The sequence below is a fragment of the Oncorhynchus gorbuscha genome, linkage group LG17 (assembly GCF_021184085.1).
Source record: "Oncorhynchus gorbuscha isolate QuinsamMale2020 ecotype Even-year linkage group LG17, OgorEven_v1.0, whole genome shotgun sequence".
NCBI classification, from domain to species: domain Eukaryota; kingdom Metazoa; phylum Chordata; class Actinopteri; order Salmoniformes; family Salmonidae; genus Oncorhynchus; species Oncorhynchus gorbuscha.
Window position 1 is genome coordinate 57,059,265 of NC_060189.1, and position 144,179 is coordinate 57,203,443.

The following is a 144,179-nucleotide window of genomic DNA, read 5'->3' on the forward strand; positions in this document are numbered from 1 at the left end:
TTATTTCAGTTATCCTTCCATTCCTAATTCCGTCCAATCCTGTTCTCTTTCCACAACCTGTCTCTGCCCAGTTCTACATGCCCCACCCACCTACCACCAACCCACCCCAAACACACTTTCAACCCCAACCCACCCTACACACTTTAACATTTCAACAACACACACACACACAAACCAATCATTCCTTTAGGGTCAAATATTCAGGACACATCACACACACACACACCTTTCCTCCTTCACCTTCCCCCTCTTCATCCTCCCTTGTGTTGTAGTCTTAAGGTGTGTGTTTTGGTCATTGTGTATTTAAGTCCTCTCTTCGTTAAACCTCCCGTCGCTATTTATTGTGTGTGTATTTCCCATGTCCTGCCCCCTTCCACTTCCTCCTTCCTGTTTCCCAGGTGCCCCGTCTGCATTTATTCCACCAATCGACCGGTGGCCATGGAGTGCCACCTGAAGACCCATTACAAGATGGAGTACAAGTGTCGCATCTGCCAATCGGTGTGGTGCGACCAGCCCGCGCTGGAGAGGCACATGCGCGAGCATCGCCTCGGCAACCACTACAAGTGTGAGCAGTGCGGCTACCTGTCCAAGACGGCCAACAAGCTGATCGAGCACGTGCGCGTGCACACGGGCGAGCGGCCCTTCCACTGCGACCGCTGCGGCTACAGCTGCAAGCGCAAGGACAACCTGAACCTGCACAAGAAGCTGAAACACGCCCCGCGCCAGACCTTCGGCTGCACGGAGTGCCCCTTCACCACCACCCACCCCTTCATCTTCAGCCGCCACCTCAAGAAGCACCAGAGTGGAGGGGAAGGGGAGGAGGCCGGCGAGGAGGAGTTCCAGGCCCAGCTAGGGGGCTCTCTGGTGGGGTCTCTGCGGGGCGGGGAGCCCTTCCTCCTGGGGGTTGGTGGAGGTGGGAGTAGCGGGGGGAGCGGTAGCAGCAGCCCCCTCATGATTCTCTCTGCCTCCCAGGCCCTGCAGTCTGTCGCCCTGTCACTCATCACAGGGAAACAACACCACCGTCAACAGGAGCTCCCGCCCCCAGCCCAGCGTTACCTGACAGCGACCACAACCAATGGCGGAGGCCCCTCCCTCTTCTTCCCCTCCCCACGCCATGTCTACGAGCAGTTGGGAAACTGCGAGCGGGCGCACCTGATCCCCCTCACAACCCTGTTCACCCACCGCCACCGCTCCACATTCCACTCGCCCCTCTCCAGACTCCAGAGGCCGCCCTCCTCCGCCCCCCTTTTCCTCTCCTCCACCGCCTCCTCCCCCTCTCCTCCCTCGCCCACCTCACTCAAACACTCCTTCCTGGCTTACCTAGGACTGGGACTGACGGAGAGAGCCAAGACTGTGTGACTGTTCTCCTCTCCTCCTTCTCATCCCCATCTCTTCCCCCTCCCTCTCGTTCCCCTTTCTCTCCATCCCTCTCTCCCTGGACAGTGGTGTGAATGATCGTTATCCACTGCGATGGGGAAAACTTTCCAATCAAGCCAGCTGAATAAGCTGGACAGAGACAGACAAGTAGTTATTGTAGACAATGAATGAAAAAAAAAAAAGAATTTATCAGAGAAAAGGCTGTATGTGCTAAAAAATGCATTTATATCAAAAGCTGCTTTTCTTATCTGTTATATCGATTGAATTATTACTCTCTCTCTCTACTTTTTATTTTCTAATGTTTATTTTTTGGACTTTTGAATGACCAGGACCCAACTGCATTACCTGTAAAACGGATCCATGTTTTCTTTTTGTTTTTGTTAGAAAAGTCGAAAAAGAAGAAGAAACAAAACAAGTGCTCTGACATTTTTAGTGCATTTTTGTCTTTTGGCTACTACGCATCAGAATAGCATGCCTGCCTCTTTGTTTCTGCTCGCTTTGATGCACGTCATTTAATAGGGTATGATGAACCAATCCCCAGGTTATTCAATTGTGATGCGCCGCGAACAAGAACCAATGAAACGGAACGCTTTTTCTCAAGTCTCGTTTCCAAAGCAACGCCTCAAACCACGCACTTAATGAATTATTTAACAAATGTGTACTGTACATAGTTTTGTATCTCCCCCACAACTAAGCTTTGACTTTATCTGTTTGGCTTTGTGTAATGGTGAAACCATATGCATCAAACGTCGACTTGAACTCACCTTTGTCTCAGGTGGCGGTCGTCTTGGCAACCCATACACACCGGTGACATCTTGTACGTTGTTTGAAGTTGTGCGGAGGGGTGGACAGAACAAGTGACATTCTCTACTCAAGGCCCTTTGCCAACTCAAACGGTTTTCAAATCAATGTAACACACGTTATAGCCTCATGCTATAGTCTTTGCTTTCCCCAACTTACCCCTTGTGTAACCGTAGCCTAGTCCCAGGTCTGTTTGTGCTGTCGTGACAATGACCGTAGGAATTGGCAAGACACCACAAACAGATCTGGGACCAGATTGGTTTTACCCCACCAGCCCACATCAAAGGATCCATGAGGACACCTGTAACCCCTGAGACCAGGGTCCTATTCATTAGGCACCAAACGGAAGAAAAAGGACTGAATCACCAGAACTTGTCGTTATGCTACGTTGTGCCCTAATGAATACAACCCAGGTGTTGTTCGGTCCAGCATCGTGTGTAGAACTATGTATGGACTGGCGCACCATTATGTTAGATACGCTGTAAGAGAGAACTGTTTTGTGGAGGTGACCAGCTAACGGGGTGTTAAAACCCCCAGCGGCTCCGGGCACCACAGGCCGATTCAATGGTGCTTTTTGGAGCTCTTTTGTAATTTTGTGTAAAAGAAAAAACAGAAAGAAACTGTTCCAAAATGACTTGAATGAATGTATTTTTCTTTATTGATGTACGTGATGCGAACGTGATACAGATGTGCGGTGTAGTTACAGGCAGGGACTGTTGGGTACCGTTGCCTATATGACAGAAAGCAAGGGGTTGGTTTTTGTAGGTCGGTGGCCTTCTGTGTTTTTTAGGTTGTTCATTCGTTTTTTTCCCTCTTTCTCTTTTTTACTGAGCCTTTTAAACGTAGGACGATGAGCGTTTTCTACTAACGTGCATCGCTATTATGAAGCCATTTTGATGAAGGCTCCGATAGGTCCAATGTTGTTGACGAGGAAGCAGCCATTGGTTTGGTTTTGGTGGTGTAGCTTCTATCTCAGTGAGAAGACATGGTACTGCTTTCTATTCCCCCTTCGCTCCATCTCTCAGTTGTAATTGCACTTAGCTTAGTCCCATTTCAAAACCAAAAGCACTTAGCTAGTTCATATTGTTATAGTGTAAACGTTTGAGCGGTCGGTCCAATAGGATATCACCAGAAACAGACTTATTACCTTTTTAAGATGTTTGCTGTGAACGATCTGAATCAAAACCGTGATTTCCTGATTTTTGTTGTGTAGACATTTTGTGGTTTAGTGCGGAGGGTTTTTACCTCTGTAAAATTGCAGAGCGCAGATGAACACAAATTGCATGAATTAGGCAGTCGAGGTGGAACTATACTACGCTGGGAGACCCAAAGGGCCCAGGCTAAATTGTCAAAGCCAATTTTGCACAGTGCTGCACTTTTTGAACATGAAAAATGTATTTATCTGTACAGACGGAGATGCTCAACATGGAGAGTGTACATGAGACCAGGCAGCATAATAAAGGCATTTTGGTTTCTTTTATGCAAAAGCATTACCCATTTAATTGACCTTGCTCGCATTCCCAAGTGGTCTTTAAGCCAAAATGGTTTCTTATTTGTAAAGGGATTTTTTTTTAACCTTAATTGTTTTGCTTGTTTATTGTACTTTTCATTTTCTTGTGATTTTTATTTTATATATATTTTATTTCTTTGTTATGACAACAACAAAAATTGAGAGAACAATGCATTGTTAAGACCAAATCAAACTTTAAAAAACGAGGTGGTGATGCTAGGATTAAATCCGTCACTTCCTGGTAACGGAGGGGTATAACAGTTAAATCTCTCTCCCGTGGTTGGCTTTCTTTTAGTTCCCTTTGACAACATAGCAATGTTCAGCATGCTGTCCGCTGGTCGCTGCTACATTATAGGAGTACAAGGAGCCCCCACCCCTGCCACACACACACACTCCTAGGTCAGCTCCAGCTCCTTATCTATCCTCTAATATGTAATACTCTAGTGCCACTTGGTGGAAGGGAACCGCCTGAGACCACTGAGAATGAGTCAAACTGATTTTCAGGGTCCAAATCTAAAAACAAAAAAATAAGAGGAACAAAAAAGAATGTGCCCGTCTTTTTACGACTGACTGTATGCCTTTTATATATATATATATATATAGCTACCGCATAATCATTATGTAATCAAGAATGGCTGCAGTTGTTTCTTCTTCTAGAACGGCCCCTTGGTCTGGTTGGTGAAGAAAATGCCGACAGGGATCGCTTCTCTGTCCTTTCCAAACCCACTATTTTTAAGCACTTATCGTTTGCTTATCATTTTTTGCCTAAAGGTGATTTTAAAAAAAAAATGTTATGTTGAGTGACTACCTTTCTGAGCACTTCGGAGTATGCATGACATCTCTCTCTCTCTCTTTCTCTCTCTCTCTCTCTCTCTCTCTCTCTCTCTCTCTCTCTCTCTCTCTATTTTATGACTCGACAAGACAACTCTTCTTTTTTGTGTGTTTTCGTTCATCTTTTTGGCACTCAGTAAAAATTGGTATGTGCTGTATAAAGCTTTCTGATTAGTTCATTGTTAAGGCTGTACAGGGTTGTTTGTGACAACTGGTAAATAGATCATTTGTACTTTTTTGTTTTTTTGTATTCGTTTTTTCTTTGTTTTGGCATTATTTTATGTTCAAAAGTTGCCAGATCTAAATGTAACAGGATTTGAAAGTAAAGCTTACAACAGATGTTCCACCTCAGGTCTGGTTTTTCTTTCGACTCTATAATGTCATTTTCAATGTCATGTTGTCTTGATTGTACATAGTTGATACGGCCTCCAGGTACAGCTGCTACACCGGTGGAGACGTTGACAACGGGAAAGAAAAGAGCAGCAATGGATCCTCCCAAAAGTCTAATTATGGAATACCTCCAACCGGCCAACACTCAGGCCTTATGAGAGACAGCGGAGGACTCTTTCTGATGCGACGCAGCTCTCTATACGTTTCATAGGCTTTGACATCTGAAATGGCACCCTATTTCCTATATAGTGCACTACTTTTGACCCCTGTTCCCTATAAAGTGAACAACTTTTGACCAGGGCCCGACAGGGTTAACTGACGACGAAAACGGTGCATGCGCTTCAATGGGGCAGAAGGCCGTGAGTTGTTATGATTCTGGATGGCCAGATAGCTAGCAACAGTAACAACAAGCTACCATGTAGTGAATCGCAAGTGGCTCATTTCAGCTAGTTTGTTCTTGATACCATGTCTTGTTTTGACTCATGTCACGTCTTCTGCTAATATGGCTAAAATTAGCTAGCTAGCTAACCAACAACAGTAACCATGTATTTGAGAAACAAGTACTCATTGTGAAAATGTATTTATTATTTATGATTTCAAAAAGCATGAGAGACTAAGTATAGTTTACACGTTGTCAACAATCTAAGTCAACACTGTTTGTTTTGCTCCATAGTTAGGCACGCCTCGGTTTTGTTGCTAAACAACCAACCTGTCTTGGGGCCCTGGTCAAAAGTAGTGCGCTACATAAGGAATAGGGTGCAATTTGGGGCGTATCCACAGTGCTGTAATGGAGGCAGCAGACAGCAGCAGCATGTTCTCACCCAGCCAGAGGTTGGGGCCAGCCTAATGAAAACAGATGAAGCAGAGATAAAGTGTTTGCAGAAATTAAGGGACTCATTTATCACCGTTAGGCCCCGAGCTATAGAACACCTTGGTCTAAAGTTCTCCTTTAACAGAGGCCTACAGTCAGTATCCCAAACACACACACTCTCTCCCTCTGTCTACCACCCTTCTCTCTTTCCCCCTCTCTCCTTCTCTCTTCCCCCCTCTCTCCTTCTCTCTCCCCCCTCAATTCAATGGCTTTATTGGAATGGGAAACATATGTTTATATAAAGTAGATAATAAACAAAAGGAAAATAAACAAAGACATGTCTAATTCATACTGAAATAGTGCATATTGTATAAACAGCCAATACTTTGAAGGGGTGAGAGAGAGATCTCCCTCCCCCCTTAAGTATTGACAGTTGCATATGGCTGTTTATATGATATGCACTATTTCAGTTGAAAGTCAGTGTGTATTATGCAGTAATGTTATCTGTTCATATTAGCCAATGATCTGTATATACAGTACCTCATCCACAGTGTGTTGCTCAGAGTAAAGTATGGAGCTTCGGCGATGCTAGACCAAATGGTCACCTCACTGCCCTGGACCTTAACCTTTACAGAGTTCACCCATGTTCAAGTCTGAAACTCCTCTCTCTTCTCTATGTAGTTCAGATGTTGGCGTCTAGATCCGGTCTGGCTGTTTGCCATACCGTGGTATTAATGAGTCTCCTCTCCAGTGTGTTGAAAGCGGCTTAATTAAGTTCAAAGCAGTGCCAGGGTCACTAGAGGCCTGCTCAGCTGACCTCCCTATGAGTGGAAGTGTTGATTAGGAAGTGAAGATGGAGACACTTGCGCGGGTACATACACACTAGTGGAGACACACTCCTACACACACACAGCAGGACCTGTATTGATTTGAGGGTATATAGACGTCTAAAGATTGACTTCCATTCATATTTAGCTAATGCCTATAACACCTTAATTACTATACAATGCTATTGTCCAAAATGGAGAATTTCTCCCTCACAAAAAAGGTGTATATATATTTATAATAATATCCCTCCACCCCTGGGCTCAAGCTGTCTGCACAGCGAAGACCTTTCGACACCACCTCGTGAAAGTTGGCCGGCACCGATCGATAGCGTGTTAGCTTTTTGTTTGTAGGTTCAGGCTGCCTTGGCTTTATTACAGCTGGTTCGAGTCACGGGGGAGTCGCAGCGGCGTGGATTTGCAGGCCGAGGGAGAGAGAAAGAGCGGGAAAGAGAGAGAGGGAGAGCGAGAGGAGCTCCCTCTTATTTGCCAAAAGTGTAATCCCACTGTGACCTGGGCTGACCCCGCCCTGAGAGGAAAGCTGCTTAGACAGAAGTGTGTGTCGGCAGGAGGGAGCTGCCACCCAGCGGCCTGCCTCCCTCTGTCTTTCCACTTCTCCCTCTCTTTCCCTAGTATGGTGATTCTTTCCGTCTACTCTTTTTCTTTCTCACTGTACCCCTCTACCTTTCTCTCTCTCTCCACTCCTTTCTCTCTTCCCCTTTATTTCTACTGCTCACTTCCTCCCCTACTCACTTCCTCCCCTGCCCTCTTCTCTCACTTCCTCCCCTACCCTCCTTTTCTCTCCCTCCACCTCTCTCTCCCTCCACCTCCCTCTTATTCCCCCTTTCTCTCCTCCTTCTACTCTCATGTCTTCCCTGAAGCATCAATACTTCCCAGGATCCCTCTCTTCACCCGTCTGTCCATGGTGGGTTTGAGGTCTTAGCATGTGAAGGAGGAGGAGCTGAGGCAGAGCTAAGTAAAGACAGATCCTCTCTCCCCTCCATAGAGAAAACAAACTGAGGGGGGCAAAAAAAAGAGTCCAAAATGGCACCCTATTCCCTATATAGTGCACTGCTTTTGACCAGGGTCCATAGTGCTTTGGTCAAAAGTAGTGTGCACTATAAAGGAGATAGGGGTGCCATTTCGTACGTAACCAGAGAGACAAAGAGAAGGCCTGCAACAGAGAGGATTGTTGGTGCAGAGAACAATAAGGGGGAAACTAACTCTGGAATTGATTTAGCATGGGGTATACCAGCACTAATGCAACTTTTCAGAAATGACTAGTTTCCAGACCAAACTTATTTGATAAAGTTCATGTCTTTTCAGATCGAGTTCAATGAAATCCAAAGTGCTACAACCTTATCCATTCGTTGATGATCGCATCCTTCTATTACGTCTGGACAGCTTCCACCTCAGGTGAGAAAAACACCTCTTATCCAATCAAGAGCTGGGATCTAGCCAAATACAAAAATGGATAGGGGGACGATCTGTAGTCTGGGTTAGGTCCCAAGTGCACTACTTTTGACCAGAGCTCTATGGATCCTGGTCTAAAGTAGAGCACTTCATAGAGAACAGGGTTCCATGTGGGAGCCCTGCAGTCTCCTGTGGTGTATCACTCATTTGCCCGTCCAGAATAGGCAACAGAGAGGACATGCATTTACTTGCTTGTCCTTCTGCAGCCAATCCCACCAACCAGGACCAGACGTCACCATCACTAGTCAACCACCCCATGCGGTGTGAGCTCCTAATCGCAGGGGTGAGACATCGCTCGGCGGGGGGGGGTCGGCGACAATCTGATTCAGGAAGCTCCACAGGAGGTACCATCGCCACCGAGGAAGAGGGATTACCAAGAAGCCACCAGGCTCTGGCGTATCCAGACTTGGGGCCGCCCCGGAACATTATAGGGGGATGGATCGTATAGCCACACACACACTGCCTCACTACACAACCCCAAACATAAGCTGGGTGATTTTGATTGGACAAGGAAGGCATGTTTACTGTACTGTATATGAGGGGGGGGGGTATACTGTAACTTGGTGAAACGGGGGGGGGGGGGGGTGAAACAGGGGCGTGGGGTCATACCCCTTAGCCTGGAAGAGTCATCTGGAATGGAGACCCAGTAAATCTCATGACTGTTGTCAGGGCTAGACTGTTACCATGGCACTACGGGACACTGACCAGCCATAGGTTACTTGGTTTCTATGGATATGAGCTCTTCGAACATAACACAATTGCATGAATAGGTCTTTTCATTTTCCTATTGGACATCACGCTCAGTGATACTGGCATCATCTTCGGTTTTGTTTTTGTTGACATTTAGAACATGATAGTATGTGCAGTCTTTTAAAATGTGGTCATTTACAGCATCTTGCCAGCATCAATCAGTTGCCATCAAATGCCATCTAAAATGTATCTCTTCTAATTATGCCATTCTACTCTATTCTATCTCTACATGTATTACTGCTTTATATTTATATTCCTCACCATTTCTGTCTATTACAAGACCAGCACTGATTTCAATGATTCAGGTCCATAGAGGTCTGAGGCTGGGAGGTTTTTGTGCGTCTGGCTTTTTAAGAGCAGATCCAAGGTCAGAGACAAGCTAATCCTGCTCCTCGTTCCCCTGGTGAAGTAATGAAGTGTAATACTGACCCCAGTCTCACCCCCAACGATCTGCTCCGGCTGGCCAGGTGAAAAACTGATCTGGAGACAGTTGTACTTTATTCTTGGTTTGGAAATACAGTAAAACCAGGTACAGTGGTTGTTTACTGAGGAAACCACACAGAGGAACACAAGGGTATCGTTCTCGTTTTCAAATCCACCACAATATCCAATGTGACATTGAACCAGTGGTGTGTATTCATGGATGCCAAGGGAAACCAGTCTTTCCCAAAACATTTCTAAGTAAAAAACACAAAATAATGTTTCATAATTGTCATTCGCAAGAGGTTGAATGTATCTAACCGGAGAAAGCACTCGAGCAAGCGAAACAGCGCCCATCTATCTGATGCTGTCTGGTCTAAAAGAGTATGACATCGTGCCGCCCATAGCATTGAATGCATAGGAAGCCAGTGAACATTTGGGCTCCCTTGATTAAAAAAAGCATCAAATAATAGCCAATCAGCATTGAGTTAAACTGAGTGAGCTCAACTGTGAATGGTCTTGGCACACCAAAAAAAAAAGTGTCATGGGAAGCCCGTTTGGATTTGTCGTCTCTCCTGTCAAATCGCATTGAGAGCACATGTCATTGACAGGATGCTTTTCTACTTGCACCAACACGCACACAGAGACACAAATCAGAACCACGAACAGCCACATTTTATTTAGCTTACGTAGATTGGACAAAATAGCTTTTGGTATCTTTTAGTAGTCATTGTATTAGACTAAGCAGAGGTGATTAGATGATGTTGAAATGTTGAAGTTGAATCAAACAACACAACTATCACAACACACAGGTTGTAATGTGGCTTTTTCTTCTGGATTGGCTTCCCCAGTGATTTTACCCACGTACCACTACTGCATTGAACAAACATGTTTGGAAACAGAAACCACCATCTTTCATAGAATCCTTCCTATTTGTGTTGAGACCTGATCACTGCCTGGTTATTCGTGTTTTAAATGATTCCATGGACTTGAGCATCTAACGATTTCTACAATGCATTTCAATTAGCCTAATCCAATTGCGGTCTTCAATCAATTACGGGACCGCCCCCTGCTCATTTGTCTTCCAATCAAGACATTGGGAATCCTACCATCAATTCTCATTTAAGAGGAGAGCGGGTCAAACAAATGAACTTGGATCGCATCCATCCAGATGTCTGGTCTAGTCGTTGTACGTGGCTACAACTACACGATAAAACACATTTTTGGGCTTATATATCATATAAGACTGCTGTGGAGTGTGGAGATATCAATTAGTATTTCATGTCCACCATCCGGATCATTATACAGTAGCTTACAAGGCAAGTTAGCGTTGTTCTGGAGACAGTTATGCAAAGTGGTCACTAGCTGGCACAGCCACAATATAAACCTAACCTTAACCCCACCACTAACCCTAATCTTAAATTAAGACAAAAAATATATATATATATTTTTTAACAATAAACCCAATTTTGAACATCTAAGTTCTGCCTCCAGGCAAGACTCAGGACAATAACACTGGGTGAATCAACGTTGTTTCCACATCATTTCAATTAAATAATGTTGAACACACGTGAACACATGTGAAACGTTGAATTGACGTCTGTGCCCAGTTGGAAACGTCAACCTGAATACAAGCTTACTGTACGGAATACATATTAGAAACTTCCTCATTCCTCCTCAGACCTACTCTAGTCAAGTATCAACCCTGAACAAGTCAAGTGTTAACCCTCCCCTAGTCAGGTGTCATCCCTCCTCCTCAACCCTCTCCTAGTCAGGTGTCATCCCTCCTCCTCAACCCTCCCCTAGTCAGGTGTCATCCCTCCTCCTCAACCCTCCCCTAGTCAGGTGTCATCCCTCCTCCTCAACCCTCCCCTAGTCAGGTGTCATCCTCCTCCTCAACCCTCCCCTAGTCAGGTGTCATCCCTCCTCCTCAACCCTCCCTAGTCAGGTGTCATCCCTCCTCCTCAACCCTCCCCTAGTCAGGTGTCATCCCTCCTCCTCAACCCTCCCCTAGTCAGGTGTCATCCCTCCTCCTCAACCCTCCCCTAGTCAGGTGTCATCCCTCCTCCTCAACCCTCCCCAAGTCAGGTGTCATCCCTCCTCCTCAACCCTCCCCTAGTCAGGTGTCATCCCTCCTCCTCAACCCTCCCCTAGTCAGGTGTCATCCCTCCTCCTCAACCCTCCCCTAGTCAGGTGTCATCCCTCCTCCTCAACCCTCCCCTAGTCAGTTGTCATCCCTCCTCCTCAACCCTCTCCTAGTCAGGTGTCATCCCTCCTCCTCAACCCTACCCTAGTCAGGTGTCATCCCTCCTCCTCAACCCTCTCCTAGTCAGGTGTCATCCCTCCTCCTCAACCCTCCCCTAGTCAGGTGTCATCCCTCCTCAACCCTCCCCTAGTCAGGTGTCATCCCTCCTCCTCAACCCTCCCCTAGTCAGGTGTCATCCCTCCTCCTCAACCCTCCCCTAGTCAGGTGTCATCCCTCCTCCTCAACCCTCTCCTAGTCAGGTGTCATCCTTCCTCCTCAACCCTCCCCTAGTCAGGTGTCATCCCTCCTCCTCAACCCTCCCCTAGTCAGGTGTCATCCCTCCTCCTCAACCCTCCCCTAGTCAAGTGTCATCCCTCCTCCTCAACCCTACCCTAGTCAGGTGTCATCCCTCCTCCTCAACCCTCCCCTAGTCAAGTGTCATCCCTCCTCCTCAACCCTCCCCTAGTCAGGTGTCATCCCTCCTCCTCAACCCTCCCCTAGTCAGGTGTCATCCCTCCTCCTCAACCCTACCCTAGTCAGGTGTCATCCCTCCTCCTCAACCCTCCCCTAGTCAGGTGTCATCCCTCCTCCTCAACCCTCCCCTAGTCAGGTGTCATCCCTCCTCCTCAACCCTCCCCTAGTCAGGTGTCATCCCTCCTCCTCAACCCTCCCCTAGTCAGGTGTCATCCCTCCTCCTCAACCCTCCCCTAGTCAGGTGTCATCCCTCCTCCTCAACCCTACCCTAGTCAGGTGTCATCCCTCCTCCTCAACCCTCCCTAGTCAGGTGTCATCCCTCCTCCTCAACCCTCCCCTAGTCAGGTGTCATCCCTCCTCCTCAACCCTCCCCTAGTCAGGTGTCATCCCTCCTCCTCAACCCTACCCTAGTCAGGTGTCATCCCTCCTCCTCAACCCTCCCCTAGTCAGGTGTCATCCCTCCTCCTCAACCCACCCCTAGTCAGGTGTCATCCCTCCTCCTCAACCCTCCCCTAGTCAGGTGTCATCCCTCCTCCTCAACCCTACCCCTAGTCAGGTGTCATCCCTCCTCCTCAACCCTCCCTAGTCAGGTGTCATCCCTCCTCCTCAACCCTCCCTCCCCTAGTCAGGTGTCATCCCTCCTCCTCAACCCTCCCCTAGTCAGGTGTCATCCCTCCTCCTCAACCCTCCCCTAGTCAGGTGTCATCCCTCCTCCTCAACCCTCCCCTAGTCAGGTGTCATCCCTCCTCCTCAACCCTCCCCTAGTCAGGTGTCATCCCTCCTCCTCAACCCTCCCCTAGTCAGGTGTCATCCCTCCTCCTCAACCCTCCCCTCAGGTGTCATCCCTCCTCCTCAACCCTCCCCTAGTCAGGTGTCATCCCTCCTCCTCAACCCTCCCCTAGTCAGGTGTCATCCCTCCTCCTCAACCCTCCCCTAGTCAGGTGTCATCCCTCCTCCTCAACCCTCCCCTAGTCAGGTGTCATCCCTCCTCCTCAACCCTCCCCTAGTCAGGTGTCATCCCTCCTCCTCAACCCTCCCCTAGTCAGGTGTCATCCCTCCTCCTCAACCCTCCCCTAGTCAGGTGTCATCCCTCCTCCTCAACCCTCCCCTAGTCAGGTGTCATCCCTCCTCCTCAACCCTCCCTAGTCAGGTGTCATCCCTCCTCCTCAACCCTCCCCTAGTCAGGTGTCATCCCTCCTCCTCAACCCTCCCCTAGTCAGGTGTCATCCCTCCTCCTCAACCCTCCCCTAGTCAGGTGTCATCCCTCCTCCTCAACCCTACCCTAGTCAGGTGTCATCCCTCCTCCTCAACCCTCCCCTAGTCAGGTGTCATCCCTCCTCCTCAACCCTCCCCTAGTCAGGTGTCATCCCTCCTCCTCAACCCTCCCCTAGTCAGGTGTCATCCCTCCTCCTCCCTAGTCAGGTGTCATCCCTCCCCTCAACCCCTCCCCTAGTCAGGTGTCATCCCTCCTCCTCAACCCTACCCTAGTCAGGTGTCATCCCTCCTCCTCAACCCTCCCCTAGTCAGGTGTCATCCCTCCTCCTCAACCCTACCCTAGTCAGGTGTCATCCCTCCTCCTCAACCCTCCCTAGTCAGGTGTCATCCCTCCTCCTCAACCCTCCCTAGTCAGGTGTCATCCCTCCTCCTCAACCCTCCCCTAGTCAGGTGTCATCCCTCCTCCTCAACCCTCCCCTAGTCAGGTGTCATCCTCCTCAACCCTCCCCTCAGGTGTCACCCTCAACCCTACCCTAGTCAGGTGTCATCCCTCCTCCTCAACCCTACCCTAGTCAGGTGTCATCCCTCCTCCTCAACCCTCCCCTAGTCAGGTGTCATCCCTCCTCCTCAACCCTACCCTAGTCAGGTGTCATCCCTCCTCCTCAACCCTCCCCTAGTCAGGTGTCATCCCTCCTCCTCAACCCTCCCCTAGTCAGGTGTCATCCCTCCTCCTCAACCCTCCCTAGTCAGGTGTCATCCCTCCTCCTCAACCCTCCCCTAGTCAGGTGTCATCCCTCCTCCTCAACCCTACCCTAGTCAGGTGTCATCCCTCCTCCTCAACCCTCCCCTAGTCAGGTGTCATCCCTCCTCCTCAACCCTCCCCTAGTCAGGTGTCATCCCTCCTCCTCAACCCTCCCCTAGTCAGGTGTCATCCCTCCTCCACAACCCTACCCTAGTCAGGTGTCATCCCTCCTCCTCAACCCTCCCTAGTCAGGTGTCATCCCTCCTCCTCAACCCTCCCCTAGTCAGGTGTCATCCCTCCTCCTCAACCCTCCCTAGTCAGGTGTCATCCCTCCTCCTCAACCCTCCCCTAGTCAGGTGTCATCCCTCCTCCTCAACCCTACCCTAGTCAGGTGTCATCCCTCCTCCTCAACCCTCCCCTAGTCAGGTGTCATCCCTCCTCCTCAACCCTCCCCTAGTCAGGTGTCATCCCTCCTCCTCAACCCTCCCCTAGTCAGGTGTCATCCCTCCTCCTCAACCCTACCCTAGTCAGGTGTCATCCCTCCTCCTCAACCCTACCCTAGTCAGGTGTCATCCCTCCTCCTCAACCCTCCACTAGTCAGGTGTCATCCTTCTCCTCAAGCCTCTCCTAGTCAGGTGTCATCCCTCCTCCTCAACCCTCCCCTAGTCAGGTGTCATCCCTCCTCCTCAACCCTCCCTTAGTCAGGTGTCATCCCTCCTCCTCAACCCTCCCCTAGTCAGGTGTCATCCCTCCTCCACAACCCTACCCTAGTCAGGTGTCATCCCTCCTCCTCAACCCTCCCCTAGTCAGGTGTCATCCCTCCTCCTCAACCCTCCCCTAGTCAGGTGTCATCCCTCCTCCTCAACCCTCCCCTAGTCAGGTGTCATCCCTCCTCCTCAACCCTCCCCTAGTCAGGTGTCATCCCTCCTCCTCAACCCTCCCTAGTCAGGTGTCATCCCTCCTCAACCCTCCCCTAGTCAGGTGTCATCCTTCTCCTCAACCCTCCCCTAGTCAGGTGTCATCCCTCCTCCTCAACCCTCCCCTAGTCAGGTGTCATCCTTCTCCTCAACCCTCCCCTAGTCAGGTGTCATCCCTCCTCCTCAACCCTCCCTTAGTCAGGTGTCATCCCTCCTCCTCAACCCTCCCTTAGTCAGGTGTCATCCCTCCTCCTCAACCCTCCCTTAGTCAGGTGTCATCCCTCCTCCTCAACCCTCCCCTAGTCCAGGGTTTCCCAAACCCGGTCCTGGGTCCCCCCTGGGTGAACGTTTTGGTTTTCGCCTTAGAACTACACAGCTGATTCAAATACCCAACTCATCATCAAGCTTAGATCATTTGAATCAGCTGTGTAGTGCCAGGGCAAAAACCAAAAACATGCACCCAGGGGGGACCCCAGGACCAGGTTTGGGAAAGCCTGAAGCGTCCACCCTGCATTGGTCAGTTATTACCTCTGCTGTAGTCAAGCATGTTATTACTCCAACCTTGTGAAAGTGACAAACTGACGTGTTCATTTTCATCAAAAACAACTTCATATCTGGGACTTCTATTGGAGAAGCAGTTTCTGCCCATCTTCATACTGTACTGTCTTTGCCTCAAAGGCTTACATATCTTGGTTAATAAGATTCTCAATTACACTCACATCACCATGACTACAGTAACAGAACATGATTATACCAGCATTTGTTCTGAAAATACAATGTACCAATGTCAGATAACACATCAGTTTCTTTACCAAAACAGACAGATCGGCAGAGGCGGCACTGGCACAGTACAACTAACTAACAAAAGCTTACTCTACAGTCTTGAGTTCAGCCCGTCCAGATGTAGGTAGCGACTCAGGAGCAGCACAGCGATGGTTGCCAAGGTGCCCAGATAGTAATTTAACCCTCATTGGTGGAGAGGCACACAAGCTGAAGGGCAAATTCGTTTTTTCTAACTGAGCTCTTTCCATTCCCAATACCTCCCCTGTCGTATAACAGATAAATACAGATTTTTAAGAGGGATTTCTGTCATCTGCAAATGCCAGCCATGCTCTTTCATTTCAGTAAGAAGACTGCCTTCTGCCTTTGGGTGTGATTTGGGCTAATTGAGAGAAACAACGATAATGACTTCTATTGGAAACATAATAGAGCAAGTTACACCACTAGAGTCAATAGCAGGAATGGCTGGACTTCAAAACTCTAATCTCATTCGTTTCTCACTGCAGTCTACCACGAAATTGGGGCAGAATTATACAAGTAGGGGGAATATACGATCTGAAAAGGTCATCCTATAGGGAGACCTTCCTCCACTACACAAGAGCGCTCTCTCAGTCAGTTCTTAGGGCCACAGCATGTTTGGATGTTGATGAGCATTCCATGGCCCTGACTTCCAACAGACGCCCTGAGAGTACCACAGGAATGGTTATCACAACAATTAGACTGACAGCTCTTTTCTAAACCAATCTTGATTTATTGTGTTTCCCTAAGATTAATGTCCTGCCTGTACAGTAAAGTTGGCTTTGGTTTGCAGTATAAAATGGGGCAATCTCTCTCCCTCTCTCATAAACACACACACTGCTAGCATGGATTCATTTAGGTGGTCATGTTAAATGATGCATACTAGCACATTCCTCTCCTTCTCTCTGACACACACACACACAGCTTGCTGCTGGAGCGAGACACCTGGCCCATATCCTCGTGCCAGAAAAATGCCACGTCCGGCTGTTCAGTCAGTCTGTGTCCAGTTGCCAGACCAGTGGTCCAGTGTGGCTGGCACCGGTTACCCTGCCCATCTGCCACCAGGCGCTAACTCGCCCCATCGCCTGCTCTACCTGCTCCCACGCAACTTGTCCGGGGAGAGCGGGAAGTGGCGGGAACAATGAGTCACGGCGGTGCCCAATGCCCTGGCACGGCTCCCTGACATGTCAACGTGACGTGATGAAGCCAGCTTCGCCAGCCACGGCCACAGCTTCCTGCCCACCTCACAGGCCTTTTACTGTGGGCCGTGTCCGCTTTGCCCCCGGAGCAGAGAGAGGAGCCAGGAACATGCCAGGGCAGTAAAACGGCCAGTGATCAACTACCAGGGAGCAGAGCTCAGCTGCCATCTTGTTACCTCAGTGGGCAGAACAGGGTTGTGTTCATTAGGCATCAAACGGAACAAAAATGGACTGAAACAGGGATGGACCAGTTGAACCATGTCCAATAGGAAGCACTAGTTCCTATTTTCTGTTGTAAAATGTTTTGATACGGTATCCCCTGATGAATATGACCCTGGTAGGCTTAGTGCAGGGTGGAGAATGGGCTGTATCCATTACCGGCCATTAGTGAACCAAATCAAAACACACCCCTTTATATCGCATATTATCGAGAGCATCCTGACGGGCTGTATCACCGCCTGGTACGGCAACTGTTCCGCCCACAACCGTAAGGCTCTCCAGAGGGTAGTGAGGTCTGCACAACGCATCACCGGGGGCAAACTACCTGCCCCCCAGGACACCTACACCACCTGATGTTACAGGAAGGCCATAAAGATCATCAAGGACAACAACCACCCGAGCCACTGCCTGTTCACCCCGCTATCATCCAGAAGGCGAGGTCAGTACAGGTGCATCAAAGCTGGGACCGAGAGACTGAAAAACAGCTTCTATCTCAAGGCCATCAGACTGTTAAACAGCCACCACTAACATTGAGTGGCTGCTGCCAACACACTGACTCAACTCCAGCCACTTTAATAATGGGAATTGATGGGAAATGATGTAAAATATATCATTAGCCACTTTAAACAATGCTACTTAATATAATGTTTACATACCCTACATTATTCATCTCATATGTATACGTATATACTGTACTCTATATCATCTACTGCATCCTTATGTAATACATGTATCACTAGCCACTAACTATGCCACTTTGTTTACATACTCATCTCATATGTATATACTGTATATGTATATACTCGATACCATCTACTGTATCTTGCCTATGCCGCTCTGTACCATCACTCATTCATATATCTTTATGTACATATTCTTTATCCCCCTACACTTGTGTGTATAAGACAGTAGTTTTGGAATTGTTAGTTCGATTACTTGTTGGTTATTACTGCATTGTCGGAACTAGAAGCACAAGCATTTCGCTACGCTCGCATTAACATCTGCTAACCATGTGTATGTGACAAATAACATTTGATTTGATTTGATATTAAAAGGTGCATTTTTAGGAATACAAATATTTGTTTATCATTTCATATAGCCCAATTTTCAGATTATGTTCATCAGAAATCCAGGCAAACAAGCGTGTGCAGTTATTTTAACCAGGTTTGAGTGGTAGCCTAGTCATTTGGAGGGTCTGGTGCTTGGCTGACCCAGTCCAGCAGTGGGCAGGGTTACCCCAGGGCAGAGGCACTGAGTGGTCATTAACATATGGCCAAGGAGAGGGCAAGGCAGAGTGCAGTCTATCGGTAGTTAATAGCAACTATCCAATATAAACCTCCTCCGCTCCAGAAAGTAAAAACTAGATTGCATCCCAAATGGCACCATATTCCCTATATAGTGCACTACTTTTGATCCAGAGCCCCTGGTCAAAGGTAGTACACTATGTAGGAAATGGGGTGCCATTTGGGACGCGGTCTAGAACACTTTTTACTGGTTGCCAAGGCTTTAAGTGCTGTAGCATTAATTCCTCCATCATAAAAGACACTGGGCTCAAAGCACAGTGGAATAAAATACAAGATTGTACCGTTCTTCTTCTGCCTCTCCACATGAGTCTGGGATTGTGGCGTGCAGGGAGCTGTCTGGTAGTTTTCCCTACACAGCAGAGAGAGAGAGAGTGTGTGTAGCTGTGGACAGGTGTGACAGGTTGACCTCCGTATGCAGCCAAGGAGGAGTGAATGAGTGTAGTCCAGCACTGCCTCTCAAAACATGGTCTGTCTGGAGCACAGCCTGGAGAGACCACTGGTTTCCCAGACTGACGAGACCACTGGTTGCCCAGCCTGGAGAGACCACTGGTTGCCCAGCCTGGAGAGACCACTGGTTTCCCAGCCTGGAGAGACCACTGGTTGCCCAGCCTGGAGAGACCACTGGTTGCCCAGCCTGGAGAGACCACTGGTTGCCCAGCCTGGAGAGACCACTGGTTGCCCAGCCTGGAGAGACCACTGGTTGCCCAGCCTGGAGAGACCACTGGTTTCCCAGCCTGGAGAGACCACTGGTTGCCCAGCCTGGAGAGACCACTGGTTTCCCAGCCTGGAGAGACCACTGGTTGCCCAGCCTGGAGAGACCACTGGTTGCCCAGCCTGGAGAGACCACTGGTTGCCCAGCCTGGAGAGACCACTGGTTGCCCAGCCTGGAGAGACCACTGGTTGCCCAGCCTGGAGAGACCACTGGTTGCCCAGCCTGGAGAGACCACTGGTTGCCCAGCCTGGAGAGACCACTGGTTGCCCAGCCTGGAGAGACCACTGGTAGACCACTGCCCAGCCTGGAGAGACCACTGGTTGCCCCCACCCTGGAGCCTGGAGACCACTGTTTTCCCAGCCTGGAGAGACCACTGGTTGCCCAGCCTGGAGAGACCACTGGTTGCCCAGCCCCAGCCTGGAGAGACCACTGGTTGCCCAGCCTGGAGAGACCACTGGTTGCCCAGCCTGGAGAGACCACTGGTTGCCCAGCCTGGAGAGACCACTGGTTGCCCAGCCTGGAGAGACCACTGGTTGCCCAGCCTGGAGAGACCACTGGAAAGACACTGATAATAGAGACTGGCAAGAGGGCAGCAGGACCAGGAGAGAGGGACGGGTGGAGAGAGAGAGAGAACAGGGGATATTCACTTTAGTATATTATCTACTTCACTTGCTTTGGCAATGTTGACATATGTTTCCCATGCCAATAAAGCCCCTTGAATTGAATTGAGAGGAGAGAGAAGGGCCAGGAGTGAGAGATGGGAAGAGAGAGGGGGAGTGAGGAATGAGTAGAGATAGAGAGAGGGGGAGTGAGGAATGAGTAGAGATAGAGAGAGGGGGAGTGAGGAATGGGTAGAGATAGAGAGAGGGGTATAGAGAGGAGAGGGGGATGAGGGCTAGTGAGAGAGTATAGCCAGAGATAATAAGGGGGAGTAGCTTAATTTTCACCCTACATATGACTGATCTAGGACACAGCCTCTCAAGGCAGAGAGCTGAGGCAGAGAGAGAAGAGATGGGAGGGGAGAGGCAGAGAGGGGGAGGGGAGAGGCAGAGAGGGGAGGGGAGAGAGAAGAGAGGGAAGGCAGAGAGTTGCCAAGCCAGGACCTCTCTGCCTGGGTTGATGTCTCTGTCTCTGCCAGAGAACACTGAGTACTAACAGACACACAGCAGAGGGAGGAGACCGGGTCCAAGACGTCCAGCCACCTTTTGAAAGATGCACTGTGTCCGCCGGGTCTCGTCGGACATCCTTTTGTTTAAACAAGACGTCTCAGTCAGTCAGATGTTATTCCAGACATTCCAGATTATTGGCCCGCAGTAATCGAACAGCTGAATTCACTTAGGCCCAGAGGAGGCACAGCCAGGCCAATTAGACTGTGGATTAAGAGTGATTGCCTTCTGTGTCCTGGGGTGGCGTGGACTGGCGCTGGCTGCCATCTTGAGAATCGCTTTCATTAGGTTATATTATCATGGTGGCTGCTGGCTGTTCTAAGATAAGCTAACACGCACGTGCAAACGCTAAGCACCACCGGCTTTAAAAAAAATAATGGACCCTCCCTATAATGTATTTTACCTGGAGTCTGGAGTGGGGGCGGATTTTAAGATTTTAACAACGCAATGCATGTGGGTGATGGGTAGTTTGTAGTTTGGGCTGGGAAGGGGCAGCGTGAGAGAACCCTTTTTCCAGACCAGACCAGTCAGGGTGGGGTGTTTTTATCAGGCAGTGCGCGCAGGGAGCCTAAGCAGCTGGATTTCATTAATTGAGTGCTGGCAGCACCGTCTCTCTCTCCATCTCCCTCTTTTACAGCAGTGGTGACTCACACACTGGGATTCATCCTTCTCTCCCGCTCCCGCCGATATCATCTTCCAACCATAACTACAAATAATTATTCACTCAAATCCATTACCAGAGGTCAACCAAGTTCCCCCAATCGGCTTCTAAAGTCCAATTACTGGGCGCCAAGGAAGGCTCCTTCTCTCTCTCCCTCTCCATATGTAGATCATCATCCACAGGCCCATAGGCAGCAGGCAGGCGAGAACATGACACACAGCAAACACAGGTCTGTGTGTGAAAGAGGAAGAGAACATTAGAGTGTGGGTGAGAATGAGTTTTCCTCAGGTGCTTTAATAAAGGGGGAGACTCACACTAGCTGACCACCTGAGAGGACCTGTCATACTATGTACCACCATGATCTGCCTACCACCATGATCTGCCTACTAGGTTCTATAGAATGACTAGACCCCACTACCACCATGATCTGCCTACTAGGTTCAGTAGAATGACTAGACCCCACTCTACTGCCATGATCTGCCTACTAGGTTCAGTAGAATGACTAGACCCCACTCTACCACCATGATCTGCCTACTAGGTTCAGTAGAATGACTAGACCCCACTACCACCATGATCTCCCTACTAGGTTCAGTAGAATGACTAGACCCCACTCTACTGCCATGATCTGCCTACTAGGTTCTATAGAATGACTAGACCCCACTACCACTATGATCTGCCTACTAGGTTCTATAGAATGACTAGACCCCACTACCACTATGATCTGCCTACTAGGTTTAATAGAATGACTAGACCCCACTTCCACCATGATCTGCCTACTAGGTTCTGTAGAATGACTAGACCCCACTGAAACTGGTAGTGAGACGCAATAAAAACTAGCCAATCAGTGCCTTATCGTCCGTATGAAGACACCCTATAGATAGATTATCCCTACGTTCCATCCTACACCCCTTATAATATCACATGTCCCCCAGCCACTAGGGTTCTACTGCTAGAGCAGAGAGAGAGATGCTATGGTGTTATGAGAGGGCTGCTTAGAGGGTGAGCACACAAACAACAAAAAGCACAAATCTCACCTCCCCCCATCCTCTCTGCTCTCTCCAGTCCACTCCATCCCTACTAGTGACTGTGGGTGCTTAGATCGTTTTGCAGCAGTCTTGAAACTGAGCCGTGAGCCTGAATGAAATGCTTCACACACACTCAATTGTCACGTGAGAGACACGGCAGAGCAGCCAGGCGAGTCGGTGCGACCCGGGCGGGAGGAGTGTGTGTGAGGGAGGTATGTGTGTGTGGAGGGTTTGTGTGTATGAAAGAGGGAGGTGGGGATGGTGTGTGTGTATGTGTGTGTGAGCAGGGGGGACTGTGGGGAGACGAAGAGAGCCAACACAGCAGGGAGGGAGCGGATTTGTGGATCGGCAGACCATGACCAGCGGCCACACTACACACACACACACAGAGAAAGAGCCCAGCGTTAGCGTGGTGGGAGGGCCCAGGTGACATTTCATTCAGTGTCACGCATCCCACTCTCTCTGATCAGAGCAGACAACATGCCCAAAAACAACACCAGCAGAACCCACAACAAAACCACCACCACCTAGGGGTTATTCTCAATCCTTACCACTGAAGCACTACAGATTTCCAGAGAGAAATGGAAAGGTAATTTAGGATTGAGCCGACATATGTAGCGTTTACCGTCTCCACCAACTTGGGAACATTACCTTTCAATTTCAAATTGGGCCTTAGTGATGAATTTCCCCCGATACAGATTGATTAGAGCCCTAGGTCTCTGTCTGGTGCTACACACGTCGAGTTACCACGACGCCATGGTTCTGTACACCAGCAACACCAGCAACAGACTGCATTTCTAACAATAAGACTTGGTTGTCTTTATTTATAGAAACAATACTCATAGGAATGTGACTGTCATGTCGCTACGACAACACTCTATACTACTAACCATTCATAATGAGTACGTTGTCATGTAATTAGTCATCATTTGCAGATGTTGTCAAGTGGAGCTGGGTTTGGACTGCAATTAAACACAATTTCAAATAAAGAGACGCTTGTGTGTTGGGTGAAAATGTGGGGATGGACCACCGCTCTGATGGACACACAAAGCATCAATCGAAGTCTTGAGAAATGGAAAATCCCCCTACGACTCCATCAAAGACCGTGTCCATGTCCTGTGCTTACATTAAAGAAATGTCTCTAAATGGTAAACACATGTGGGCTGGTCTGTGTTTGGGAGAAAATGGCTGAACATTGAACATGATACGACAGCATTTGAGTTCATCTTTCCACTGAGAAACCGCATCAGGGTGTTTACACTGAAGCCTAGTGTACGCTGTGTGTGTGTGTGTGTCCAGAGATGAAGCTAGGACTGACTGTTCCCTAGAGCAGTACAGTGTGTGTGTGTGTGTGTGAGAGAGAGACAGCGTGATGAAGGGGAAGGGTGTTACTCAAGCCTAATGAATCCATCTGCATTCAGGGGGCAGTCTTCCTCCAGGCGCAGACAGGAGGAAACGACCGCCAACCTGCGAGCAGAGAGATTCTGGAGGCTGGGGCTCACTTCTCCGGAACAGACAGATGTAAACGATCAAGGAAAGATGGAAGTGGATGGAATACTCGGGGGGGACTGGGACGGATTTGACTAAGAATCTAGGGATTCTTTCCTAACAACAAACATAGGTTTGTGGCTTTGGACTGCAGCATAGAAGCAGTTTTCTCCCCACTATGTACAGACTGTCCTTTACAAACTTTACACTGGCGCTGTACAATGAGGGAAATTCCCACTATTTTTTAAATGTATTTTATTTATTTACAGAGGTTGATGCCTACTGCGCCCTGTGCTGGTGTAATGGACGCTTTATGATAATACTACTGTCTCTTTGATCATTCCTTTGCCCAGCGGTAGGTAGGTAGCCTAGTACCTGCTTGAAGCCAGGCTCTGACTGGCATGGAGGATGGATGTGAAGGATTACCATAGTGTCCTCAGAGCTCCAGGGAAGAAGGATCTGGTGTCCTAGCAGCCTCTCTGTGACCTGTCACCCAGCACATCCTGAGGGGAGGAGCGGTGGAGGGGTGGAGGCTGGCTCTCAGGCCAGTCATTATGAAAATGGTTTAGATGAGTTTAGATGTAAAGTTAGGGGGACATCTGGTGGTCAAGAGGCATTATTGCAAAAATTTGGTAATTTTGTCTGGATTAAATGTAAAACTTTACCAGGACAACGGGAATGATATGACGCTTGTATTAAAAGTTCTCAAGCTTCCTTGGTTCAGTAGCTACGTCCCCACACAAAGCTTCCTAGCCCTGGTTCAGTACCTACGTCCCCACACAACGCTTCCTAGCCCTGGTTCAGTAGCTACGTTCCCACACAAAGCTTCCTAGCCCTGGTTCAGCAGCTACATTCCCACACAAAGCTTCCTAGCCCTGGTTCAGCAGCTACGTTCCCACGCAAAGCTTCCTAGCCCTGGTTCAGCAGCTACGTTCCCACACAAAGCTTCCTAGCCCTGGTTCAGTAGCTACGTCCCCACACAAAGCTTCCTAGCCCTGGTTCAGTAGCTACGTCCCCACACAAAGCTTCCTAGCCCTGGTTCAGCAGCTACGTTCCCACACAAAGCTTCCTAGCCCTGGTTCAGTAGCTATGTTCCCACACAAAGCTTCCTAGCCCTGGTTCAGTAGCTATGTTCCCACACAAAGCTTCCTAGCCCTGGATCAGTAGCTACGTCCCCACACAAAGCTTCCTAGCCCTGGTTCAGTAGCTATGTTCCCACACAAAGCTTCCTAGCCCTGGTTCAGCAGCTACGTCCCCACACAAACATTTCAGCAACAGAAAACACCGACAATTATATAATTGATTTCATAATTTATTCAACTCATTGATTATGATCAAATCTATAAAACTGCATCCATTGATACTCTTCAAGTATAAACCAATAAACAGCAATGTCAAGTCACTTGTATGAGTAAGTAGGTCAGTGTTTCAATTTGAAGGCAGTGTGTTGTGTGTGGGATTGGGAGGGGGACCAAGACCTAGAATTCCTTCCCTTCTCTCATCAACAATCAATCGTCCTTACAGAGCAGTGAGACAAGGCGAGAAGAGTAATCAATATTACAGTATATGGATAATGCTGTTGGTATTAGATCTCCACTTCAGCTAGGTCACTGTGAGGAGGAGGATGATGAAGAAGAGGTGAAGGCCTTCAGTAACAGATCAGCCGCCAGGCCCGGTGATATAGCTCCCCTGGTGACCCTGTCCTCTAGCTGGGGTAGCTCCCCCCTGACGGCAGGGTGTTCCTGGAAGTGCCTCAGGACATTCTCCTGGATCAGGCTCCACATCCACACCTTGTGCTGGGCCCTACGTCTGTCCTGGAAGTCCCCGCTGGACAGGGTGGCTGAGCGGAAGGCCTCCATCTTACCCCACAGCTCTGCTACACCCTCGCCTGTCTGGGATGACACATGCACTACCTGGTGGGGGGGAGAACCACCCACACACACACACACACACATGGTTAAGGACCAGTGAGCACACATACTATGTTCTACTATCCTTGTGGGGACCTAAAATGTATTTCAATGGAAAATCCTAATTTTCCCTAACCTTAACCCCTAAGCTTAAAATAGCCTTTGTCCAAGTGGGAATGTGGGAAATGGCCCCACAAGGGATATTTTTTCTTGTTTAACTATCAATGTGTGAACTTTGGGGATTTTCAGTACCCACAAGGATAGTAATACAAGCCCCCCCACACACACACATATACACACAGTGCATACTGACATACATATACTCTCACATACGGTACTTGTCAGAAGTTTGGACACACCTACTACTCATTCAATGGTTTTTCTTTAGTTGTACTATTTTATACATAGAATAATAGTGAAGACATCAAAACTATGAAATAACACATGAGATCATGTAGTAACCAAAAAAGTTTTAAACAAATCAAAATATATTTTAGATTATTCTAAGTAGCCACCCTTTGTGTTGATGACAGCGTTGTACTCTTGGCATTCTCTCAACGAGCTTCACCTGGAACGCTTTTCCAACAGTCTTGAAGTGGTTCCCACATATGCTGAGCACTTGTTGGCTGTTTTTCCTTCACTCTGCAGTCCAACTCATCCCAAACCATCTCAATTGGGTTGAGGTCAGGTGATTGTGGAGGCCAGATCATCTGATGCAGCACTCCATCACTCATCTTCTTGGTCAAAAAGCTCTTACATAGATAGGAGGTGTGTTTTGGGTCATTGTCCTGTTGAAAAACAAATGATAGTCCCACTAAGCGCAAACAGGATGGGTTGGCGTATCGCTGCAGAATGCTGTGGTTGCCATGCTGGTTAAGTGTACCTTGAATTCTAAATAAATCAGTGTCATCAGCAAAGCACCCCATCACACCTCCTCCTCCATGCTTCATGGTGGGAACCACACATGTGGAGATCATCCATTCAACTACTCTGCGTCTCACAAAGACACAGCGGTTAGAACCAAACATCTCAAATTTGTACTCATCAGACCAAAGGACAGATTTCCACCGGTCTAATGTCCATTGCTCATGTTTCTTGGCCCAAGCAAGTCTCTTCTTATTATTGGTGTCCTTTAGTAGTGGTTTCTTTGCAACAATTCGACCTTGAAGTCCTGAACAGTTGATGTTGAGATGTCTTACTTGAAATATGTGAAGCATTTATTTGGGCTGCAATCTGAGGTGCAGTTAACTTTAATGAACTAATCCTCTGCAGCAGAGGTAACTCTGGGTCTTCCTTTCCTGTTGTCCTCATGAGAGCCAGTTTCATCATAGCCCCTGATGGTTTTAGCGACAGCACTTGAAGAAACTTTCCAAGTTCTAGACATTTTCCGGATTGACTGACCTTCATGTCCTGAAGTAATGATGGAATGTCATTTCTCTTTCCTTATCTAAGCTGTTCTTGCCATAATATGGACTTGGTCTTTACCAAACAGGGTTATCTTCTGTATACCCCCTACCTTGTCACAATACAACTGATTGGCTCAAACGCATTAAGAAGGAAAGAAATCCCACAAATGAACTTTTAACAAGGCACACATGTAAATTGAAATGCATTCCAGGCGACTACCTCGTGAAGCTGGTTGAGAGAATGCCAAGCGTTTGCAATGCTGTCATCAAGGCAAAGGGCGGCTACTTTGAAGAATCTCAAATCTAAAATATATTTTGATTTGTTTAACACTTTTTTGGTTAATACATTATTCAATGCGTGTTATTTCACAGTTTTGATGTCTCCACTATTATTCTACAATGTAGAAAATAGTACAAATAAAGAAAAACACTGGAATGAGTAGGTGTATCCAAACTTTTGATTGGTACTGTATATGAACGCACACGTGTGGACCGCCATGTAGTTGGCAATCAATCCCCATGCAGGCACAGTGACACACCACAGATATCACACACCCAGTGGGGTGTCTGTATTCCCCATATCCACCTCAGGCCTGTTCAGACAACACAAATTCTTATTTTCAATGATGGCCTAGGAACAGTGGGTTAACTGCCTGGTCAGGGGCAGAACAACAGATTTGTACCTTGATTTAAGGGCTAAACAACTCATTATTGACCAGTGCTTGAATGAGAGTGACGGCACTACAAAAAGGGAACTGTGTGAAGTCATATCTCAATGGTGCAACACACTATCAAGCTGTATTCTATCTAGTCATTTATAAGTTGGTCTGTTCACAATTTAAGTGTGCCAATAGAAATGTGTTTCTGACATGGGGAAATACTGTAGAAATGTCTTACAAAGCTACAGTCAAAATGATTAATCCGCTAGAAGGGAGCCTTCCAAAGTCCCCTCCCCTGAACCTAATATTGAGAGGCAGAGGAACCATGTGGAGACCCATTAAAATCACTGTGGTGGATATCTCCTGTCCTGAAGTCAGTGTTGCTGCCTCTGGTACTAGTGGAAAGAGGAACAGGGCCAGAGAGCGAGAGAGACAAATGGAGACAGCAAAACAGAGAGAGATGAGATAGATGGAGATGAAGAGAGAGAGGGGTGGAGAGAAATAGAGACAGAAAAACAGAGAGAATGCAAGAAAGAGAGATGGAGATGAAGAGAGAGCGAGACAGGTCTGGGAGTCTTTCATCTGAGTGGGTGGGCTGCTAATCAGGAAAATACATGACACAGCAGCTCTCTATTCAGAGTGGGGAGGAAGAGGGGGATGGAGGGAGGGAGGGAGGGAGGGAGGGAGGGAGAAGGGTGGGTGGGTGGCGGTAGGGGACTTTGGCAGGGTGCCAGGTGAGCAGATGCTGCATTGGGCCGCGCGCGGTCGGTCTGAGACAAAGAGACAACGCTCGGCCCAGGGCGGGGAGACATGCAGAGAGCACCCCCTCCCCACCCCGGGAACACTGCGACAGACTAGAGTGCCCTGATGATGACATCACATTATCCCCCTCCCCCAGGTCAGCTGACCTTGTTGTGCAGTGGGACGGCCTGCCGGCTCTGGTGATGTGCGCGTGTGGAGAGTTGAGGACGGCAAAAAAGGATTTTCAGGGGAAATGTAACACAGCTCTCCAATAGAGGATATGAAGAAGAATATCAGGTTCCAACCCGCAGTTACCTGGAGTTTGAGGCAATATGATCTTTTTCATATTTTGCTATTTTTTTGTCACATGTTTTATTTTATTTTTACCTTTATTTAACTAGGCAAGTCAGTTAAGAACAAATTCTTATTTTCAATGACGGCCTAGGAACAGTGGGTTAACTGCCTGTTCAGGCATGCATTTATTTCTCATTTTCTGTTTTTACTTCTTAATTCTGTGCATATGAAAGTATGAGCACAAACTCCCATAACCCAACACTAACCACGTTCCAGGTCTTTGGACTTTTTCCTGAGCAGCTATTTGAAGCACATTTATATATAGGTTTAACCCCTTCGCACTACCACTCAGACAAAAACATTCAACCCAATACAACCCACCTTAGGGTTCCAGGACTTTGATTTCTTCCTGAGCAGTTTCAGAGCGCTGGTATACTCTGCCTGGATTCTCCTGGCTGGTACTAACAGGTCTCCGTCTGCTTTAGTGACCACCACCAGATCTGCCTTCTCGATGATGCCTCGCTTAATGCCCTGGCAATGGAGAACACACACAGATTCAGTACTGTGCCCTGAACTTTACAAAATGTCCCTAGACGGCTACCACCCGGTTACTCAACCCTGCACCTTAGAGGCTGCTTGCACTATGTACATAGTCATGGAACACTGGCCACTTTAATAATGTTTGCATACCGTTTTACTCAGCCTCACAAGTCCTCAACTAGCAGCTTCATTAAATAGTACCCGCAAAACACCAGTCTCAACATCAACAGTGAAGAGGCAACTCCAGGATGCTGGCCTTCTAGGCAGAGTTGCAAAGAAAAAGCCATATCTCAGACTGGCCAATAAAAAGAAAGATTAAGATGGGCAAAAGAACATAGACACTGGACAGAATAACTCTGCCTAGAAGGCCAGCAGCCCGGAGTCGCCTCTTCACTGTTGACGTTAAGACTGGTGTTTTGTGGGTACTATTTAATTAAGCTGCCAGTTGAGGACTTGTGAGGTGTCTGTTTCTCAAACTAGACACGAATGTACTTGTCCTCTTGCTCAGTGCACCGGGGCCTCCCACTCTTTCTATTCTGGTTAGAGCCAGTTTGCACTGTTCTGTGAAGGGAGTAGTACACAGCTTTGTACGAGATCTTCAGTTTCTTGGCCATTTCTCGCATGGAATAGCCTTCATTTGTCAGAACAAATAGACTGACGAGTTTCAGATGAAAGTTGTTTCTGGCCATTTTGAGCCTGTAATCAAACCCCTCCAGATACTCAACTAGTACTTCTTTAATCAAAACAACAGTTTTCAGCTGTGCTAACGTAATTGCAAAATGATTTTCTAATGATCAATTAGCCTTTTAAAATGATAAACTTGGAATAGCTAACACAATGTGCCATTGGAACGAGTGATGGTTGCTGATAATGGGCCCCTGTATGCCTATGTAGATATTCCATTAAAAATCTGCCATTTCCAGCTACAATAGTGCTAAAATAATGTATATGTTGAAAGATAATGCTAAAATAATTCCACTCTGAAACCTTATAACTGTATGAAATTGATTAGAATCATAAAATTATAATCTGATGATGTGTAGTTTATTCGGAATTAGGTTAAACAATGTATCTGTATAGTGGAAAAACACAGACTGTCTGAGCAAGGCGTAGCGTAGGATTTGAACTTGTATGTGGGTGCCTAAGAAAATACCGAAGAACAGTTAAACTGGGTTTGAACTAACCTGGCTAGGCCTCTGAGGAACCTATGAGAGCATAGGGAGTACTTCTCAAGGTTTCCCTAATCTCAGGGGAATGGAACTGTCGGCTGGATAGTGATACACAGTGGTGAGAACTATAGAGATAAAACTCACCTACTGTTTTTTGTGGTTTTTTTTTACCTAGGCAAGTCAGTTAAGAACAAATTCTTATTTTCAATGACGGCCTTGGAACAGTGGGTTAACTGCCTGTTCAGGGGCAGAATGACAGATTTTGTACCTTGTCAGCTCTGGGATTTGAACTTGCAACCTTTCGGTAACCACTAAGCTACCCTGCCGCCCCACTAGGCTACCCTGCCGTTTGTGTAGAAGTATGTGGGTAGGATACCTACTGTTTGTGTGGAAGTATGTGCGCAGCTATAAAATGGATGTCTTTGTATAATGGACTTCAGAACGTTCTCTGAATAAACTGTACTATCTTTTTGCATAAGAGTCTTTGACTAATTATTATTAAACCCATGGTCTTACAGATCTCGGGGATTGGTCAGAGCTATTGATTGTCAGTTATTATCATTGGAATTGAAAATTCTCGTGACAAATAGTCATTTACAACATAAACAATGTCTATCTACACTGTATTTCAGATCAATTTTATGTTATTTTAAGACAAAAAAAAAGAAGCTTTTCTTTCAAAAACAAGGACATTTCTAAGTAACCCCAAACTTTTGAACGGTAGTGTATATGAGATTCTTCAACGTAGGCACCCTTTGCATTGATGACAGCTCTGCACACTCTTGACATTCTCTCAACCAGCTTCATGAAGTAGTCACCTGGAATGCATTTCAATTAACAGGTGTGCCTTGTTAAAAGTTAATGTGGAATTTCTTTCCTTCTTAATGCGTTTGAGCCAATCCGTTGTGTTGTGACAAGGTAGGGGGGCATACAGAAGATGGTCTTAACCAAGTCCATATTATGGCAAGAACAGCTCAAATAAGCAAAGAGAAACAACAGTCCATCATTACCTTAAGACATGAAGGTCAGTCAATCTGGAAACTTTCAAGAACGTTAAACGTTTCCCCAAATTCAGTCGCAAAAACCATCAAGAGCTATGATGAAACTGGCTCTCATGAGGACCGCCACAGGAAAGAAAGACCCAGAATTACCTCTGCTGCAGAAGATAAGTTCATAAATTGCAGCCCAAATAAATGCTTCACAGAGTTCAAGTAACAGACACATCTCAACATCAACTTCATTGTTGAATTGCTGCAAAGAAACCACTACTAAAGGAAACCAATAAGAAGAAGAGACTTGCTTGAAAGACAGTAACACGAGCAATGGACAATAGACCGGTGGAAATCTGTCTTTGGTCTGATGAATTCAAATTTGAGATTTATGGTTCCAACCGCCATGTCTTTGTGAGACGCAGAGCAGGTGAAGGGATGATTTCCACATGTGTAGTTCCCACCGTGAAGCATGGAGAAGGTGGTGTGATGATGCTTTGCTGGTGACGCGGAGCGATTTATTTAGAATTCAAGGCACACTTAACCAGCATGGCTACCACAGCATTCTGCAGCGATACGCCATCCCACCTGGTTTGTGCAACAGGACAATGACCCAAACACACCACCTATCTGTGTACGGGCTATTTGACCAAGACGTAGAGTGATGGAGTGCTGCATCAGATGACCTGGCCTCCACAATCACATGACTTCAACCCAGTTGAGATGGTTTGGGATGAGTTGCACCGCAGAGTGAAGGAAAAGCAGCCAACAAGTGCTCAGCATATGTGGGAACTCTTTCAAGACTGTTGGAAAATCATTCCAGGTGAAGCTCGTTGAGAGAATGCCAAATGTGCAAAACTGTCATCAAGGCAAAGGGTGGCTACTTTGTAGAATCTCAAATATATTTAGATTTCTTTAACACTTTGTTGGTTACTACATGATTCCATGTGTTATATCATTTGTTTTGATGTCTTCACTATTATTCTACAATGTAGAAAATAGTACAAATAAAGGGAAAAAAAACATTTAAAAATGTAATGAGTAAGTGTGTCCACAGAAATGACTAAATATGTGTATGTGACCAACATGATGTGCTTTGAATCAACTTTATTGATCTCCAGAGGAGAAATTGGATGTAAATCTTATGTCTATACGTCTAAGCTGATTGATGGACTGTGATCCTGTTTGAATACTTAAGTGCATCCTGAGACAGGATAAGTGAAGACAACAAGGTGGAAAGAAACCATTTTGTTTCTTTTCCAAATATGAAAGGAGTGAGGAATCAGGGATGTACTATAAAGCCAGTTGAACTAATCTCATGAGACATTTATATACATCAAGAATCAATGGATATAATTTTCCTTTAAATGATCAAAAATGTCTGTAAATATCAGAAGATATTCAATGTCACAAGATATTCACAGGTTCTTTAATGGCATTGTAACAGGGGGGTGTGATGGTGATGGAGGTCTGACCTGTAGTTCATCGCCCCCTGCTGGTGGGATCAGCAACACAAACATGTCCACCATGTCAGCCACCGCAAACTCTGACTGGCCTACGCCTGAGGACACAACACACAATGAAACCAAGTATTTATGAAACGCTAGATACCTTAGGAATTTTATTAATAAGCTATGTTATATAATTTCATCATTTTATCCTTCATGCCATTTAGACTTTATAAACCACGTAATGTGGAAGATGCAAAGCATGAATCACAACGAGATTAAATCTGGTTCAATAAAACGGTACAGGTGGCCTATCCCAGGTGAAGATTTGTCCCTTTTGAGGCTTTTAAAAACAGTCGACTCAACCATCGTGTTCCTCACCTACAGTTTCTACCAGAACGATGTCGTAGCCACCCCCCTCACACAGTACTATGGCCTCATTGGTGGTCCGGGTGACTCCTCCCAGTGTTCCAGAGGTGGGGGAGGGTCTGATGAAAGCACTCATGTCTCTGGAGAGCTCAGTCATACGAGTCTTGTCACCCATCAGAGACCCTGGGGAGAGGGGGAGGATTTATGCGTAACACCAACATAAAGTGTAAGTGGTAGTATATCAGTATAGCTATCAATATTTAATAATAATCCTTTGCCTAGCTTGAAGAAGATATATGTGAGGAACACAGGAGGCTGTTGAGGGGAGGACGGCTCGTAATACATGTCCAGAACAGAGCAAATGGAACGGCATCAAACACCTGGAAACCATGTATTTGATACCCTTCCACTGATTCCGCTCCAGTCATTAACACGAGCCCGTCCTCCCCAATTAAGGTGCCACCAACCTCCTGTGGTGAGGAAATGATGTTCAACAACATTGAACAAGGAGGAATGGTTATGTCAATGTTCACAAAATCCCACTTGTTACGGTGCAAGAGTCTGTCTGGCATGACGAGGCATTCTAACAGACCCATTTAAATCAATACATATACCCCACAACACTGATGAAATACCACGCACAAACACAGCAATAAAACACTCCTTCCGTGGCCTCCAACTGCTTTTAAACGCTAGTAAAACCAAATACATGCTTTTCAACCGTTCGCTGCCTGCACCCGCACACCCGACTAGCATCACCATCCTGGATGGTTCCGACCTTGAATATGTGGACATCTATAAGTACCTAGGTGTCTGGCTAGACTGTAAACTCTTCTTCCAGACTCATATCAAACATCTCCAATCTAAAATCAAATCTGGAGTCGGCTTTCTATTCCGCAACAAAGCCTCCTTCACTCACGCCGCCAAACTTACCCTAGTAAAACTGACTATCCTACCGATCCTCGACTTCGGCGATGTCATCTACAAAATAGCTTCCAATACTCTACTCAGCAAACTGGATGCAGTTTATCACAGTGCCATCCGTTTTGTTACTAAAGCACCTTATACCACCCACCACTGCGACCTGTATGCTCTAGTCGGCTGGTCCTCGCTACATATTCGTCGCCAGAACCACTGGCTCCAGGTCATCTACAAGTCCATGCTAGGTAAAGCTCCACCTTATCTCAGTTCACTGGTCACGATGGCAACACCCACCCGTAGCACGCGCTCCAGTAGGTGTACTATATGCTACTATATGCCATTTAGCAGACGCTTTTATCCAAAGCGACTTACAGTCATGTGTGCATACATTCTACGTATGGGTGGTCCCGGGAATCGAACCCACTACCCTGGCGTTACAAGCGCCATGCTCTACCAACTGATCATCCCTAAAGCCAACACCTCATTTAGCCGCCCTTCCTTCCAGTTCTTTGCTGCCTGTGACTGGAACGAATTGCAAAAAAAAGAAAAACGCTGAAGTTGGAGACTTTTACTCCATGTGTAACTCTGTGTTGTTGTCTGTTCACACTGCTATGCTTTATCTTGGCCAGGTCACAGTTGTAAATGAGAACTTGTTCTCAACTAGCCTACCTGGTTAAATAAAGGTGAAATAAAAACATAAAAAAAAAAAAAATGTAGAATGATGTGGAAACATACCTCCTGTAGTGCATGATGAGGGGTCAACAGCCAGAACAGAGACTTTATGTCCTTGCCCTGTGAGCATCTTCCCCACCACTTCAATGAAGGTGGACTTCCCAGCTCCGGGTGGGCCAGACAGACCTACAGACAGACGTCACCTCACAGAGGACAAACATGCACGTGCACCAAGCCCACACTCTTCCCCATATGGTATTTTAGACTTCGCTACCTCAAGTGTAGGAGTACAAAAATCTTCAATAAAAAGCCCACATTGCAGCCACCCATTCAAGCGTTCCAACTCTTAAGGACTCTGCAAGCCACTAGTTCAAATGTTCACATATTATTGGGTCTGCGTGCATTCTATGTACTGGGCATAGACACAACAATGTTGAACATAACAATCCACATACTAACCCACTCTGAAGGCCAGGGGTTTCCCTCTGTTCTGTTTCTCCTGCTCCTTCCTGTGGGCCAGTACTCTCTGTAGCAGGACCTGGGCCAGCTCTTTCTTTCTGGGATGCTGGGTCTCCACCAGGGTAATGGACTCAGCCAGACAGGCCCGCTGACCTGAGATCAGTCCTTCATACAGCTTATTCAACAGCCTCTGCTCTGGTAGACTCAGCTCTTTGATGTGGCTGAGGGTGGATTCCACACACATACCACGGATGTGTTGGGAGTTAAGCCCAGGGAATGAGGGGGTACAAGGGGTACGAGTGCAGGATGGTGGGTGTAGCTGGCGGAGGAGCCATCGGCCCCATGTTGGGGTGACAGTTCGCAAGGGGGAGGACAAGCCGTGGAGAAGCGGAAAGAGTACTGAGGGTCCCATGATTGCCTGGCACTGGTCCCTTCTCTAGGGGAGAGAGTCTGATAATGATGTAACGTTAGACAACAGGCATTCAGTAGAGGATTGTGACACATTTCAGTTCATTCAACAAGACAGAACCAAAACAAAGCTGATGCTGATTACTCTATGACACTCACTTTGGGCTATTTAGACTGTTTGAGGTTGTGGCATTCAGGAGCAAATTCTGCCAGTAGAAACGAATGGACATATGCATACATACAGTACATACACCGGTACCTGACTGACAAGTAGCCTATAGCTGAACAGTTACAAAACGTGTACATACAATGGAGAACTCACCTTGATAGCTAGCTATTTGAACATAAATCTGCTTCGTTCAGCTTTGCTGTTGTCCTCTAATATTGCTCCATACACTTTCATAACTGAGTATTAATTTTTGGAATAAAGAAAATAAGGATAATTCTGTCATTAGATACTCCAAAGCAATCACACGTTGACCTACCAGTGTTTTGGTCTTCACTAGCTACCACAGTCACAAAGTCAGAAACTCTGCCCATTTCTATCTTCTTAAAATGTGATATTAAACCTAACATTGACCCTAACTTTAACCACACTGATAACCTTATGCCTAGACATAACCTTAAAGTAAGACCAAAAAGCAAATTTTTATTTTCATAAATCTTTTGACTTCGTGGCTGTGCTATCTAGTGAAACCCAGTGGGTATTGTTTTTTTTGCTTCGTTCACTTCCTACTTCCTGTGACGTTGAACACCGCCCCTTTCTAGAAAAGTAGTACTAATCAAGGCCACACGGTGGTAGCAGTTAGTCGTGGTTGAGCTCTTGTCTTCACAATTCACTCAATTTGAAATTCAAGGGAATCATTTTAGAAGGTATTTATCTAGGGATGGATAACTCTGGCACAATTTTGCATATGTATTTTGCAAGATTTTTCCATTTTCAGCCATTGTGGCCATACAATTTCATGTTAGTGTCTTGAGTTGTAATATTTTTGTGGGTCCTTCTACAGTTCATGTCCTATTTCACACAGGTACACATGTATTAAAATCAAATAAAATCTAAGTTTATTTGTCATGCGCGCCGAATAAAACCTTACAGTGAAATGCTTACTTACAAGCTCTAACCAATAGCGCAAAAAAGGTGTTAAGTGAACAATAGGTAAGTAAAGAAATAAAACAACAGTAAAAAAAAACAGGCTATATACAGTAGCGAGGCTATAAAAGTAGCAACGCTACATACAGACACTGGTTACTCAGGCTGATTGAGGTAGTATGTACATGTAGATATGGTTAAAGTGACTATGCATATATGATGAACAGAGAGTGGCAGTAGCGTAAAAGAGGGTGTGGTGGGTGGTGGTTGTCACGTTCTGACCTTAGTTCCTTTTTTATTTGTTTGTGTTAAGTTAGTCAGGGCGTGGTTTGGGTGGGTAGTCTATGTTATTTTTTCTATGTTGTTATATTTCTATGTGTTTGGCCGAGTATGGTTCTCAATCAGAGGCAGGTGTCGTTCGTTGTCTCTGATTGAGAATCATACTAAGGTAGCCTGTTTTCCCCATTTTGGTTGTGGGTGTTTAATTTCTGTGTAGTGTCTGTTCACCTGGCAGAACTGTTTCGTTTTCTCTTCGTTGTTATTTTGTGTGGTGTTCAGTTTTTCAATTAAAATATGATGAACACTTGCCACACTGCATTTTGGTCTTCCTCTCCTTCCACCGACGAGAATCGTTACAGTGGGTGGCGGGACACAATGCAGATAGCCAAGTTAGCCAACGTTCGGGAGCACTGGCTGGTCGGTCCAATTTTAATCTATTGAAAAATATATATATTTCACCTTTATTTAACCAGATAGGCTAGTTGAGAACAAGTTCTCATTTGCAACTGCGACCTGGCCAAGATAAAGCATAGCAGTTTGACATACAACAACACAGAGTTACACATGGAATAAACAAAACATACAGTCAATAATACAGTAGAACAAAAGAAAACAAAAAGTCTATATACAGTGAGTGTAAATTAGGTAAAATAAGGGAGTTAAGGCAATAAATAGGCCATGGTGGTGAAATAATTACAATACAGCAATTAAACACTGGAATGGTAGATGTGCAGAAGATGAATGTGCAAGTAGAGATACTGGGGTGAAAAGGAGCAAGATAAATAAATACAGTATAGGGATGAGGTAGTTGGATGGGCTATATTACAGATGAGCTACGTACAGGTGCAGTGATCTGTGAGCTGCTCTGACAGCTGGTGCTTAAAGATAGTGAGGGAGATATGAGTCTCCAGCTTCAGTGATTTTTGCAGTTCGTTCCAGTCATTGGCAGCAGAGAACTGGAAGGAAAGGCTGGAATTTGCTTTGGGAATTTGCTTTGGGGGTGACCAGTGAGATATACCTGCTGGATTACGTGCTACGAGTGGGTGCTGCTATGGTGACCAGTGAGCTGAGATAAGTCAGGTGTAACGGATGTGAAACGGCTAGCTTAGTTAGCGGTGTGCGCTAAATAGCGTTTCAATCGGTTACGTCACTTGCTCTGAGACCTTGAAGTAGTAGTTCCCCTTGCTCTGCGGCTTTTGTGGAGCGATGGGTAACGATGCTTCGAGGGTGACTGTTATCGTTGTGTGCAGAAGGTCCCTGATTCGCGCCCGGGTATGGGCGAGGGGACGGTTTAAAATTATACTGTTACATTGATGCTGTTGACCCGGATTACTGGTTGCTGCGGAAAACAGGAGGAAGGTCAAAAGGGGGGTGAGTGTAACGGATGTGAAACGGCTAGCTTAGTTAGCGGTATGCACTAAATAGCGTTTCAATCGGTTACGTCACTTGCTCTGAGACCTTGAAGTAGTAGTTCCCCTTGCTCTGCAAGGGCCGCGGCTTTTGTGGAGCGATGGGTAACGATGCTTCGAGGGTGACTGTTGTCGTTGTGTGCAGAAGGTCCCTGGTTCGCGCCCGGGTATGGGCGAGGGGACGGTTTAAAATTATACTGTTACACAGGGCTTTACCTAACAGAGACTTGTAGATGACCTGGAGCCAGTGGGTTTGGCGATGAGTCTGAAGCGATGGCCAGCCAACGAGAGAGTACAGGTCGCAGTGGTGGGTGGTATATGGGGCTTTGGTGACAAAACGGATGGCACTGTGATAGACTGCATCCAATTTGTTCAGTAGGGTGTTGGAGGCTATTTTATAAATGACATTGCCGAAGTCGAGGATCGGTAGGATGGTCAGTTTTACGAGGGTATGTTTGGCAGCATGAGTGAAGGATGCTTTGTTGCGAAATAGGAAGCCGATTCTAGATTTAATTTTGGATTGGAGATGCTTAATGTGAGTCTGGAAGGAGAGTTTACAGTCTAACCAGACACCTAGGTATTTGTAGTTGTCCACATATTCTAAGTCAGAACCGTCCAGAGTAGTGATGCTGGACGGGCGGGCAGGTGCGGACAGCGATCGGTTGAAGAGCATGCATATAGTTTTACTTGCATTTAAGAGCAGCTGGAGGCCACGGAAGGAGAGTTGTATGGCATTGAAGCTCATCTGGGGGTTAGTTAACACAGTGTCCAAAGAAGGGCCAGAAGTATACAGAATGGTGTCATTGTGGTTTTTTGAGGTAGTATGTACATGAATGTATAGTTAAAGTGACTATGCATATATGATAAACAGAGAGTAGCAACAGCGTAAAAAGAGGGGTTGGGAGGGGGCACACAATGCAAATAGTCCGGGTAGCCATTTGATTACCTGTTCAGGAGTCTTATGGCTGTGTCAATTGTGTCAATTGTGTGTCAATTTCATGTCCCAACTCCCCAAGGGTGATCCGAAGGCTTTTATACCTAAGGGCCTTGCAACAGGTGTTCTTCCAATACCATGGCCTCAGTCTATATCAGAGGAGGCTGGTGGGAGGAGCTGTTTGATGTGTTTGATTCCGTTCCATTCATTTCATTCCAGCCAGTACAATTTGAGCCCGTCCTCCTATAGCTCCTCCCATCAGACTCCACTAACTATATCTGGTCACACCACTCTTCTATCCACTCATTCTCCTCATATGAGAACTCACCCTCAAAGAATCATACTTGCAAAATATGCGTTCTTGACTAAATATGAATGATTTTGTGATTTATTTTATTTGAGGTTAAATATCATCATGGTGTATTCTTCTGTTTGCTTAAAGGCGCTACATGGCCATTAGGACGTCTGCATTGGCCATGCAGCATTTATGGTGATACAGCCTCTGCAGAAGTCAGGGCATTCTTGATTTTCACCAAGCAGCGCAGAGCAGTTGTGAATTAAGTTTTCAAGGAAGTGAGTTTGTGTTTAAACAGGACCTCTCGCCCCCACCTACCATTAACCAATCATGTCAATGCGGAGCTATACAGAGCCCTCCGCATTTGTTATAAAATTTGAGAGGCGCATAGCGATGCGGTAGAGTTCAATTAGGTCTCTGCGTGCCTCTAGAGGATCCGGGATTGCGCCACTCCATATGGCGCATCCGATCACATTTCAGATCAAGCCTAAATGGGCTCTTATGCAATATTTATACTGAACTTTCTAGAGCGTCAACTTGAAACTGTTATGTAGCTTATGATACCAACATTACACGTGTTGACATCCGTGGACATTGACATTAACGTTCTTTTATTCTTAAAAAATGAAAACAATATAAGGCCACAGGTAATGAAACAACTTTATTTATTGAATCTTCCAGTAGAGACTTGATATTCATGGAATAAAACTGCTTTCTGGGAGTACTACTCAGCAAAAACAGCGCAAAGAAAAAAAAAGAAGAGGCAACAATCCGTGAAAGTGCAGATAACAAGAAACAACAAGAAAACATATTCAAAAAATACAAAAATCAATACAACTTGTAATTGCGGATGGGTTTTTCTAAGCCTACAATAATTGAAAGACAAAAACAGTCTGCATTTTTTAAAAAAATGATCAAATCATATATTAGGGCCATCAGTAATTTACTCACCAGTGAAACTACAATTTTTTTTTTTTGGTCAACAAGTTCTGAAGGATGCCATTGTTTTACGTGTCATAATATTCATAAACCCTGGCGGTCAAACAGAGAAATGGTTCCAATCGTTATTCTCCACCAGTCCTTATTTGAAGTGTTTCTAAAATCCCCTATGGGAAAAATGATTGGAACCATTTTCCTGTTTGACCACTAGGTTTTGTGGGTATTATGACACCTCCACTGTGGGGCTCTATGTGACTCTACAATTGATTATTTTCTTTTTTTTGCTGTACCATGCACAGCTAGGGTCAAACTGAACTATCATACGCTTGTGCCCGTCTCTGTCTCTGTCTCATGTCATCCTTCTGTCACTACCTAAACAAGCCAAACGGTGATTTGCTACACTAAACCAAACTATGCGTTTGCAAAACTGACTGCACAACACTTTGATCTAATGTTGAGTATGCCTAAAACACGATTCAAGTCGTTAAGTTCAGTTGTAACACGGGTGTAACACAAGAGAAGTATTTATTTATGTACAATTTAAAAAAAATCTTATGTCCTGTGAGCACAATCCCACAATGCCCACCTCACTCTCCCACCCCGCTCCCACGGACGCCCTCTCCTGATTTCTCCTCATGACAGGGTTTGTAAATAATCTAAAGGGATTTTATGTAGGGCTCTTTTTCTTCAACTCTTTTTAATTTGCCAAAACCTAAAAAGAAAACTAAAAAATGTAGGGTTCTGGAGAGACATTTGTATTTACTGACCTCAGTATCTTCCTACTTTCTAAATATGTTCATAAGAAACATAATATTTCTAAATCTTTTCATCCATATTGGTTGTCTTTCAATCCTTCCAATTCTGTACACATTTTTCGTTGTAGCAACACATGAAACTGGCTTTATGGGTTTCCAATGTTAACCCAAAAAACAGGGGAAGGGGAAAGAAAGAGGGGAAAACTGCCAGAACAAGATCAGGGACCCATATTCACGTATTAGAGTGCTGATCTATGTTTAGGTCCCCCCAGTCCATATACATTTATTCATTCTGATCTAAAAGGCCAAACTGATCCTCGTTCAGACTCTTTCTGAATATGGGCCCCATATGAGGAGGATACTCTGCGTAATGCTAAATTGATGATTAGTTTATAATGATTCGAGTCTGATTGATAATTATTACAGTTGGTCACAAAGATCAAGTATCTTCCAGATGCTTCTATCTCACCCCCCCCCCCACAGGGGTTGGGGGTCAATTCCATTTCAATTCAGTCAATTCAGTCAATACAGTAAATAAACTGAATTTCCTATTTTAATTTAGATTCTCTTAAAATTCCAGTTTACTTCCTGAATTGACTGATTTCAATTAGAATTGACCCCCAACCTGAAACCCACCCATCCCACTGGAACCTAAATGCTGGGTTTGGACAGCCCTGGAGCCTGGGGAAAGTCTAGGACACGGAGGAGATGGGGTTGTGGGGGGAGCCCATCTGGGTTAGCACCTTGTCCAGCCACTGCAGAGGACCGTGCAGGTGGATCTCAATCCAGCAGGGGGTGCTGGTCACGTCCTGGCGGTGGTACTCTGCACCCCAGCCCTGGGAGAGCAAGAGGAAGAGCGATATACTCTTTAGGGACATGTATTATCATCATGGTTCTTTCAATCGTATTTCCTTTATTCTTTGAATTTTCTCGTCTTCATCTCATGACCCCATCATTCATTCTGAACCATTTAACATTATATTCTCTATATTATGGGATGTATGTCTATGACGGTTACCTTGACGAAGCTCATGCGGATGGTGCACATCTTGGTCAGCTCGTAGACAGCCTCAAACCCGTGGTTGACGGACTGGGCCAGCAGCTCAGCAAACTCCTGGTTGTTAAAGATCTTGAGGCTGCAGCCGCTGGGGATCTTACAGACGGTGGTGGGGTGGAAGCCATGGTGGTAGTTACAGTTCCGACTCTGGACGAAGATGCTGCTGTCACTCAGACATTCAGCATACACTTCACCACCCACATAGTACAGGTGGACTCCTGGGGAGAGGGGAAGAGAGGGTTACATGGGACTAGAATGGAGTAGAGTACAGTAGATTAGAATGGAATATTCTTGCCCTTGGCAACTTGCTTGGATTCTTAATTTGATCCATTAAAATGCTGATTGGACAGCACCACTCCTATTTAGCCACAGCCCATAACACACTGTATCTGAGCAGCTTACCGATTGCTGCAGCTGTACATAGCCCATCTGTAAATAGCCCATCCAATCTACCTACCTCATCCCCATATGGTTTTTATTTACTTTTTTGCTCTTTTGCACACCAGCATTTCTACTTGCACATCATCATCTGCACATTTATCACTCCAGTGTTAATTTGCTAAATTGTAATTACTTTGCTACTATGGTCTATTTATTGCCTTACCTCCTTACTCCATTTGCACACACTGTATATAGATTTTTCAATTCTGTTATTGACTGTACTTTTGTTTATTCCATGTGTAACTCTGTGTTGTTGTTTTGTCCCACTGCTTTGCTTTATCTTGGCCAGGTTGCAGTTGTAAATGAGAACTTGTTCTCAACTGGCCTACCTGGTTAAATAAAGGTTAAATAAAAAAATAAACACTGACACTAACAATTGAACTAGTCCTGTGGACAGTGTGTCCATGGCCTTATATTTGGGATAATATAAGGCAATATAAGTGTTCCCTTCCATGGCCATTTTTACCTTTGCCAATGTGTCGCCGGGTGTTCTCTATGGTTGAGTTGCGGTTGACGTTGGAGAGGAGGCCCAGGCAGAAACGGTTGCGGTTGTTGGACGGGTCGGTGAAGCCGTCGACCAGGACGCTGGTAGAGTTGGCCTGGAACGCCTCGCCCACCCGGTTGTTCAACTCGTAGTACACTATAGAGCACCAGTGTTTAGGTTCCTCGTAGGCCACCGGCTGAACATCTAGGAGAAAGGGAGGAGAGGAGACAGGGATGAGAGGGAGGTTGTTCAGCTTGTCGTACACTATGAAGCACCAGTGTTTGTCCTCCTCGTAGGCCACCGGCTGAACATCTGTACAGGATGTCAAACACACACAGAAAGGGTGAGATGTGTGTATAATCAGACACACACACTCAGGCGCACACACACTCAGGTGCACACACACACTCAGGTGCACACACACACACTCAGGTGCACACACACACACACACACACACACACACACACACACACACACACACACACACACACACACACACACACACACACACACACACACACACACACACACACACACACACACACACACACACACACACACACACACACACACACACACACACACACACACAGTGAGACATTTATGCACACATGCACGTGCAGATTGACTGGAGTGGCTCATGAGCATCAAGCCCTATGTTCTGATAAAGTTCAAGTCTGTCTGTCTTGTCTGACTTTGAGCTGCAGTCTGATATAGCAGATGTTCATCTTTCATCTCCTTCCTTTACTAGGATTAGAGAAAAAAATGTTGATTTGTATGTCGATGACAAAACGTGGGAAAGGTGTATGAAATGTGTGGTATGTGACGTTAAGTCTCACACAGAGAGCTATAGGTCATGTTTGCATACAACAGAAACAGAAAATCAATGCTGACAAATCCATCCAACCCCAGTAGACTGACTGTGGTCAGTCTGGACAGGGCCAGTCTTGATCAAATACGGTCCACTGACTGCGGGCAGTCTAGTCTGGTCTGGGATCAGTATTTATTGAGTCAAGCAGTCAGTCAATAGACCAAGCCGGTGCCCGCCTGGTGCCGTCTCTCTCTGCCCGGTATCTTGGGCGAGCTTTATGCCAGCTGGCCCCCTCTCTCTAAGGGAGGGAGGGAGAGTTTATCCAAGGGGCATACTCCTCCCTAACTTCCTCTGCTGAGAGTAGCAGCCATCAGGTGTATTTGGTCTATGCTTTTCCTAGATCCATCGGCCCGGCCCACAATGGAAACGGCCCGGACCTCTAGAACACTACATAGGATGCAGCTTGGGGAAGGACAGAAAATTCCCCAATCGCCACTTCCAGGGAGTATTTCTCCACACCCATTGCAATATCCATCTGTGTGGGTGGGGATACTACTGTGACTGGATGCGTAACAATTATATAGGGGGATTGGTAAGGAGATTGCAATACTGGTTTTAGCGAGTGTAAAACAGTTTGTACAATTCTGCCCAATACCTTGGCTGCTGAAAGTATCCACAGACTGTGTACTGTAGACACTTCAAAATTGCTTCAACTTCAAAAGTCAAACCCCTTTGACACATTATATTTTGCCATGTAAACAGCCTGCATGACTTGTGGCATACATGACTTGACTTTTGGCATACATGACTTGACTTGTGGCATACATGACTTGACTTGTGGCATACATGACTTGACTTGTGGCATACATGACTTGACTTGTGGCATACATGACTTGACTTGTGGCATACATGACTTGACTTGTGGCATACATGACTTGACTTGTGGCATACATGACATGACTTGTGGCATACATGACTTGACTTGTGGCATACATGACTTGACTTGTGGCATACATGACTTGACTTGTGGCATACATGACTTTTGCGTATGGACTGGCTGTTCAGATGTGTGATGTGTAGGAATGCCAGATCTCCACAGCAACTAACGATTGACTGAACCACAGTTGAGGTAGGTGGTAGCAAGCAAGGGTTCTCAACCAGTTTTTTTTTTTAAACAAATGTTTCAGATATAAGAGCGTCTGCTAAATGACTTAAATGTAAATGTAAAGTTTTTTTTTTAAACAAATGTTTCAGATATAAGAGCGTCTGCTAAATGACTTAAATGTAAATGTAAATATAAAAGTTGGATGAAATTAGTGAGGCCAATTCTTAACGAGCTTTCAGTTAATTACCACCGGCAGAGATGATGTCAGCCAGAAGCTTTTAAAGGCCTCGTAAAAACTGCTCTGAGACCATACTTAATTGGCAGACTCTCTGATCTTTCCTCTGGGTTGCATGTATAGACTGACGCTTTTGTGTTCATCATACTAAAATCTAAAACCTAATGCCTCAAAATGGTGTGAGATGCTCTGCTTTTCTGAACATGGATACGCATGTTATTTTCCATTTACCCTGCATTAATGATCATAGAAAATTCCCTTTTAAATGAATATATGAAGGAAATTGTTTTTTAGCTAATCTTTTCCAACTCATGATGTGCAATTTTGAAGGTGATCACATGAATCACCCCTTATTTTAACAGAGGGATAAAGCACTTAGATCCGTTTTTCTTACTAGCTTTACAGCAAGCACGAGAACTTTAATGAACACTGCCACAAACCCCAACAACCACGACTACTTTTCAAGTGTTACTTTCAACTACATAGCCTATTAAACTGAGTTTGATTCACCACAACAAATAAAAAGCAGTGTGTCATGGTTGCGTACTTGTACCCAGAAAACCCCTTGCACCTGTAGTACGAGCTGGTGGGGCGCTGACAGCTCTAAGAGGGTGATGTCACAGCTGATTACCTGGCCTGTTGCTGATCTCCAGGGGCAACGCGGGGACCATCAGGTTGGTGTCCATGGGCTGAGGGCAGTCCTGAGTCATCCGCTCCTCTGGGGGCAAGTAGGCTGGAGGGGGGGTCTCTGGAGGAGGGCAGGGAGAGGGGTGAGAAGGGGTTTAAACCAGAGAGAAAGAAGTCTTCCAACTGTCACTCTATACGGGAGGAAGAGCAAGACGGAGCTGCTCTTCCTCCCGGGGAAGGACTGCCCGTTCCATGATCTCGCCATCACGGTTGACAACTCCATTGTGTCCTCCTCCCAGAGCGCTAAGAACCTTGGCGTGATCCTGGACAACACCCTGTCGTTCTCAACTAACATCAAGGCGGTGGCCCGTTCCTGTAGGTTCATGCTCTACAACATCCGCAGAGTACGACCCTGCCTCACACAGGAAGCGGCGCAGGTCCTAATCCAGGCACTTGTCATCTCCCGTCTGGATTACTGCAACTCGCTGTTGGCTGGGCTCCCTGCCTGTGCCATTAAACCCCTACAACTCATCCAGAACGCCGCAGCCCGTCTGGTGTTCAACCTTCCCAAGTTCTCGCACGTCACCCCGCTCCTCCGCTCCCTCCACTGGCTTCCAGTTGAAGCTCGCATCCGCTACAAGACCATGGTGCTTGCCTACGGAGCTGTGAGGGGAACGGCACCTCAGTACCTCCAGGCTCTGATCAGGCCCTACACCCAAACAAGGGCACTGCGTTCATCCACCTCTGGCCTGCTCGCCTCCCTACCACTGAGGAAGTACAGTTCCCGCTCAGCCCAGTCAAAACTGTTCGCTGCTCTGGCCCCCCCAATGGTGGAACAAACTCCCTCACGACGCCAGGACAGCGGAGTCAATCACCACCTTCCGGAGACACCTGAAACCCCACCTCTTTAAGGAATACCTAGGATAGGATAAGTAATCCCACTCACCCCCCCCCCCCTTTAAGATTTAGATGCACTATTGTAAAGTGACTGTTCCACTGGATGTCATAAGGTGAATGCACCAATTTGTAAGTCGCTCTGGATAAGAGCGTCTGCTAAATGACTTAAATGTAAATGTAAATGTAAACATTGACTTACCAGCTTTATCTGTTTTAGAGCCTTTGGTTTAGTCCAACATGCTGACAAAAACAACTTTATCTACAACAGAGTTTCTCAAAGTCCTCGGGACCCCAAGGGGTGTACGTTTTGGGTTTTGCCCTAACACTACACAGCTGATTCAAATAGCCAACAGACTTTGATCATTTGAATCAGCTCTGTAGGGTTAGGGCAAAAACTCAAACGTGCACTCATTGGAGGACCGAGGATCGAGTTTGGGAAACGCAGACCTACACAGTACAGCTACCTGAATATTCCTGTCGTACATCCTTTACTTACTGTCATCAACAACAGTAAGTCTATTGCTGCTTAGCCTATTCCATTGTTTATATAGGATCAGCCATTTGCCAAGCACACACATATATACACTGAGTGTCCAAAACATTATGAACACATGCTCTTTCCATGACACAGACTGACCAGGTGAATCCAGGTGACAGCTATGACCCATTATTGATGTCCACTTCAGTCAGTGTAGATGAAGGGGAGGAGACGGGTTAATAAGGGATGTTTAAGCCTGGAGACAATTGAGACATGGATTGTGTATGTGTGCCATTCAGAGGGTGAATGGGCAAGACACAAGATTGAAGTGCCTTTGAACGGGGTATAGTAGTAGGTGCCAGGTCAAACATTTTTGAGTGTGTCAAGAACTGCAATGCTGCTGGGTTTTCAAGCTCAACAGTTTCCCGTGTGTATCAAGAATGACCCACCACCCAAAGGACATTCAGCCAACTTGACACAACTGTGGGAAGCATTGGAGTCAATATTGAGGCTGTTCTGAGGGAAAGGGTCTGCAACTCAATATTAGGAAGGTGTTCATAATGTTTTGTACACAGTGTAGATACCCAAGAGGGGGAAGGCATAATTCAACACATTGTTACCACACTAACCATTATAAAAGTTATTAGTGAATTGTACCTGGCATCTGACCTGGCGGCTCACCTGGCATCTGAAATGGGCTGCCTGGGTCAGAGCTGGTGGGGGGAGTGGGGGAAGGTTGCACTGCTGCCACTACCAGGGGAGCCGGGGTAGCTGTTCCCCCCAGGGGAGTGTGTCTGTGTCTGGGGGGAAGTTCATCTGGGTGTTCGCCTGGGAGAAGGACTCTGGGAAGGTGGCGTTCTGGGGCATGTGGGGCTCGTTCTGGTGCAGAGGGTTGCGGAAGCGTGGTAGCATGCTGTGTTTGGCATTGAACTCGCTATTCCGCGGGACCAACACCGGGGGCAGCACTGAGACAGAGGGGAAGGAGAGAGGACATCAGGGTCATGTTCAGTTGGCATGGAACCGAAGAAAACAGACAGAAACATGGAGGGACAACCTGGACTTGCCCAATAAGAAATACATTTTGTTTTCTGCTGTGAAATGTTTTCTGTTGTGTACTCTAATGAACACGACCGAAGGTTAGTTACAGGAGCAGTTTCTGTATTTCTATACTGCTTTGAATGGTAAGTTATGGCCCGATTCTGCACAAAATGGCTACAGGGTCTCTTGCACCATAGATAGACACTATATAACACATTCATAATAGGTGAGGTCAGTTCACGTTTCAAATGAAAGGCACATCCAAATACACTCTGCTCTATAATCAATATTCCAATCATTAAATATTCTAGCCTTTACAACTCTCAGCAGACCTATTATTATTCCCCATTTAGTTTCATTGAGATGTTCAGAGCCTTTTTAGTTGAATACCTGCTATGATGCAAAGGCTGACCCTGCTAGCAAGGGTATTGTGGGTAGCGAGGGTAGGGGGTTAGCCCTCTCTTTGTGTCCCTAAGCCCCATGAGTCCAGTTAGCGCGTACGCGCACACACACACGAGCACACGCACACACACACACACACAGAGCCAGGAAGGACAGAGTTCTTTAATTATAGCATCATAAAATGCCTCTCTCTTTCTCTCTTTCCCTCCTCCCTCTCTCTCTATTCGCTGTGCACATTTGCAGATGCCCCTGCATTTTTGGAATTGCAGCTTGCAGCGTGTTGGTTTAGCCAGCAGTATTTGGCCTCTGTACCAGACATCCTGTTCAGAGAAAACATCTCTGAGGTGAGTGAGTCCATTTATGAAGAATCTATCACATGGAGAAAAATATGATTGTGGCTGGATGGTGATGTGAGGTCCATTCAGAGGTAGATCAGATATAAACCACTAGAGATCTGTTCCATGAATATCCACAAATAGGTAATAAATATATCATTACAGTTTTTTCCGATTGCTAAATGACAGTGGGCACAACTGGAGTCACATGTGCAAAACTCTAACTACAGTCTGCACTACCAACAGTCACCTGAGCTAAACAGTTCACATCACCTGCGAAACTCATTCCAAGCAACACAACTCTTAACACATGGCTCAAAACACGCTCAGTGCAGCCAAACACGATGCACAACCCTCACTGAGATAACACACACTGTCACTCAGAACACACTGAGAGTAAAAACACTAGCATCAAACACCAATACAGAAAATACAAACTTTTCATCTTTACAGTTTGAACAATTTCAGTGACTTCATACAAAGTAATATTTTCTTCAAAGAAAAGAGTGGCATTCTTTCACATGATTTTTTATATTTTTTAGAACATAACAATTCTTTAACGTAAATGAAAATTAGCAGTTTGCTTCAATAGTCTGTAGTAAATTTACGCAATTACAGTAATGAGAAAAAAAGGTAGAAACTAAAAGTACATACTGTAATTCGAACAAATAATTGAGGGGCTAATCCTGCCTCTCTCTAGCATCAGGCCACAGGTTTTCTTCAACATCACATCTAATGTTTTCTCTTGCCATGCACCTGGGGAAGAACCTTCTGATGTGCCTTATCCATCCCTGGCAGTCCTCTGGACTCGTGTCCTCACATCCGGCACGTATGGCTTCCAAAAGAGACATTTGGTCATGTGGGTGGTGACCAAACACTTTCCACCTCCAGGCAGAGAAAAACTCCTCTATTGGGTTGAGGAAGGGTGAATATGCAGGCAGGTACAAAACCATAAATCTGTGATGTGCTGCAAACCAATCTGTGACAGCTGCAGAGTGGTGAAAAGCAACGTTATTGCAAACTATGACAAAAACTTGGGGGTTTCTTACTGGCTCCCCCTGTTCTGCTGGCACTAGCTGAGCATAGAGCTGTTATAGGAAAGCTATAAGCCTTTCTGTGTTGTATGGGCCAATGAGTGGTGTGTTGAGAAGCAAACCATCATTGGCCATTGCAGCACACATGGTGATATTTCCCCCCCTTTGGCCTGGAACCTCCACAGTGGCCTTTTGACCTATAACATTCCTTCCTCTGCGCCGTGTTTTGGCAAGGTTAAATCCAGCTTCATCGATAAATACAAATGAATGTGGTCTTTCCAGTGCTTCCACCTCCATTACTCTCTGAAAAACAGTAAGTGCACAGTTTTACTGTAGAAATGCTAGTGTTTTTTTTTACTGTAAATATTTTGTATAGCTGTGTACGTAACCTCAGACGTCTTACCTGGACATATTTGTCAGGATTTGGCCAGGGTTGTTCCGGTTTTTGGTCACTAGATGCCCCCATTGTGCCTTTTGACCTTTTGTTTTCCCTTGATCCCCATTATTATTTGCACCTGTGCCTCGTTTCCCCTGATTGTATTTAAACCCTTTGTTTTCCTCAGTTCTTTGCTCTGTGTTTGTATGTTAGCACCCAGCCCTAGTACCTTGTGAACTCTTGTTGATCCCGGTGGACTCTCTTGTGGAATTCTGTTTTTTGTTCTTGTTTGTTTGTTTTTGAGTATCTTTTGAGGCTTTTTGTGCTTTACCTTCCACCTTGTGGATTTACCTTTTTTGTCTTGGAGGATTACCTTTGTTCTTGTAGGATTCCTTTTGAGGTTGTGGAGTTACATGTTTTCCTGAAGAACTTCACTTTTTACTTCATTAAATACACTGTCTCAAGTACTGCTGTGTCTGTGTAATGAATTTCCTCCTCTTCTTCCGAAGAGGAGAGGCGAAACGGATCAGAGGACCAATACGCGGCGTGGGAAGTGTCCATGGTTCTTTTTAATACGTTAAGGTACACATGAACAACTGACTACAAAAAACAATAAATGTGAAAACTCAAAACAGTCCTATCTGGTGAAATCACAGAGATAGGAACAATCACCCACAAACACACAGTGAAACCCAGGCTACCTAAGTATGATTCTCAATCAGAGACAACTAATGACACCTGCCTCTGAGAACCATACTAGGCCGAAACATAGAAATTCCCAAAACCTAGAAAAACAAACATAGACTGCCCACCCAACTCACGCCCTGACCATACTAACTAAATACAAAACACAGGAAATAAGTCAGAACGTGACAGTACCCCCCCAAAGGTGCGGACTCCGGCCGCAAAACCTTGACCTATAGGGGAGGGTCTGGGTGGGCGTCTGTCCGCGGTGGCGGTTCTGGCGCGGGACGCGGACCCCACTTCACCATTGTCTTAGTCCGCCTTATTGTCCGCCTCCGTGGCTTTCTCACCATGGCAACCCCTCTCAATGACCCCACTGGACAGAGGGGCAGCTCGGGACAGAGGGGCAGAAGCTCTGGACAGAGGGGCAGGGGCTCTGGCGCCTCTGGGCTGAGGGGCTCTGGCGCCTCTGGGCTGAGGGGCGGCGGACAGGCGGGAGGCTCCGGCAGCGGCGCCGGACAGGCGGGACGCTCCGGCAGCGGACAGGCGGGAGGATCCGGCAGCGGCGCCGGACAGGCGGGACGCTCCGGCAGCGGCGCCGGACAGGCGGGAGGCTCCGGCAGCGGCGCCGGACAGGCGGGAGCACCTGCAGGAAGGAGACAGAGAGACAGCCTGGTGCGTGGGGCTGTCACAGGAACCACCAGGCTGGGGAGACCTTCAGGAGGCTTGGTGTTAGGAGGAGCCTGAAAGACCGGGCTGTGGGGGAGCACTGGAGCTCTGGTGCGCAACCTTGGCACCACTTCCCCAGGCTGGACAACTACTCTAGCCCGGACCCTCCAGAGTGCAGGCACAGGTTGAACCGGGCTGTGGGTAAGCATGGGAGATCTAGTGATTACTACACGCACATCTCCCTTAGGCTCCACTCCCACAGTTGCCCGGCACGAGCGGAGCGCAGGCAGAGGACACACTGCACCCTCCCAGCGACCCGGAGACACAGCACGCAGAGCCAGCGCAGGATAACCTGGACCAAAACTGCATACCGGCGACCAGACCCGCTGAGCAGGCACCATACGCCATGGCTCAATGCCCACACTCGCATGGCACTTTCGGGGGGCTGCCCTATAGCGCACCGGGCTATGGACACGCACTGGCGACACCGTGCGCTTAACCGCATAACACGGTGCCTGACCAGTAATGCGCTGCTTATAATAAGCACGAGGCGTGAGCTCAGGTCTGCTACCTGGCTTAGTACCACACCTCGTCTGCCCCCCCCAAATTTTTTTGGGGCTGCCTCTCGTACCTGTCGCACTGCCGTGCTGCCTCCTCACATCGCCGGCTCCTCTCTCCGGCTGCCTCTGCTCTCCTAGCTGCCTCCACCTGTTCCCATGGAAGGCGATCCTTTCCCGCCAGGATCTCCTCCCAGGTGTAGCAACCCTTGCCGTCCAATACATCCTCCCATGTCCATTCCTCCTGTGATGCTGGCCGCTGTTGTTGCTGCTGCTGCTGCTGTCGTCGCTGTCCTTTACCACGCCGCTTGGTCCGATTTGGGTGGGTGATTCTGTAATGAATTTCCTCCTCTTCTTCCGAAGAGGAGAGGCAAAACGGATCAGAGGACCAATACGTGGCGTGGTAAGTGTCCATGGTTCTTTTTAATACGTTAAGGTACACATGAACAACTGACTACAAAAAACAATAAATGTGAAAACTCAAAACAGTCCTATCTGGTGAAATCACAGATAGGAACAATCACCCACAAACACACAGTGAAACCCAGGCTACCTAAGTATGATTCTCAATCAGAGACAACTAATGACACCTGCCTCTGATTGAGAACCATACTAGGCCGAAACATAGAAATTCCCAAAACCTAGAAAAACAAACAGACTGCCCACCCAACTCACGCCCTGACCATACTAACTAAATACAAAACACAGGAAATAAAGGTCAGAACGTGACAGTCTGCCTCATCTTCTGGGTTCTGCCGACTATTCGTGGCTCAGTTGGTTAAGTGACTGTTTCTCACTCTGGAGACCCGGGTTTGTAACCGGGTCCTGACAGAAACACAGAGCCCAAAAATGAACCCAGAGGCAGCCAGTTCCCAGGACCTTGTTGCCATGCTGTCCCACCACCAGGAGACTGTCCAACGCCACGAAGCCGCCCTGGTTCAGCAAGAGGCCTTAATGGCTAGACATTCTCATCTTCTGTCGGAGATGCTGACTTCCATAAAGCAGATATCTGATCGACTTACCCCGGCAACAGTTCCCATCCCAGTACCTCAGATTCACGTACCCATGGCAGTTAACCCTCTGGCTGAACCTCGTCTTCCACCTCCCCAACGGTTCTCAGGTGATCCAAGTGCTTGTAAAGGGTTTCTCACCCAATGTTCTCTCTCCTTCGAGCTGCAACCCTCGTCGTTCCCCACCGACCGGTCTAAGATCGCATATATCATCACCCTGCTGTCGGAAAAAGCCCTGGCCTGGGCTACTGCTGTGTGGGATGCCCATAGTTCCTGCTGTGCCAGCTACTCTGCCTTTGCTGAGGAATTCAAATGAGTGTTTCAAGGCCCAAGCAGTGGTCCTGACTCAGCCAAACAGCTCCTGACTCTCCACCAAGGTCGGCGCAGCGTGACGGACTATGCCATCCAGTTCCACATGGTGGCAGCAGCGAGTGGCTGGAACAACGAGGTGCTCACGGTGTGCTTTCTGAAAGGCCTTTCCGACACTATCCAAGATGAACTGGCCACTCGGGAACCACCGGACAATCTCGAGTCCCTGATCAAGTTGGCCTCACGCATTGACCAGCGTCTGAGAGAGAGAGAACTCAACCGTAGACCTCTAGCCCCTATCAGTCCCAGCTCCGAGTCCCCACCTTTATCCTCGCTGGCTCCACCGGAACCCATGCAGATTGGACGCATCTCCCAGGCTGAGAGAGACCGCCGGATGAGGGAGCGACGCTGTCTATATTGCGGCAAACCGGGCCATTTCCGTTCCACGTGTCCCGGGCTCCAGGGAAACGCTCTGTCCCGTACAGACCGGGGGGAACTGTAACGGGAAACATAACCTCCTCCCATCCGTCCAACTCCCGTCTGCTCATTCCAGTCACCCTTTCCTGGCGGGCTCCAGGGAAACGCTCTGTCCCGTACAGACCGGGGGGAACTGTAACGGGAAACATAACCTCCTCCCATCCGTCCAACTCCCGTCTGCTCATTCCAGTCACCCTTTCCTGGGACAACCACAAGCTTCACCTTCAAGCCTTGGTAGACTCTGGAGCCACAGGTAACTTCATGGATGGTGTCTGGGCGAAGGAGAATGGCGTTCCCTCTGAACCTCTAAGTGACCCCATGAGGGTTACTACATTGGATGGAAGCCCTTTGGGATCTGGACTTGTCACTCATGTCACTACCTCCTTGCGACTTTCAGTTTCACAACACCAGGAATTGATGAACTTTCATTTGATCTCCTGTTCCGAGTTCCCTCTCGTCCTTGGATACCCCTGGCTTCACAGCCATAACCCTCACATCGACTGGTCTGTGGGCACTATCAAGCAGTGGGGTCCTACGTGCCAAGCTACTTGTATTTTCCCGAATTCCCCGAGTTCTACTCCCGAGTCTTTAGAATCCATCGACCTGACCCGAGTTCCCGAGTGTTACCATGACCTCAAACTGGTATTTAGCAAACAGAGGGCCACCATGCTACCACCCCATAGACCTTATGATTGCCCCATCGAACTGTTTCCAGGCACTTCCCAGGGGTCGGATCTTTTCCCTATCTCCACCCGAACGAGCTGCTATGGATACCTACATCAAGGACGCTCTGGAAGCAGGCCTCATGCGTCCATCCACCTCCCCGGCGGGAGCAGGGTTTTTCTTTGTGGCCAAGAAAGACGGTGGATTACGTCCTTGCATCGACTACCGGGGACTCAATGCCATAACCGTCCGTAACCGTTACCCGCTACCCCTTATGGCCACAGCCTTCGAGCTGCTCCAGGAAGCAGTTGTTTTCACTAAGCTTGACCTGCGGAACGCATACCATCTTGTGCGGATCAGACCTGGTGACGAGTGGAAGACCGCTTTCAACACGCCTACTGGTCACTATGAATACTTGGTGATGCCCTTCGGCCTGACCAACGCCCGCCCCAGCAGTGTTCCAAGCGCTCATAAACGATGTGCTTAGGGATATGCTTAACATATTTGTGTTCGTTTACTTGGATGACATCCTCATCTTTTCGAGCTCTCTTCAAGAACACACTAAGCATGTCAGACAAGTACTCAAACGCCTCCTAGACAGCCATCTGTACGTTAAGCCGGAAAAATGTGAATTCCATTCATCCCGAGTACAATTCCTGGGATTTGTAGTGGAACCCGGTCGAGTCCAAATGGACCCCAGGAAGGTAGGGGCGGTAGCGGATTGGCCCACCCCCAAATCCGTTAAGGAAGTTCAGCGTTTCCTGGGCTTCACTAACTTTTACCGCAAGTTCATCAAGAACTTCAGCTTGGTGGCAGCCCCTCTCTCAGCTTTAACCAAGGGTGGCAATGCAAGGTTTTTGTGGGGAAGAGAAGCTGAGACGGCCTTCCAAGGACTCAAGCAGCGCGTCCTCTCTGCTCCCATCCTGATACTACCGACTACGGATGAACCGTTTGTGGTGGAGGTAGATGCCTCAGAGGTTGGTGTTGGAGCTGTCCTGTCTCAGAGGGGTGAAGACAAGAAGCTTCATCCGTGCGCTTTCTTCTCACACCGGCTTACCCCGGCTGAGAGGAACTACGATGTGGGGGATCGTGAACTCCTAGCGGTTAAGATGGCATTGAAGGAATGGAGACACTGGCTCGAGGGGGCTTCTCACCCGTTTCAAGTGCTTACGGACCACAAAAAATCTGGAGTATATCCAGCAGGCGAAGCGGTTGAACTCTAGACAAGCTAGATGGTCTCTTTTCTTCAATCGATTCCAGTTTATCCTCACCTATCGGCCCGGGGTCGAAGAATCTCAAACCGGATGCCCTGTCCCGAGTCTACGCTCCTGCCATTCGAGATGACACGGACATGCCTGTCCTTCCTGCTGCTAAGATCGTGGCTCCGATCTCGTGGCAAGTTGAGGATACCGTGAGACGAGCTCAAGCTATTGAACCGGACCCGAAAGGAGGTCCTGCCAATCGGTTGTTTGTCCCCAAGGCAGTGAGGACTCAGGTCCTTCTGTGGGGGCACTCCTCTCGCCTCACCTGTCACCCGGGCATAGGTCGCACCTTGGAGTTCATCCAGCGTAAGTTCTGGTGGCCTACCATAAGAGAAGACGTTGCCATTTTCGTCAATGCCTGCCCCGTGTGCTGCCAGGGCAAATCTTCTCACCTCCGCCCGCAAGGACTCCTTCACCCTTTACCTGTTCCCCACAGACCCTGGTCCCATATCTCGTTGGACTTCATTACTGGCCTTCCTCCATCCCATGGCAATACTACTATCCTAGTCATTATCGACAGGTTTTCAAAGGCGGCCAGGTTGACTAAGTTACCTTCTGCCAAGGAAACGGCTGAGTTGGTAATTAATCATGTGTTCCGAGTCTTCGGCATTCCTCAAGATATGGTTTCTGACAGAGGTCCCAAGTTCCCCTCTAGGTTTTGGAAGGGCTTCTGCCAACTCATGGGGGCTTCTGCCAGTCTATCTTCAGGGTACCATCCGGAGTCCAACGGCCAAACTGAGAGGATGAATCAAGAGCTGCAAACCACCCTCCGATGTATGACTCGTAACAACCCGTCCACATGGTCGTCCTTCATTGTTTGGGCCGAATACACGCACAACACCTTGCGCTCCTCCTCCACTGGTATGTCCCCGCACGAGTGTCAGTTTGGCTATGCCCCTCCATTGTTCCCGGACCAGGAGGCAGAAGTCAGAGTGCCTTCAGCCTTGAAGTTCGTCAGACGCTGTCGGCTTATGTGGAGGAAGACCCGTCTTAATCTTATGCGTTCCTCACAGAGGTACCAACAACAAGCCAACAGACGTCACCGTCCCGGGCCTACCCTGCGCCCCGGCCAGAGAGTCTGGCTCTCCACAAGAGACTTACCACTACGGGTGGAGTCTCGCAAGCTGTCCCAAAAATACATCGGTCCCTTTGAAGGTTGCCAAGAGAGTTAACCCAGTTTCTTATCGCCTACAGTTACCCAGATCCCTTAAGATTAATCCCACATTTCACATTTCCTTATTAAAACCTGTTGTTTTTTCTCCCCTTGTCCCGGCAGACAGACCTCCCCCTCCGCCTCGTGTCATTGGAGGCCAGCCGGCTTATACCGTCCATCGGATACTGGATTCCCGCCGGGTGCAGCGGTCCTGGCAGTATCTGGTGGACTGGGAAGGCTACGGTCCCGAGGAGCTCTCCTGGGTTCCTGCCAAAGACATACTGGACCCTGACCTCATTCGTCAGTTCAGGGCCCTCCACCCTGAGAGAGCTGGTCAGGATTTGGCCAGGGTTGTTCCGGTTTTTGGTCACTAGATGCCCCCATTGTGCCTTTTGAACTTTTGTTTTCCCTCGATCCCCATTATTATTTGCACCTGTGCCTCGTTTCCCCTGATTGTATTTAAACCCTTTGTTTTCCTCAGTTCTTTGCTCTGTGTTTGTATGTTAGCACCCAGCCCTAGTACTCTGTGAACTCTTGTTGATCCCGGTGGACTCTCTTGTGGAATTCTGTTTTTTGTTCTTGTTTGTTTGTTTTTGAGTATCTTTTGAGGCTTTTTGTGCTTTACCTTCCACCTTGTGGATTTACCTTTTTTGTCTTGGAGGATTACCTTTGTTCTTGTAGGATTCCTTTTGAGGTTGTGGAGTTACATGTTTTCCTGAAGAACTTCACTTTTTACTTCATTAAATACACCATCTCAAGTACTGCTGTGTGTAATGAACTTCGTCTGCTGTTAGAAGAGAGGCAGACCGAAATGCAGCGTGTAGGTTACTCATGACCTTTAATAAAGATAAAGCGGTACATGAAATAATGAAAATACAAAAACAACAAACAAGTGAAACAAATTACAGCCTATCTGGTGACTAACACTAAGACAGGTACAATCACCCACGAAATACAACGTGCACTCAAGCTACCTAAATACGGTTCCCAATCCGAGACAACTAGAATCAGCTGACTCCAATTAGGAATCGCCTCAGGCAGCCAAGCCTAACTAGACACACCCCTAATAATACACACTCCCAATTAATACAAACCCAATACGAAATAACAACATATAAACCCATGTCACACCCTGGCCTACCCAAACATATAACAAAAACACAAGATACAATGACCAAGGCGTGACAGAACCCCCCCCTAAGGTGCGGACTCCGGGACGCACCTCAAGAGCATAGGGAGGGTCCGGGTGGGCGTCTGTCCATGGTGGCGGTTCTGGCTTGGGACGTGGACCCCACTCCATAAATGTCCTAGTTCATCCCCTACGCGTCCTAGGATAACCCACCTTCTCCACCGACCATGGCCTAATAGTCCTCACCCTGATCCCCACATAACTGAGGGGCAGCTCGGGACCGAGGGGCAGCTCGGGACAGAGGGGCAGCTCGGGACAGAGGGGCAACTCAGGATAGAGGGGCAACTCAGGATAGAGGGGCAACTCAGGATAGAGGGGCAACTCAGGATAGAGGGGCAACTCAGGATAGAGGGGCAACTCAGGACAGAAGGGCAGCCCGGGACAGAGGGGCAGCCCGGGACAGAGGGGCAGCCCGGGACTGAGGGGAAGCCCGGTACTGAGGGGAAGCCCGGTACTGAGGGGAAGCCCGGTACTGAGGGGAAGCCCGGTACTGAGAGGAAGCTCGGTACTGAGAGGAAGCTCGGTACTGAAAGGGAGCCCAGTACAGAGAGGGAGCCTAGTACTGAGAGGAAGCTCAGTACTGAGAGGAAGCTCAGTACTGAGAGGAAGCTCAGGCAGGTAGTAGGCTCCGGTAAATCCTGGATGGCTGGTGGACCTGGATGATTAAGGTTGTCTGGCCGATCTAGAAGATTTTGGTAGACTGGCACTTCTGGCGGATCCTGGCAGACTGGCACTTCTGGCGGATCCTGGCAGACTGGTGACGCTGGGCCGACTGGCGGCGCTGGGCAGACAGGAGACTCCGGCAGCGCAGGAGAGGAGAAAGGCTCTGGCTGCGCTGAACAGGCGAGGCGCACTGGACGCGCTGGGCCGACTGGGAGCACTGGTGGCGCTGGACAGACAGGAGACTCCGGCAGCGCAGGAGAAGAGAACAGCTCTGGTTGCGCTAAACAAGCGGGAGACTCCGATAGCGCAGGAGAAGAGAACAGCTCTGGTTGCGCTAAACAAGCGGGAGACTCCGGCAGCGCAGGAGGGGAGAAAAGCACTGGCTGTGCTGAACAGGCGATGCGCACTGGACGCGCTGGGCCGACTGGGAGCACTGGTGGCGCTGGACAGACAGGAGACTCCGGCAGCGCAGGAGAGGAGAAAAGCTCTGGCTGCGCTAAACAGGCGAGGCGCACTGGAGGCCTGGTGCGTGGTGCTGGAACTGGTGGTACTGGCGCGAGGACACGCACAGGAAGCCTGGTGCGGGGAGCTGCTACCGGAGGACTGGTGTGTAGAGGTGGCTCTGGATAGACCGGACCGTGCAGGCGCACTGGAGCTCTAGAGCACCGAGCCTGCCCAAGCTTCCCTGGCTCGATGCCCACTCTAGCCCGGCCAATAGGAAGAGCTGGTATGTGCCTCACCGGGCTATGCTCCCGCACTGAAAACACTGTGAGCTCCATAGCATAACACGGTGCCTGCCCGGTCTCTCTAGCCTAACGGTGAGCACAGGGAGTATGCGCAGGTCTCCTACCTGGCATAACTATTCTCCCTTCTAGCTCCCCCCCAATAATTTTTTTGGGCTGTTTTTCCGGTTTCCTTGCCAACCGTGTTCCCTCGTATCGTCGGCTCCTATCTCCCGCTGCCTCTGCTCTCCTTAGTGCCTCCACCTGTTCCCATAGGAGGCGATCTCTTCCGGCCAATATCTCCTCCCAAGTGTAACAACCTTTACCATCCAATACGTCTTCCCATGTCCATTCTCCAAATAATTCATCCTCCCTTTGCTGCTCCAGCTGTCGCTGCCTGTTTAAACCAGCGCCTCTCCGTTTTTCCGGCGTGTCTTTTTCGTTGATTCGATTCGCCTGTAGCCCTCTTCGCATTGCTGTAGGGAATCCCAGGCGGGCTCCTGCACACGCCCTGGGTCGGCCGCCCACCTGTCGATTTCTTCCCACGTAGTATAATCCATATCGTCCTCCTTCAGATCCTGCCAGTTCACACGCTGCTCGGTCTGTGAATCGTGGTGGGTGATTCTGTAATGAACTTCGTCTGCTGTTAGAAGAGAGGCAGACCGAAATGCAGCGTGTAGGTTACTCATGACCTTTAATAAAGATAAAGCGGTACATGAAATAATGAAAATACAAAAACAACAAACAAGTGAAACAAAATACAGCCTATCTGGTGACTAACACTAAGACAGGTACAATCACCCACGAAATACAACGCGCACTCAAGCTACCTAAATACGGTTCCCAATCCGAGACAACTAGAATCAGCTGACTCCAATTAGGAATCGCCTCAGGCAGCCAAGCCTAACTAGACACACCCCTAATAATACACACTCCCAATTAATACAAACCCAATACGAAATAACAACATATAAACCCATGTCACACCCTGGCCTACCCAAACATATAACAAAAACACAAGATACAATGACCAAGGCGTGACACTGTGTCTGCCTCATCTTCTGGGTTCAGCCGACTATTCGTGGATCAGTTGGCTAATTGACTGTTTCTCACTCCGGAGACCCGGGTTCGTAACCGGGTCCTGACAATATTGGTATCTTTGCTCTTTTACCCGTTCACTGTTTCTCTCGAACGGTACAGTGTATAACTGTTTCATTGTAACTTGGTGTTTCTTTAGGACTCGAGCAATAGTTGTTGTGCTGACAGAATTAACATTTTCAAATATATCATTATCAGACAGCACTCTATCTTGAATCTCCCGCAGTTTTATTGCATTGTTGACAACAACCATGTCAACAATAGCATTTTCCAGCGCATCTGAAAATATTTTTCCTCTTCCCCCTGTTGGGGCCAGCCTTTGGGTCCTGTTGTAAAAATATATTTTACAGTCAAACTTACTGTAATATATATCTGTGTAAATATTCTATAATTGCAATACAAAATAGATTCCTGTAATGTTTTCATCTACTGTAAGGATGTAACTCTCACCTGTTTGCATGATGGAAAATTCGCATTACAGATGCCACTGTGGATCTTTGCAGATTGGGTTGCACCCTCAACCCTGCCTCTCTCAATGAGACCATGGTTCACGACATGGTCTATAAGTGTAGCCCTTATTTCATCTGAAATAACAGCTCTTTGTCTTCTTTGTCTTCCTCCATGCATCCGCCCTCTCCCTGCCACCCTTCTCCCTCCACGAACCCTTGTTCCATTTCCAAAATGAGTCTTTCTGAGCTCTACCTATATATACTGTAATATGTGTGTGTGTTCACTAACAAGTCTAAAACAAGACACCTGCTTAGCCTTTTGAACAAAGTGCTGTAAATCCACAGTGTTGTGCAGGTTGTGGTTAAAGTCATGGGATAAGTGTGTAGAGTTTTGAAAACTGTGTTCAAGCAATGGAAAACGAACTAGAGTTTGGTCCACATGAACTGTTGCTGTGCAGACTGTAGTTAAGAGTTTTGCACATGTGACTCCAGTTGTGTCCACTGTCGTTTAGCAATCGAAAAAAACTGTAAATAATACTGAAACTAAGAGTTTTGTCAATGGAGGCAGATGCTCCATTGACAAAGAGAGAGCGTTGGGCTAGTAATCTGAAAAGTTGCTAGTTCAAAGCTTCAAGCTGGCAAGGTGAAAAATCTGCCGTTCTGCCCTTGAGTAAGGCAGTTAGTTAAACCCCAACAACAACTGCTCCCCAGGTGCCAATTATGTCCATTAAGGCAGCCCCCCACACCTCTCTGATTGGGTTAAATGCAAAAGACACATATCGGTTGAAATCATTCAGTTGTGCAACTGACTAGGTATCCGCTATCCCAATAAAATGCTACAATGAGAAAGATTATTGGTCAAAAGTTGTGTTTTAAATTCTAATTACAGCATATTCTGTTGACAAATTTAGTTTGAATGTAATTTTTTTTCTCCTATTGAATACTATTGCATAACCAAATCCCAAGGTCGAGTCTGAACCCTGGCTATTGTTCTATATAAAACTAGTGTCAGGGCGTTTCATGTTATCTGTTCTATCCTGGTGTTACTGCTTTGGGACTAGCTCTGTCTGTGTGTGTGTGTGTGTGTGTGTGTGTGTGTGTGTGTGTGTGTGTGTGTGTGTGTGTGTGTGTGTGTGTGTGTGTGTGTGTGTGTGTGTGTGTGTGTGTGTGTGTGTGTGTGTGTGTGTGTGTGTGTGTGTGTGTGTGTGTGTGTGTGTGTGTGTGTGTGTGTGTGTGTGTGTGATGGGGGAGGTGTGGACGGACAGGTGCTACAGCCCAGTTGTTAAAACAAGTGTGTGAGGCGGGCATCCGCTCCTCCCTCCCATTGTGTGTGGCTTCCTGTCCCCGTCTTCCTCAGAGAAACAACACGTGTGGTGTGGTGTGTGTGTTCCCCGGCCCGACCGGCCGCACAGAGCATGCCAAAAACAAAGCCCTCATTCTCCCCCAGCTGGAATTTCCTGCTACACACACACACACACACACACACACACACACACACACACACACACACACACACACACACACACACACACACACACACACACACACACACACACACACACACACACACACACACACACACACACACACACACACACACACACACACTCGCTCCCCTTCCTGTAGCACCCTGTGGACAGCTGTTTCTGTCTCGTCAGCTGGGCCTCATCTTTTGCTTAGCAGACAGACAAAAGAGGACATTTGATGTCCCCTGTCCATTAGGGAAACAAATATCTTACGGTTTCACATACACCCACACATACACACGTACATACACACGTGCATGCGTATAGGCACACACACACACATGCACAAATACAGTACACGCATGTAAGCACACACAGCTGATATTTCTGAGGAATATCTATAGTTTGTGGTGGTGTTTTGTTTCTCCTGACTCTCAGTTCAAACAGATTAGAACACCTGGCTGACACGGGGAGGATATGAAAGGGGGGAGAGAACATCTGCAGAAACCATGGGAAGGGGAAAGCCACGAGCAGAGACGAGATAACATACGGCTGATGATAGGGGAGGAACAGGCTGCTGGGGTGGGTATGTTATGGGGTTATGTGTATGGTTCACCATTAATGTTTCATGTTCAAGAGTGATGTGAAGGATCATAGGAAATGTAGGAACTATCAAAACACATTTCGAAAAGGGTCATAAATCTGACATGAAGTAAATGGTGAATTGGGCTGGAAAGACCTAGTGGAGAAACTTTTGATATATTTACACAAAACTTAATTAAAATGCATATCATCCTTGATGATAATTTTACGTTGACTTTTCACCACAACATAAACACTTTAATGCTATAACCCCCCCCCCACCACCACCCCACTCACCTGGACTATCCACTCTCTTGTAGTGGTACGGGTTGATGCAGACGTCCTTCTGCTTGGAGCCAAATGGGTACTCACAGCACTCCAGAGCCTTGAGCTCATGATGAGACTGCAGGTCAGGCCACCTCCACACCCTACAGTAGATAACATGGGGTAAGCCCTTCCTGTGGGACACCTGGAGTCTTCCATCCAGGGAGCGAGGGATGGTGACACAGTTACTGGGCTGACCTGGGCAGCTCAGAGCCCTCTCCAACTCCTCCATTGCTCCCTTCTTCTTCTTCAGTTTCTTCACCAGCGCGTCCACGGCTTTCTCCGCCCATTTTTCCTCTTCGTCTCCTTGTTTCCAGCCGAGGAGGCGCTTGACAGCCGGGCTGGTGAAGGAGAAGAGGGAGGTGACGTTCATAGTGACGTTCGTGTCTGTCGCCTCTTGCGACCGTGGCGTTGTCGGGACGCTACACGTGAGTGTGCGGGGTTGGGTTTTACAACGGAGAGATAGTCCACTTGGTGAGGGAAAAAGTTGGAGGTTAAAAGCTGCTGTTGTATTTTTTAGGTGCCACTGAGATGGCTGGGTATTCCTTGGTGTTCAAAGCTTCAGGACAGAACTTCTGAACAGGACACCTAGGAGGAAGATGGAGGAGATTAAACCAATGCTAACGAAATCCATAACACTTCTAACATAGACAAACAGATTCCCTTCAAGAGGACAGTTGAAGGAAGAGATATCAGTGTTTCCACTAATCTTGCCTGGAAAGCAACTAGCGACCCTCCAAAGGAAACAGAGTGATTCTCTCTATTGGCAGAACAACATTGGCCGTGCGAGGAGAGAGGGCCAATGATGTCACTGTGTTATGACTTCTGGGAATTGACAGCAGTGGGGTCACAATGAACACTGTCCCATTACAGTCAGCAGCCATTCTCCAGATAACTTCCTGTACACACGGCCCTGTTACCATCACATAACCACTCTCAAATGTCACTCAGAGAGTCCTCTGTTTCAATATCAACACTAGCAAACTAAGTAGAATGAAGTCATGTATTGGGCATGCATTCTGGGAAGTATGCTAGAAAGGACATTAGATCATAGAACTCTGCCATATCAATGGGGCAGTTACATACAATTATCTGCATTATCTAATAACATTCATTATCCAAATGATTTAGTTGAATTATAAAATACACATAAAACATCAATTTAATTAGACCAACAAAGCAGAATTGTTGAGGTAGGATTTGGCCGCACTTGAAAGGAAACAGAACTTTATTGACTACACTGGGTTTTTATATTATCAAAAGAATGTTCTATAAAACACTCAGCAACAAACAGCTTTAAGTGCAGGAATCAGCTAGGGACATCCAGGCCAATAAAAGAGGAAATGCATGGTAAAATTCAGGACAAATGTGCCCCATTCACTGAGGTCCCCTGACACCAATTCACCAGGAGAAACAAGCCCACTCTCTCCTTCTGGAGGGGAAATAAGAGACCAGGGACTCAATAGTTATTTTTCCTTTTGTGGAATTCAGCAGTGGTGGAAGCCAGTAGCATTTTGGTTGAGGATAGTATAGCCTAACCACTTTTCAGGTACCCACATAAATCTCACATTTATTGTGCATCCATTTCATTGTAAACATTATATACTGTATCTATCCACCACAATAGAAATACACACATGCACAAGTACACATACACACGTATCATATTTTTACACCCACTGAGTCAGGTACTGCTACTATTTCTGCTACTACTACTATTACCACTGCTACTGCTACTACTAATACTTCTAATGCTACTACTATTACTACTGCTACTATTACTACTGCTGCTGCTACTATTACTACTACCACTACTATTATTACTATTACTACTACTATTACTACTGCTGCTACTACTACTACTACTATAACTACTGCTACTACTACTACTGCTGCTGCTACTACTATTATTACTGCTGCTACTACTATTACTACTGATATTACTACTATTACTACTGCTACTACTACTGCTGCTGCTGCTATTACTACTACTATTATTACACTACTGCTGCTGCTACTATTACTACTACTGCTAATACTACGATTACGGCTGCTACTACTACTGCTGCAACTATTATTACTGCTACAATTACTACTACTACTGCTAATACTACGATTACGGCTGTTACTACTACTACTGCAACTATTATTACTGCCACAATTACTACTACTACTGCTGCTAATACTACGATTACGGCTGCTACTACTACTACTGCAACTAGTATTACTGCTACAATTACTACTACTACTGCTAATACTACGATTACGGCTGCTACTACTACTACTGCAACTATTATTACTGCCACAATTACTACTACTACTGCTGCTAATACTACAATTACGGCTGCTACTACTATTACTGCTACAATTACTACTACTACTGCTAATACTACGATTACGGCTGCTACTACTACAACTATTATTACGCTACAATTACTACTACTACTGCTAATACTACGATTACGGCTGCTACTACAACTATTATTACTGCTACAATTACTACTACTACTGCTAGGTTCATCCACCTCTGGCCTGCTCGCCTCCCTACCACTGAGGAAGTACAGTTCCCGCTCAGCCCAGTCAAAACTGTTCGCTGCTCTGGCCCCCCAATGGTGGAACAAACTCCCTCACGACGCCAGGACAGCGGAGTCAATCACCACCTTCCGGAGACACCTGAAACCCCACCTCTTTAAGGAATACCTAGGATAGGATAAAGTAATCCTTCTACCCCCCCCTTAAAAGATTTAGATGCACTATTGTAAAGTGGCTGTTCCACTGGATGTCATAAGGTGAATGCACCAATTTGTAAGTCGCTCTGGATAAGAGCGTCTGCTGAATGACTTAAATGTAAATGTATTAATACTGCTGCTACTACCACTATTGCTGCTACTTCTACTACTACTACTATTACTGCTACTGCTATAACTACTACTAATAGTACTACTGCTGCTGCTAATATTACTACTACTTCTGCTACTATTACTACTACTACTACTATTACTACTAATGCTACTATTACCACTACTGCTGCTGCTACTACTACTACTGCTACTACTACTATTCCTACTGCTACTATTACTAATAATACTACTACTACTACTACTAATATTATTACCACTACTACTACTACTATTAATACTGCTACTACTATTACTACTGCTACTACTGCTACTACTATTAGTAGTAGTAGCAGTAATAGTAGCAGTAGTATTAGTAGCAGTAGGACTATTAGTAGTAGTAGCAGTAGTAGTAGTAGTAGTAGCAGCAGTAGTGGTAATAGTAGCAGTAGTAGTAATAGTAATAGTACTACTACTACTACTACTACTATTACTGCTGCTAATACTACTGCTACTACAACTATTACTGTTACTAATAATACAAACACCACTGCTACTGCTATTACTACTACTATTATTACTGCAAATACTATTAATACTACTGCTGCTACTATTACTACTACCTCTAATATTACTACGATTGCTGCTACTACTGCTACTATTACTACTACTACTACTATTACTACGATTACTGCTGCTACTACTGCTACTACCACTACTGCTACTACTTCTACTACAACTACTACTGCTACTATTTATACTATTACCATTGCTACTGCTTTACTACTACTACTACTACTACTACTACTACTACTACTACTATTACTACTGCAACGAATACTACTGCTGCTGCTACTATTACTACTGCTGCTGCTACTATTACTACTAATATTACCGCTACTACTATTACTACTGCAACTATTACTACTGCTGCTGCTACTATTACTACTAATATTACCGCTACTACTATTACTACTACTGCTACTGCTACTACTACTAATACTACTGCTGCTACAATTACTACTACTATGACCACTACTGCTGCTACTACTATTATTACTACTACTATTACAACTGCTACTACTACTATTACTACTGCTGCTGCTACTATTACTACTCTTACTACTGCTACTATTACTACTACTACAACTGCTACTACTAGGATTACTACTGCTGCTGCTATTATTACAACTACTACGACTATTACTACTGCTACTACTACTACTACTACTACCGCTACTATTACTACTACTATTATTACAACTGCTGCTTCTGCTACTATTACTACTACTACTACTATAACTACTCCTACTATTACCACTACTGCTGCTACTACTACTATTACCATTACTACTATTACTACTGCTGCTGCTACTATTACTACTGCTACTACTACTACTGCTACCATTACTACTACTATTACTACTGCAACTACTATTATCACTGCTACTACTACTACTACTACTACTAGTACTACAGACTACTACTACAGACTAACAGGCAGTGATGGTTTCTGTGAGAACAGGTGCTGTTTACAACAGGTTTGTAGGCCTCCTTGCTGCAACACGCTTTTTCATTTCATCCCACAAATTGTCTATAGGATTGAGGTCAGGGCTTTCTGATGACCACTCCAATACCTTGACTTTGTTGTCCTTAAGCCATTACGTCACAACTTTAGAAGTATGCTTGGGGTCATTGTCCATTTGGAAGACCCATTTGCGACCAAGCTTTAACTTCCTGACTGATGTCTTGAGATGTTGCTTCAACATATCCACATCATTTTCCTGACTTATGATGCCATCTATTTTGTGAAGTGCACCAGTCCCACCTGCAGCAAAGCACCCCCACAACACCCCCGTGCTTCACGGTTGGGATGGTGTTCTTCGGCTTGCAAGCCTCCCCCTTTTTCCTCCAAACATAACTATGGTCATTATGGCCAAACAGTTATATTTTTGTTTCATCAGACCAGAGAACATTTCTCCAAAAAGTACGATCTTTGTCCCCATGTGCTGTTGCATACCGTAGTCTGGATTTTTTATGGCGGTTTTGAAGCAGTGGCTTCTTCCTTGCTGAGCGGAATTTCAGGTTATGCCGATATAGAACTCGTTTTACTGTGGATAGAGATACTTTTGTACCTGTTTCCTCCAGCATCTTCACATGGTTCTTTACTGTTGTTCTGGGATTGATTTGTACTTTTCACACCAAAGTACGCTCATCTCTAGGAGACAGAACGCGTCTCCTTCCTGAGCGGTATGACGGCTGCGTGGTCCCATGGTGTTTATACTTGCGTAGTATTGTTTGTACAGATGAACGTGGTACCTTCAGGCATTTAGAAATTGCTCCCAAGGATGAACCAGACTTGTGAGGTCTACAATGAAATACATCCACAGTTACACTTCCAATTGACTCAAATGATGTATATTAGCCTATCAGAAGCTTCTAAAACCATGACATCCTTTTCTGTCATTTTCCAAGCTGTTTAAAGGCACAGTCAACTTAGTGTGAGTAAAATTCTGACCCACTGCAAATGTGATACAGTGAATTATATGTGAAATAATCTGTCTGTAAACAATTGTTGGAAAAAGTATTGTCATGCACAAAGTAGATGTCCTAACCAACTTGCTCTGGGTCTTCCATTCCTGTGACGGTCCTCATGAAAGCCATTTTCATCACAGCGCGTGATGGTTTTTGCGACTGCACTTGAAGAAACTTTCAAACTTTCTAGAAATGTTCCAGATTGACTGACCTTCATGTCTTAAAGTATTGATGGATTGTCGTTTCTCTTTACATATTTGAGCTGTTCTTGCCATTATATGGACTTCGTCTTTTACCAAATAGGGCTATCTTCTGTATACCACCCCTACTTTGTGACAACACACCTGTTAATTGAAATGCATTCTAGGTGACCTCATGAAGCTGGTTGAGAGAATGTCAAGAGTGTGCACAGCTGTCATCAAGGCCAAGTGTGGCTACTTTGAATAATCTAGTTTGTTTAACCTTTTGGGATAGGGGGCAGCATTTTCACTTTTGGATGAATAGCGTGCCCAGAGTGAACTTCCTCCTACTCTGTCACAGATGCTAATATATACATATTATTAGTATTGGATAGAAAACACTCTGAAGTTTCTAAAACTGTTTGAACGATGCCTATGAGTATAACAGAACTCATATGGCAGGCGAAAACCTGAGAAAAATCCAACCAGGAAGTGGGACATCTGATGTTTTTAGTTTTTCAAAGCTTGGCCTACCAAATACACATACAGATATGGATAAAGTTGCACTTCCTACGGCTTCCACTGGATGTCAACCGTCTTTAGAAACTTGAATGAGGATTCTACTATAACGGAGTGGCTCATGAGACCTATTTGAGTCAGTGGTCTGGCAGAGAGCCTTGGTCTCATGACGCGCGCTCCCGACAGAGTTACCTCTCGTTCCAGTGTTTTTCTGAAGACAAAGGAATTCTCCGGTTGGAACATTATTGATGTTTTATGTTAAAAACATCCTAAAGATTGATTCCATACATCGTTTGACATGTTTATAAAGGACTGTAATGGAACATTTCAAGTTTGTCTGGATGAAGTGCCTGCGCCTCACGAAGATGGATTACTGGGCTGAACACGCTAACAACAAGTGGCTATTTGGACATAAATGATGGAACTTTATGGAACAAATCAGTAATTTATTGTTGAACCCGGGATTCCTGAGAGTGCCTTCTGATTAAGATCATCAAAGGTAAGTGAATATTTATGGTGTTGTTAATAACTTTGTTGATTCCAAAATGGCGGATATTCCTCTGGCTGTTTTGGGTTCTGAGCGCCGTTCTCAGATTATGCTTTTTCCGTAAAAAAAATGTGAAATCTGACACCGCGGTTGCATTAAGGAGAAGTCTATCTTGAATTCTGTGAATAACACTTGTATCTTTTATCAATGTTATTATGAGTATTTATGCAAAATCACCGGATGTTTTGGAATCTGAATGTAAACTGAGATTTTTGGATATAAATATGCACATTATCGAGCAAAACATACATGTATTGTGTAACATGATGTCCTATGAGTGTCATCTGATGAAGCTCATCAAAGGCTATGTGACTTGGCTATGACCTAACATAATCATATGTTGCGCTTTAGCTGTAAAGCATTTTTTAAATCGGACACGATGGGTAGATTAGCAAGATAATTTATCTTTCATTTGCTGTATTGAAAATAGTAAAAATAAAGAAAAACCCTTGAATGAGTACGTGTGTCCAAACTTTTTTTCCAGAAAATATGTATTTTTAAGTTGTAGATTTTATTGTGTATTTATTACTTTTGTAAATTGTGTCAAATAATTCAGCATTAGCTGCCATTGATACTGTGTTGCCTTACTGAATTTTAAATAAACCATTCTCTCTCTTACAGGTTTTCCCGCCATTCTGGGATGAGATTCCCTTTTGTAACGGTCGTCGTTGCATGAAGGATCGGACCAAAGCGCAGCGTGGTAAGTGTTCATGATTTTTATTTAAACTGAACAATGAAACAAAATAACAAAGAGCAAAACGACAACGAACAGTTCTATCAGGTGCAGAAACACAAAACAGAAAATAACTACCCACAAAACACAGGTGGGAAAAGGCTGCCTAAGTATGGTTCCCAATCAGAGACAACGATAGACAGCTGTCCCTGATTGAAAACCATACCCGGCCAAAACAAAGAAACACAAAACATAGAAAAATGAACATAGAATGCCCACCCAAATCACACCATGACCAAACCAAAATAGAGACATAAAAAGCTCTCTAAGGTCAGGGCGTGACACCTTTTTATGAACGGAACAGGAGAGAAAATTAAAAAGTAATGATACACAACTCAATACAAAAGACAGCTCAGTCACTCAGACAGTTGGTCAGACAGTCGATCAGACAGTCAGTCACTCAGAGAGTCAGTCAGACAGTTGGTCAGATAGTCAGATAGTCAGTCAGACAGTCAGTCAGATAGTCAGTCTGACTACCTTTATTTAATCTGTATTTAACTTGGCAAGTCGGTTAAGAACACATTCTGATTTTCAATGACGGCCTAGGAACGGTGGGTTAACTGCCTTGTTCAGGGCCAGAATGACAGATTTTCACCAAATTTACAGTTAACTAGTCCAACGCAATAAAGACCTGCCTCTCTCTCGTTGCACATTTTTTGCGTTTTGCCAGCAGCTCTTCGTTGTGCATCAAGCATTGCGCTGTTTATGACTTCAAACCTATCAACTCCCGAGATGAGGCTGGTGTAACCGAAGTGAAATGGCTAGCTAGTTAGCGCGCGCTATCTTCAAACTTCACTCGCTCTGAGCCGTGGGGTGGTTGTTTCCCTTGCTCTGCATGGGTAACGATGCTTCGAGGGTGCTGTTGTCGTTGTGTTGCTGGTTCGAGCCCAGGGAGGAGCGAGGAGAGGGACGGAAGCTATACTGTTACACTGGCAATACTAAAGTGCCTATAAGAACATCCAATAGTCAAAGGTATATGAAATACAAATGGTATAGAGAGAATAGTCCTATAAATAATATATTAACTACAACCTAAAACCTCTTACCTTGGAATATTGAAGTCTCATGTTAAAAGGAACCACCAGCTTTCATATGTTCTCATGTTCTGAACAAGGAACTTAAACGTTAGCTTTCTGACATGGCACATATTGCACTTTCACTTTCTTCTCCAACACTTTGTTTTTTCATCATTTAAACCAAATTGAACATGTTTCATTATTTATTTGAGGCTAAATTTATTGTATTGATGTATTATATTAAGTTAAAATAAGTGTTCATTCAGTATTGTTGTAATTGTCATTATTACAAATATAGGTTTTTTTTTGTAAATCGGGCCAAACTAATCGGTATCGGCTTTTTTGGTCCTCCAATAATCGGTATCGGCGTTGAAAAATCATAATCGGTCGACCTCTACTCCAGACCAGTTGCAAAAAAACAACTCGTAATCCAATTCAGATGGAGGATTCCAGGAAAGTAGAGAGTGATAGACTGTAACAGGAACATCTGGACAGACAGGGCTCTCGACCCAGTCACCTACTGTCAACAACATCACACTTGGATGAGATCTTCTGGATTTCTACAGTCCAGACCTTACTTGGGTATTTCCAAACCTGAGGATCTGAAGGGAATAGGTGTGACTTTCGCTCACAGTTAAAAACGGTACGATTTATTTAGCTATTTCAGTCCCCCCAAAAAACAGGACGTTTCTTCTGTCAATTACCATCATTAAAATCTACTAATCTCCAACCTGAGGAGGATCTATAATGTATGACCGATATATGATCAGAGTTTGATCATCATTACTGTATGAAAAAGGTCGAAATGGGATTGTATTCACGCTTGAAACAGACAATGCTCATATGGGGTTGTCTGTGGACCAGTCAAAATAGAATGGGCCGGTGTTGTACCCTACTCTGGACTGTATAGAATGGGGCCAGTGTTGTGCCCTACTCTGGACTGTATAGAATGGGGCCGGTGTTATTCCTTACTCTGGACTGTATAGAATGAGGCCAGTGTTGTGTCCTACTCTGGACTGTATAGAATGGGGCCGGTGTGTTGTGTCCTACTCTGGACTGTATAGAATGGGGCCAGTGTCATTCCCTACTCTGGACTGTATAGAATGGGGCCGGTGTTATTCCCTACTCTGGACTGTATAGAATGGGGCATGTGTTGTGCCCTACTCTGGACTGTATAGAATGGGGCCGGTGTTGTGTCCTACTCTGGACTGTATAGAATGGGGCCGGTGTTGTGTCCTACTCTGGACTGTATAGAATGGGGCCGGTGTTGTGTCCTACTCTGGACTGTATAGAATGGGGCCGGTGTTATTCCCTAACCTGGACTGTATAGAATGGGGCAGGTGTTGTGCCCTACTCTGGACTGTATAGAATGGGGCCGGTGTTGTGCCCTACTCTGGACTGTATAGAATGGGGCCGGTGTTGTGCCCTACTCTGGACTGTATAGAATGGGGCCGGTGTTGTGCCCTACTCTGGACTGTATAGAATGGGGCCGGCCCTACTCTGGACTGTATAGAATGGGGCCCGTGTTGTGCCCTACTCTGGACTGTATGTGTGTGCCCTACTCTGGACTGTATAGAATGGGGCCGGTGTTGTGCCCTACTCTGGACTGTATAGAATGGGGCCGGTGTTGTTGTGTCCTACTCTGGACTGTATAGAACTGCCCTACTGTATAGAATGGGGCCCGTGTTGTGCCCTACTCTGGACTGTATAGAATGGGGCCGGTGTTGTGCCCTACTCTGGACTGTATAGAATGGGGCCGGTGTTGTGCCCTACTCTGGACTGTATAGAATGGGGCCGGTGTTGTTGTGTCCTACTCTGGACTGTATAGAATGGGGCCGGTGTTGTGCCCTACTCTGGACTGTATAGAATGGGGCCGGTGTTGTTGTGTCCTACTCTGGACTGTATAGAATGGGGCCGGTGCTGTGCCCTACTCTGGACTGTATAGAATGGGGCCGGTGTTGTGCCCTACTCTGGACTGTATAGAATGGGGCCGGTGTTGTGCCCTACTCTGGACTGTATAGAATGGGGCCAGTGTTGTTGTGACCTATTCTGGACTGTATAGAATGGGGCCGGTGTTGTTGTGACCTATTCTGGACTGTATAGAATGGGGCCGGTGTTGTTGTGACCTATTCTGGACTGTATAGAATGGGGCCGGTGTTGTGCCCTACTCTGGACTGTATAGAATGGGGCCGGTGTTGTTGTGACCTACTCTGGACTGTATAGAATGGGGCCGGTGTTGTGCCCTACTCTGGACTGTATAGAATGGGGCCGGTGTTGTGCCCTACTCTGGACTGTATAGAATGGGGCCGGTGTTGTGTCCTACTCTGGACTGTATAGAATGGGGCCGGTGTTGTGCCCTACTCTGGACTGTATAGAATGGGGCCGGTGTTGTGTCCTACTCTGGACTGTATAGAATGGGGCCGGTGTTGTGTCCTACTCTGGACTGTATAGAATGGGGCCGGTGTTGTGCCCTACTCTGGACTGTATAGAATGGGGCCGGTGTTGTGCCCTACTCTGGACTGTATAGAATGGGGCTACTCTGGACTGTATAGAATGTTGTGCCCTACTCTGGACTGTATAGAATGGGGCCGGTGTTGTGCCCTACTCTGGACTGTATAGAATGGGGCCGGTGTTGTGCCCTACTCTGGACTGTATAGAATGGGGCCGGTGTTGTGCCCTACTCTGGACTGTATAGAATGGGGCCGGTGTGTTGTGCCCTACTCTGGACTGTATAGAATGGGGCCGGTGTTGTGCCCTACTCTGGACTGTATAGAATGGGGCCGGTGTTGTGCCCTACTCTGGACTGTATAGAATGGGGCCGGTGTTGTGTCCTACTCTGGACTGTATAGAATGGGGCCGGTGTTGTGTCCTACTCTGGACTGTATAGAATGGGGCCGGTGTTGTGCCCTACTCTGGACTGTATAGAATGGGGCCCTACTCTGGACTGTTAGAATTGTGTGCCCTACTCTGGACTGTATAGAATGGGGCCGGTTATGTGCCCTACTCTGAACTGTATAGAATGGGGCCGGTGTTGTGCCCTACTCTGGACTGTATAGAATGGGGCCAGTGTTATTCCCTACTCTGGACTGTATAGAATGGGGCCGGTGTTGTTGTGACCTATTCTGGACTGTATAGAATGGGGCCGGTGTTGTGCCCTACTCTGGACTGTATAGAATGGGGCCGGTGTTGTTGTGTCCTACTCTGGACTGTATAGAATGGGGCCCTACTCTGAACTGTTGTTGTGTCCTACTCTGGACTGTATAGAATGTGTTGTGCCCTACTCTGGACTGTATAGAATGGGGTGTTGTGCCCTACTCTGGACTGTATAGAATGGGGCCGGTGTTGTTGTGTCCTACTCTGGACTGTATAGAATGGGGCCGGTGTTGTGCCCTACTCTGGACTGTATAGAATGGGGCCGGTGTTGTTGTGTCCTACTCTGGACTGTATAGAATGGGGCTGGTGTTGTTGTGTCCTACTCTGGTCTGTATAGAATGGGGCTGGTGTTGTTGTGCCCTACTCTGGACTGTATAGAATGGGGCCGGTGTTGTTGTGCCCTACTCTGGACTGTATAGAATGGGGCCGGTGTTGTTGTGACCTATTCTGGACTGTATAGAATGGGGCCGGTGTTGTTGTGACCTATTCTGGACTGTATAGAATGGGGCCGGTGTTGTGCCCTACTCTGGACTGTATAGAATGGGGCCGGTGTTGTTGTGCCCTACTCTGGACTGTATAGAATGGGGCCGGTGTTGTGCCCTACTCTGGACTGTATAGAATGGGGCCAGTGTTACTCTGGACTGTATAGAATGGGGCCGGTGTTGTGTCCTACTCTGGACTGTATAGAATGGGGCCGGTGTTGTGCCCTACTCAGGACTGTGTGTTGTGTCCTATTCTGGACTGTATAGAATGGGGCCGGGGTTGTGCCCTACTCTAGACTGTATAGAATGGGGCCGGTGTTGTTGTGACCTATTCTGGACTGTATAGAATGGGGCCGGTGTTGTGCCCTACTCTGGACTGTATAGAATGGGGGCCGGTGTTGTTGTGTCCTATTCTGGACTGTATAGAATGGGACCGGTATTGTGCCCTACTCTGGACTGTATAAAATGGGGCCGGTGTTGTGCCCTACTCTGGACTGTATAGAATGGGGCCGGTGTTGTGCCCTACTCTGGACTGTATAGAATGGGGCCGGGGTTGTGCCCTACTCTAGACTGTATAGAATGGGGCTGGTGTTGTTGTGACCTATTCTGGACTGTATAGAATGGGGCCGGTGTTGTGCCCTACTCTGGACTGTATAGAATGGGGCCGGTGTTGTGCCCTACTCTGGACTGTATAGAATGGGGCCGGTGTTGTGCCCTACTCTGGACTGTATAGAATGGGGCCGGTGTTGTGCCCTACTCTGGACTGTATAGAATGGGGAGGGTTTGGGCTACTCTGATAAACCTACATTAGCTTTATACAGAATGTTATGAAAAATGTAAATGAGAAACCAAAAGTAATGTGATGGGTAAGGTTTCAGTATCACCTTATTAGTCATCAGACACAAAAACTACCAAGCTAGATCACACTTTATCTGATAAATGGTTACTACAAGTCATTATTTGATCACTGGTCGTTGGTTACTACAGGCGACCCCGTAGATCTTTGATAATCTGATATCCGATCCCCCTCCTAAAGGTAAGCCTGACCTACACTTTTCTTTCTTCCCTAAATCACATTAACCTCCCAAACATCTTCCAGCCCAGCAGTCCCCTTCTCTAACCTCTCTTTCCCAACACATACTTAGTGTGTGTCCCAAATGGCACCCTATTCCCTACAGAGTGCACATAGTGCTATGGGCCCTATAGGTTGTGTAATATATAGAGAATAGGATGCCATTTGGGATGCAGAGTTACACCTCTCCCTTACACAAGTAGGGCCCAATGAAGCATCACACAAATATCTGTAGCGGACAGGTCCCAATCTTATCCGCCCTCTGCCCATTTAAGCTGAAACACGCCGCCGTTTACACAAGAGCTCCATAAAAGTGCCCAGGCAGAGCTATCTATCTATCTTCCTTGCCTGCCATTCATCCAGCCTGTATTGGGTTAGTGCGCTAACTGCTGCTAACGCTAACCCTTTGGTGAGTAGTTAGCATAGCCAGGCAGAATTAATGGGGGTCAGAGGGATCTAATAGGTTAGCCCATGATCACATGTCATTGACAAGGCCTGTTAGCCTGACCTGTGCCGTTCCAAGCCTGCGCTAGCTGCTAGCCACCAATCCCTACCAACCCCATTGATCATTTAGCGCTAGCTGCTTCAGTCAGTGCTGTTAATCAATTTAGGGGCCGGGGCTGTAGGATGAGGAGCCAGTAATGATGCTCTCTGCTCTCTCCCCAGAGACGGGGCATTATAAAGAAGTTACATTATTTATCAGCAGGGCCTGGACGGGGCCTCCATTAGCCCCCACTCAATTGAGTCGCTGGCTATGAAGGGAGGAGTGGATGGAGAGAGGAATAAAGAGATGCAGAGAGATAAAGAGAAGAGGAGAGAGGGATGAAGAGAGGTAAAGAGGAGAGGAGAGGGATGAAGAGAGGTAAAGAGGAGAGGAGAGAGGGATAAAGAGATGCAGAGAGATAAAGAGGAGAGGAGAGAGGGATGAAGAGAGGTAAAGAGGAGAGGAGAGAGGGATAAAGAGAGGTAAAGTGTCATGTTTTGTCATATATTGTCTTGTCATTATGCTTTCCCTTCTGTTCGTTTCCCCCTGCTGGTCTTTTTAGGATCGTTCCGTTCCTGCTCCCAGCTGTTCCTATTCCCTAATCAATCATTTAGTCTTCCCACACCTGTTCCTTATCTTTTCCCCTGATTAGAGTCCCTATTTCTTCCCTTGTTTTCCGTTCCTGTCCTGTCGGATCCTTGTCTATTGTTCACCGTGCTGTGTTTGTGTATCGCCCTGTCGTGTCGTGTTTTCCTCAGATGCTGCGTGGTGAGCAGGTGTCTGAGTCTGCTAAGTTCAAGTGCCTTCCCGAGGCAACCTGCAGTTCAAGATCGAGTCTCCAGTCTGTTCTCGTCATTACGAGTGGAAATTGTGTTTTTTGATTGTATTTTTACTTTACTGGATTAAAGACTCTGTTTTCGCCAAGTCGCTTTTGGGTCCTCATTCACCTGCATAACAGAAGGATCCGACCAAGTATGGACCCAGCGACTATGGATTCTCTCTACTCTACTCTCGAGTTCCAGGGAGCGATGCTCGGCAGACACGAGCAGGAATTGTGTGCTGCTCGGCATGCCATTGAGACCCTGGCCGCTCAGGTCTCCGACCTCTCAGGACAGTATCAGAGTCTTCGTCTCGTGCCACCAGCTACTTCCGGGTCTTCCGAGCCTCCGGAACCTAGGGTTAATAACCCACCATGTTATTCTGGGCAGCCCACTGAGTGCCGCTCCTTTCTCACCCAGTGTGATATAGTGTTCTCTCTCCAACCCAACACATACTCAAGAGAGAGAGCTCGGATTGCCTACGTCATATCACTCCTTACTGGTCGGGCTCGGCAGTGGGGCACAGCTATCTGGGAGGCAAGCGCTGAGTGTACTAACAATTATCTGAACTTTAAAGAGGAGATGATAAGAGTTTTTGATCGTTCAGTTTTGGGAAAGAAGCTTCTTGGTCCCTGTCTTCCCTATGTCAAGGTAATCGATCCATAACGGATTACTCTATAGAGTTTCGCACTCTTGCTGCCTCCAGTAACTGGAACGAGCAGGCGTTGCTCGCTCGTTTTCTGGAGGGACTCCACGCTAAGGTTAAGGATGAGATTCTCTCTCGAGAGGTTCCATCCAGCGTGGATTCTTTGATTGAAGCTATTCGCATTGAACGACGGGTAGATCTTCGTCACCGAGCTCATAGAAGAGAGCTCGCGTTAACTGTGTCTCCCCTCTCTCGGACACTACCATCTTTCCCCACTGACTCAGGTGTTGAGCCCATGCAGCTGGGGGGTATTCGCATCTCGACTAAGGAGAGGGAACGGAGAATCACCAACCGCCTCTGTCTCTATTGCGGTTCCGCTGGTCATTTTGTCATTTCATGTCCAGTTAAAGGCCAGAGCTCATCAGTAAGCGGAGGGCGACTGATAAGCGCTACTAGACGGTCCTCTCCGTCAAGGACTTTACCGGTCCATCTACGCTGGACCGGATCGGCAGCTTCCTGCAGTGCATTAATAGACTCTGGGGCGGAGGGCTGTTTTATGGACGAAGCCTGGGCTCGGGAACATGACATTCCTCTCAGACAGTTAGGGGAGCCCACGGTCATGTTTGCCTTGGATGGTAGTCCTCTCCCCAGTATATTATATGAAACATTACCTTTAACCCTCACTGTATCTGGTAACCATAGTGAGACCATTTCTTTTTTGATTTTTTGTTCACCTTTTACACCTGTTGTTTTGGGTCATCCCTGGCTAGTGTGTCATAATCCTTCTTTTGATTGGTCTAATAATTCTATCCTTTCCTGGAACGTTTCTTGTCATGTGACGTGTTTAATGTCTGCTATTTCTCCTGTTTGTTCTGTCCCCTCTTCTCAGGAGGAACCTGGTGATTTGACAGGAGTGCCAGAGGAATATCATGGTCTGCGCACGGTCTTCAGTCGGTCCAGAACCAACTCCCTTCCTCCTCACCGGTCGTATGATTGTTGTTCTGATCTCTTCAAAGAGCGTTTTGCATCCGCTCCTATCCTTGTTGCACCTGACGTCACTAAACAGTTTATTGTTGAGGTTGACGCGGGGGTGGGATGGGAGCCATTCTGTCCCAGCGCTCCGATACTGATGGGGTCCACCCTTGTGCGTATTTTTCTCATCGCCTGTCATCGGAACGTAACTATGCTGAGCTTCTACCGATCCCGAGGGGATCCTTCCTGTTGGGCGTGTTGTCGGGTTGACTGTCTGGGGAATTGAGAGACAGGTTAAGCAAGCACTCACGCACACTGCGTCGCCCGCGCTTGTCCTAGTAACCTTCTTTTCGTTCCTGTTTCTACTCGTCTGGCTGTTCTTCAGTGGGCTCACTCTGCCAAGTCAGCTGGCCATCCCGGCGTTCGGGGTACGCTTGCTTCTATTCGCCAGCGGTTTTGGTGGCCTACTCAGGAGCGTGACACGCGCCGTTTCGTGGCTGCGTGTTCAGACTGCGCGCAGAAGCAGTAATTTTTTTTTTCTGCTTCTGCTCCTGGTCTTGCTGGGTCTCAGTCTGTTCCCTGCCATCGCATCTCTCCTGTTCTTGTTCCTGCCCTTGCTGTGTCTCAGTCTGTCCCTAGTTGTTACTCTCCTGGCCTGTTTGGTTCTGTTTGCTCTTTAGCTTTCAGTTCTCTACCCGTGTCTCATTTTTTTTTTAGAGTAGTACCCTAGTTTCCCTTTTTATCGTTTTCCGTTACGGTCCTGAGGAGAGGAGTTGGGTTCTTTCTCGGGACGTGCTGGACCGTTTGTGATCTATGATTTCCTCCGTTGCCGCCAGTGTTCCTCCTCGAGAGCGCCAGGAGGCGCTCGGTGAGTGGGGGGGTACTGTCATGTTTTGTCATATATTGTCTTGTCATTATGCTTTCCCTTCTGTTCGTTTCCCCCTGCTGGTCTTTTTAGGTTCGTTCCCCTTTTTCTCTCTCCCTTCCTCTCTCTCTTCTCTCTATCGTTCCGTTCCTGCTCCCAGCTGTTCCTATTCCCCTAATCAATCATTTAGTCTTCCCACACCTGTTCCTTATCTTTTCCCCTGATTAGAGTCCCTATTTCTTCCCTTGTTTTCCGTTCCTGTCCTGTCGGATCCTTGTCTATTGTTCACCGTGCTGTGTTTGTGTATCGCCCTGTCGTGTCGTGTTTTCCTCAGATGCTGCGTGGTGAGCAGGTGTCTGAGTCTGCTAAGTTCAAGTGCCTTCCCGAGGCAACCTGCAGTTCAAGATCGAGTCTCCAGTCTGTTCTCGTCATTACGAGTGGAAATTGTGTTTTTTGATTGTATTTTTACTTTACTGGATTAAAGACTCTGTTTTCGCCAAGTCGCTTTTGGGTCCTCATTCACCTGCATAACATAAAGAGGAGAGGAGAGAGGTATAAAGAGATGCAGAGAGATAAAGAGGAGAGAGGGATGAAGAGAGGTAAAGAGGAGAGGAGAGAGGGATAAAGAGAGGTAAAGAGGAGAGGAGAGAGGGATGAAGAGAGGTAAAGAGGAGAGGAGAGAGGGATAAAGAGATGCAGAGAGATAAAGAGGAGAGGAGAGAGGGATGAAGAGAGGTAAAGAGGAGAGGAGAGAGGGATAAAGAGATGCAGAGAGATAAAGAGGAGAGAGGGATGAAGAGAGGTAAAGAGGAGAGGAGAGGGATGAAGAGAGGTAAAGAGGAGAGGAGAGAGGGATAAAGAGATGCAGAGAGATAAAGAGGAGAGGAAAGAGGGAGGAAGAGAGGTAAAGAGGAGAGGAGAGAGGGATAAAGAGATGCAGAGAGATAAAGAGGAGAGGAGAGAGGGATGAAAAGAGGTAAAGAGGAGAGGAGAGAGGGATAAAGAGATGCAGAGAGATAAAGAGGAGAGAGGGATGAAGAGAGGTAAAGAGGAGAGGAGAGAGGGAGGAAGAGAGGTAAAGAGGAGAGGAGAGAGGGATAAAGAGATGCAGAGAGATAAAGAGGAGAGGAGAGAGGGAGGAAGAGAGGTAAAGAGGAGAGGAGAGAGGGATAAAGAGATGCAGAGAGATAAAGAGGAGAGGAGAGAGGGATGAAGAGAGGTAAAGAGGAGAGAGGGATAAAGAGATGCAGAGAGATAAAGAGGAGAGAGGGATGAAGAGAGGTAAAGAGGAGAGGAGAGAGGGAGGAAGAGAGGTAAAGAGGAGAGGAGAGAGGGATAAAGAGATGCAGAGAGATAAAGAGGAGAGGAGAGAGGGAGGAAGAGAGGTAAAGAGGAGAGGAGAGAGGGATAAAGAGATGGAGAGAGATAACAAATAGAGGAGAGAGGGATGGGAGAGGAGGGTGCGTGTGTGCATGTGTGCATGTGTGCGTGTGTGTGTGTGTGTGTGTGTGTGTGTGTGTGTGTGTGTGTGTGTGTGTGTGTGTGTGTGTGTGTGTGTGTGTGTGTGTGTGTGTGTGTGTGTGTGTGTGTGTGTGTGTGTGTGTGTGTGTGCGTTTGTGTGTACGTGCATGTGCAAGTGTGTCTGAGAGAGAGAAAAAGAGTGAACAGAGAGACCAAGGGAGGAAAGAGAGAGAGAGAGAGGGGGAAAGAGTGAGAAGAGAGAGAGAGGAACGAGGGAGGAGAGCGAAGGGGGATGCAAATTTTCATTAATACACACACACTGTCTAGCCTCTCGGCGTAAACCTTCCACTTCACACAAGAGTGTTTCCTCTAACTGTCAGCTCAGCAGCCCAACACAAATAGTGACAATACGGCTTCGTTGTGCTGTCTCCCTCTCACTCTGTGTGGCCTGACCCATCGCCTTTGAGGAGGTGTAATGTGTTCATTAATACACAGATAACAATCATCAAGTACCAAAACTGGATATCAAAATTCAATGAATGAGTATCGATGAATGATCTCCAAAAGGCAGCCGAGAGAATGTGTTTCGACAAGCAAGCCCTCACGAACTAGGCCTACCCACAACACCACAACACCCAAACAACCATTCCTGCCCAGCCTCTACAGTAGACAGAAATAACCAGACAGACAGACAGGAAGACAGAGAGGTGTTGCCCTTGGTGACTAGACACAGCATTGACCCAGGAGGTCTACACAAATCTAGGGTCAGTTATCACACACGCACACGTGAGCACACACACACATCAAATCAAAAATCAAATTTATTTATATAGCCCTTCGTACATCAGCTGATATCTCAAAGTGCTGTACAGAAACCCAGCCTAAAACCACCACATCCACCACACCTCACGTTAGACACAAACATAACTCACCCACTGTAACCAACCCATGGGCTATCAATCAGCTATCCCAACTAGAGGTCGACCGATTAATCGGACTGGCCGATTAATTAGGGCCGATTTCACGTTTTCATAACAATCGGAAATCTGTATTTTCGGACACCGATTTGGCCGATTTTTCTTCTTCTTTTTTAAACCTTTATTTAATCTTTATTTAACAAGGCAAGACAGTTAAGAACACATTCTTATTTTCAATGACGGCCTAGGAACAGTGGGTTAACTGCCTTGTTCAGGGGCAGAATGATAGATTTTTACTTTGTCAGCTCGGGGATTCAATCTTACAACCTTACAGTTAACTAGTCCAACGCTCTAACCTGCCTCTATTGAAGACTCAAATTTTTTTTTTTTTTTTTTTTAAATTGACCGATTAATTGGTATCGACTTTTTTTGGTCCTTCAATAATCGATATCGGTGTTGAAAAATCATAATCGGTCTACCTCTAATCCCAACCATCCCAGGGATTTGGGGTAAGTGTTGTGTTTGTGGTGGTTGGGATGGTCGGGAGGACACCTCAGGCCAACACATCATGAGGGGTCTGGGAGGGGTCGGACATATAGAGAATGGCTATTCTGAGGATGCCTCTGTCTGAAATGAGAATGATGTTATGGCTGGAATGTGGTTAACTTGTTTATTCCTATAAGGGGGAAATGTCTCTCCAAGTCCACCATGTGCTGTACCAGACTGAATACAGGAGATGTCCACCTATAGATGAACAGAAGAGGAACTGAGAAATGTGCCATTTCCTCTGTATAAGATCTAGGTTAAATGTCTAAGCTAAGACTGGACTCATTTTTACAGTGTTAACTACACAGAAGAATACCTCATTCTCTGAGATAATGCTGCATATGAATGATCAATATCACTATCAACGCTGGGATTTAAAGATACAGTAGACATGTCCCTTTCACTCCTTCTATTATCCTGTCTTTAGCGAACCCAACAGCTAACTTATCAGACCATTGCAGAAATATCACATCTTTATTAGAACTATGTAACACAGGCATTGCATCACAATCGTTATATCTATTTAAAAGTGTGAATAAAGCCAAACTGTCAGTCCACCATGTGCCCCACCACAACAACAAAAAACAGAAACAAATTGTTAATTTAACACAAACCTGAATTTGACAAGGATGCTGCAGGATTCAACAATTGTACTAAATCATGGACAAGGACAAATTCCAGTCCTTTGAGTAATCTGATATGTCATCTTCAATGATGTCAGGAGATCTGGCCCTGCTGCTCAGGGTCTCACAGTCACACAGGCTCGCTCTGCATCCATGAGACATGGAACACATGCATGTGCACGCGCGCGCAAACACACGATGGTAAAGATAGATAGCCTATATTGATTATTTAAAGCAAGTCATTTAGCAATGAGACACAGCTTCCCTCCAAATGGACACTGACGTTGAGATGAAGATCACTGTTAATATCCAATTAAATATCGCAAATCTTGATTTTGCATCTTGGTTTTGCTGCTACATGCATGATGCATGAACATAGATCAAATAATCTGCATGACATTTGCAGATGGAAAGTAAACATGTGTGTCACAAATCTGATGTTGATACTATTTCTGAGTACAAGAGGCCTACATCAGTAGCATATTAGATTTAATCACAACAAATACAGATGAACAGACTGATATCAAACACCATACCAAAACAATGCATCACAAAGGTTAACCATCAAAGCAGACTGACACATTGAAATACACACATTGTGCACACTATGAATATTTTTTCACAAGTACGTGTTCCAACTGTAGGATACACGACAATACAATGTTACAAATATGAAATGAATCCCACATTCTACTAACGTTAATTGCCAATCAATCTCTGTTGCCAAATATGATAGACAGAAAAGTTTGAAGCCTCAAAATACACTTTCACTGTCTCTATCCCTTTTAAAAAGTTGCAAATATTATTTTCTTATAAGCAATAGATCTAGTCAACCGAACATACTCATTCCCCCGTGGTTGTTTATGTTTTGACGGGTGAAAAATAAAGTTTACAGTACCTTATAAACAGCTATCAAGCTCGCTCTCAACGCTCCCATACTATACCGCTGCCTGTCTCTGGTCTCCTCGCACTGGCGTCAGGGAGTCGCGGGGCCGTCGCACCCTCCGCGGAGCGCCAGTATCATGCCGCGGGATACAGTTTGGGGCGGCCCATGAACAACAAGACCTACTTTTACACATCTAACATTTTCATGCACTGTGGAATGGATTATGTAACTATAAAACAATGTATTCTTTCGTGGAGTTTTTTAATAGCTTTTTTGCTATTTTGGCAGTGGAGACTAGTGGAGCGCCAAGTTGATTGCCTGTAGAGGACTATATACTCATCGGACTCCTGTTTGTCGTTAAAAGATAGTTATGTGCTGCATCTTTTATGTGCAAATTGCATGAATGAGAAAAGAAGTACAGTTAGCATATTTATTTTACGAAGCTGTGAACATTTTTGAGGGTTTGATGCACTGTGATTAGATAGCAGAACATTCTTGCAGATGGATTGGCACAGCTGTTTTTGATGAACAGTTGCATTTATTCAAAAGATACATTTATTGCCATTGATGTATTTGCTGATTCAACAAAATGGCCACACACATTCACACACTGTAAATAAAGATTGTGATAATTTCTTGTCGAAGGAATGCATAGAATAAATTATAAATGAATGCATATAACCGACATAAAAACATAGGTTATTCTGGTGTAATACTATATAATGTAATAGTATAGGCCATTTAGCAGACACTTTTATTCAAAGTTACTTACAGTCAAGCATATATACATATACATTCTTATATTATACTGAAGAAAAATATAAACACAACATGCAACAATTTCAAAGATTTTACTGACTGAGTTCATATAAGAATATCAGTCAATTGAAATAAATAAATTAGGCCCTAATCTATGGATTTTACATGACTGGGCAGGGCGCAGCCATGGGTGGACCTGGAAGGGCGTAGGCCAACCCACTTGGGAGCCAGGCCCAGCCAATCAGAATGAGTTTTTCCCCCAAATGGGGCCTTTTTATAGACAGAAATATATATGGTCTCAGACGATCCCTCAGGTGATGAAGCCGGATGTGGAGGTCCTGGGCTGGCGTGGTTACAATGTGGTCTGCGGTTGTGAGGCCGGTTGGACGTACTGCCAAATTCTCTAAAACGACGTTGGAGGTGACTTATGGTAGAGAAATTAACATTTAATTTTCTGCCAACAGCTCTGGTGGACATTCCTGCAGTCAGCATGCCAATTTCACGCCCCCTCAACACTTGAGACATTTGTGGCATTGTGTTGTGTGACAAAACTGCACATTTTAGAGTGGCCTTTTATTTTCCCCAGCACAAGGTGCACCTGTGTAATGAGCATGCAGTTTAATCAACCTATTCATATGCCACACGTGTCAGGTGGACGAATTATCTTGGCAAATGAGAAATGCTCACTAACAGGGATGTAATCAAATTTGTGCACAAAATTTAAGATAAATAATATTTTTCTGCATATGGAACATTTCTGGGATCTTTTATACCAGCTCATGAAACATGGGATCAGCACTTTACATGGTGCGTTTATATTTTTGTTCAGTATATATTCAATAACCAGAATATGCCCATTTACTGTAGACCTCATATAAGCTTATTTTCACCGCAAGTTAAAAATACACCTTCTGTCTCAGAACTGGATCAGTAATCTCTTGCAAATATGGGAGAAAGAGCGATAACACTGGTGTGGTTATCTGATGGAACTGGCCAGTGCTAAGCTTGTTCTAGGTTCCCCTTCTTTGATTGTGGCGCGATAAGCACTATTTATGTAGTCGGGAGAACTAAAGTGTCTAAGGCAAGTGTCAACACAAAGGGCCTGTTCTGTCATGTCCTCATATAGGCTACCATCTCAAATGAACACCTTGCTCTAGGGGCAAGGCCTAAAGACAGTGTTTTAAAGTAAAGTGGAGAATGACAGCTGTGTTACAACTCAACAACAATGGGCCTGTGTTAAATGTGGGGAAAGACGGCTTAGTTTGTATCAACCCTCATTTTGATTGTCGCACTGTCAGAGAGAACGAAGCTGCAACGATTCATCAAACCATCTCATTAATACTGCATGCTAATGCATGAAAATAGACGTTAGGGTATCAGGCAGGCAGCAGGCAGGCTGGAGGACAGGAACATTAAGTTTAATTTCCTCTCAGATTTGTGTGAGAGAGATGATACTAGACTGCAGACATAAACCCATTTTATATGTATTGACTGAATTGATAAATAGGCTCAATACATAGGCTAATAATAATTACTGATAGTTTACAATTGTGGGATAGTGCACCATAGCCAACCCTACATCTGGAAGCCTGTAAGAAAATGAAGCGAAGAAGAATATAATACACTAGAATATGACATGATAGACTACAATAGAATATAACATACTGGAATAGAACAGAATAGGCCTATGCCATGATGACAGTGAACCTGTCATTATCATAAAATTACCATTGACATAATTGATTAGAAATAGGCTAAAATAGATCTTCCTTTTAAGATGAATGATGATAAATTTCGCAGAATTTTTACCGGTCAAGTTTGACATGACTATTTGGCAAATTGGAGGGAATAGCCAGAGACAAGCCGGTGGAACTAGATTCTCCTCAGGACTACTAGCCGCGGAGGAAAACCGCTGAAATTGGAAGTTACTAGCGCAGGTTACGTCACGGGGCTGGCGACAGAATGTCTGAGTGAGGCGAGAGCAAGCTGCACGTGAACGTGAAGTGAAATCTGTGAAAACAGTGCAATGCGCGAGCGTGTTGGGAGCAGTTGAGGAGGAAAGACAAGGACTCTCGGAGGAGCCCTGAATTAGAATAAAATTGTCTGCAAATTTGATTACTTTGCTGTTTTAGAGCAGCAACAGTGTCTGTTTGCTCTTTCTTGTTCTGTCTGTAATTTTACAGACTGCAACTCACTGTCCAAATACTGTAAATGAATTTGTTTGCAAAGCTGGCAGCCACCCTTAGGCAAATATTTGCATTATGGCACCATCATATCTGATAAACACAGAGATAAAACAATGCACATGTTCTGTTCCAGACAGACTATCAGTGTCAGCATAATTGTAATCAATTTATCAAACCTATTTGAATCAGAACCTTTACAAGTTATCTTGATGACTTGATTGCAAAATAATGTGTGCATTTGCTGATATACACTATATATACACAAAAGTATTTGGACACCCCTTCAAATTAGTGGATTTGTCTATTTCAGCCACACCCGTTGCTGACAGGTGTATAAAATCATGCACACAGCCATGCACTCTCCATACACAAACACTGGCAGTAGAATGGCCTTACTGAAGCGCTCAGTGACTTTCAACGTAGCACCATCATAGGATGCCACCTTTCCAGCAAGTCAGTTTGTCAAATTTCTGCGCTGCTAGAGCTGCCACGGTCAACATTTAAGTGCTGTTATTGTGAATTGGAAACATCTAGGAGCAACACAGACTCAGCACGAAGTGGTAGGCCACACAAGCTCACAGAATGAGACCACCGAGTGCTGAAGCACATAGCACGTAAAAATGGTCTATCCTCGGTTGCAACACTTACTACTGAGCTCCAAACAGCCTCTGGAAGCAACATCAGCACAATAACTTTTAATCGGGAGCTTCATGAAATGGGTTTCCCAGGCCGAGCAGCCACACACAAGCCTAATATCACCACACGCAATGAGTCGGCTGGAGTGGTAAGCTCGCCGCCATTGGACTCTGGACCAGTAGAAACGTGTTCTCTGGAGTGATGAATCACGCTTCACTATCTGGCAGTCTGACGGACAAATCTGGGTTTGGCAGATGCCAGGAGAATTCTTCCTGCCCAAAGTATAGTGCCAACTGTAAAGTTTGGTGCAGGAGGAATAATGGTATGGGGCTATTTTTCATGGTTCAGGCAGGGCCCCTTAGTTCCAGTGAAGGGAAATCTTAACGCTACAGCATTCTGTGCTTCCAACTTTGTGGCAACAGTTTGAAGAAGGCCCTTTACTGTTTCAGCATGACAATGCCCCTGTGCACAAAGCAAAGCAAGGTCCAAACAGAAATGGTTTGTTGAGATCGGTGTGGAATAGAATGACAGACTCCTAGATTATGGCGGATGGCGGTCGGTATGACACTGGCCTTTCATGGAATGTTTGACTCATCCTAATTTTGATTAAACTCATTTGTCTAATCATATAGTCAATGGATACCTTATATTGTTCTTCAGGAAACTGTTAACACAAGAAAAGGAAAATGCATCTGAACTGTAATATCATAGTAAAAGTCATTAGAGATTTAATGAAAGCAGGACTACGGAAAGAACTGGGAAATAGAGTCAACCCCCTTATCTTCCATACGCTGTCTCACCACCACTCTTTCTAGTGATGTGTGTGTGTGTGTGTCTTTTTCTTTCCTGAGATGTTCTATGACAGGTCCTATTGTTAGGTCATCACACAGCTGGATACCTCGGAGTGACGGAGAAGAGAAAAGATCTATTGGAGAGGTCGTCACCTTCCCATCTCTCTTTACCACACAAACACAGGCACGCACGCACGCACGCACGCACGCACGCACACACTGCCTGTGTACTAAATAATGGAAAGCGTTGCTTTCTAAGCACAGATCTAGGATCAGCTCTTCCCGAGATCAACTCTAACCAACAAAAAAAAGGTTCAATGCATATCTGACTCAGACCTAAGATAACCTACTACACCCGACTCAGTCTTAAACCTATCTGACCACTCCTTAGTGACCAGTGACCACTGATCTAAAATAAGACGATAGGTGGGTAACCAAAGGTGGGAACCAATGGTTAGTAGTGTGAGTCATTGACATCACTGGTATAGTGAGTCTTATGATCCTGGCACACCTGTTTTCATCTTAAACCTGTCCGTCCACTCCTTAGTGACCACTGATATAAAATGACTGAAATTAGACGCGATAGGTGGGAACCAATAAGGGGTGGAACCAATGGTTAGTGACTGTGGGCATTTAATATCACACACTTAATGTTGTGGGCGCGTGGCCAGCCACTTTGATTTCACTTAGTTGTTTGAGATCAGAGGTCATGAGGACAGCGTGCCATTGGCCCATTTAAAAGCATTGGAACTCAGCCTGTCTCTAGGCTAGATGGCATGAGGAAGAGCATAACTGGAAGGTTGGATTGCAGCACAGCGTTCCATAGACGTCCATGAATTGGCACGGGCATCGGAATGCTCTACGACGAACGATGACAGACATGTGTTTAGATGAGAGTGAGATAGTCCGGGCGGGCGGTGCGAGTGGGGACGTTGCTCCCCCCCCACCGGAGGACTTTGGCAGGCCTGGTAGGTTTTTCAGTAACGACAGGCATTCTGGCAGGCAGTGTATCAACCAGCTCGCATTTCAAACGGGCGCCTCTCTTGACGCAGCTTTCCACTAGTCCTTCTAGAAATAATGTTGGGAGTGGTAATATTAAAACGGTCTTTCTACGGGCTGAGGGATTACTATCTCCATCCAGTCACTGCACAGCACAATGCCCTAAGCCTTCCTCAGTAGCATACTGTAACATTCAGGTGTCACTCACTCATGTCAGTGACCACAACAAGCATATTGCTGTGTATATACCATTGGCTATTGTCATCATGACTCTCTAAATTGCAAAATAACAAGGCAGACTCATGCACACACAGCTATGCACTGACACGTGCACACACATGGTATGCAACAACAGAATGCATCAGTAGTACCCTACTATGTCACTTCTCCAGTATGACTCACACCCCAGCCTGTAAGGACACACACACACACACACACACACACACACACACACACACACACACACACACACACACACACACACACACACACACACACACACACACACACACACACACACACACACACACACACACACACACACACACACACGCCACTCCTCACCCCTCTGATCTGATCACAGGTCCGCTGGTTATTTGCCGTTTGTCTCTGAGGACAATGTGCTATTTGTGAACCCGCCGTATGTAAACTGAGATGGCAGACTGTCGGCTGTGTCTAAAAATCACGGTTGGGGCTGGTCGCCTGCCCCCCACCCCCACCCAACTACCCCCCAGAAGAGGCCCCCAGGGCAGGGCACCATGGAGGGTGGTCTGGGCTGCCCCTGTCCCCAGGGTTTGGCGGGTTGGGGGGTCACTTTTGGGGAGAAGCGTCAGCTGCCACGGTCACTTGGTGGATGAATGGAATAGTCAGCATCAGACAGCAGCTCACGGCTGTCAGTCAGGGATCCACCCTGAAGCGATGGGTTTGTGGGCTACAACAGAGAAGGGAAGGTGACACACTGGGCCTCTCCTAACTGTGAGATGTGTTCTATTTTATTAGACACGTGCCGGTGAATTCTCAGACAGACCTTCACTTTCAGGCATACATCTCATGACCCATCCACGTTTGGTGTTACGGATGTGATTAGAAGACCACAGAACATTCTTCCTTTGGAGAGGACACAACGCGGTAGTACACAACGCTCATTCAGAAGCTGCATTAAGGGGAATGGGGTAATGGATTTAATTTACGGAGGGTTATACACAATATTCTTGTGAGGTGATGTCAGGGGTGACAAGATGTACCGTGCAAGGTTCTCCTCAACCACTTAATGGATCTTTAATAGAGGAAGTGGAGGAAATGGAGGACGTAACTATAGCCTTGTGATGACAGAACACCCTAAAGCTAATCATCTCATACTGTACATCCAGCACTATCTCTGATATAAACACAGAACACAACACTGATATAGTACAGTACTGTATGCCATACTAAATATGGATCTGCTTTCATAGTAGGGGTCACAATGGGGCAAATATTCGAGCTAAATCTGCTAGATTACATAGATGTTGTTTTAATGGAGTGCAGTGATGAGGTCATCTCTCACGAGACACGCACGCACGCACGCACACACGTGTACATCTGGGAGTTGAGAGAGAGCATTGTAAGCGATAGCATCATGACGTCACCTCTTTTCCTGGATTGGCCTCCAAACACCAGAACGTACTGTAACAGCAGCGGGCAAAAATAGATCACAGTTCCCAAACAAAGCGGTGATGACTGAATTTTAAAAATGTAAGAATCACTCAGGCAGTGGTTGGAATTAGATCATTAGGGTACGTTTGGGTTCGACGTCAATGAGTACAGCGTAACACAAGGAGAGGGGCAGCTGGGGAAGTCATTAGATATAAGTTACTCATTCAAATGGATCGTGATACAGATTTAGCTCAATGAATGAAAAATGTATTATTGTTACAACACAATGATGGTCTTGGAGTAAGGACACCCTGTCCAGTCGAAAAGAACATCAGGTGATAACGGCACCATCTCAAAGCAGGTCTGGTAAGACAAACAAATTAAAAGGGCCGCTGATTTCCAGAACTTTGAGGCGCAGCACGCAATTAAGAGGCATACAACCGAACGGTTCAATGAACATTATTACGTTTCACCTATCATGAAATGCTTGTTAAAATGTCAGTATGTGTGGGTATAGCAGGGATGTTGAATTGAACACTTGTTAAAGAAGCAGAAGCTTGGGGACATCCCTCCCCTGCTTTGTTGACCTTTAGGGGAGAGAGAGAGAGGCAAGCAGCACCCACCTACCCAGACTGAATGATGTCATGCCACCCACCTCCAGACCAGTGGTGGATTGATCTCTGTAGCACCACACCTTAGTCCCCCTGGGCTGCATGTAGCTGTGTCCTCACTGCCCTGCACCCGAGGGAGGCAGGTGGAGGAACTAGGAGGGAGGTGGTCGTGGGGTTAGGGTCAGGGGTAATGTGGTTACAAGATCAGTTAACTGCTCCAATCCAATCGTTATTGATTAGGGGTTGTTGCATCATTTTACTCCCTCCAGGGCAGACAGACCACCACTCTTTCCTCCCTCGCTACCCCCTCCAATAGTCTAGGTATTCACCCCCTCTCTCATCCTGTAGTATCTCCCCCTCTCTAGTATCTTCCCCCTTTCTCTCTCTAATATCTTCCCTCTCTCACTCTTCCTCTATCTTCCCTCCCCCTTTCTCTCCTCTAGTATCTTCCCCATTTTCTCTGTAATATCCCCCCTTCTCTCTCCTCTAGAATCTTTTCCCCCATTTTCTCTCTATCTATCTTCCCTCCTCTATCCCCCCCTCTCTCCCTCTAATAGCTTCCCTCCTCTATCTTCCCCCCTCTCGCTCCCTCTAATATCTTCCCTCCTCTATCTTCCCCTCTCTCGCTCCCTCTAATATCTCCCTCTAATATCTTCCCTCCTCTTCCCCCTCTCTCTCTCCCTCTATATCTTCACTCCTCTATCTCCCTCTAATATCTTCCCTCTCTACCACCCCCCCTCTAATATCTTCCCTCCTCTATCTCTCGCTCCCTCTAATATTTTCCCTCCTCTATCTTCCCCCTTTCTCGCTCCCTCTAATATCTTCCCTCCTCTATCTCCCCCTCTCGCTCCCTCTAATATCTTTCCTCTATCTCTCTCTCTCCCTCTAATATCTTCCCTCCTCTATCCCCTCCTCTATCTTCCCCCTCTCTCCTCCTCCAATATCTTCCCTCCTCTATCTTCCCCCTCTCGCTCCCTCTAATATCTTCCCCCTCTATCTTATCTCTCCCTCTAATATCTTCCCTCCTCTATCTTCCCCCTCTCTCGCTCCCTCTAATATCTTCCCTCTATCTTCCCCTCTCTCTCCTCTAGTATCTTTCCCCTCTCTCCCACCCTCTCTCTCCTCTAGTATCTCCCCCCTCATATCTTCTCCCCATCTCTCTCCTCTAGTATGTCCACCCCCCTCTCTCTCCTAGCATCCACTCCTCTCTCCCACCTCCTTCAGTGTGCAGCCTAGGCCTAAGGGGGAGACCCGTCCCATCGATCATGGCCAATTACCACAGCACAGTGACAGGCAGACCTGGGTTCAAATACTATTTGAAATCACTTCAAATTATTTATGAGACCGTTATTGAGTTTGCCTGGAGTAATGGAACTAGTAGAATAGTCACACAGCTGTAAGCCCAGTCCATCTAGAACCACAGGCAGGCCAAATCAACAATTAAGTATTTGAAAGATTTAAAATAATATTTGAACCCAGGTCTGCTGTCTACAGATCTCCAATAATCTCTCGTCTACTGTATACTTCACTTTATGAGTCCTCTGAGTAGAATGGAGAGGATGGCTGAGAGATCGGTTGGTTAGTCCCCATAGGACAGTGATATGGGTGGGGGGAGTCACCTTCTGGAAAATGACAGTGGCTGCATCTGAAATCCCACCCTATTCTCTGTACAGCGTACTAATTCATGCGAGCAGCCAACCAACCAATCTCTCCACAATCTCACCCAAACTCCATTTCAAATCATATCAAATTATATTTGTCACATGCTTTGTAAAAACAGGTGTAGGCTAACAGTGAACTGCTGACTGATGAGCCCTTCCCAACCATGCTGAGAACAAAATAAATAGAAAATAAATGGATAGAAAAAAAGCCAAACAATTCAGACAGTGTCACCTTGTCGTGTATCAAGCTCAGAGTTTCCAAATGTTTCCTCCCATTTTCAAAGGGAGGAATCCCCGAGCCCTCACTCTGCTGTGACAGTCATCTTCATTAACGTCGAACATAATGAACATCAACGCAAAACTCTATTTCTTAGTGTTAGTGGCTCTTTAGCCCCATCTAGTGGTTAATTGTATGGTTGACTTTTAAACAGTACAATATAGAATTCTAGTTTGGATATTCTGTAATTTGCACCTTTAAAAGGAAAGATTCATCCATTTTGATTGTTATATTGTTTTTGTGCATCTGAGTTTGAGTTTATTTTATTTTTACAGAAACAGTGCACATTAATCAACGTTTCAGTAAATGTGCCGCAGTCCCTGGGTGGGTTATTAAAAACAATTACAATATAGACAATCATTGAGCAGTGAGCACACGCAGAGCAACATAGGACAAGCAAGACGTAGCATGCAGACAGAGCAACATGGAACAAGCAAGAGGTAGCATACAGACAGAGCAACATAGAACAAAAAGCAGCAAGACAAAATTCATAAAAACAGCAAAGTGTTTCCACACCTCACAAGCCACAGACAACAGACAACATGGAAAGAGGTAATACACAGCTAGGGACCATGTTCACAAATCTGATTGGTCTTTAGCCATGTCTTCATGCATTTTGTGAAAGTGTGATATGTGATGCAGTTATGTGTTTCTGATGGCAGTGTGTTCCAGACATGGGAAGCTCTCACAGAGAAAACAGATTTACTAAAGGTGCTTTTCCTTAAGGGAACTATACAGCCACCTCTCATGGCAGACCTTGTGGACCTCTGCTGCCATATGTTTGGGTTTTCTGTTTAACAAGAATACTGAGTGGAGGGGGAGCCAGGCCATTTAGGATCTTGAATACAAGACATGCATCGGTGTATTCCACAAGATTTTCCCAACTCAGGAGCTCATGCTTTCTGAGGATGTAACAGTGATGATGGCTATTGGGCTTCCTATCAAGCACTTTGAGAGCCTGTTTGTAGACAGACTGAATGTGTTTTAATGTTGTACAGCAAGCTTGGGCCCAAGTAGTCAAGCAGTATGATAAGTGGGGGAGTATCATAGATTTGAAGTACAGTTTTGCTACCTCTGTAGTCAATTTCGTATAAATCGGAAATTAGCTAGGTTGAATTTGGTTATTTGAATGACCTTTTCACATGCTTTTTAAAAGAGAGGTTGGGATCAAGTATGATGCCAAGGTACTTCAAATCAGATATCACCTGGAGCTTCACCCCTGACACATAGACATCTGGCTCAGTAGCATCTGTTGCCCTCTTTGTGAAGAACATGCAAAGATTTTTTTTCACATTGAGATGCAAACACGAGTCACTGAGCCACTTTGTAACTTGGACCATTACCCTAGTGAGTTCTTATGCAGCTTGTTGTTTGCTCTTTGTATGCACATACAGTGGGGCAAAAAAAGTATTTAGTCAGCCACCAATTGTGCAAGGCCCCCCACTTAAAAAGGTGAGAGGGGCCTGTAATTTTCATCATAGGTACACTTCAACTATGACAGACAAAATGAGGGAAAAATATCCAGAAAATCACATTGTAGGATTTTTAATGAATTTATTTGCAAATTATGGTGGAAAATAAGTATTTGGTCACCTACAAAAAAGCAAGATTTCTGGCTCTCACAAACCTGTAACTTCTTCTTTAAGAGGCTCCTCTGTCCTCCACTCGTTACCTGTATTAATGGCACCTGTTTGAACTTGTTATCAGTATAAAAGACACCTGTCCACAACCTCAAACAGTCACACTCCAAACTCCACTATGGCCAAGACCAAAGAGCTGTCAAAGGACACCAGAAACAAAATTGTAGACCTGCACCAGGCTGGGAAGACTGTATCTGCAATAGGTAAGCAGCTTGGTTTGAAGAAATCAACTGTGGGAGCAATTATTAGGAAATGGAAGACATACAAGACCACTGATAATCTCCCTCGATCTGGGGCTCCACGCAAGATCTCACCCCGTGGGGTCAAAATGATCACAAGAACGGTGAGCAAAAATCCCAGAACCACACGGGGGGACCTAGTGAATGACCTGCAGAGAGCTGGGACCAAAGTAACAAAGCCTACCATCAGTAACACACTACGCCGCCAGGGACTCAAATCCTGCAGTGCCAGACGTGTCCCCCTGCTTAAGCCAGTACATGTCCAGGCCCATCTGAAATTTGCTAGAGAGCATTTGGATGTTCCAGAAGAAGATTGGGAGAATGTCATATGGTCAGATGAAACCAAAATAGAACTTTTTGGTAAAAACTCAACTCGTCGTGTTTGGAGGACAAAGAATGCTGAGTTGCATCCAAAGAACACCATACCTACTGTGGGTGGAAATGGGGGTGGAAATATCATGCTTTGGGGCTGTTTTTCTGCAAAGGGACCAGGACGACTGATCCGTGTAAAGGAAAGAATGAATGGGGCCATGTATCGTGAGATTTTTAGTGAAAATCTCCTTCCATCAGCAAGTGCATTGAAGATGAAACGTGGCTGGGTCTTTCAGCATGACAATGATCCCAAACACACCGCCCGGGCAACGAAGGAGTGGCTTCGTAAGAAGCATTTCAAGGTCCTGGAGTGGCCTAGCCAGTCTCCAGATTTCAACACCATAGAAAATCTTTGGGGGGAGTTGAAAGTCTGTGTTACCCAGCAACAGCCCCAAAACATCACTGCTCTAGAGGTGATCTGCATGGAGGAATGGGCCAAAATACCAGCAACAGTGTGTGAAAACCTTGTGAAGACTTACAGAAAACGTTTCACCTCTGTCATTGCCAACAAATGGTATATAACAAAGTATTGAGATACATTTTTGTTATTGACCAAATAATTATTTTCCACCATAATTTGCAAATAAATTAATTAAAAATCCTACAATGAGATTTCTGGATTTTTTTTCTCATTTTGTCTGTCATAGTTGAAGTGTACCTATGATGAAAATTACAGGCCTCTCTCATCTTTTTAAGTGGGAGAACTTGCACAATTGGTGGCTGACTAAATACTTTTTTGCCCCACTGTATATTACTGTATCATCTGCATACATTTGAACTTCAGACCCAGAACAGACAGAAGGCAGATCATTATTGTACAGGCTGAACAGGAGGGGCCCCAGTATTAAGCCTTGAGGCACACCCACATCATAGCTAAGAGTGGGTGACAGCTCATTGCTCACTCTGACACACTGAGTTCTGCTTTCAAGGTATGATTTCATCCATCTCAAGGCATCTGTGGAAAAGTTGAACTTGGACAATTTTGTGATGAGAATCTCATGGTTAACAGTATCAAAAGCTTTCCTTGGGTCCAGAAACACAGCCCTATCAACGCCCTCTTTGTCCATCTTGGACTTCACATTTTCCAGAAGAAAGCAGTTGGCCGTTTCTGTGGAGTGTTTCGCTCTGAAGCCAAACTGCATGAAGTGTAATGTGAAGGGGCTGTTGTTTGGGTGGGCAATCAGTTGTTCTGCTATACACTTTTCAACAACCTTTGACACCACAGGTATACTGATGGGCCTATAGTTAGTCACGTCAAGCAGGGTCGCCTGATTTAAAGATGGCCGTTATTATGGCCGACTTCCATACCCTTGGAAACTCCCCGAGACCAATAGATGTGTTGGTGACCTTAGTAATGGGGCCAATGAGTGACTCTGTAGCTTTTAAGAAAGGTAGAGTCCAGCCCAAACACATCTTTGGCTTTAGAGTTCTTTAGTGAGCTAATCACCTTGTTCAGCTTTGACTCAGAAACCTCCCTTAGTCTGAAGAAAGGTTGAGCGTCATTCACTAGTACTGAGCCCAAGAAACCAGTGGAGGGGTTCTGTGTCAGTACCCTGACAGAGTCAATAAAGTAGGAATTGAATGCTATTGCTATTTCGACTGCATCCTGTGTTATATTGTTATTCACCATGATTTCTAGTCTTTTTGCAGTGTTACTATGGTTTTTCCCTGTTAACTTTTTTAGATTCTCCCAGATCAGTTTAGAATTTTCCTTTGCTTCACCAATTATGTTCATAAAAATGTTTGCCTTGGCCTGTCTGATTTCTTTCATCACCTTATTTCTCAATATGGTAAACCTACGTCTGTCATGCTCTAATTAGGATCTTAGGGCTATTTTTAGAGCATAATCTCGTTCTTTCATCAATTTCCAGATTTCTCCATTTAGCCAAGGGAGAGTGCACTTTTGGCCAGGTTTGGATTTGATTTTCTTTAGGAAACCATTTATTGTCATCTGGATTGTGGATAGAAAAACCTGACTATCAGCTTCCACGTCTATATAGGACAAGGGATCATTCCAGTTAATTCCCTTAATTGCGTTTTCAAAATAGTTTAATTCACTCTTAGGTATTCTTAGTTGATCTGGCTTTCTAACAGTAGAGAGGTTAAACCTGCTCTTAGACAGCTTTCTGGCTATAAGTGTCAGATTATGATCAGACAGCCCAGTAACCATATTGAATGATTTAGTCACTCTCTCTGGTTTATTACTGAACACCAAATCAATCTGTGTTTTAGAGCAACAAGTCACCCTGGTTGGCCCTTTAACTAGCTGTGTAAGGTCAAAGGTATTAGTGATCCGTTTGAGGGTTTTCCTACTGTTTCCCACCGCACTTGTCTTCATAATTAATGTTAAAATCTCCCATTAAGATGACCTCTTTCCCAAAATCACATTCCCTAAGCATGTTATTAAACTGATCAAAAAACACACTTTTGGTGGAAGGTGGCCTATACATTCCAATAAGGGTAAAAGACATTTGGGGAGACAGTGTAACGTTCAGGCCAATACATTCTAGTTCATCATCACACCTCCTCGTCTTCCTTCAGTCCTGTCTCTCCTGAAAACATTGTAGCCAGGTACAATCAAAGCAGCAGATAGAGAGTTTTTATGGATCCATGTCTCTGAGAGGCAGAGGAAGTCAAGGTTGGAGTCTGTGAGTAGATGTTGAATTTGATCACTTTTTGGAATGACACTACGAATGTTCAAGTGCCCCCCTAGTTGTCCCTTGGGCTTAGCTCGTGGGTCCCAGATGACTCGAGAGTGATTGACACATTGAAAAAAGTTAAATGTTCTGTGTTTTCTGATGGCTGGGTTTAGGCCGTTTTGTCTCGTTTGATTAGGGGCAGTTCGGTAGCGCAATTAACAATCCCTCCCGCCTGCACTGGATGCAGGGAACTACTTAAAGCAGCTTGCGTACCAGTCAGGGATCGCATATAGCGACTTGGGTATGTTTGAAGAGTCAAAATCTATCCTGGAGCCGGGTGAGTCGAGAGAAACCATGGGACCATAGCACTCACCCACTTCCACAGCGGCAACGATCAGTGGGCGAGGCCATCCACCGCTTTCCACTCCAGTGAGTATCGCTGGCTCGGTGATGTTAGGCCCAGGATTGAGTTGCATTTCCCCGGAGAGCTGGAGGGTATTATTACTTGGCCATTATTCAGAGTATGAATTAAAAACCATCTCTGAGTGATATTCTATCTATGCTGGAAGTTATTAGGAATACAACGTTTTGATCATGAAAACCTATCTCATACATGTCCAGGGTTGGGTAGGTTACTTTCTAAATGTAATCCATTAGTTACTAGTTATCTGTAAAATAAAATTGTAATCAGTAACGTAATTTTGGATTACCCAAATTTAGTAACATAATCTGATTACATTCTGTTACTTTTAGTTTACTTCCCCCTTAAGAGGCATTAGAAGAAGACAAAAATGTATGTTATCCTTCAATAGATGTCATTCAACGTTAAAGTTTACATAGCTGGCCATATATGGATGTTAAAATGTTACTTTAAGGGGTTGGTTGTGTAGGCTTCTTCTAACCCATTACTTGCTACTATATATATCAAGAGTACATTATATATTTACATTAAAAACCAAAGTCTATCAGAAATCCAGTCATTCCAATAAATGTTATACCCCTTGATTTTCAAGAATAGGACTTGGAAATATGGAAGTATAGATTAGGTAAATTGTTTTAACTGAACTACAGACTTATTAGCCAACCCTACTCTATTTATGATTTTGTTGTCAAGGAGGACAGATTTGGCTCAGTGATTCGAGTTGTTTAGCTCATGGAATGGCATGCTTTGAGCACTACTGAAAAGTCCTATTTACATGTGAAAAATGAATGCCATAAGCTGCATTTGCTATAGGCCTATTGTTGACCTTTTTGTTGGTGACACTTTGATAATATGCAGCTGTTTAAAGGGCAAATACACAGATGAAACAATAAAATTGACACCCTGCCTCTGTTTTGGTAAAAGGCTGTGGGATGGGCCTGGAGAAATGTAACCACTCTCAGATTAATAGACAGAGCTATGGATGCAAGTGTAACAGATGTAAATCGTACTCTCCTTGCGTTGTGTTTTCTCCAAATAAATCACATCAGCCAGTGGTCCCAGGTGAGCATAATTTATTTCTGTTGCTGTTGTTAAATGGGAAACAGCAGGTTAGTTGTGCAGGGCTTAATGTTATTAATGGCTGTCGATGGCAAAATCTGTAGCATGAAGACAACTGTGTTAGCAGTGGGCTTATGTGACCATTACATCGGTGTATTTATGGCAATCATATGCCAAAGCACATCCCAGAAAGCCCCTCAATCCCTAACAGGTACCATATACCCACATGTATAAATCAGTAACGTACAGCAAACTTGTACACATTGTAAAATACAAAACAGTATTCAGCACGTGACCTACCCCTTGCATCACATTTTCATACTGGGAAGACCTGATGTTCGCGATCTCCCCCTATCGGCAACCGGGGCCAATCACAACACACCTTATTGTCATCAGAGCTGAACCAACCAATAAGAATACTTGAACATTAAATACAAATTTCTTTAGAGGCAAGTGGAAACATAACCAACCCTGTTACATTCTCCCCTGCTGAATTACACTTGCATACTATAAAGAAACAAAATTAGGTATTTTTTTATTAATTTTTTTATTTCACCTTTATTTAACCAGGTAGGCTAGTTGAGAACAAGTTCTCATTTGCAACTGCGACCTGGCCAAAATAAAGCATAGCAGTGTGAACAGACAACACAGAGTTACACATGGAGTAAACAATTAACAAGTCAATAACACAGTAGAAAAAAATGGGCAGTCTATATAAAATGTGTGCAAAAGGCATGAGGAGGTAGGCGAATAATACAGTTTTGCAGATTAACACTGGAGTGATAAATGATCAGATGGTCATGTACAGGTAGAGATATTGGTGTGCAAAAGAGCAGAAAAGTAAATAAATAAAAAAACAGTATAAAAACAGTATGGGAATGAGGTAGGTGAAAATGGGTGGTCTATTTACCAATAGACTATGTACAGCTGCAGTGATCGGTTAGCTGCTCGGATACCTGATGTTTGAAGTTGGTGAGGGAGATAAAAGTCTCCAACTTCAGCGATTTTTGCAGTTCGTTCCAGTCACAGGCAGCAGAGTACTGGAACGAAAGGCGGCCAAATGAGGTGTTGGCTTTAGGGATGATCAGTGAGATACACCTGCTGGAGCGCGTGCTACGGATGGGTGTTGCCATCGTGACCAGTGAACTGAGATAAGGCGGAGCTTTACCTAGCATGGACTTGTAGATGACCTGGAGCCAGTGGGTCTGGCGACGAATATGTAGTGAGGGCCAGCCGACTAGAACATACAAGTCGCAGTGGTGGGTGGTATAACATTTACATTTACATTTAAGTCATTTAGCAGACGCTCTTATCCAGAGTGACTTACAAATTGGTATAAGGTGCTTTAGTGACAAAACGGATGGCACTGTGATAGACTGCATCCAGTTTGCTGAATAGAGTGTTGGAAGCCATTTTGTAGATGACATCGCCGAAGTCGAGGATCGGTAGGATAGTCAGTTTTACTAGGGTAAGCTTGGCGGCGTGAGTGAAGGAGGCTTTGTTGCGGAATAGAAAGCCGACTCTTGATTTGATTTTCGATTGGAGATGATTGATGTGAGTCTGGAAGGAGAGTTTGCAGTCTAGCCAGACACCTAGATACTTATAGATGTCCACATATTCAAGGTCGGAACCATCCAGGGTGGTGATGCTAGTCGGGCATGCGGGTGCAGGCAGCGATCGGTTGAAAAGCATGCATTTGGTTTTACTCACGTTTAAGAGCAGTTGGAGGCCACGGAAGGAGTGCTGTATGGCATTGAAGCTCGTTTGGAGGTTAGATAGCACAGTGTCCAATGACGGGCCGAAAGTATATAGAATGGTGTCGTCTGCGTAGAGGTGGATCAGGGAATCGCCCGCAGCAAGAGCAACATCATTGATATATACAATATCTTGCAATACATATGTCACCAAACATTCCAGTGCAAAGACTATTCTCTAAAGATAATTAGGTGAATTCAAAGACCACGTAGGAAAACATTTATATATTTTATTTCACCTTTATTTAACCAGGTAGGCAAGTTGAGAACAAGTTCTCATTTACAATTGTGACCTGGTCAAGATAAAGCAAAGCATTTCGACACACAACACAGAGTTGCACATGGAGTAAAACAAACATACAGTCAATAATACAGTAGAAAAATAAGTCTATATACAATGTGAGCAAATGAGGTGAGATAAGGGAGATAAAGGCAAAAAAAGGCCATGGTGGCAAAGTAAATACAATATAGCAAGTAAAACACTGGAATGGTAGATTTGCAGTGGAATAATGTGCAAAGTAGAGATAGAAATAATGGGGTGCAAAGGAGCTAAATAAATAAATAAATAGATGGGCTATGTACAGGTGCAGTAAACTGTGAGCTGCTCTGACAGCTGGTGCTTAAAGCTAGTGAGGGAGATAAGTGTTTCCAGTTTCAGAGATTTTTGTAGTTTGTTCCAGTCATTGGCAGCAGAGAACTGGAAGGAGAGGCGGCCAAAGGAGGAATTGGCTTTGGGGGATTTACCTAGCAGGTTCTTGTAGATTACCTGGAGCCAGTGGGTTTGGCGATGAGTATGAAGCGAGGGCCAGCCAACGAAAGCGTACAGGTCACAGTGGTGGGTAGTATATGGGGCTTTGGTAACAAAAACGGATGGCACTGTGATAGACTGCATCCAATTTATTGAGTAGGGTATTGGAGGCTATTTTGTAAATGACATCACATGTCAAGGATCAGTAGGATGGGCAGTTTTACAAGGGTATGTTTGGCACACGAGTGAAGGATGCTTTGTTGCGAAATAGGAAGCCAATTCTAGATTTAACTTTTGATTGGAGTTGTTTGATGTGAGTCTGGAAAGAGAGTTTACAGTCTAACCAGACACCTAGGTATTTGTAGTTGTCCACATATTCTAAGTCAGAACCATCTAGAGTAGTGATGCTGGATGGGTGGGCAGGTAGCGATCGGTTGAAGAGCATGCATTTAGTTGTACTTGTATTTAAGAGCAGTTGGAGGCCACGGAAGGAGAGTTGTAATGGCATTGAAGCTCATCTGGAGGGTTGCTAACACAGTGTCCAAAGAAGGGCCAGAAGTATACAGAATGGTGTCGTCTGCGTAGAGGTGGATCAGAGACTCACCAGCAGCAAGAGCGACATCATTGATATATACAGAGAAGAGAGTCGGCCCAAGAATTGAACCCTGTGGCACCCCCATCGAGACTGCCAGAGGCCCGGACAACAGGCCCTCCGATTTGACACACTGAACTCTTTCAGAGAAGTAGTTTGTGAACCAGGCGAGGCAATTATTTGAGAAACCAAGGCTATTGAGTCTGCCGATGAGGATGTGGTGATTGACAGAGTCGAAAGCCTTGGCCAGGTCAATGAATACGGTTGCACAGTATTGTTTCTTATTGATGCTGGTTAAGATATCGTTTAGGACCTTCAGCGTGGCTGAGGTGCACCCATAACCAGCTCTGAAACCAGTTTGCAATGGTGGAGAAGGTGCGGTGGGATTCAAAATGGTCGGTAATCTGTTTGTTGATTTGTTTTTCGAAGACCTTAGAAAGGCAGGGTAGGATAGATATAGGTCTGTAGCAGTTTGGGTCAAGAGTACCCCCCCTTTGAAGAGGGGGATGACCGCAGTTGCTTTCCAATCTTTGCGAATCTCAGACGACACAAGAGTTTGAACAAGCTAGTAATAGGGGTTGCAACAATTTCCGCTGATAATTTTAGAAAGGGTCCAGATTGTCTAGCCCGGCTGATTTGTAGGGGTCCAAATTTTGCAGCTCTTTCAGAACATCAGCTGACTGGATTTGAGAGGAGAAATGGGGAAGGCTTGGGTGAGTTACTGTGGGGGGTGCAGTGCTGTTGACCGGGGGTAGGGGTAGCCAGGTGGAGAAAATGCTTATTGAAATTCTCAGTTATAGTAGCTTTATCGGTGGTGACAGTTTCCTATCCTCAGTGCAGTGGGCAGCTGGGAGGAGGGGTTCTTATTCTCCATGGACTTTACAGTGTCCCAGAACGTTTTTGAGTTTGTGTTGCAGGAAGCAAATTTCTGCTTGAAAAAGCTAGCCTTGGCTTTTCTAACTGCCTGTGTATATTGGTTTCTAACTTCCCTGAAAAGTTGCATATCACGGGGGCTGTTCGATGCTAATGCAGAACACCACAGGATTTTTTTGTGTTGGTTAAGGGCAGTCAGGTCAGGAGAGATCCAAGGGCTATATCTGTTCCTGGTTCTAAATTTCTTGAATGAGGCATGCTTATTTAAGGTGGTGAGGAAGGCATTTAAAAAATAAATAACCAGGCATCCTCTACTGACGGGATGAGGTCAATATCCTTCAAGGATACCCGGGCCAGGTCGATTAGAAAGGCCTGCTAGCTGAAGTGTTTCAGGGAGCGTTTGACAGTGATGAGTGGAGGTCGTTTGACCGCAGACCCATTGTGGATGCAGGCAATGAAGCAGTGATCGCTGAGATCTTGGTTGAAGACAGCAGAGGTGTATTTAGAGGGGAAGTTGGTTAGGATGATATCTATGAGGGTACCCGTGTTTACAGCTTTGGGGAGGTACTTGGTAGGTTCATTGATAATTTGTGTGAGATTGAGGGCATCAAGCGTTGATTGTAGGATGGCTGGGGTGTTAAACATGTTCCAGTTTAGGTCACCTAGCAGCAAGAGCTCTGAAGATAGATGGGGGGCAATCAGTGTCCAGAGCACAGCTGTCTATTCTAATTCTACACCCACAGGAATTCTAATGAATTCTGTATGAAAAACCCTCTGTGTCTGCATACTCTCTATGAGTCTCACTGGGCGTTTCCTAACCCGACCAGCAACTGACCTGACAGAGTTATCACTACTTTTAACCTGTTCAACTACAACCACCATTGGTGGGTCACTGTCCACAGTCGGTGGGTAGTCAAGGTCAAGGGTTCTGCGCCTGATGCTGAAACTTGTGCCACCAGCGGCATCTTCAGAATGCCTTTCTTCCTCAGAGGGTTCGGACATTTCTTCTCCAAAGGTTAGCTCTGACATGCTTGTGCCACCAGTGGCACCCTCCGAATGTGGTGAGTTCTGAGGGTCCCTTGCCAGTGGCCCAATTTCCAGCACGTCTCTTTTTTAGAGGGCTCCGACTGTTTCCTCTGAGGTCTTTTCTGATACCCACACACTAGTCCTCTCACCGATGTCCATTTCTGGTATATCGTTCATGGATGAGTCCTCCATCTCGTCACTCGGATCCTCATGGTCTCCCGTATTAGGTGTCTCCAAGGCAGTGTCAGGGAGAGGCAAGAAGTTTACAGGCATTATCAGATTACGGTGGACCGTTTTCTCCTGGCCAGTCGACATGTTCTGTATCTTGAAGATGTGGATGTCACTATTCTTCTCCGTAACAATTTAGAGGTTGTTCTCCCAACGATCCGCCAGCTTCCTCTTTCCACGTTCACCCTTATTCGCCAGCAGCACCCGATCACCGACCTCCACTGGAGCTCCTCGGATCTTCCTGTTGTAGAGGCCCGCATGCCTCTTCAGCTGTTTGGTTGCCGACACCTGTACCATCTCCATGGCCTCCCTCAGGTCTCTCGTCGGGGACTTGATGTACTCGTTATAGTCTACAACCTTGGAGTCTTGCAGCACAGTACCAAACATCATGTCGACAGGCAGATGTGGGGTTCTCCCAAACATCAACTGGAAAGGGCGTGGCCCGTGGTTTCATGGACTGTACAGTTGTAGGCAAAGGTCAATGACTTCCGCTTCTGGGGCCACCTGTGCTTCGCTCTTGTAGGTAAAGCCCTGATCATGTTTCTCAGCATTCTATTGAACCTTTCAACTCCCCCGTTCCTCATCGGATGGTAGGGAGTTGTGTGCGACTTCTGGACTCCCGCAGCACTCAACAACTCAGCAATCAATTTACTTTCAAAGTTGGCCCCTTGGTCAGAGTGGATACGACGAGGAAAACCATACACACAGAAGATGTTCCACAGCTGAAGGCTCAGACCTGATGATTTTCTCCAATGGAGCTCTGGCCTTTGGCTCGGGGGCCTTACTGAACACACACCTTTTGCAGGTCTTGACATACTCTCTCACATCCGACTCCAGACCATGCAAGAAGAACCTCTTGTCTCGTTAAGTACAACGTCCACTGTTGCCCCTGATGACCGGCCTCATCTTGGACACCCTTCAAAACTGTCGCCCTCATTGAGGTGGGTACTACATACTGGTACGTCTTCTTTGACAGCGAACATTTGGTAACGCGATATAGTACACCCATTTTCAGAGTGAGCTTCTCCCAGGTCTTCAGAATCCACAGAGCCGAGTGGTTCATGGCCACATTCCCTCCTAGAAGGTCTACAGCCCCTGTCCACGTAGAAGACAACTCTGGTGAGTGCATTAACAATGTCCGCCAGGAAATCCAGACACATCTCCTCCTTCCTAAGACTAGGTGAAACTGGCTCGAATGCACTGAGTTGAGGTAGCTCTAAATCATGTGGAAAGCGCAACACTTGCCTGTGTAATTGGCCTGGCCAGAGGTGTGGAAGTAACTGGAGAAATAGCTGCCCCCCTACCCACTGGCAGTGAAGGATTAAACATGAGAACTCCCCTACCTCTGCCAAAACGTTCCATTTAAAAAAAAATGTATATATATATATATATATATTATTTAAATATTAAGTCAATAAAATATCACAATCAATATAAACCCTTCTATAAAATCCGCTTCAACATAATGCATTGAAAATAACAGTTCAGTAGTAGTCGAACAAGACCAAGAATCAACACTGAAAAGTAACAAGAAACGTCTTCATAAATAGTTGTCGCAACCGTGTGGTAGAAAATAGCATCGCCCTCACGACTGACCATCCATGATATAAAAATGGTTTTAACCATGTTATGAGGCTATATAATGTTTGTTTACATTTACAACGTTCATAAACATTGGAATAAAATATATATTTTGAGTTCTAAGCTCATGAGGCCTTTATAAATTATATTCTTCAAAAATCAATAGATATATAATTCTAATTTATAAATCCAAAAATGGATGTAGCCACTACAGACTGCCCCTTTTAAGTCTATCAAAGGTGTACAAGTTCAAGCATGTGTCCATTAGGACAATGGATATTTTAAATTATCAGCATGAATTACATTGAGCAATAAAAGCCCCTTTTATTCCATAGGCTTGGATCCGCACTATGCAGTTGTTGCAAGAGCACATTTTTCATTGGCTGTCCACTGGTTTCAAAAGCAATGATTGATAGGCACCTTAAATTTATTGAAATCAACAGCCATCCACAACCCGTAAGGCGCAAATCACTAAATGAGAGCAGCAGTGTGATTCACATCAATGTGCTATGTAGCTATCAATAATAAGTGATCTACGGCGAAACGGATACTACACCACTGCTGCCATCCTTGCCTCCAAACGTTTATTCAAATTGGTTGCCGACAGCAGTCGCACAATTGGAAGACAGGCTTTTCTAGGCTACAATCCAAGCTATTCCTACTCTTTTCCCACGATCCATCAAACACATTTGGTGTGTCAAGAAACACACTTAAAGTCGACCTTTTTTTCGATGCTGATTTGAATGTCATTGACAAAACAGAAGTGGCAAAGATTTTTCGCAAATATCCTTTCTGAATTTAAAAGTAATCATCTAGTTTTTCAAAAGTATCTAATCTGATTACAATATTTTTGCTGGTAATGTAACGGATTACGGGTTGTTTTTTTGTATTCACTTACATGTAACCGATTACATTTACATGTAATCCATTACTCCCCAAAACTGTACATGTCAGATTTCAATATTGGCCGATGTCATAAGCTGGGAGGTTGCGGTATTCCTACACCGAGAAATGTGTAATTTAACAGAGGGTCTCCATTTGTCTGCCTCTTTAGTCCAGGGTATCGTTGCGAATGTCACACTGCGAGCCCCTGGTGAGATTTTAAGAATCCTACATTGATAGTTTGATTTTACAGCTAGCTAGCTACTTCACATGCTAATATTAACTTTGGTATTATTGTATGTAACTACGTTTACTAGCTTGCTACCTAGCTCGCCAGCCAGCCCATAGAGCGTTACATGTTTTGTAGTTGATTTGATATGCAACAGATTTCCACATGTTGCTACCATACCTTGTAAAGACAAAATAAATACTTGTTCACAAAAAAAAACATTCTAACAGTGTTATTTAATATTGCAAATAAAAGGAATTGTGGTCTTGGGTGGATTTTTCCTTTAAAGCTGTATGGCAACATAAGAATAGCTCTGTAAATGCTATAAACTTGATTCTTAGTCTGGAGGACAAATTAAATTGTGGAATAACAATTGTCATTAACTATAACACATTGACAAGAACTGTATAGAGACGCTTTTAATTGTTGAACCGCAGAATATGAAGGTACATTGCCTTTAATTCCAGTAAATAGATTATGTATTACTTCAGATGTCCATTTTCTGATGGAGAACAAACGAACTGCAGTAGTCTGCTGCTCTCGTGGACAACCCACAATTTCACTTTTAAAAAACTCCACCATACTCAGGAAATGGTGTTTATTCATAAGATACTATTTTAAAACTACATGAATTGAATGACTCTTTGATAAAACACTCCTTTGGCTCCCAAAGGTAGGTGTGTTTGTGGGCGAGTTTGTTTTGCATAGCCCTGTGCACACGGGTGGTTGAAGATTTCACTTTAGGACCAATGGTCTAATATGTAAACCCCAGTGCACCAGGCAATGCAAAACAAACTCACCCTGTGTGTGCACGCGTACGAATGACTCTGGTGGTCCACCCAGGTTGGGTCTCTAAGCCATCAGCCCAGGGGGGGGGCCAGTAGGGTAGGGCTACGTTCCAAATACCTACACTAACATCACTTAGAATGGATCAATGTAGCATGGAATGCTAGTGTGGATATTGGAACAGCCATACAGGTGTCAGGGCCTGAGGAGGATGGACATGGAGGTCTCTCTGATGGCGGGAGGGTTTGGTCCTTTAGTCATCCAGGAAGAAGTAGTTCCCACTCTTCTTCTGTTCACAATCCTAGATAAACAACAGATTAGAGAGCAAATTAAATCAAATGGAGTGATGCTGAATGAAATTACTGAAAGTCAATATGTTTACTAAAGGCACAAAAGGGATGTAAATAAAAATGTAGGTTTTAAACACAGTATTTCCCTGTACCTTTATGGAATTCATCTTGTTGATCCTCGGTCGGAAGTTGTTGGGGTCTCTCCTGAACGTTATCTCCAGCTGTGATAGGAACTTGTTCATCCCTGCGAGTAAGGTCTGTGGCCTGAGAGGTCAAAAGATGACGGGCCCGTGTTACACAGTTGTTTAAGAGCTAAACATGGGTTCCTAACAACCCATATCTTAGCATGATTTCAGTCTGTCTTGTCATGAAAATACCACTTTGTCAGACTGGAACATCAATTTCAGTCAGGATGTGACAGTTTTCTTAAAAATCACCCAATAAGCAGTTTGAAGGAGCTAAGAGTTCCATCAAGTTAGAGGAAGAAAACATTAGCCACCACAGATAAGAACATCAGATATTAATAGCCACCACAGATAAGAACATCAGATATTAATAGCCACCACAGATAAGAACAGCAGACGTCATGCTGCTGGGTAAATCAGTGGATGAGACTCATGCCAAATGGATGGGGAGGGTTAACGTACGTGTTGGCAGCGGTGCTTCGCGAGGGAATACCGTCAAACACAATAACGCGGTCAGCCAGGTAGGTGGCCATGATGAAGTCGTGCTCCACCACAAACGCAGTCTTCTTGGCGTGGAGGATGAATCTACAAACAAATGAATGTATCAAAATCAATGGCGTCCATTAAGGTTTGAGAGGTTGTAGGGTTTCTGTATTTCCTGTCAAACAACATATTCAGGGTTTGTGAATGGTACTGCTGTGAGCAATGTACAGCACGAGGTGGATCGCTTTGCTGGAGGTAGAAGTTCACCCCACCCTAACCACAGATCTAGGATTAGACCGTGTGTGATTACCTTTTGATGACCTTGGCACACACGAGACGCTGCTCAGAGTCCAGGTAGGCGGAGGGCTCGTCTATCAGGTAGACATCAGCTGGTTTCCCCAGACACAGGGCCATGGCCACCCTCTGCAACTCTCCTCCAGACAGGTTCTGGACCTACAGAGACAAGCAGGGGGGTGCTCATTAGACACCAAACGGAGAAAAACAGACTGAAACAGGGAGTACCTGGACATGTCCAATAAGAAATGCTTGCTTTCATTCTCTGATCCAGTGTGCATGGTCCATTGGGGCACCGTGTAGCAAAGTGATTTGCATCAGACATGTTTTATTCTGTTCTTAATGGACAAATTCAGGTAGTAGAAACGCCCCATTTCGCACTGTTGCAAAACATTCAATGAGAACTGAACACAACCCAGAAAGCACAACTTACGTCCTGGTCGATGATGCTCTCAATCTGCATAGGCTTCATGACGTCAGTCACAAACTGGGGGTGAGTGTAGGCGTCTCGGATCTTCTCATGCAGCAGAGCCCGCACACTACAGACCTCACAGACAGAAGAGGACATGAGGAAGTTAGTCAGGGGCTGAGGGGCACACTACCCTACAGACAGAGGACATGAGGAAGTCAGGGGCTGAGGGGTCAGACAGGGACATGAGGAAGTTAGTCAGGGGCTGAGGGGCACACTACCCTACAGACAGAGGACATGAGGAAGTTAGTCAGGGGCTGAGGGGCACACTACCCTACAGACAGAGGACATGAGGAAGTTAGTCAGGGGCTGAGGGGCACACTACCCTACAGACAGAGGACATGAGGAAGTTAGTCAGGGGCTGAGGGGCACACTACCCTACAGACAGAGGACATGAGGAAGTTAGTTAGGGGTACAGACAGAGGACAGTCAGGGGCTGAGGGGCACACTACCCTACAGACAGAGGACATGAGGAAGTTAGTCAGGGGCTGAGGGGCACACATGAGGAAGTTAGTCAGGGGCTACCCTACAGACAGAGGACATGAGGAAGTTAGTCAGGGGCTGAGGGGCACACTACCCTACAGACAGAGGACATGAGGAAGTTAGTCAGGGGCTGAGGGGCACACTACCCTACAGACAGAGGACACGAGGAAGTTAGTCAGGGGCTGAGGGGCACACTACCCTACAGACAGAGGACATGAGGAAGTTAGTCAGGGGCTGAGGGGGGCACACTACCCTACAGACAGAGGACATGAGGAAGTTAGTCAGGGGCTGAGGGGCACACTACCCTACAGACAGAGGACATGAGGAAGTTAGTCAGGGGCTGAGGGGCACACTACCCTACAGACAGAGGACATGAGGAAGTTAGTCAGGGGCTGAGGGGCACACTACCCTACAGACAGAGGACATGAGGAAGTCAGGGGCTCATACAGACAGAGATGAGGGGCAGGGTGTCTGTTAGAGGTGTGTAGTTGTCAAGGCAGTGACTGGTTGGTACCTACTTTGAATTTGGGGCTGATCTTTTGGGGTTTGTAGCTGACGTTCAGGATAGGCACTTCCCCTTTGGAAGTAATAGAAAATGTTTAGAAGAAAATGGACCGAGAGTGTACAAAACAATAAGAACACCTACCTAATATTGTGTTGCACCACCCCCTTTAGCCTTCAAAACAGTCCCAATTAAATATTTTGTCTTGCCCATTCACCCTCTGCAAGGCACACATACACAATCCATGTCTCAATTGTCTCAAGGCTTAAAAATCCTTAATTAACCTGTCTCCTCCCCTTCATTTACACTGATTGAAGTGGATTTAATAAGTGACAAAAATGGTTCCAGCAATTAGACGATGTGAAGAGGAACTAAAATTTGTCAAATGTTATTTACCCCCTTCATCTGGTTTCAGACGGCCAGCCAGCATTCTGATGAACGTGGTTTTGCCCGTCCCTGAAAGAGAGGATTTAGAAATAACACTCATTATATGGAACTTGGTTGAGAAAGACACACACACTCCTCCCCTGCCTACTCACCGTTCTCTCCCAGCATGACCATGATCTCAGAGTCAGTGAACTCTCCTTCCAGGATCTCCAGGGCAAAGTCCCCCATGTTCTTCTTCATGTGGGGGTACTGGTAGTGGCACATCCTCTTGATCTCCTCCTCGTTGGCCGTCTCCGCCACCTAGTGTTGTATTACTACATTATTATGAACTGGATGGTTCGAGCCCTGAATGCTGATTGGCTGAAAGACCACATTCCAAGGGTAAGACAAAAAATATATACTTTTTACTACTCTAACTAAGTTGGTAATCAGTTTATAATACCAATAAGTCAGCTCTGGGGTTTGTTGCACTGCGTTGCGTCGTGCATAAGAACAGCCCTTTGCCGTGGTATATTGGCCATGTGCCACATATCCTCAGGCTTAATTGTATCACATTACCTTGAACACCAGCGATATCTCCCTGAAGCGCAGATTCTCCGTGGGCACATAGCCGTCCAGGAAGATGTTGATGCCTGGAGAAAGGAGTGGAGGAGGCCTGGGGTTAGAGGTGAAGTAGTCAAGTGAACAGGACAGGTGTGCATTGGGAAGATATCCATTGGTTGTGGTGATATGCTCCACTGACAGATTGTGAAAAGCTGTGTTACCATTTGGAGGGTAACTGACAGAGGGGTGGTCTATGGGGTGCTACACTAGGCTACGGCCTTAAGGCTTTGAAATGTCTATACCAGTTAGCTCTGCAGCAGACCCATTAGAGTTAGTCCCTAGTGGGGTCAGAGTGGGGGTTTACTGTAGCAGAGATCAAGTTGAGACAGATCTTCAATTGTTTTCAGACTGTAGCCTGCCATGTACTGAGGATATACTTTATCCATTGATATCAATGCAAATAATAATAATAAAGTACACATACCAATAGCCAGGGCGTCATTGTGAATGAAGTAAGAGGGTGGTAGAGGTAGTTTCGCCTTCCCTGATTCCAAAGGCCATAGTGACCGCTCCATAAGCACTGGACACTCCGTACAGACAGCGTGGTGTTTATGGTGTAGTATGAAGTGTTTAGGGTCCTACCTTCTCTAACTCCAAAGGGCATAGTGACCACTCCATAGGCGCTGGGCACTCCGTACAGACAGCAGATGAAGTCAGACAGGTAGTCCAGCACACTCAGGTCGTGTTCCACCACTATGATGTACCTGGGAGGGCGGACAAAATAAGAGTCAAGAGTCTACAAGACAAGAAAAAGCTGATGGAACAGTGGATAATATTCAAGTAGGCATAAAACCAAAAGTAAACCAAGTGAAATACGGAGGAACTACCAGGTTGGTGTTTACTAGGAATATAGCAGTACTGCCCGAATTTGTCCAATGAGGAACTATGGTTTTTCTTTTTCCATTGCAAAATGCTTTGCTACTGTATGCCCTTTTGAACAGGACCCAGGTCTCTAATGAGAGCATCATGTAATGCAACAGACCTGTCTGGGGAGATGAGGGAGCGGATGGTGACGGCAGCTCTTAGACGTTGCTTAACATCCAGGTAACTGGACGGCTCGTCAAACATGAAGCTGGAAGGAACCACATAAAGAGAGCCGCGTTAAGAACCACAACATATTCAGTCTTGGATGGCTTCCACTGAAGCTGGTGCTGTTTACTTACATGTCTGCTCTCTGGATGCAGACCACAGCGATGGCAAAGCGCTGCAGCTCTCCTCCTGATAGGTCCTCCACATTCCTCTCCCTGAGATGAGTCAGATCTGGGACAGGAGAGAGATTAAATAAACAGCTGGCCAAATTGTATATTTTACTGACAACTTGACTGTAGAAGTGGGTCAAGTAGAGGTTGACCGATTAATCGGAATGGTGATTAATTAGGGCCGAGTTCAAGTTTTCATAACAATCGGTAATCTGAATTTTTGGACACCGATTATGGCCAATTACATGCACTCCACGAGGAGACTGCGTGGCAGGCCGACTACCTGTTACGCGAGTGCAGCAAAGACCCACAGTAAGTTGCTAGCTAGCATTAAAGTTATCTTATTAAAAAGAACAATCAATCTTAATATAGTCACTAGTTAACAACACATGGTTGATGACATTAGTGTTTCTAGCTTGTCCTGTGTTGCATATAATCGATATGGTGCCTGTTGATTCAATGCTAAATTACAGCCTATTTTGCCAAACGGGTGATTTAACAAGCGCATTCGTGAAAAAAGCACTGTCGTTGCACCAATGTGTACCTAAACATAAACGCCTTTCTTAAAATCAGTATATATTTTTTAACCTGCATATTTAGTTAACATTTCCTGCTAACATAAATTTATTTTAACTAGGGAAATTGTGTCACTTCTCTTGTGTTCTGTGCAAGCAGAGTCAGGGTATATGCAGCAGTTTGGGCTGCCTGGCTCGTTGCGAACTGTGTGAAGACCATTTCTTCCTAACAAAGACCGTAATTAATTTGCCAGAATTGTACATGAATATGGCATAACATTGAAGGTTGTGTAATGTAACAGCAATATTTAGACTTAGGGATACCACCCGTTAGATAAAATGCGTAACGGTTCCGTATTTCACTGAAAGAATAAACGTTTTGTTTTTGAAATGATAGTTTACGGATTTGACCACATTAATGATCTAACGCTCGTATTTCTGTGTGTTATTACATTATAATTAAGTCAATGATTTGATAGAGCAGTCTGACTGAGCGGTGGTAGGCAGCAGAAGGCTCGTAAGCATTCATTCAAATGGCACATTCCTGCATTTGCCAGCAGCTCTTCACTGTGCTTCAAGCATTGCGCTGTTTATGACTTCAAGCCTATCAACTCCCGAGATTAGGCTGGCAATACTAAAGTACTTATTAGAACATCCAACAGTCAAAGGTATATGAAATACAAATGGTATAGAGCGAAAGAGTCCTATAATAAGTACTTCTTACCTGGGAATACTGAAGACTCGTGTTAAAAGGAACTTAAACGTTAGCTTTTTTACATGGCACATATTGCATTTTTACTTCTCCAACACTTTTTTGCAGTATTTAAACCAAATTGAACAGGGTTCACTATTTATTTGAGACTAAATTGATTTTATTGATGTATTATATTATGTTAAAATAGTGTTCATTCAGTAATGCTGTGATGTAATAATAAAATAATAAAAATGTAATAATAAAAATATATATATAATGTTAAAAAATGGACGGTTAATCGGGATCGGCTTTTTTTGGTCCTCCAATAATCGGTATTGGCGTTGAAAAATCATAATCGGTCGACCTCTAGTCATAAGGAAATTTTTTAAAACATAAATGGAAACAGTTAGGATTACATATAACAAATTATAGACAAGAAGAGAAAAGACAAGGTGAGAAACCAATCTAAACTTACCAAGCTGCTCACAGACGATGGTCTCAGTCTTGGAGTCGTCTTTCCTGCTCAGAATGGAGCCCACAGTCCCCTAGTGGCAGAACACAGCACTACTGTTAGCCCGTCAGACAACAATTCTGTACAGATCGGTGTATCTGGAACGCACCAATTCTATCCCCGCATTCATTTCTACAGGTCTGAACCCACACCCACAGGCTTGACTGACCTTGACTGTCTTGGGGATCTGGTCAACGTACTGGGGCTTGACGATGGCTTTCAGGTCATCCTCCAGGATCTTGGTAAAGTAGTTCTGGAGCTCAGAGCCACGGAAGTAGGTCAGGATCTCCTGCCAGTCTGGTGGAGCCTAGTGGAGGAACGGGAGTATATTGAGCTTTTGAAACTAGGGATAAGAGCGATGGTAACACAGCACAGTGTTTTAGTAACTAGTTGCATTTCAGTCATTTAGCTGACATTGTAAGGTCATTCTGCTGACATAATTATGCAGAGGGACTTAAGTGACCCTTTAAACATTGTAAAGCCAGATAATGTATTAGACACCTTGCTACATTCTCTACAAGGATGTGTCATAAAACTAATAGTTACACACTTACATCGAACTTCCCCAAGTTAGGCTTCTGTTTTCCAGCCAGAATTTTCAGCGCCGTAGATTTCCCGATTCCGTTGGTGCCCACAAGTCCCAGAACCTCTCCAGGTCTGGGAATGGGTAATCTGGAATGGAATATGGCACAAGTACAGTTCATGGATTCAAGAGAAACAAACATTCATTGAGATTAGGCCTACAGGTCTATGAGACAAACACAGCTCTCTTTACCTTGAAAAGTAACCCACCTATGCAACTTGAAGGAGTTGGCACAGTATCTGTGAGTTGTCTCTTTCTCGAGGTTGCTTGGCAAGTTGACAATAGACAAGGCCCCAAATGGACATTTCTGGAATAAAAAAAAGAAGTCAGTGCTAAGTAATCAGGACCAAAGGAAAATACATTAAGAAAAAACTACTCGTCCACATCCATCAATAGCGTGTCAGTCATTTTGTTACGATTTTACCTTGACACAGATGCCACAACCGATACAGAGCGATTCGGAAATCCACACAATTTTGCTCTGAGCTGTGACTTCTATGCACAGTTTGCCTGCAAGACAAAAAGATTACAAAGATGAATGACAATTGAGTCTTGAAAAAAAGTCAATATGGACCATTTCAACTGTACATAACTTGAGGCATTATCGTTTAGGGTACTGCCTCAAGACCCGGAGGAATTAGTTATAGTGTATGTGTCAGTGATATTATAATAGGCCTAGATTCTCAAGTTGTTTGCGAGATGGCATAGCAGTTCAGACGTCTTTTGTCCTCCTCTTGTCGTGTCCTGTATATATATATATATTTACAACTTTTTTCACATACATTTTATTTTTATTTTCCATTAAAGTCATCTTCAAAACACTCTCCTGCAACCCGCCTCACCAATTTATATTTATAAATAAGTATTATTTACCTCAAATCTGCAATCCTCCAAGAAGCTAGCCAGAAGCTAGCCAGAAACTTCAAGAAGCTAGCCAGAAACTAGCCAGAAGCTAGCCAGGAGCTAGCCAGAAACTAGCCCAGAAGCTAATCCAGAAACTAATCAGAAGCTAGTTCAGAAGCTAGTTCGCTTCTTTACTGGCAAATCGTTAGTATTCATCTAACCACGGTTTGTGGTCATCAGCTATCCTTTAGCTCGAAAATCTATCGGCAGTTTTGTACGGCGCAGCGGGGCTCGGAACGGAAAATACCGGACCAATTTTTCTCTCCATGTCCCTGGATTTCAACTGCTCTCTGGACATTCATACTCAGATCTCACAGCTGGCTAGCTGCTATCCGTGTGACTATCTGCTTTCGTCGACTCCTGAGCTCCGTCAATCACTCCTGGGCTGCAGTCACCTATCCGGACCCGTTTTACTGCCTACGCGGCGCCCCACCGGGCCTTCACAACTGGAATGCCGACGTTATCTACCCGAAGGAGATCCGGCTGGCTCCTCCGTCGCGGAGTTACCTGAATGCCCATCTGCGGCCTGCTAACCGTTAGCTGTCTTACCGGCTGCTCTCAGAATAGACAATCGGACAATTTATTTATTTTTATTATGTTTCTTCTTGGGCTTCTATACTATATCTATTGTTTTTACTTTGATTTTATTTATTTTTTATTTGTTGTGTGATTTGGATTAATCCCCTCTACCACACGGAACCCCACTAATCTACTGACGGAACGCAAGAGCTGGCTAACAACAGTCCTCCATCCTATGCTAGCTTGCTACCGATGGCCTGGCTAGCTGTCTAAATCGCCGTGACCCCCAACCAACATCTCCACTCACTGGACCCTTTTGATCACTCGATGAAGGATGCCTCTCCTTAATGTCAATATGTCTTGTCCATTGCTGTTCTGGTTAGTGTTTATTGGCTTATTTCACTGTAGAGCCTCTAGTCCTGCTCACTATACCTTATCCAACTTATTAGTTCCACCACCCACACATGCAATGACATCTCCTGGTTTCAATGATGTTTCTAGAGACAATATCTCTCTCTTCATCACTCAATACCTAGGTTTACCTCCACTATATTCACATCCTACCATACCTTTGTCTGTACATTATACCTTGATGCTATTTTATCGTCCCCAGAAACCTCCTTTTACTCTCTGTTCCAGACGTTCTAGACGACCAATTCTTATTGCTTTTAGCCGCACCCTTAATCTTCTCCTCCTATGTTCCTCTGGCGATGTAGAGGTGAATCCAGGCTCTGCAGTGCCTAGCTCCACTCCTATTCCCCAGGCGCTCTCTTTTGATGACTTCTGTAACCGTAATAGCCTTGGTTTCATGCATGTTAACATTAGAAGCCTCCTCCCTAAGTTTGTTCTATTCACTGCTCTAGCACACTCTGCCAACCCGGATGTTCTAGCTGTGTCTGAATCCTGGCTTAGGAAGACCACCAAAAATTCAGAAATGTTAATTCCAAACTACAACATTTTCAGACAAGATAGAACTGCCAAAGGGGGCGGTGTTGCAATCTACTGCACAGATAGCCTGCAGAGCCTGCAGAGTTCTGTCCTACTATCCAGGTCTGTACCCAAACAATTTGAACTTCTACTTTTAAAAATCCACCTCTCTAAAAACAAGTCTCTCACCGTTGCCGCCTGCTATAGACCACCCTCTGCCCCCAGCTGTGCTCTGGACACCATATGTGAACTGATTGCCCCCCATCTATATTCAGAGCTCGTGCTGCTAGGCGACCTAAACTGGAACATGCTTAACACCCCAGCCATCCTACAATCTAAACTTGATGCCCTCAATCTCACACAAATTATCAATGAACCTACCAGGTACCCCCCCCCCAAAGCCTTAAACACAGGCACCCTCATAGATATCATCCTAACCAACTTCCCCTCTAAATACACCTCTGCTGTCTTCAACCAAGATCTCAGCAATCACTGCCTCATTGCCTGCATCCGTAATGGGTCAGCGGTCAAACGACCTCCACTCATCACTGTAAAACGCTCCCTGAAACACTTCAGCGAGCAGGCCTTTCTAATCGCCCTGGCCGGGGTATCCTGGAAGGATATTGATCTCATCCCGTCAGTAGAGGATGCCTGGATATAAAAAAAAAATGCCTTCCTAACCATCTTAAATAAACATGCCCCATTCAAGAAATTTAGAACCAGGAACAGATATAGCCCTTGGTTCTCCCCAGACCTGACTGCCCTTAACCAACACAAAAACATCCTATGGCGTTCTGCATTAGCATCGAACAGCCCCCGTGATATGCAGCTGTTCAGGGAAGCTAGAAACCGTTATACACAGGCAGTTAGAAAAGCCAAGGCTAGCTTTTTCAAGCAGAAATTTGCTTCCTGCAACACTAACTCAAAGTTCTGGGACACTGCAAAGTCCATGGAGAATAAGAACACCTCCTCCCAGCTGCCCACTGCACTGAAGATAGGAAACACTGTCACCACTGATAAATCCACCATAATTGAGAATTTCAACAAGCATTTTTCTACGGCTGGCCATGCTTTCCACCTGGCTACTCCTACCCCGGTCAACAGCACTGCACCCCCAACAGCAACTCGCCCAAGCCTTCCCCATTTCTCCTTCTCCCAAATCCATTCAGCTGATGTTCTGAAAGAGCTGAAAAATCTGGACCCCTACAAATCAGCCGGGCTAGACAATCTGGACCCTTTCTTTCTAAAGTTATCTGCCGAAATTGTTGCCACCCCTATTACTAGCCTGTTCAACCTCTCTTTCGTGTCGTCTGAGATTCCCAAAGATTGGAAAGCAGCTGCGGTCATCCCCCTCTTCAAAGGGGGGGACACTTGACCCAAACTGCTACAGACCTATATCTATCCTACCATGTCTTTCTAAGGTCTTCGAAAGCCAAGTCAACAAACAGATTACCGACCATTTCGAATCTCACCATACCTTCTCTGCTATGCAATCTGGTTTCAGAGCTGGTCATGGGTGCACCTCAGCCACGCTCAAGGTCCTAAACGATATCTTAACCGCCATCGATAAGAAACATTACTGTGCAGCCGTATTCATTGATCTGGCCAAGGCTTTCGACTCTGTCAATCACCACATCCTCATCGGCAGACTCGACAGCCTTGGTTTTTTCAAATGATTGCCTCGCCTGGATCACCAACTACTTCTCTGATAGAGTTCAGTGTGTCAAATCGGAGGGTCTGCTGTCCGGACCTCTGGCAGTCTCTATGGGGGTGCCACAGGGTTCAATTCTTGGACCGACTCTCTTCTCTGTATACATCAATGAGGTCGCTCTTGCTGCTGGTGAGTCTCTGATCCACCTCTACGCAGACGACACCATGCTGTATAATTCGGGCCCTTCTTTGGACACTGTGTTAACAACCCTCCAGGCAAGCTTCAATGCCATACAACTCTCCTTCCGTGGTCTCCAATTGCTCTTAAATACAAGTAAAACTAAATGCATGCTCTTCAACCGATCGCTACCTACACCTACCCGCCTGTCCAACATCACTACTCTGGACGGCTCCGACTTAGAATACGTGGACAACTACAAATACTTAGGTGTCTGGTTAGACTGTAAACTCTCCTTCCAGACCCATATCAAACATCTCCAATCCAAAGTTAAATCTAGAATTGGCTTCCTATTTCGCAACAAAGCATCCTTCCCTCATGCTGCCAAACATACCCTTGTAAAACTGACCATCCTACCAATCCTCGACTTTGGCGATGTCATTTACAAAATAGCCTCCAATACCCTACTCAACAAATTGGATGCAGTCTATCACAGTGCAATCCATTTTGTCACCAAAGCCCCATATACTACCCACCATTGCGACCTGTACTCTCTCGTTGGCTGGCCCTCGCTTCATACTCATCGCCAAACCCACTGGCTCCATGTCATCTACAAGACCCTGCTAGGTAAGGTCCCCCCTTATCTCAGCTCGCTGGTCACCATAGCATCTCACACCTGTAGCACACGCTCCAGCAGGTATATCTCTCTAGTCACCCCCAAAACCAATTCTTTCTTTGGCCTGTCAGAGCATCTTACAGATTACTGTACCTGTACATAGCCCACCTATAATTTAGCCCAAACAACTACCTCTTTCCCAACTGTATTTAATTAATTAATTTATTTATTTTGCTCCTTTGCACCCCATTATTTTTATTTCTACTTTGCACATTCTTCCATTGCAAAACTACCATTCCAGTGTTTTACTTGCTATATTGTATTTACTTTGCCACCATGGCCTTTTTTGCCTTTACCTCCCTTCTCACCTCATTTGCTCACACTGTATATAGACTTGTTTATACTGTATTATTGACTGTATGTTTGTTTTACTCCATGTGTAACTCTGTGTCATTGTATCTGTCGAACTGCTTTGCTTTATCTTGGCCAGGTCGCAATTGTAAATGAGAACTTGTTCTCAACTTGCCTACCTGGTTAAATAAAGGTGAAATAAAATAAAAAATAAATAAAAAAGTATGAGGTTCAGCACAGTAGGAAAGGATGCAACACAAGTCTTACCCATCCGAACCACAGGGCAACTCTTTTTGCACTCTTGCCGGCATTTCTTTGGCTTGCATTTGTCATGATTCACAATGGCGATTCTGGTGTTTTTCTCCGACATTCTGCCTGCCTCTTGTCAATTCTTGGCGGAGCAGAATCCCTCCCCAGAGTACTGTGATACAGAGATATGAGAGTTTAGATCAGACAAGGGTTAGGCCTGTAGCGTCTTCAGAGACAGTGAGTCAGATTAATAACAGTTTGGATGAATGAATGAATACAGAATTGGCCTGTAAATTACTATTTGTATTTATTATGGATTTCCATTAGCTGCTGCCAAGGCAGTAACTACTCATCCTAGGGTCCAGCAAAATTAAGGCAGTTATACAATTTTAAAAACATTACAATAAATTCACAACACATTAAGTGTGTGCCCCAAATCTGGGTGAGGCAAGAGAGAAGAATGTATCTAGCTATTTCTCTCTCGTATCCATCTCACTTCGAGACAAGAAAGCAAGATGGATAACGTTATAACTTAGTAGGTACAACTAGATAACGAGTAACACTGAAATATGAAACGATAGCGATTAGCAAAGAGACAGAGACTAGCTGAGCAGTGCGTATGCCACTGACAGTTTAGCTAGCTACATTAGCAAGTTTGTCAACTAACACTTAGTTTACCCTAGCTAGCTACGTTACCCTAACGGTCACTTCATCCAAATCAGCTGGCAGGCGACACTGTTGGCTATACAAACTAGCTAGCCAGCGTACTAGTATCAGTGACCTATAATTAAACACGTGGTAATTTAAGTTAGTTATAAACTATCAAATGAACGAACAGCTGTCATGTGAAAACAGATGCGGCTATGATACACTAGCTAGCAAGCTAACGTTAGCTAGCTAATTGGCTAACGAACAGTGCTGACGTTTAAGCTAGCTCTGTTAGCTAGCCAGCTGGAAAAACAGCCCATTAAAATGTTATTTGACAAGTTTGTCATTAATATAATTTATATATCAATCCAACTCACCCAGAAACACTCTTCGGGTGTTTCTGTCCTCCAGGTATGATATTTTTGGTTTTAAAGTGTCGTTTTACAACGGTGTTTTATTAAACAACGTGTTCTCAACAGGGACAGAACGCCGGGAGAAAAATGGCGCTCCCATGCGTAAAGTTTAGCGACGTCCAGCCATGCGTCGCTGTGACGTGGGTATCTACGAGAATTAAAAAGTGGGAATAGGTTATTTGAGGTGATGGCAACGCAGAACATCTGTTAGACATTCATAAAAATAAATTGAAGTGTATGATCAGAAATGTTTAATTGAATTTGTGAGGCCTTCAATGTAAACTCAAGCTGATGTATAATTTTACCTCTGTAAGATACAATGGTTTAATTTAATAAATAAAAGTGTGTCAATGGGTTCACCATTGAATAAAAGGGAAATATATTACTTATCGAAAACAAGTTATTTTAACTACATAGGCCCATTGATGCTGAGATGTTTAGAAATATGAATCATAATGTATTTATCATATAGGAAAATGTATTTTGAAGGCATCTCTGGCTGCAGTGCAACTGGTGTCTTCATGGCACAGACTGTATCAAAATGCAGAATGAGACAAAGTGAGTGTCCTTAAACCACCATAGGCTACTCAAATCAGACCAAATGTAATTTAATTGGTCACATACATATATTTAGCAGATGTTATTGCGAGTCTAGCGAAACTTTTGTGTTCTTAGCTCCAATGGTGCAGAATATTTAAAAAAATACACAACAATACACACATCTAAAACTAAATGAATGGAATTAAGAAATATTGAAATATTAGGATGAGCAATGTAAGAATCCGGAGTACCTGACCAAAAGTATGTGGACACCTGCTAGTCAAACATCTCATTCCAAAATTATGGAATGAGATGGTCCCCTCTTTGCTGCTATAACAGATTTCACTCTTCTGGGAAGGAAAGCGGATACCAAGTCAGTTGTACAACTGAATGCCTTCAACTGAAATGTCTCCTCCGCATTTAACCCGACATCTCTGAATCAGAGCGGTGCGGGGGGCTGTCTTAATAGACATCCATGTCTTCAGCACCTGGGGAACAGGGGCAGAACAACATATTTTTTACCTTGTCAGCTCGGGGATTCAATTCAGCAATCTTTCGGTTATTGGCCCAATGCTCTAACCACTAGGCTACCTGCTGCTAGATGTTGGAACATTTCTGCGGGGGACTTGCCTCCATTCAACCACAAGAGCATTAGTGAGGTCAGCACTGATGTTGAGCGATTAGGGCTAGCTCGCAATAGGCATTCCAATTCATCCCAAAGTTGTTTGATGGGGTTTAGGTCAGGGCTCTGTGCAGGCCAGTCAAGTTATTCCATGCAAATCTTGACAAACCATTTCTGTATGAACCTTGCTTCGTGCACAGGGGCATTGTCATGCTGAAACAGGAAAGGGCCTTATCCAAACTGTTGCCACAAAGTTGGAAGCACAGCATGGTCTAGAATGCCATTGTATGCTGTAGCATTAAGATTTCCATTCATTGGATCTAAGGGGCCTAGCCCAAAACATGAAAAACATTATTCCAGTACATTATTCCTCCTCCACCTAACTTCCGGCGCCGACTGAGATGGCCGCCTCGCTTCGAGTTCCTAGGAAACTATGCAGTTTTTTGTTTTTTTACGTGTTCCGGAATTTTTAGTTAGAGGAATTGTTAGTTAGATTACTTGTTGGTTATCACTGCATTGTCGGAACTAGAAGCACAAGCATTTCGCTACACTCGCATTAACATCTGCTAACCATGTGTATGTGACAAATAAAATTTGATTTGATTTTTACAGTTGCCACTATGCATTGGGGCAGGTAGCGTTCTCCTGGCATCCACCAAATACAGATTTGTCCGTCGGACTGCCAGATGTTGAAGCGTATATTTTTACAACTCTAGAGAACGTGTTTCCACTTCTCCAGAGTCCAATGATGGTGAACGTTAAACCACTTCAGCCAACGCTTGGGATTGGGCATGGTGATTTTAGGCTTGTGTGCGGCTGCTCTGCCGTGGAAATCCATTTCATGAAGCTCCAGATGAACAGTTATTGTGCTGACGTTGCTTCCAGGGGCAGTTTGGAACTCTGTAGTGAGTGTTGCAAATGAGGACAGATTATTTTTACGCGCTATGCACTTCAGCACTCGGCGGTCCCGTTCTGTGAGCTTGTGTGGGCTACCACTTTGCGGCTGAGCCATTGTTGCTCATAGACGTTTTCACTTCACAATAACAGCACTTAAAGTTGACCAGGGCAGCTAAAGCAAGGCAGACATTTGACTGACTTGTTGGAAAGGTGGCATCCTATGATGGTGAAAGTCACTGAGCTCTTCAGTAAGGCCATTTTACTGCCAACTTGTGTCTATGGAGATTGCATGGCTGTGCGCTTGATTTTATACACATGTCAGCAATGGGTTCGGCTGAAATAATAGACATTTTGGACAGTATGTGGATAGAATATTTAGTAAATCTGAAAATACTATATGTAAAGCAATAGTTAAATAGGATGGCCTTGACTAGAATACAGTATATACCTATGAAATGGGTAAAATAGTATGTAAACATTATTAAAGTGACCAGTGTGACCATGTCTATGTACATAGGGCAGCAGCCTCTAAGGTGCAGGATTGAGTTACCGGGTGGTAGCCGGCTAGTGACAGTGACTAAGTTCAGGGAAGGGTACTGGGGGGAGGCCAGATAGTGATGGCTGTTAAATAACAGTCTAATGGCCTTGAGATAAAATATGTTTTTCAGTCTCTTTGTCCCAGTTTTGATGCACCTGTACTAACCTCGCCTTCTGGATGATAGCGGGGTTAACAGTCAGTGGCTCGGGTGGCTGAGGTCATTGATGATCTTCTTGGCCTTCCTGACACCGGGTCCTGGAGGGCAGACAGTGTGCCTCCAGTGATGCATTGGGAAGACGGCACCAGCCTTATTCAACTAATAAAAGACAGGACGATCTGACCAGAGAGGTCCAGGACATGAAGAACAGCTTGCAGTTCTCCCAGGGTCAGCTCGATGAGTTGAAACAGGAGAACGGCAAGATGACAGCAATCTGTAAGTCATCGAGAGAGGACATCAGTTCTGTATGTGAATCCTTGATTCCATGAAAACATTGACGGATAAATCTCAAGGGACAATCAATGCGGAATAACATGGTTGTGGGTGCAATTGTAGAATCTCCACATGAGACCTGGATGGAGTCTGAGGACAAAGCGAGGGCGCTCACAGGACTGGAAAACTCACTACCAGCGTAAGTGACAGGCCCAGGCCGATAGTGGTCAAGTTCCTGAGGTTCAAGGAGAAGGTAGCTGTTCTGGAAAGTGCCAAGAATTTGGGAGGAACATATACTGTATCTTCCTCAACGAGGACTGTCCTGAAGCTGTGCACCAGAAGAGGAAATAACTTTTCCCAGTCATGAAAGCTGCCAGAGCGCGTGGGGACATTGCTTACATCTGCTATGACAGGCTCATTGTCCACCCTCCCTCCCAGAAGTCTGGAAGGGATGAGAGAGCCAAGCCTATGGGTTCGTAGTTTCAACCCCACAGCACACACACAGCACACACACACCAATTGATTAATGGACCGTTGAATGTATATTATTTTCTCTTGCTTTGTTTGCTCTTTTCCATATTATGTCTACCTCTAATAAGCTACACAGGAAACGGCTGAAAATAGCCCATATTAATATACGTGGCCTTAGAAATAAGGTTAAGGAAATCAATAACTTGCTAACATCAGATAACATTATTATATTAGCCGTTTCTGAGACTCAGATAATTCATTTGATGATACAGCAGTTGCAATACAAGGATATAACATCTATAGAAGAGACAGGAATGCCCATGGGGGAGGTGTTGCTGTATATATTCAGAGCCATATCCCTGTAATGCTTAGAGAATATCTTATGCCAAGTGTTATTGAAGTGTTGTGGTTGCAGGTTCACATGGCACTTTTGGGGTGTTGCTATAGGTCACCAAGTGCTAACAGTCAGTAACTAAATAATATGTGTGAAATGCTTGATAGTGTATGTGATGTAAACAGAAAGATATACTTTCTTGGGGACCTGAATATTGACAGGTTTTCATCAAGCTGTCCACTCAAGAGGAAGCTTCTCACTGTAATCAGTGCCTGTAATCTGGTTCAGGTTATTAATCAACCTACCAGGATGTTTACAAACACTACAGGAACAACATCGTGTATCACATGTGTACTGTCACGGCTGTTGGAAAGACTAGACCAAGGTGCAGCATGGTAAGCATACATTTTCTCTATATTCAAAAATGATGCCGACAAAACGAAGAACAAAAACCAAACCGTGAAGCTTTGGGCTATGTGCACAAATACTTATTTTCCACCATAATTTGCAAATAAATTCATAAAAAATCCTACAATGTGATTTCAGATCCTCCTCTCCACCCTCTCCGAGTTGGGCATCTCCGGCACGGCCCACGCTTGGATTGCGTCCTACCTGACAGGTCGCTCCTACCAGGTGGCGTGGCGAGAATCTGTCTCCTCACCACGCGCTCTCACCACTGGTGTCCCCCAGGGCTCTGTTCTAGGCCCTCTCCTATTCTCGCTATACACCAAGTCACTTGGCTCTGTCATAACCTCACATGGTCTCTCCTATCATTGCTATGCAGACGACACACAATTAATCTTCTCCTTTCCCCCCCTTCTGATGACCAGGTGGCGAATCGCATCTCTGCATGTCTGGCAGACATATCAGTGTGGATGACGGATCACCACCTCAAGCTGAACTTCGGCAAGACGGAGCTGCTCTTCCTCCCGGGGAAGGACTGCCCGTTCCATGATCTCGCCATCACGGTTGACAACTCCATTGTTTCCTCCTCCCAGAGCGCTAAGAACCTTGGTGTGATCCTGGACAACACCCTGTCGTTCTCAACTAACATCAAGGCGGTGGCCTGTTCCTGTAGGTTCATGCTCTACAACATCCGCAGAGTACGACCCTGCCTCACACAGGAAGCGGCGCAGGTCCTAATCCAGGCACTTGTCATCTCCCGTCTGGATTACTGCAACTCGCTGTTGGCTGGGCTCCCTGCCTGTGCCATTAAACCCTACAACTCATCCAGAACGCCGCAGCCCGTCTCCAGAACGCCGCAGCCCGTCTAGTGTTCAACCTTCCCAAGTTCTCTCACGTCACCCCGCTCCTCCGCTCTCTCCACTGGCTTCCAGTTGAAGCTCGCATCCGCTACAAGACCATGGTGCTTGCCTACGGAGCTGTGAGGGGAACGGCACCTCAGTACCTCCAGGCTCTGATCAGGCCCTACACCCAGATAAGGGCACTGCGTTCATCCACCTCTGGCCTGCTCGCCTCCCTACCACTGAGGAAGTACAGTTCCCGCTCAGCCCAGTCAAAACTGTTCGCTGCTCTGGCTCCCCAATGGTGGAACAAACTCCCTCACGACAGCGGAGTCAATCACCACCTTCCGGAGACACCTGAAACCCCACCTCTTTAAGGAATACCTAGGATAGGATAAAGTAATCCTTCTCACCCCCCTTAAAATATTTAGATGCACTATTGTAAAGTGGCTGTTCCACTGGATGTCATAAGGTGAATGCACCAATTTGTAAGTCGCTCTGGATAAGAGCGTCTGCTAAATGACTTAAATGTAATGTAAATGTAAATTTATTTTTCTCATTTTGTCTGCCATAGTTGAAGTGTACCTATGATGAAAATTACAGGCCTATCTCATCTTTTTAAGTGGGAGAACTTGCACAATTGGTGGCTGACTAAATACTTTTTTGCCCCACTGTAAGTTGGTTCTCAATCAGAGACAACGATAAGACAGCTGTCCCTGATTGAGAACCATACCAGGCCAAGACATATTAATATATAACATAGAAAAAAAACATAGACTACCCACCCCAACTCACGCCCTGACCAACCTAACACAAAGACATAAAAAGAAACTAAGGTCAGAACGTGACAGTACCCTCCCCCCCAAAGGTGCAGACTCCGGCCGCAAAACCTGAACCTATAGGGGACAGTCTGGGTGGGCGTCTGTCCGCGGTTGCGGCTCTGGAGCGGGACGTGGACTCCACTCCACCATTATCTTGGCCCACTTAAGTGGCGCCCTTGGTGCGGCGTCCCTCTCCGCCGACCTCGGACTGGGGACCCCTAAAGCAGGCCCCGAATGGACGGGAGATTCCGGCAGCACCGGACAGGCGGGAGACTCCGGCAGCGCCGGAGTGAAGGGCGATTCCGGCAGCACCGGAGTGAAGGGCGGCTCCAGCAGCTCCGGAGTGAAGGGCGGCTCTGGCAGCTCCTGACTGACGTGGGGCTCTGGTAGCTCCTGACTGACGGGCGGCTCTGGCAGCTCAGGACAGACGGGCGGCTCTGGCCGCTCAGGACAGACGGGCTGCTCTGGCAGCTCAGGACAGACAGGTGGCTCTGGCCTGCCGAGGCGCACTGTCCAGGAGTCCACCTTACCATGCTGCTTGGTCCGTTGGTGGTGGGAAGTTCTGTCACGGCTGTTGGAAGGACTGGACCAAGGTGCAGCATGGTAAGCGTACATTTTCTCTTTATTCAAAAATGACACCGACAAACAAGAAGAACAAAAACCAAACCATGAAACTTTGGGCTATGTGTCCTGAACAACGACAAAGTTAACTTCCCACAAAACATTTGGGGGAAAAGGGTACCTAAGTATGGTTCTCAATCAGAGACAACGATAGACAGCTGTCCCTGATTGAGAACCATACCAGGCCAAGACAGAAATATAACATAGAAAAAATAACAGACTACCCACCCCAACTCACGCCCAACTCACCAATAGAACGTATGGTAGTGAGAGTTTACCCGCTCGCCTATGAATTCTCAGGAGGCAGCCCAACCTCCGCCCCCCTTTTCTCTGTCTTTTCTTCACGCAAATGACGGGGATTTGGGCCTGTTCCAGGGAAAGCAGTATATCCCTTCATCAAACTCGTTAAAGAAATAAATATATAAAGAATGATGGGAAAAAACTTTGGGGTACTTTCAATTAAATTATGGGCAGAAAGACAAATTCAACTCCATCTTTCATCGAATCAGATGGCTTATTCATCACGAAACCATTTGATGTTGCCAATTACTTTAATCATTACTTCATTGTCAATGTGGGCAAATTTAGGCAGGAAATGCCAATAACGAACAGTATTCTTGCATAAAAAGTTAGTGTGGGAGAGGTGGTAAAATCAATAATGACAAACCTCCTGGCATTGACAACTTAGATGGAAAGCTACTGAGGATGGTAGCTGACTCTACAGCTACTCCTATCTGTCATATCTTTAATCTGAGCCTGGAGGAAAGTGTTTGTCCTCAGGCCTGGAGGGAAGCAAAAGCAATTCCGCTAGTAATTCCTTTCTGGTTCTAACAGCAGACCAATCAGCCTGCTGCCAGCACTTAGCAAACTTTTGGAAAAAATTGTGTTTGACCAAATACAATGCTATTTCTCTGTAAGCAAATTAACAACAGACTTTCAGCATGCTTATAGAGAAGGGCAATCAACATGTACTGCACTGACACAAATGACTGTTGATTGGTTGAAAGAAATTGATAATAAGAATATTATGGGAGCTGTACTGTACAGCCTTTGATATTATTGACCATAACCTGTTGTTGTAAAAACAAATGTGTTATGGCTTTTTCCATGGAGTGGATTCAGAGCTATCTATCGACTAGAACTGAAAGGGTTTTCTTTAATGGAAGCTTTTCTAACGTCAAACATGAAAGTGTGGTGAAATAGCATTTCTATTTTTACCAATGACCTGCCACTGGCATTAAACAAAGCATGTGTGTCCATGTATACTGATGATTCAACCATATGCACATCAGCAAACACAGCTAATGAAGTCACTGAAACCCTTAACAAACAGTCTGTTTTGGAATGGGTGGCCAGTAATAAACTGGTCCTGAACATCTCCAAAACTAAGAGCAATGTATTTGGTACAAATCATTCCCTAAGTTCTAGACCTCAGCTGAATCTGATAATGAATGGTGTGGCGGTTGAACAAGTTGAGGAGACTAAATTACTTGGCGTTACCTTAGATTGTAAACTGTCATGGTCAAAACATATAGATTCAATAGTTGTAAAGATGGGGAGAGGTCTGTCCGTAGTAAAGAGATCTGCTTTTTTGACACCACACTCCAAAAAGCTAGTTCTGCAGGCTCTAGTTTTGTGTTATCTTGATTATTGTCGTGTGGTTGAGTGCTGCAAGGAAAGACCTAGTTAAGCTGCAGCTGGCCCAGAACAGAGCCTCACATCTTGCTCTTCATTGTAATCAGAGGGGCTGATATAAATACTATGCTGCCAGTCTCTCTTGGCTAAGAGTTGAGGAGAGACTGACTGCATCCCTTCTTCTTTTTATAAGAAACATTGTGTTGAATATCCGAACTTGTTTGCATGGTCAACTTACACACAGCTTTGACACTGTCACGTTCTGACCTTTATTTCATGTGTTTTGTATTTAGTTAGTATGGTCAGGGCGTGAGTTGGGTGGGCAGTCTATGTTTGTTTTTCTAGGTTTTGGGTATTTCTATGTTTCGGCCTAGTATGGCTCTCAATCAGAGGCAGGTGTCATTAGTTGTCTCTGATTGAGAATCATACTTAGGTAGCCTGGGTTTCACTGTGTGTTTGTGGGTAATTGTTCCTGTCTCTGTCTCTGCACCAGATAGGACTGGTTTGAGGTTGCACATTTCTTGTTTTTTTTTGTAGTCAGTTGTTCATTTGTACCTTAACGTATTAAAAAGAACCATGGACATTTACCACACCTCTCCTCTTCGGAAGAAGAGGAGGAAATTCATTACAGACACACACACACTTACCCCGTCAGACATGCCACCAGGGGTCTTTTCACAGTCCCCAAATTCAAGACAGCGAACAGTATTATATAGAGCCAAATAAACAGCAAACCTGGTTTCAAAAAACAGATAAAGCAACACCTCACAGGACAACGCCTCTCCCCTATTTGACATAGATAGTTTGTGTGTATGTGATATGTAGGCTACGTGTGCCTTTATACAAATGTTTTATGCAGTTCTGTCCTTGAGATGTTCTTGTCTATTAATCTTCTGTATTATGTCATGTTTCATGTTTTATGTGGACCACAGGAAGCTTTTGCAACAGCTAATGGCGATCTTAATAAAATACCAAATAATGGAGAGCCCTGAGGTTGCGGATCGTGCATTTGCCATACCAGGCTGTGATACAGCCCGACAGGATGCTTTCAATGGTGCATCTGTAGGCCAAATTACTTCAGCCTCCAGAGGTTGAAGAGGCTCTGTTGCACCGTCTTCACCACACTGTCTGTGTGGGTTGACCATTTCAGATTGTCAGTGATGTGTACGCCGAGGAACTTGAAGCTTTTCACCTCCTCTTGTCCAGATGGGATATGGCAGTGTGCAGTACGATGGCGATTGCATCATCCGTGGATCTATCTATGGATCTATACTGAGCAAAGTGAACTGTGTAACCTACAGTATTGAGCTAATATGATTTAGCCCTCAGTCATCCAGATGTGGCACGTGGACATTGAGAGTGACAGCCACTCCATTGTATCCCTGGTGTTTAGAGCAAAGTGCTACACAATAAACACACCAGCACACAGTACTGGGAGCTAGGCACCGGGTCCCCTGAACCGAATGCTCTCAAGTCTATGTGTGACATCATGACACTGTCAGCAGTAGAGCTAATAGCGAAACAATAGTAGAGCTGTACTTGATTACTTTTTGGACTAACCTTGTAATGATGTTGCATATTAGATGAAACTAGGAATGTTATTAGAGGCTGAGCATTGATAGTTTACTTCCTGTAGGACCCCAACTCTAAACTGCCATTGTTTGCGCATGTCATGGACAGTGCAGTACTACTTTCCTCTCTCTAGGTGTCAGCGTTCACTAAGGAAACCAGCCAGCTTGGTACTGGATAGGATGAATAGTCTTTCCTATAAATTTGATAAAAATGAATTATACATTACAGGTACGCTCTTTATGGTGGTGAAGTTAAATTATTATTCAAAGTACTGCAAATTTTTGTTGAATATCCCATGTCCCTTGTGTGTTCTAGTTGAGACATTGCAAACTAAGGGTCTCTATATTGTCCATTGAAATGACTCAATTGCTATATTGTATCTAAAAGTATATCTCAGACTGAGGGGAAATTCCAAACCCAGAGAGTCAAGGTCTGTTTAGCAGATTTCTATGTAAAAACAACAGGCAGAAAAACAGTTGAAATGGAAATAAACCATATGTGGTTTTCTTAAATTGAAGTGGTGTTTGGGAGGTCTTTGTGGAGTGAGGTTTGTGCTTATTGTGTAAGCTCTCTTTTTAGCTTCATTTTGACAAATATAAATGAAGAACACTCAAGACTGAAATAAGATTAATACATCTAGATAAAGAATAATGCAGACATTTATTTTCTAATTTCACAATAATTAGAAATTCTATACTGGAGAAACCCTTTTCTCTCTAGGCCTCTACTACAGTAGGAATGGATATTCTATTCTCATGGGACAGAGAATGTGTGTGTGTGTGTGCGCGCACATATGCGTGCATTAATGTGTGCGCGCATGCGTGTCTGTGCACACGTGTCTGTGCGTGTGTGTATGTCCCTGCAGTGTGTGTCAGAAGCAGAGGGGTGAAGGTTAATTTATGACTGTTTATTTCCCCATGCCAGAGGTAAGCAGCAACCCGGATTAGTGTTAACTGCCACCCAGTCTCCAGCCTGGTTCAGAGAGCCACCGCGGCCCTCCAGCAGCAGACTATTGGGGCCCGGCCTGCACGGGGGCCGACTGGGGACTGCTAATCTAGGCCTGAATAGAGACCCCACCATGGCCAGGTCCCCGGGCCACTTATCGTCACATCACAAGCCCAGGATGTGTGGCTGGGGATCTGGAGCTCTGTAGCTGGTGGGGCTGGCCTGGGCCGAGTGGATGAGCTAATCGCTCTCCTCGGAGGTGTTGGGGAGGGGAGCATAGGAGGAGGGGAGGAGGAGGGATGGGGAGAGAGCCGGCCGGACCACCCACCCGGAGGATTCAGAGGCACACAGATTCACAGCCCATTTTGTGACCCGCCGCACCGCCCCGCTCTAAGACAGGGCCCTCCTCAATTGTTCCCCCTGCTAACACGCAGAGGGGCAGAGGGAGGGGTTAGGAGGGAGAGGAGGGGGGACTAGCAGTAAACAGCGGGCCGGGCTGCCCTCCTTAAGCGGCACAATGGGGCTGAATTCCGTCAGGGGCTGGAGCACTTCTTAGAGTGGCCTGCCTGGCTGCCATCAGGCTGAATGAAACATCTGTGGAGGCTATGCTGGAGGGGGGAAATGCTATTTTGTTGTGAGCCACACTGACAACCTGTTGTCCCCCCCTCTTCTTTCGTTCCGTTTCTTGCTTGGCATACGCGAGCGAACATACAATATGAATAGTTTTACGGGGCAGAGAGAGGGAGGGACATGATTTAAAATGTTTTGTTGAAGGATGCAGGACTAGTTGGCGGGTGGATACATATTTTTTCCACATGCGTATAAATTCACACATATTACAAACTCATGTACGATTTTACTGGCTTTACAGGAAAGTTTTCATGTATATTTTGGGTGGACATTCCTTTGAGAGAGAAATTCTGGAGACCACACTGAATGCAGCATTCAAAGTAAACATGTTTTAAATGCTTGAAATGCAAATGCCTTACAATAAAATGACCAAGAATACATTGTGTACAGTTTTCCCCCATCATATGTACTGTGTATGCACTGACACTACTCTATATATTCACTCTAGCACCATTCCTGTATGTTGGAGCCTGCTGGTGTCCTTTAAACATGTCTCTCTACAGATGTAGGATCTTAATTTGATCACTCTCTTGTTGCTGAGAGTTTTCCTGTATAGCAGGAAATGCAAACTGGTGGTGCATTCAAGGTTTAAAAAGGCTTTTAAAGTTTGTTATTTCCACTTTAAAATTTTTATTATGTTAATTATAATCCACATAATAATTCACATTTCCTGTTGCTGCAGGATTATTCTCTTACTGGCTCAAATTAAGATCCTAAATCTGTAGTGTACAGTAGTATAAACTCACATGATCACAATCTGCCTCTCAGGAGAGCTTGTAAGTCCAGCAATCAATCATCATCACATCACCTCTCCAAACCTGACCACCTTCCAAGAAATCACACACCATTCGCCAACCTCCACCCCACACCACCTCACCTCACCCACCCAAACCCAGCACCTCTACCTCAGCCATACTCCCTGTTCCCCAATGTCCTGCTGGGATATGATGACAGAGTTTCACCCCCACGGATCAGAGCTGAGAAGGAGAGAGAAAGAGGAGAGAGAAGTAGAGAGAAGTAGAGAGAGAGAGAGAGAGAGAAGTAGAGAGAGACAGGGACCACCAAGACATTTGATTTAATTGAAGAGAAAACAAAGATCCCTTACTTCCTGGTCACCCATTTTCTTTAATCAATTTACTCTCTTTTGGTCCTTATATCATCTGTTATTACTTTCACCTCACCCACCCCCCTGTTACCTCAGTTCCTCCAGGGGAATAATCCTCCACACACTGTGGACCCTGCTGTGCCCACCAATACCTTCAGCATCAATACTGGCTGGCCCACAGACCCTACGGCCCCCTTCGGCTCCTCAGCCTTCTAAACAATGGAGAAAGCAAGCCCTACTGGCTCCAGAACCCCACAGGGTAACCCCTGCCCACCTACTCCGCACAAGGAGCAGGACTCCCCCAAACACACACACACATAAGTCACACATAATACGACACAGACACCCGGGATGGGGAGAATGGAGGGGCTGCTGCGAGACCACTTTAAATACCAGCTCAGCTTGTCATCACTGGGGTTTGACCTTACAACACTTCTAATGCTAAGAGGTCAAGAAGCTAGAGCATTCATACCTCCCACCCCTCACCCCTTCTAACCCTCCCCACCCTCACCCCCCGCCTGGTTGCCCTCCGTAACTTGGTTCTTTCAGGACCTCTCTACTTTCTCTGCTGTTTTCTTGACACGATGGTATTCTCAACACCAAACAATAAATTATCCTGCAAAAAATCCTCTACTTCCTTTTTCTATGAAAGCAAAATAGACATTCTGAGAAACAGAAATTCTGAGAAAGATTCATTAAATTGTTAATAGGAATTAAAAAGATTTATGCTGCCTGCAAGAGTTTAGATACAGACGAAAATACTCACATCGCCCAGCAAATGCACTTTCCTTTTTTGGACTTCATGTTCTCCAAATATGACCACCCAGAGAAAAGATATGAGCCCTATACCACCCACATACTAGTGAATGGACACACACACACACACACACACACACACACACACACACACACACACACACACACACACACACACACACACACACACACACACACACACACACACACACACACACACACACACACACACACACACACACAGTCCTGTTGGTGTAGTTGATAAGAGAAACCTGCTGCTTTCAATATTGGCATCGTTGCCTCGTTCAGACAGGGAAGTGAAACATCACATACACCCACCTAAAAATAATAAACTATTGGAAGAGAGGAAAGGTGATGTCAACAAGTGTTATAATTGGAGTGGTGGAAAGACAAAGTTGAGCATAATTTATTTTTTAATGATAATAGAATAGAATATGAAACAATAGAATGTGAAACAATAGAATAGAAAATAATAAAATAGGAAACAATAGAATAGAAAACAATATAATATGAAACAATATAATATGAACCAATAGAATATGAAACAATAGAATAGAAAATAATATAATATGAAACAATATAATATGAAACAATAGAATGTGAAACAATAGAAGAGAAAATAATAGAATAGAAAACAATATAATATGAATCAATATTATATTAAACAATAGAATATGAAACAATATAATAGAAAATAATAGAATAAGAAACAATAGAATATAACCAATAGAATATGAAACAATATAATAGAAAACAATAGAATAGAAAATAATAGAATAGGAAACAATAGAATAGAAAATAATAGGATAAGAAACAATAGAATATGAAACAATATAATAGAAAACAATAGAATATGAAACAATAGAATATGAAACAATAGAATATGAAACAATATAATTGAAAATAATAGAATAGGAAACAATAGAATATAAAATAATAGAATAAGAAACAATAGAATATAAAACAATAGAATAGAAAACAATATAATATAAAATAATAGAATAGGAAACAATAGAATAGAAAATAATAGAATAAGAAACAATAGAATATGAAACAACATTATAGAAAACAATAGAATATGAAACAGAATATGAAACAATAGAATATGAAACAAAATAATATAAAAATTATAGAATAAGAAACAATAGAATATAAAACAATAGAATATGAAACAATATAATATAAAATAATATAATAAGAAACAATAGAATATAAAACAATAGAATATGAAACAATATAATATAAAACAATAGAACAAACAACAATAGAATATAAAACAATGGAATATGGAACAATGTAATATAAAACAATATAACAGTAGAATAGGAAAATGTTATTGTCCACTCCATTTGACAATAATATTATGATACAAATGGCAGTGATATGTTGAGATCACTATAGCTACATAGATCCACTGAGAGCGAGTTCCCTTGGAGAAAACTGTGCTGCCTGGTGATAGTCTCTGTCCCTGGCCTTGGGACCAGCCACTGTCTGTGTATCCATGTAGATAATGGACAGCTGTGTTTAAATTCACTTACACTGACGTGATCCACCATCACACACACACACAGCCGCCACCATGGGCCATCCCATTCTACCCAGCAGATAACACCTAGCAGTATCTCCACATGGTCAGACAGCCTCGCTTCAGGGACCACCATGACATTCATTAGTGATTACTGCTGCGAGGGAAAATGGATAGAGGAAGGTGCGAGAGAGAGAGAGCGACATGAAAGAAAGAGAGAGACACAGAGCGAGACAGAGAGAGCTAGAGAGCGAAAGAGAGAGACAAAAAGAGAAAGAGATGGGAAGGAGAGAGACAGGAAAGAGGAAGGAGAGAGAAAGATCTATATATATATTTAGATAGATAGATACAGTGCCTTGCGAAAGTATTCGGCCCCCTTGAACTTTGCGACCTTTTGCCACATTTCAGGCTTCAAACATAAAGATATAAAACTATTTTTTTGTGAAGAATCAACAACAAGTGGGATACAATCATGAAGTGGAATGACATTTATTGGATATTTCAAACTTTTTTAACAAATCAAAAACTGAAAAATTGGGCGTGCAAAATTATCCAGCCCCTTTACTTTCAGTGCAGCAAACTCTCTCCAGAAGTTCAGTGAGGATCTCTGAATGATCCAATGTTTACCTAAATGACTAATGATGATAAATACAATCCACCTGTGTGTAATCAAGTCTCCGTATAAATGCACCTGCACTGTGATAGTCTCAGAGGTCCGTTAAAAGCGCAGAGAGCATCATGAAGAACAAGGAACACACCAGGCAGGTCCGAGATACTGTTGTGAAGAAGTTTAAAGCCGGATTTGGATACAAAAAGATTTCCCAAGCTTTAAACATCCCAAGGAGCACTGTGCAAGCGATAATATTGAAATGAAAGGAGTATCAGACCACTGCAAATCTACCAAGACCTGGCCATCCCTCTAAACTTTCAGCTCATACAAGGAGAAGACTGATCAGAGATGCAGCCAAGAGGGCCATGATCACTCTGGTTGAACTGCAGAGATCTACAGCTGAGATGGGAGACTCTGTCCATAGGACAACAATCAGTCGTATATTGCACAAATCTGGCCTTTATGGAAGAGTGGCAAGAAGAAAGCCATTTCTTAAAGATATCCATAAAAAGTGTTGTTTAAAGTTTGCCACAAGCCACCTGGGAGACACACCAAACATGTGGAAGAAGGTGCTCTGGTCAGATGAAACCAAAATTGAACTTTTTGGCAACAATGCAAAACGTTATGTTTGGCGTAAAAGCAACACAGCGCATCACCCTGAACACACCATCCCCACTGTCAAACATGGTGGTGGCAGCATCATGGTTTGGGCCTGCTTTTCTTCAGCAGGGACAGGGAAGATGGTTCAAATTGATGGGAAGATGGATGGAGCCAAATACAGGACCATTCTGGAAGAAAACCTGATGGAGTCTGCAAAAGACCTGAGACTGGGACGGAGATTTGTCTTCCAACAAGACAATGATCCAAAACATAAAGCAAAATCTACAATGGAATGGTTCAAAAATAAACATATCCAGGTGTTAGAATGGCCAAGTCAAAGTCCAGACCTGAATCCAATCGAGAATCTGTGGAAAGAACTGAAAACTGCTGTTCACAAATGCTCTCCATCCAACGTCACTGAGCTCGAGCTGTTTTGCAAGGAGGAATGGGAAAAAATGTCAGTCTCTCGATGTGCAAGTCTCTCGATGTGCAAAACAGATAGAGACATACCCCAAGCGACTTACAGCTGTAATCGCAGCAAAAGGTGGCGCTACAAAGTATTAACTTAAGGGGGCTGAATAATTTTGCACGCCCAATTTTTCAGTTTTTGATTTGTTCAAAAATCTTGAAATATCCAAAAAATGTCGTTCCACTTCATGATTGTGTCCCACTTGTTGTTGATTCTTCACAAAAAAATACAGTTTTATATCTTTATGTTTGAAGCCTGAAATGTGGCAAAAGGTCGCAAAGTTCAAGGGGGCCGAATACTTTCGCAAGGCACTGTAGATAGAGAATGAGAGAAAGTAGAGGGAGAGCGAGAGTGAAAGAGCAAGATGGATTGTATGTACAGTGCATGTGGGCATGAGAATGAGGACGATGCAAGACTGTTGAACAAGTTCAGCTGCTCTGAGATTTTGACGAAGGTATGACAAACAGTGTGCTGGGTGGCAGCGCACATAAACACACAGACAGACATACAGCACCAGTCAAAATGTAAGCTTTTTCTTTATTTGTACTTTTTTCTACATTGTAAAATAATAGTGAAGACATCAAAACTATGAAATAACACATATGTTAAACAAATAAATAAATTATGTGTCATAATTTTTTATTCTTCAAAGTAGCCACCCTTTGCCTTGATGACAGCTTTGCACACTCTTGGCATTCTCTCAACCAGCTCCACCTGGAATGCTTTTCCAACATTCTTGAAGGATTTCCCACATATGCTGAGCACTTGTTGGCTGCTTTTCCTTCACTCTGCGGTCCAACTCATCCCAAACCATCTCAATTGGGTTGAGGTCGGGTGATTGTGGCGCCCAGGGCATCTGATGCAGCACTCAATCCATCTCCTTGGTCAAATGTGTTTCTTGGACCAATCAAGTCTCATCTTCTTATTGGTGTCCTTTAGTAGTGGTTTCTTTGCAGCAATTCGACCATGAAGGCCTGATTCATGCAGTCTCCTCTGAACAGTTGATGTTGAGATGTGTCTGTTTCTTGAACTCTGTAAAGCATTTATTTGGGCTGCAATTTATGAGGCTGGCAACTCTAATGAACTTATTCTCTGCAGCAGAGGTAACTCTGGGTCTTTCTTTCCTGTGGTGGTCCTTGTGAGACAGTTTCATCATAGCGCTTGATGATTTTTGCGAGTGCACTTGAGGAAACTTTCAAAGTTCTTGAAATTTTCCGGATTGACTGTCCTTCATGTCTTAAAGTAATGATGGACTGTCATTTCTCTTTGCTTATTTGAGCTGTTCTTGCCAAAATATGGACTCGGTCTTTTGCCAAATAGGGATATCTTCTGTATACCACCCCTACCTTGTAACAACACAACTGATTGGCTATAATGCATTCTGATTTGTTTAACACTTTTTTGGTTACTACGTGATTCCATATGTGTTATTTCATAGTTTTGATGTCTTCACTATTATTCTACAATGTAGAAAATTGCCCAAATGAAGAAAAACCCTGGAATGAGTAGGTGTGTCCAAACTTTTGACTGGTACTGTTTAAACACACACATACACATGCACGCAGCACACATCTGCTGCGGTACCATAACTCAACCACTAAGCTTTCTCTGACTAAATCTGAAGAACTTTGGCATTTCAACCAGTGATATAGTTCATACACATGCTTCAGCTTTTCACACCCGTTTCCTAGGAGACACAGAGAAAGAGAAAGCATATCCAACTGGTGTTGTAGTGTCAATGACATACTCTAGAGATGCATGGAGCGACACTGTCCGTTCTAATCTCTTGCACATATCTTTGGTTGGAGGAGGCAAATTGCACAGCTTCTTTCCTAGGTCAAATAAAACATTAACTTCCTTCATTGTACTAGTCAACTAGTCTCTATACATCACTGTTACAGACAGAGAGTACACATGATGCATTAGGGTGGGATCTCTGCTGCTCTTCTCATACAAAATGGCCATTGGTCCAAATAGACTTCAAAGTAGTTCCTCTTGTATGGGTCCCCACTGGTTGCACACTGAGATGTCTGTGATGCAGCCGCCTATGTAACGTTCCCATGTGTGTTTATGAACAACACAGAGAGCCTTGGGTGTTCATCACATTATTCTGGGGTCCTGTAGGCCTGGCGGCAGCATGACTCTATAGGACTACAACTCCACGTGGCCTTTTCCTGTAAGCCCAGAGAAAATACAGACTACCTCTGAGAGACGTGTGTGTGTGTGTGTTCGTGTGTGCGTGTGTGTGTCTGGAGGGCTGGAGAGGAGCGTCTGTGTGTGTGGGCCACATAGAGTACTACAGGGGGAATGACTTCATTGCTGTTTACTGTAACACATGACATGACCCATCCAGGTCATTAGGCCCAGCAGCCTTCAGCAGCACTTTAGCTTGTTAGAAGTGGCGCTGAGGGTCTGGTTTACTGCACGTATGACTGTGAGCGACACAGTGGGTGAATATATTTGTATTTGTATTTATTGTGGATCCCCATTAGCCAAGGCAGCAGCTACTCTTCCAGGAGTCCAGCAAAATTAAAGCAGTTTATACAGTTTCAAAAACATTATAATACCTTCAGACTGTGTGCCCTCAGGCCCCTACTCCCCCAATACCACATACAGTGCCTTGCAAAAGTATTCACCCGCCTTGGCTATTTCCTATTTTGTTGCATTACAACCTGTTATTTAAATATATTTTTATTTGTATTTTATGTAATGGGCATACACAAAATAGTCCAAATTGATGAAGTGAAATTTAAAAAACAACTTGTTAAAAAAAAAAAGAAAGTGGTGCGTGCATATGTATTCACCACCTTTGCTATGAAGCCCCTAAATAAGATCTGGTGCAACCAATTACCTCCAGAAGTCACATAATTAGCAAAGTCCACCCGTGTGCAATCTAAGCGTCACATGATCTGTCCCATGATCTCAGTATATATACACCTGTTCTGAAAGTCTGCAACACCACTAAGCAAGGAGAACCACGAAGCAAGTGTCCATAGGACCACATTAAGCCATACACTCCACTGAGCTGGGATTTACGAAAGAGTGACCAGAAAAAAAGCCATTGCTTAAAGAAAGAAATAAGCAAACACATTTGGTGTTCGCCAATAGGCATGTGGGAGACTCCACAAACATATGGAAGAAGGTACTCTGGTCAGTTGAGACTAAAATTGAGCTTTTTGGTGATCAAGGAAAATGCTATGTCTGGCACAAACCAACACCTCTCATCACCCCAAGAATACCATCACCCCAGTGGCAGCATCATGCTGTGGGGATATTTTTAATCGATAGGGACTGAGAAACTGGTCAGAATCGAAGGAATAATGGGTGGCGCTAAATACCGGGAAATTCTTCAGGGAAATCTGTTTCAGTCTTCCAAAGATTTGAGACTGGGACGGAGGTTCACCTTCCAGCAGGACAATGACCCTAAGCATACTGCTAAAGCAACACTCAAGTGGTTTAAGAGAAAACATTGAAATGTCTTGGAATGGCCTAGTCAAAGCCCAGACCTCAATCCAATTGAGAACCTGTGGTATGACTTCAAGATTGCTATACACCAGCAGGAACCCATCTAACTTGAAGGAGCTGGAGCAGTTTTGCCTTGAAGAATGGGCAAAAATCCCAGTGGCTAGATGTGCCAAGCTTATAGAGACATATCCCAAGAGACTTGCAGCTGTAATTTCTGCAAAAGGCGGCTCTACAAAGTATTGACTTTGGGGGGGATGAATAGTTATGCATGCTCAAGTTCAGTTTTTTTCATTTATTTCTTGTTTGTTTCACAATAAAATATATTTTGCATCTTCAAAGTGGTAGGCATTGTAACGGCGTTCGTCTGTTGAAGGAGAGTCGGACCAAAATGCAGCGTGGTGGTTACTCATGTTCTTTAATGTGAATAGCGATACATGAAATAACTTATAAATATACAAAACAACAAACGGAATGTGAAAACCTATACTGCCTGTCTGGTGAACACTAACACGGAGACAGGAACAATCACCCACAAAATACACAGTGAAACCCAGGCTACCTAAATATGGTTCCCAATCAGAGACAATGAGAATCACCTGACTCTGATTGAGAACCGCCTCAGGCAGCCAAGCCTATGCTAGACACACCCCTAATCAACCACAATCCCAATGCCTACAAAAAAAACAATACGACAACACAATAAACCCATGTCACACCCTGGCCTGAACAAATAATTAAAGAAAACACAAAATACTGAAACCAGGGCGTGACAGGCATGTTTTCTAAATCAAATGATCCCCCCAAAAAATCTATTTTAATTCCAGGTTGTAAGGCAAAAAAATAGGAAAAATGCCAAGGGGGTAAATTCTTTGGCAAAGCACTGTATATACAGTACAAAATCCATGTGTGCGTGTGTGTATAGTGCGTATGCAATTGTGTGTGTGTGTATGTGTTATGCAGGTGAGTGAGGACCCAAAAGCGACTTAACAGAAACAGAGTTTATTAATGTCCAAACAGGGAAAACATAAATCCTCTATCTTTACAGGAGATGTCCAAACAGGGAAAACATAAATCCTCTATCTTTACAGGAGTGTCCCCCTTCTAGTAGTAGAGGAGAATTGC

At 45.3% G+C, this 144,179-nt stretch overlaps 4 protein-coding genes across 10 annotated transcripts in view; 1 reads left to right on the plus strand and 3 right to left on the minus strand.

Moving 5' to 3' along the window:
- LOC124002166 (zinc finger protein 827-like) overlaps nucleotides 1–4,870 on the plus strand; it is a 112,410-nt gene extending 107,540 nt beyond the window's left edge. For 5 of the 7 annotated variants that reach the window (XM_046309491.1, XM_046309489.1, XM_046309490.1 and 2 more), the window contains one exon: nucleotides 399–4,870. In XM_046309491.1, coding sequence (XP_046165447.1) covers nucleotides 399–1,359 — 961 coding nt within the window. In that variant the 3' untranslated portion in view covers nucleotides 1,360–4,870. The remainder of the gene's footprint in view (nucleotides 1–398) is intronic. The other 2 variants (XR_006832933.1, XM_046309493.1) reach the window with 2 other exon arrangements.
- Nucleotides 4,871–24,648: 19,778 nt separating this feature from the next.
- Nucleotides 24,649–36,055, minus strand: LOC124002162 (methylmalonic aciduria type A homolog, mitochondrial-like). The gene is made up of 7 exons (XM_046309478.1): nucleotides 35,660–36,055; nucleotides 34,930–35,379; nucleotides 34,534–34,656; nucleotides 32,890–33,060; nucleotides 32,536–32,621; nucleotides 28,744–28,893; nucleotides 24,649–25,265 (listed from the first exon to the last, which is right to left on the minus strand). The coding sequence occupies exons 2-7, from the start codon at nucleotides 35,339–35,341 to the stop codon at nucleotides 24,960–24,962; spliced, it is 1,248 nt and encodes a 415-aa protein (XP_046165434.1). The 5' UTR covers nucleotides 35,342–35,379; nucleotides 35,660–36,055; the 3' UTR covers nucleotides 24,649–24,959.
- Nucleotides 36,056–39,993: 3,938 nt separating this feature from the next.
- LOC124002033 (mothers against decapentaplegic homolog 1-like) lies at nucleotides 39,994–85,075 on the minus strand. Its single transcript, XM_046309244.1, is given in 9 exon segments — nucleotides 39,994–41,877; nucleotides 42,060–42,316; nucleotides 43,006–43,227; nucleotides 45,807–45,923; nucleotides 47,859–47,898; nucleotides 47,900–47,968; nucleotides 47,970–48,142; nucleotides 63,613–64,227; nucleotides 84,943–85,075. Coding segments are annotated over 8 exon segments (1,422 nt in total). The 5' UTR covers nucleotides 64,013–64,227; nucleotides 84,943–85,075; the 3' UTR covers nucleotides 39,994–41,733.
- A 24,097-nt stretch (nucleotides 85,076–109,172) lies between these two features.
- Nucleotides 109,173–123,328, minus strand: LOC124002079 (ATP-binding cassette sub-family E member 1-like). The gene is made up of 19 exons (XM_046309339.1): nucleotides 123,171–123,328; nucleotides 122,164–122,317; nucleotides 117,177–117,262; nucleotides 116,962–117,059; nucleotides 116,724–116,841; nucleotides 116,339–116,476; nucleotides 116,134–116,203; nucleotides 114,414–114,510; nucleotides 114,233–114,322; nucleotides 113,833–113,954; nucleotides 113,206–113,279; nucleotides 112,800–112,947; nucleotides 112,657–112,716; nucleotides 112,276–112,335; nucleotides 111,240–111,349; nucleotides 110,823–110,965; nucleotides 110,492–110,614; nucleotides 109,997–110,108; nucleotides 109,173–109,855 (listed from the first exon to the last, which is right to left on the minus strand). The coding sequence occupies exons 2-19, from the start codon at nucleotides 122,264–122,266 to the stop codon at nucleotides 109,808–109,810; spliced, it is 1,800 nt and encodes a 599-aa protein (XP_046165295.1). The 5' UTR covers nucleotides 122,267–122,317; nucleotides 123,171–123,328; the 3' UTR covers nucleotides 109,173–109,807.
- Nucleotides 123,329–144,179: the final 20,851 nt, after the last annotated feature.

Coding starts and splice junctions, on each gene's coding strand:
- LOC124002162 (XM_046309478.1), bottom strand. CDS start 35,341: ATGGGACCCTCAGTACTCTTTCCGCTTCTCCACGGCTTGTCCTCCCCC. Junction 32,622..32,889: donor CGTTCTGGTAGAAACTGTAG/GTGAGGAACACG, acceptor TTGTGTCCTCAG/GCGTAGGCCAGTCAGAGTTT. Junction 28,894..32,535: donor CAGGGGGCGATGAACTACAG/GTCAGACCTCCA, acceptor CTCCATTGCCAG/GGCATTAAGCGAGGCATCAT.
- LOC124002079 (XM_046309339.1), bottom strand. CDS start 122,266: ATGTCGGAGAAAAACACCAGAATCGCCATTGTGAATCATGACAAATGC. Junction 116,477..116,723: donor CTAACTTGGGGAAGTTCGAT/GTAAGTGTGTAA, acceptor TTCCTCCACTAG/GCTCCACCAGACTGGCAGGA. Junction 114,511..116,133: donor CATCGTCTGTGAGCAGCTTG/GTAAGTTTAGAT, acceptor CTCCTGTCCCAG/ATCTGACTCATCTCAGGGAG.